Genomic DNA, 144,179 nt, shown 5'->3' with positions numbered 1-144,179 from the left:
GGGGCGCAGAAGCTGGAGAGAAGGTCCGACCCGCTCCCCGGAGCAGATAGGGACCCGCGCGCCAGCCAATCAGAGCGCTGCTCGGCGCGGGCGCTCCCCGCCGCCGCCGCCGCCGCCCCCTGCGGGCGAGGGAAGTTCCCCGCAACTCGCGGGCCTCCGCGTCGGTGTCTTTCTTGAGCCCACAGCCCCGCGCAGGCAGAGAGAGCGCCGTCCAAACTTTATTAATCTCTCCCCCGTTCTTTCTCCCTCAGCCCAGTGCATCTCAAAGGTCAGCCCTCTTCTTTTAAAAGACTGATATTATTAATTCACTGACAATCCCCCCCCCCCATTTCTTTTTTCTCTCTTGCAGGGGGAAGAAGGGCGGGGGGGGGGGAGAGAAGGCATAGTGAAAGAGCTTTTTTTTTTTTTTCCGTCTTTTTTTTTTTTTTTTTTTTTTTTTTTTTTTTTTTTGTCCTTCAGTGGGAGCGTTTAGACAGTCGAGGAGGTTTTGTCCGGGAACAAAACGCAGGGTTGGGAGGTTTTGTGAGAGTGTTGTTTGTTGAAGTGGAGCTAAGAAAAAGCGGCGGCTTTCTCCTCATTGTGAAGAAACCAATCAGTGGTATTTGGAAAACTGTTAGCATTGTGCACTTCTTCTGTGTCCATTGTGAGGCGTTTCTTTTCACAAGGTTTTTTTTTCAGCCGATCCAGCTGGCCGGAATGAATAGCGGCGCAATGTGTACACGCTTTGTCCCTCCGGCCTTCAAGTAGCCCCCATTGAATAGACTAAGTTGACACTGCGTGACAGTGAAACAACATAATAAAAAATACATGAGCCCCTGAATAGGAGCAGGCGCATAAATAAATAAAATGGGTGACCAAAACTGGATAAACTGAATGACAAAACGGTGAAAGGGGAACAAAAAGATATTTAACACGCTAGATTAGCATTAGAATGCGATCTACAAGGCAGAACAATTGATGAATAGGTTTACCGGCCAAGAAAGAAATGGACTAAATGCCCTTTGAATAGATATGCTTTTTGCAAGGGCTTTGAATAGATATGCTTTTTGCAAGGGTTGAATGGGAAAAGGTAAAGATGAAGCTATGCAAATGAGCGGGGGAACTTTTTATATATATTCTTTAAACACACACACACACACACACACACACACACACACACACACACACCGCGGGAGGAGAGTGCTGCCTCGGGATGTTTATAGAAGCAATAATTGCCATTATTAGCATTGTCTATAGCAGATAGAAAGTGAACAGGTTGGGATAATATAGGGTAGCAGTAATTATTCTTCTAATTAATGGTCCTTTGGTACTTGAAAAAAGAAAAAAGGAAGGGAGAAGTAGAAGTTATGCAGAAGTTAGGTTTCCTTGTGTCCGTTTGCCCAGCGTTGGAATCTGTAGAACAGCAAGTCTGGCGATCCCAAGGTGTGTGCTGATCTTAGAACATTCCGGGGAGCCAATCCTTAGGCTCTGGGCTTGGGGCCTGATTTACATTAATGCTGCGTTTTTGAGAGTCTAATACAGTGTCTGGTACATGGTAGGTGCTGAATGAAGAATTGTGGAATGAAGGAATCTAAATTTCATGGGGGAAGCCGCGCCTCCTGTGGATGTGGGGGGAGGGGAAATACCAAGGTCGCTTTGCCTTTCACCGCCCCCTACCATCCCCGCCCCCTTTATCTCAGGGAGTGGTCCAGGAGGGAAGATCGCCCCCACTTTTCTGAGGGTTCTTCCTTCCTTTGTCCATCTGGGCTGCTGGAAAAGACCTAAAAACCGAACAAGAGAGGAACAACTACTGCCCCCCCCCATTCCTGTCCTCACCTCTAAATCCACCCCAAAGCCAGAGCTTTTGAGGCGCCCCAGCAGGCCGCATAGAAACATTGTACCCACCCCTTTAAAGAATTAGAATACACTTAAAGCATGGCTTTCTCTTAATTTTCTCCCCTTGCCCCCCCTCCTGTCTGTACGTCTTTGACCCAATTCCACAGGACTAGGGAACCTTCTGGCTGAATTGCCGGCGGAGGCAGGGCGCGAACCCGCAGAGATCTGGGCAGTCCTTGGATTCCTTGTGTTGCCCTGGAGGCAGACGTCGGGAGAACCCTTTACAGCAGACGAAGTCCATTATTTTCGATAGTTGACCGCCAGGCCCACCGGGCCGCTGGGCCACCCAGCCGTCGAGCTTTCCAGTTGCTTTCTGAGTTGCCCCTAACTTATATGAACAATGCAAATTATAGACAGAGCTGACAGGTCCCTGCAAACGCGTGGAAACTCCGAGGGCCCTCGGAGCAGCAGCTCTCCCGACCTCCCCGACGGCTGGCGGGAAACTGGGTTTTGAGAAGCGGTGACAATTGCTTCTGAATTGTGGTGACAAAGGGAGGAGGGAGAATCCCAAACTCTAAAAGCAGGTTTTTTTTTTCCTTCTTCTTTTTTAAAGAAGCAATTGAGCCTTACCAAGTGAGGGGGGCCGCGCGGAAGCCTCGCATATTTTAAAGTGTAACCCGAGCCTTCACGGTTTCAGCTTCACTTAAAACATGCAAATTCTTAGAAACTGACAAATCTGAAAAACTTGCAGTGAGCTCTATCCGGGATAAACCCGTTCAAAGTCACTTTAAGGTGATAAAATTCACAGCGATTCGGGGTGATGCGCATTTGAGGGGGAGGCAGCGACCTGTTGGATTGGGGTTCCAGGTTCCAGGCGGCCGCTGGGCCTCCGGCGACCGCCTCGACGCAAAGCGGGGAAGTGGTAGCCACAGGGCAACCGGTAAAGGCATCTTCGCTTTGGTGACCCCCACCGCCCGGTCCCACTCCCCACCCCAGCCCCTTCAGTGCATGCTTTGTCAGGTAGCCTCCGTCACTGTCGCCGCGGCCGCCCCATCATTCACACTTGACTGAAGGAAATAAAATCGGCTTCGGCTTTTTAATTCCTTTTGAAGATGTTTCCACCTGATTTCTACCTCCTTTGGGCTCTTCGCTTGATTGGGGGAGGGGTTATTTAGGGACTTCTTGACAAACAGCACAAGTTTGGGTACTAATTGTAAACACCCCGTTGCTCTCTTTGAATGTATTTATTATCATATTAGCCGAGTACTTGGAGACACACGGCCTATTACTCATTTCCAGCCTCTAGGCAAAGAATTCTCCTACTGAGATCGACCAGTAAAACCAGATTTCTTGAGGGAAATTACGAGGACGTCTTCAGAGTCTCTTCACGGAATGATATTACTGGATTGTCAATTTCACTTGAACAGCCTCCTCCCTACCCGGCCCAGCCTTACTATTTTATTTCGGGATCACCCCAAGGTAATTAGCCACTCGCAGAAAGCTTGGAATCTCAAAGGGAGAGGCGCAGCCTAGGATAACAGAGACCAAGTGAGGCTTTTCAGATTCGGTTGGCTCCACTGGGGCTCCCTTTTTCATAAGGTCAGGAGTAGAGAGAAGTCTGTTTGCAAGAGGGAATACCTTTAAAAGGGCTCTCAGGAACCCAGGATGTGTGTGTCGGGGGAAGGAGGGGGGGGGGGCAAGCTTCCCAGAATATTACCCCCATGACACCGCAGGAAACTCAGTCTGTCCTCTCCAGAGTTCCCCGCAGGTACCGCCAGTGAGTTCAGGGGACTTTACAGCGCTTTCCCCATTTGTTCATTTTATGTTCAAAAGTTCGGGCGGGCGCGCGCGCGCGCACACACACACACACACACACACACACACACACCTGCTTTGGAGTGGACCCGGGTTCATTTACCGCCATATATAACGTAAAGCCCGGGTGTGCGAATAGCCGCCGAGATTCCGACAGACTGAAGTCCATGCGAGCGTGCGTCGAGTCGGAAGAAATTGCGTGGAATTATGACTGCGCCCAAAAAACACACGCGAATTCTTCCCACCAACGTTTTCGCGAGCGCTCCCCCTCACTCTCTCCTGCCTAGCTGAAATTTTGGTAAGGCTGTTTGCTTTAAACTGGATCACCTGAATGGTGGCCTACATGGCCTCACCCTGCCAGCATAGACCGGCTCAGTGGCGAGGAGAGAGAGAGCCTGGGAGAGCAGATAGAGAACCTTTTCAGGGAGGCGTAGGAAAAGTGGGTGCTGAGCGAAACGGAAGGTAGAGAGAGAAGGTGAAAGAAAAAGGACATAGGGATGAGAAAACGAATAGAACTGCAGCACTATTGACACTCCCTCTTGCCTTCGGGTTCAACACCTGGGAAAGGTGCAGCCGAGGGCGGGTGAGGAACAGGACCTGCCCAACAGCAGGAACCCCAGACTTCCAGACGCCCCCCCCACCCCCAACCCAGACTCCTCTGCAAGGTCCCTGCCGCTTCAGCCCCTACTGAGAAGAGTGGTCCGGTTGGGGAGGGCAGGAGTGGGAGGCGATGATCACGCGGGCTCTGACACGTTCCGCGTGGAACTGAGGGATCCCGAAGCGAGGAAGGGCCCTGAAGCCCCCCCACCCCCACCCGTCCTCAGCCCCTGCAACGCCCGCTCTGCGGTTGGAGCCGCCTTAGAAAGAGGAGTCTCTGGAATTGGGGCCAGCCTCTCCTCCACGAATTTAATCCCTGCAGACCCACAGTGGAAAACGCATTCTGTGCTGCCTGAAACTTACTTACGAAAAATAAACAGCAATTATGATAGCACTTTAGAAGCGGGGTGGGTGCAAGCGTGGGACGTGGAACTAAAGCTCTTGTTTTTCCCTGGGAAATCTGCCCTTATAGACCTTTAGGACAACCTGGGAGCTCTTCCCAGCTTCCAGCGAGCCTGGGGGCATAAATAAGGCCCTTAGCTAATCGCCCCAATCCCGCTTCTCAGCCACCGCCTCACTTCGGGGCCGCTTGGGAACTGGGCTATGGGACAAAAGCGTAGGCTGCTTTGCCCCAGACCAGGGCTTCCTCGCGCTTCTGGAGCCCAAGCCCAAGTTGGCTGTTCTTCCTTTCCAGGGACTCGGTTTTCTCCTGCAAACCTAGACTTGAGTAAGTAGTTAGAGCGGTTGATGAATATGTATTCGAACGGACTGTTTAAGGCCGCGTGAATAAAACATGAGCCCGCGGCAGCAGCGCCCTTCACCTCTCTGGGAGGCGGGGAGACTGCACCCGCGAGTCTCGAATGCCTGATACCACCGGGACAGGGGTCGGCCGCAGCAGAGCTGAGTCTCTCTGAGCCCCCACACCGGCTACACCCCCTCCCCTCCCCCCCCCCACATGAATTCCCGAACGCACAGCGGGTGGCACAGGTCAGCGCGCACCCACTCCCCGGGGTCTTTGGAGACCGTTTCCTTTCTCGAAAGCTGCCTTGAGTTTTGTTACTGAGGTGCAGACTTTGGGAACCTAGCGGGTGGGAGAGGCGCTCTTCTCCCTCTCCAAGTTTTGGGCTCGCATTACTCAACGCGAGTCTCTGGTCTGCGCAAAACTAGAGAACCCTGAACTTGTCCCCGGGTCTGACGGAGGGAGGTCGTGACCCACCTGGGGGAGAAGAAAACGTCGAGTTTCGGGTTCCAGGGAGGGGACTGCCCTCGCCGAAGGCAGAAGGCTTTTGTTTTCCGATGTGGTCGAGCCGAGGGGAGGCCGCGGGGAACAACTACCCACCTACCACCTTTCCAAAGCCCCCGCCACCTCCCGCTGGGAAAAGTCGCCCTCGGGCCTCTTTGTCTCCCTGGAGCCGGGGCGTCTGCGTCTTTGGAGGCTGTGAGGAATAACAAAGCTGAATGTACACGCAGGCCTCGGCAGCTTCACCACCCGCACCCGCCAAAGGCCCCCACGTCTCTGTTTTCTCCGATGCACGCACTGGGCGACAGGCCTGGGCCGGGCCAGAATCCGGTGCCGGCGGCGGGAGCGCAGCCCGGGAGCTCAGCAAGAGGCAGAGGCTTAGCTTGCCCCTGGCCCGGGCCCTGGAGGACCAGTCGAGATCCAAGCCTCCTCCGACCCTGAGGCCTTCCTCAAGCCTCAGACTCCCTCAGCCTCGGAAATGCCAGCGCCCCACGTTCGCCCTCCCCTTCAGTGTGAGAGGAGGAAAGTGGGCTTCCGCACCCCCCACACCGTGCGCCCCGGGACAGCGACCCTTCCCAGAGCAGAGAAGCGCTGGGAGGTGGCAAGCGATCCGCATCCCCAGGCCGCGGGGTTCGGTGGCTAGCGCACTCCTTGGAGTTATTTTTGCTAGCGCTTGTCAGAGGCCAAGAGAATGCGGTCTTTGAGATAAAGAGGAGGGTTTGTCTTCCAGCTGAAGCTCTGGGGACTAGATCCAGGCCGTGTTTCTACCCTGATCGCACCCCGGAGGCTTACTCAAAAAGGGTTCCCTGAAAATAAAGACTTGTCCGCTGCAGTAGGCTTGGGGCATCGCTCCAGGCCAGGTCACCTTCATGGGTGAGGCGGTATAAAGGCCGCTCTAGTACACGACTGCAAGCTCTTCCTGCAGGAAGAACAGGGCTGGTAGTTGTAGAAGCAGAGGGCAAGCCTTGGGGAAGGTTTGGAGAATTCCAAATGGTTCCGTTTGCTTTCGGCTGGGGAAATACCCTCACGAGAGGGTCAGGAGTGGGCGAAGAGAAGGTACTTGGGGTTCTGGACTAAAAGATGGGGGCAAAGCTGGACAGAATACATCTGGGATAAATTTCATCCATATAATAGCAAGGCAGAGAACACTAAGTCATTTGGAGATGGGGATGAGCCAATCATAAGAACTGCTCTTCCTGAGCTCCTAATTTGTGCCAGGAGCACCCCATCAGGTGCCTAAGAAGCATCGTTCACATTGTACCCTGTGTGAATGGCGCCCCCCTTTGCAACAGTAAGATTTCCCTTCTGACATCCTGGAAAAATCCACAGAAGCCCCTTGATGATTTACTGTTTCTGATGTACTCTGCTCTCCAAGCTGAAATTCACTTTATCATGACTGTGGGCAGATGGGTCTGGGATGCTGTTAGTCAAGCTAGAAAAGTTCGTCTCCTATTCATTATAGCATTATATACAGTAGCGGAGATAGGGAAGAATGTAAACATCTGTGAATACATGAATGGATAAAGAAGATGTGTACATACATACACACACACATACATACATATATACCACAGTATGTGTGTGTGTGTATGTGTGTGTGTGTGTGTATCACATCTTCTTTATCCATTCATCTAATCACAGATGTTTACATTTTTCTCTATCTCCGCTATTGTAAATAATGCTACACACACACACACACACACACACACACACACACACACACACTGGACTACTACTCAGCCATAAAAAAGAATGAATTCTTGCCATTTGTGACAACATGGATGGACCTAGAGGGTACTATGCTAAGTGAAATGTCAGACCAAAAAGGAAAAATACTGTATGATTCATTTATACATGGAATCTAAAAAATAAAACAAGCAAACAAAACAAAACAGAAACAGACTCATAGATACAGAGAACAAACTGGTGGTTGCCAGAAGGGAGTTGTGTGGGGGGGGAATGGGCAACATAGGTGAAAGGGATAAGAGGTACAAACGTCCAGTTATAAAGTAAATAAGACACTGGGATATGATGCACAGCACAGGGACTATAGTCAATAATATTGTAACAACTTTGGTGATAAGGTAACTACACTTACTGTGATGACCATTTTATAACATATATAAACATTAAATCACTATGTTGTACACCTAAAACAATATTGTACGTCAATTATTCTTCAATTTACAAAAAGAAAGAAAGAAAAATTTGTCTCACTTTTCTGCTTCAACAAAACAAGCCACTAAAAAGCCTTTTCCCTTGAACTACAAATGTTGAAAGGCAAAGTCTTCTGGCTTAATAGGGCTTTTGAAAAGTGAGAGAAACCCATGCGTGAAAACCCAGCTGGTGAGTGAATTCCTCAGACGGAGCCACATCTTTTCTCTCACTTCCTTGTTTCCTTCTCCTACTCATGCTTCCTTGTGGGTCTTCTGACATTTTTATGAGTCAAAGAATAAAACTGTTAGTAAACCCTGGTAGTGTGCTTTAAATGCACCACTGTTAAGGATTTGAGAGGGTAGAGCTGTGTCAGTCTAGATTTAGAATCCTGGCTATGCTGAAGGCTCCGACAGAGGAAGAAAGGAAAGCAAAGCCTGGATCTTCGTGTGATCTCCTACCATTCTACCAGGTATTCGGTGCTAATGAGCAGATACCGCACTGAACCCCCACAGCGACCTACCTACCTACCAATTTCACACCCACAAATGCTGCCTTCTTTCCTGTGACTACAAATGGACAACCACTGCTCACAGCGAGGGCCAGCCTCTCCACTTGGGCATTAGACCCCATCTCCTTTCTGGTAGGTGACCTCTCAGATGCCCCTGAATGACCCCCACTTCCTGGAATTCATGCCTTTGTGTCAACCTCTCCTTTTGAGTGTGGGCTGGACCTAGTGATTTGCTTCTAACCAAAAAGTGATGGGATGGCATTTCCTAATTAAATTACAGAAATGATGACTCCCTCTCCCCCCCCTTTCTCTCTCGGCTCTTGCTCTGGGGGAAGTCAGCTGCCATTTTGTGAGATGCTCCATAGAGAGCCCCACCTGGCAAGGATTGGATGGTCCTCTAACCAAAGGCCAACAAGGACCTGAAGCCTGCCACCAATAGAGCAAGTAACATGGAAATGGATCCTGACCCAGTGGAGCCTTGAGACAAGGCAGCTGGGGCTGACTCTTGATTGTGGTCTTGGGAAAGATCCTGAGCCAGAGGTCCTCAACAAGGCACCCCTGGATCTCTAAGCCACAGAAATCATGAGATAATCAATGTTTATTGTTTGAAGCCATTAAGTTTGAGGATGATTTGTTATGGTGCAAGAGATAACTAATATACCATGTGACATATGTAAGGATATGGCTCCAGAAAATCTCTCCCCTTTCTCTTGCAATAGCAAAATTTTCCCTCCCTACTTAATCATTCTTGCCAGCATAAAAATAAATGCTATGCTCTCTTTCTTTTTATTTATTTATTTTGAGAGAAAGAGAGAGAGAGAGAGAAAGAGAGAGGTAGAGAAAGCACGAGTGGAGGAGGGGCAGAGAGGAGGAGGAGGAGGAGGAGGAGGAGGAGGAGGAGGAGGAGGAGGAGGAGGAGAGAGAATCCCAAGCAGGTGCTGCACTGTCAGTGAGGAGCCTGATGTGGGGCTCGAACCTACTAACTGTGAGATCATGACCTGAACGGAAGTCAAGAGTCAGACACTTAACCAACTGAGCTACCCAGGTGCCACAAATGTTATTCTCTCTTAAAACAAACAAACAAAAAAACCTCTCGTGACTCCATTTTCCCCTCTAGCTACCATTCCACTTCTCTGCGCCCCTTTATAGTGAATTTGTTAAAACAACAACAACAAATGATGTCTATATTCCCTATTTCTATTTCCCTGTTTCCTCTTTTCCTTAAACTCCTTCCAGTCAGAGTTTGTCCCCTCCCCCAACACCACCCATCAAAACCTGTTCTGAGCCGGGTCACTGATGACTTCATAAATCAAATGGTCAGTTCTCATCGACAGCATTTGAGAGAGTTGGTCACTCCTCCTGGGAGCTATGTGGCAGCTAAGCAACCACACTCACCTGGTTCTTCTGCTACGTCACTGGACCCTCTCTCCTAGTCTCCCTTCCTGATTTCACTTCTCTCCAACCTCTTGTCAAGTTTTATCAGATAAGATACGGATTCATTTCATATTCTCATCTCATAGCTGAATGTTTGTGTCCTTCTGCCCCAAATTCACGTCAGAATCTGAGGCGCAGTGTGATGGTATTTGGAGGTGGGGATTTTGAGAAGGGATTAGGTCATGAAGGTGGAGTGGGATTAATGCCAAGAGACTCCAGAGAGCTCCCTTGCCCTTTCTGCCATTGGAGAACACAGCCAGAAGACAGCCGTCTGTGACTCAAGCAGCAGGCCCTCACCAGACAGAGTCGGTCCCGGACTTCCCAACCTCTAGAACTCTGAGGAATACGTTTCTGTTGTTTATAAGCCACCCAGCCTACGGTATTCTGTTTTAGTAGCTGGAATGGACTAGGACTTTCTCCAACCTTCAAATGAATTGCAATTGTCTTGGGAAATTATTTTAACAGTGTAGGAAACCACTGTAATGTAAATTACATATCTTCATAACCAGCAATATGGGTTTATCAGTTAGTATGAGCCAGAGTAAGCGGAAGTAACCTATAAACCCTGAATCTCAGTGGTTTACACAACAAAAGTTTATTTTCAGTCTGACTCAGGTTAGGGGGAGTGTGCTCATCCAGGCTGATAGAGATTCTTTTGTTTTTTAATTTTTTTTAATTTTACTAAATTTTTTTTGTAATGCTTATTTATTTTTGAGAGAGAGAGAGAGAGAGAGAGAGCAAGGGAGGAGCAGAGAGAGAGGGAGACACAGAATCTGAGCTGTCAGCACAGAGCCGGACGCGGGGCTCGAACCCATGAACAGTGAAATCATGACCTGAACCAAAGTCAAGAGTCAGACACTTAACCAACTGAGCCACCCAGGTGCCCCCAGGCTGATAGAGATTCTATGTTAATAGACCTCTATTTTGCTGACTGCTTCAGCAGGGGAATACAGCATAAAACCATACACGGGCTCTTAAAGCTCCTCACTAAAAATTATGCACATCACTTCTTACGTCTGTTTAGTCAAAGTAAGTCTTGTGGCCATACCAAACCTCAAAAGGGGCACAGAAATATCATCCCGACCACGTGCCCAGAAGGTGGAGAGCCAGAAATATTTGATGAACTCAGTATTGACCATCTCAATAGGTTTTATGTTAAACATCCTCAATCTTAAAAGAAAACATTACCAACTGGGCTCCTTTGTATTAAGAGACAATGTTATCTGGAAGAAAATGTGGCTAAAGCGCCCCTGACTTAACCAGTGGTCTTTTTACCTCCCGTAATTGAAAAGAGTTCCTATGGCTTTGCAGGTGCAGCCAAATTTGGGAAAGCCATGTGATGCTTGCTGCTCTGCCTTTCATCTCAGGCTTTGATAAAAAATGTCCATCTCCTCTCTGAATTCACAGCTTGCCAGGCGGTCTGTTGCAGTGGAGGATTTCTGGAAGGTCCATAACCCCACTGAGGGATTTGAAACTGTACTTCAGCAGTACAGCTCAAGAGTTTCTTATTTCCTGAATTTATGCACCCCTCCCCCCCAAAAAAGCCAGACTCTTCCTTCCATCTTTCCAATCTTGTCTCTACCCACTCCACATAAGCATTCATACATTCATCCTGATACACACGCCCCATCGAATGACTCTCTTTTGGGACCTGGTGTTGTAATTCTACATTTGTCCCCCCCTCCAAAGTCCTTCCCATCATTCAAAGATCTACTCAAATTTCATCTTTTTCTAGATCTCACACCCTGCCAAGTTCTGATGCCATTTGGCTTTTTTCCCCCTTCTGTTTCTCATTGTATTTTTGTTGTTGCTGTTTTTGTTCTATTAGGCACTTCCTGGCTTCGTTGAATTGAATAATTCTCTGTATGTGTGTGTATCAACACAACTGTGTGAAAAGAAGAGTATCTTACTTAGCTTTGTATATCAAAATGGCCCCCTCTCCTTTCCCCAGTGCCTGGCCTAGACTCTGGTCCTCAGTAAATGTTTGTAATAATATACTCTCTGTGTTGGAATATCTTCTTTCTGAACCTACCAACAATTGGAAACGCTTCTAGCTTTAATCAACTTTCTTTTCTCTTCTGATCTTATTATGTGTGGTCTCACTGTGAGTGTTTCAGTTAGTTCAAATCTAAATGCCAGATTTACTTCCAAGAAGCCTAAATCTTAACATTTAAATATGAGATTATATCTTCTGGGCTCATATCTTGTCTGTATCTTGTGGGGTAAAGGGCTGAAGGAAGGAGATTGTTGAACACCCAATATGAGAAGAACCTTTCTGTATTAGTTGGGGTTATTAATGTGAGTTGTTATAACAAAAAAAACCCCAAAATCTCAGTGGCTCAACACAATTTTTCATGCATATCATAGTCCAAGGCAGGACATGTGGCTCCTCTCTAAGTAGTGACTTGGGACCCAAACTTCTTCCATGTTGTAGTGAGGCCATCACCTAGGGCCTTCTGGATTCTCTGCATTCAGCTGACTGACAGGCCCAGACAGCCCATGGAATTTGCAGGGGTTTTATGCCCATGCCTGGAAACAGGAGGCATCACTTTAGCCTATAATTCTCTGGCTAACACCTCCACCTAGTAATAAGGCATGCTGGGAAATCGATTCCACTGGTGTACCAAGACAAAGAAGAGAGGATTGGTAAACATCTACCTTGTTACTTTCAAAGGACCTACAAAGTCATTTCTTCACTGTGCAATATTGAGACATTGTTCCAACACTTTCTTGAACAGGGAGATTTGAATCCATGTAAAGGGGGCACGGGGAGCTTCCCTGTAACCACGCTGAATTTCTAGTCCTCTCCTTTGTCTATAAATCCCAGAATTTACTCTCAAAGCCACCCCTCCCCCAAACAACAACAACAACAAAAAGAATAAAGAGATAGGTAGGCAGTCTCTTCCATCAGGTTATTCTCTTCTCTCCCTGAACCCAGGCTACAGGAAACGTTCTCAGAGAATGTTTTTCAACCTTAACAGAGCATCAGGGTCAATGTGAGCTTCTGAACCATTCCATTGAACATTACTCCCTCCTCCTAGAAACACTTCCTTCCCTCAGCCTCCAGGATCCCACTCTTTCTTGACTTTCCTCCTGTCTATCCCATCCTATCTCCTTTTTCTGTTTTTTCTTCTTTCCACTAGCCTTAAATAGTAGGGTGCTCCAGGGCTCAGCCCTGGAAACTTGTCTCATCTCTTTCCAAGCTCATTCCCTTGGTGATTGTATTAGTTTTCTATTTATGGCATAATACGTTACCACAAACCAAGTGGCTTACACGGACATCCCTTGTCGACTCACAGTTCTGTAGGTCAGAAGTCAATGCGTGGTGTGGATGGGTCCTCTGCTCAGGGTCTCAGAAACGGAAGTCAGCGGGTCAGCTGGGCTGCGTTCTCATCTGCAGGTTCTGGAGAAGACCTGCTTTCCAAGCTCAGTCACGCTCAGCTTTAGAGTTCAGTTCCACAAGATTGTAGGACTGAGGCCCCCATTCTCCCTCTGGTTTTCAGCTGGGAACTGCCCTTGGCTCCTACAGGCTGCCTACATTCCTTGCCATGTGGCTCCCATCCTCCAGCTTCAAAGCTAGAGATGGAGACTTTCTTATGCATGTAATCCCTCTTGCTTCAAATTCCTCTCCTCTCCCGTCTCTGCCCTCTAGAGCCAGATTCAGAGGGCTCATGGAATTAGGTCAGGTGCACTTGATTATCCCCTTTGACTAAATCGAAGTCAGCTGATTAGTAACAACTATGGACTGAATGTTGGTATCTGCTCCCCATTCATATGCTGAGCCCCTAACCCCTAGCCAGTGTGATGGTATTTGGAGATGGGGCCTTTGGGAGGTAATTAGGGTTTGAAGAGGTCATGAGGGTGGGGCCTTCATGATGGGTTTAGTGCCCTTGTAACAAGACGTGCCAGGGGGCTTCCTCTTTGTGCCCTCCCACCCCATCCCTCAGCTGCTTTCTTTCTCTCTTGCTACCAGGCAGGGACACAGCAAGGCAGTGGCCATCTGTAAACCAGGAAGAGACTTCTCCCTGGTAACTGACCATGCTGGCACCCTGGTCTCAGACTTCTATCTTCCCAGTCAGTGGGATTTTGTTACGGCAGCCCTAGCAGACCTATACAGTAACCTTAGTTATACCTGCAAAATCCCCTTTGCCATATACTGTAACGTAATCATAGGAGAAAAATCTCACTATGTTCACAGAATCCACCCATAGTTAAGGGGAAGAGATTCTAAAATCTCTGGAGAGGGTGATAATGTTAGAGTGGTGTTCACCTCAATAATCCCACTTAGTCTCATGGGTTTATATATCATCTATATGCTCATGATTCTCAAATTTATTTCTCCAGTGTAGACCTGTCTCCAAACCTAGACTTTCTATCTACCTCCTAGACGTTTCCACTTGGATGTTTTCCAGGCGCCTCAAACTTCACATAGATGCCGCCAAATTCTCCATCTTCCCGCGCAGACCTGCTCCTCACATAATCTTTCGACCTCAGGTAGTGGCAGCACAATCTTTCCTATAGCTCAGGTGAAAACCCTTGAGTCATTCCTGATTCCTCCCTTTCTCTGTGCTGCAGCCATCAGGAAGTCGTCTGGAGTCTAGCTTCAAGGGCCCACGCCGTCATAATCTCTCATGTGAATTACTGCAACAATCCCTGTTCCAGTTCCTATTGCTGCCTAAACAAATCACCGCAGATGTAACAACTTCAAACAACACCGACTTCTTATCTTGCAAATGTGAAGGTCAGAGGTCCGGGGGCTTTGGCCAGATTCTCTGCTCAGGGTCTCGGTGAGACCAGGATCAAGGTGTCCATTGGCTTGGGCTTTAATCTGGAGCCTCTGAGGGGAAAATCCTCTTCTAGCTTCCTTCAGGTCCTTGTCAGGACTCAGATGCTTTTCATGGTTTCCTCTTCCTGCCTTCTCTTTCTGCCACCTTCCTCTTACTCCAGCTGAAGAAAGCTCTCTGCTTTTAAGGGCCTTTGTGTTTAGATTGGGCCCATCAGGACAATCCAGAATAATCTCTCTATTTTAAGTCCATAACCTTAATTGCATCTGCAAAACTCCTTTGGCTATGTAATGTAACCATTCACACATTCCAGGGATAAGGGTGTGAACAGGGTGCAGGGATCATCCCACCTGCCCCAGCCTCCTAAACTGGCCTCCCCACTCACGCCCTGTTCCCCCGCAGGCCATTCTCAACTCGGCAGACAGACCTGCAGTGACTTTCCATCTCACTTAGAGCAAGTCCACATCTTCACTATACCCCGTATGCCTACTGAGTTTGGATGCCCCTCACCTTTCTGACCTCCTGCTCACACACCAAGCATGCTCCCTCTTCCAGCATTTGCTTTTGCTCTTCCTCGCCCCACACTCTCTTCCCTTCAGTACCTCCATGGCTCACTCCCTCATCTCCTTGAAGTCCAGGCCAAGATCCTACCTTCTCAGCCAGGCCTTTCCTGACCACCTGCTTAAAACCGCAGCCTCTGTACTCCCCAGGACTCCTTTAGTCCTTTTCCAGGCTTTAGTTTTTTTCTCCATAGCACTTTTCGCTCCTGAATGTAATACATATTTTATCTGTATTTGTTTACTGGATGCACCAAAGCAAGCCGCACAGAGATTTTTGCTCATTCTGTTCGCTGCTTTATCTCCAGTGCCCAGAACAGTGTCAGATGTGCAGAAGCACCCAGGAAATGTTTGTCAGATGATCGAATCCATGAGTATGAAATGGACATCCTGGCCTGCCCTACATGGAGGAGATGTTGGGTTGGGACCAGCAGAAAGGAGTTGGACCTTCCGTCCCATGGAGTGCCCTCTACTCGTCAGAAAAAACTGTAAGTGCCACGAAGACCAGGCTGGTGTCGCATCAGAGGACCTGGCATGCAGCAGATTCTTGGTAAATGTTTGCTGAATACAGTTGATGTCACTGTGCTGGATTCTGCACATACATGATCTCATCTCACCCCCTACGACCTGTAAATTGTGAATTTCATTTTACCACTTTGACCCTTCTCGCAGTGAGCCAAGGGAGACGTTACAGTGTGAGAGCACACTGCGAGGTGTCACAGTATTTCTGGAGAGGAGTTTCGGTCATCCAGTCCACCCTGTACATCCCAGGCTGTATCCCTCTCCACAAATGTGCACACTTTTGAAAGTGTTAGGCCGTGGGAGGACAGCGTGCTGCATTGATAAGCATGTGGGGTCAGCCCTGGAGAGGTCTGACCGTCATCTGGCCACTGACCGGCTGTGCAACCCTGGAGTAGTTACATAATCTTGCTAAGCCTCCCTTTCGTTGTCTTTAAAAATAGGGCCAATCATCGCACCTTGTAGGGATATTGCGGGGATTAACTGAGATCATGCAGGTGCAAATACCCAGCAGAATGCTCGCTACAATGATAAGAGTTTCCCTCCTTCCTTTATGAGAACCCGAATACACCTCTCGGACGTCTACCCTTTCACGGGAGCCTTGCTCTTGGGAGCAGCGGAGAATGAAACACCTCTCCCTTCCAAACAGCTTTCAAGGCAGTTATCTTGTTCTCCCTCAATCTTCTCTTTCTAAAGGTGAAAATGCTCAGTTCATTCGACCATTCCTTATGAAACCGGTTTTGATTTCTAAGTGGGCACTAGCTTGACAACACAGCTTCCGAAATGTGCTGTCTGGGGAGGACGTCTCCGAGAACTGAGCTCGAGTACTTTTGTTGTGTTTAGTTCCTATCATAGCCCCAGCGCCTGGAGAAGTGCCAGCACATAGTGGGTCCTCAATAAACACGTGTCTATTTAAACAAGGAGTCTACAGAGGTGCTCCATTTGCTTTTTGTGGGGCTCACACTGCTTTTAATGTCAGCTCTCCTCACATCTCAATGGTCCTGAGTGAAGTAAAAATCCACTTCAAACTAGCTTTTAAAGATAATTGCTTGGACAATATCCTCACAGTCTCTCAACTAGAAAATTTGAAGTTGGTACCATGTGATGCCCAGGCACCCTTCCAATTCTGGGTTTTGTTCCCTCTTTTTTCTTCTAATAAAAAAAAAAGAGGTATAATTCACAGAACATGACACTCCCCATCTAAAGTGTAGTTCAGTGGTATTTACTGTACTCATGAAGTTGTGTCTCCATCCCCACCACCTAATTCCAGAACATTCCCATCACCTCAAAGAGAAACTCCACACCTATTAGTAGTCAGTCTTAATTCCCTCCTCCTTCCATCCCTTGGCAACCACTAATCTACTTTCTGCTGCCATGGATCTGCTTATTCTGTCCATTTCCTATAAACGCAAACATCCAGGATGTGGCCTTTTGTGTCTGACTTACCTCACTTAACACAATGATTTCAAGGTTCATCCCTGTGGTAGCACACATTCGTTTTGGTGACTGAACAATATTCCATTTCACGGATATGGATACACTGTATTTCATTTCTCCATTCATCTGTTGGGTTATTTCCACTTCTTGGCTAATAGGAATAACGCTTCTACAAACATGTATGTACAAGTTTGTGTGACACATGTTTTCAATTATCTTGGGTGTACATCTGGGAGTGGAATCGACGAGTGATTGGGCGACTCTCTGTTTGACCTTCTGAGGATGGCTGCACCATTTCACATTCCCACCCAAAAATGTCTTTGGTTGTGTGAAGGTTCACACACATTCACACACATTTGGTTGTGTGAAGGTTCCGATTTCTCCACATCCTTGCCAGTACTTGTTATTTTTAGTTTCTTTGATTCCAGCTGTCCCAGGGAGTGTGAAATGGTATCTCGCTGTGGCATTCGATTTACTTGTCTCATTTAAGTCAGGAAGTTTAAAGATACTCCCTCCAAATCTTCCTAGCATCCTGTTTGTCTTAATATTAGTCATATACTTGTTAAACAATTATTAAAATTAATTTATGTTCTCAACTTGGACCACTTGTTAAATTTTTTTTAATGTTTATTTATTTTTGAGAGAGACAGAGTGCAAGGAGGGGAGTGGCAGAGAGAGAGAGGGAGACACAGAATCTGAAGCAGGTTCCAGGCTCTGAGCTGTCAGCACAGAGCCCGACTTGGGGCTCGAACTCACAGACCGGGAGATCATGACTTGAGCCCAAGTCAGGCGCTTAACTGACTGAGCCACCCAGGTGCCCAGCTTGCACCACCTCTTAGTGTAACAAGTTTGTTCAATGTACAAATCTGTCTAATAGAATGCTTGCTGTAGTCATTAAAAAAAACAAAACAAAACAAAACAAAAAACAAAGGATCAGTTCAACTTTTAAAAGTTGTGCCTTAGTCCTAATCATCTATTTGTTGAGGGCTCTCATACTCAACCCCTCCTCGCTCTTCAAGCTTCTGTGGATATACTTCATCCCCTCACCCCCCAGGGTCCGTCTTCTGAGAGTTCAGAGTTTATCAGTTTGCCGCAAGCTCTGGCAACAGAGAGAGGTTCTAGGTCAGAACCACCGTGCCAGGAGAGCAAAGAGGTGCTGGGACATTTCAACCCCACGTCGCTTCTTGTAGAAATAAAAGTCAAGCCTCTATCCAAGAGCAAGACTGGAAAAGATACCTAAAAATCCTGAGCCACAATTTCACAGCCTGCATAGATCAACCAAAGACCACATACACTTAATGTGACACAATGGCTTTCACCGGGACAACTGTGCCCCCCCAGGGAGCATCTGGCAATGTCTCAAGACATTTTTGGTTGTCTACTGGCATCTAGTAGGTAGAGGACAGGGACATTGCTGAACATCCTACAGTGCCCAAGACAGCTTCCAATAGCAAACTTTCTGGCTCCAAATGTCAACATGCAAAATTGAGAAACCCTTGTGTAATAGGTTACTAAAAAGGACTTTTCCTATCTTTTGTCTTCAGCATATTTCACAGACTTTGGTTGAAACTATCTGGTTCCACCTCTCTAGCTGAGCCCCCAGGTGACAGTGGAGAATAAATAGTTAGGTTTTCTATACTCTTATTAAAAGTAGTGCTCAAAATCTCACCAGTGATTGCAGTGAGCCATGTATAAAAAATATATTTATAGTATCCAGAAGGTAAGTGGAGAGATGGCATATAAATATAGATATATATAATACATGCACACATGTATCCATATATGGGCATGTATATATTATCACCTATGAAAAACTCATTGTCATATAAAGAAGGGTATCTAGACAAAAGAGAAGGAAAATATTATAAATGGTTAATTATTTATTTTTTGAGAGAGAGAGAGAGGAGGGTGGGGGGGGCGGGCAGAGAGAGGGAGACAGCAAATCCCAAGCAGGCTCTGCGCTGACCCAGGGCTCAAGCCCACAATCCATGAGACCATGACCTAAGCAGAAAACCAAGAGTTGGCTGCTTAATTGACTGAGCCACCCAGGTACCCCAAGAAGGAAAATATTATACAGGTGCTTCTGGCAGTAAATTAAGAAAAATATTGCTATTTGTCAGACTTTCATTTATTTTAAATTTTTAAAAATGTTTATTTATTTTGAGAGAGAGAGAGAGAGAGACAAAGCACTAGCAGGGGAGGGGCAGAGAGAGATGGAAACACAGAATCCGAAGTAGGTTCCGAGTGCTGACAGCTCAGAGCCTGACGTGGGGTACAGACTCATGGACTGCGAGATCATGACTTGAGCTGAAGTTGGATGCTCAACCAACTGAGCCACCCAGGCGCCCCATTATTTGTTTATTTTTTATTCGTGCGCGCGCGCGTGTGTGTGTGTGTGTGTGTGTATGTGTTTTAAGTAATCTCTATGCCCAACATAGGACTTGAACTCACAACCCTGAAATCTAGAATCACATGCTTTACCAACTGAGGTAGCCAGGCACCCCTTGTCAGACTTAAAATGTGTAACTTATTTTGTAATTTCTCATTCTAAAGAGATTTATACATTTATACCTCATTTTTATTAATTCTGTATTATTTTTCTTTGAGAGAGCCCCCAGGCTGTAGAGCCTTCAGGTCCTAAAGTCAACCTTCTGAGTCCACGATCTTAACCACTACAACCTTCTGCCTTTCTCCACCCACCAGGCACAGACCTGGTTATCATTAAACTTGATCTGCCCCTGCCTGAGCCCATCCCAAACAAGCTTTGTCCTCACCCGTCCACAGATGCTACTCTAGGGATTACCCACAACTTGGCAAACCCAATCCATGGACAGTTCTCAGTCACAGTATTACCCAATCCTCTGCACCATCTTACACAGTCTATTGCTGCCTCCTCCTTGAAACTCCTCTCTTGGCTGTCATGACACCACACCCAGAAGGTTTCCTCCCTCCCTCTCTGCCTTCCCTGTCCAGCTCGTCTCTCGCCCAGTGCCATGGCTTGAAATGCCACATACATCCAGCGGCCCTCAAATCGCCAGCACGGATGTTTCCCCAGAACTCAGACTCGTTCTTCCACCGCTCTGCCTGACCTTTCTCTTTCCTTGTGCATCTAATATGCATCTTAAGCATCGTGTCCAAAACAGAACCTGCGATCCTCCCCCACCTCGACCTGCTCTTCCCTGCAGTCCTTCCCAGGGCAGTAGATGAGACCTCCGTCTACGGTACCTGACTGCTCAAGCCCAAATCTGAGGAGCCGTCCTTTTAATCTCTAGATCCAACTCCACTAACAGCTTCTGTTGCCTCTTCTTGCCATACATATCCAGCCTCTCTCCATGTCTCCCCAGCACCACTCTCCTCATTCCTGGCTCACTGCTGTGGCCTTGGAGCTGGTCTCCCTGGTTCCATTCTTGCCCTGCTGCAATCCATGCTCTATACCACACAGTCAGGGAAGCTCAGGTCATGTCGTTCCCCTGTTCCTCTGCTGGAAACCTTCTGGTGGCTTCCCTTATATTTAGAATAAAATACCCTGGCCTGATTTCATCCCATCTCCTGCTTATCTGCAACCCTCCAGCCACATTGGCCTTTCTTTGACTTGAACACACCAAGCTCATTCTGGCTTAGGATTTGTATTGCTGTTCCCTCTGCCTGGAAACCCCTTCCCTGTGATCTCTTCCTGGTGACTCCCTGCCATTCTGGTCACCTCTTCAGAGAGGCTGTGCTAAGCAGCCATCCTGTCACTCTACCACATAAACCTATTTTGTTTTTCTTCCTAAACCTATTTCGATTCTCCTCATTGCACTTACTACTCTCTGTTACATCCTAATTTATCTGTTTATTGCCTTTCCTCTTACTACAATAGAGGCTCCATGAGAGCAGACACGGTCTTGTTCACCTCTGCACTAGAGGATTCAATAAACATAATAGTGAATGGCTGGGTGAATCCCTGTTTTACAGATGGGAAAACTGAGGCACAGAGAGTTAAGTCTCTAGGCCAAGGTAACACAGGGATAGCGTAGAGTCAAGGTTTGAACCCAGGCAGTCAGTCTTCAGAGTCTGTGACCTTAACCATCATAGCACCCTACCTTTCTCCACCCACCAGGGACACACCTGCTGGTGATTGACTAGAGACCAGAAAGGCAAGAGGACGCAGGGCGGCTACTCTGTCTTGTATCCAAGGGTGACACCTCCTGGGATGCAAGGAGATAGAACAACCTCATGGGTCCATTCTTAAATACTAGAAGGTAAAATATGAGCGGATTTCCAGAACCCATCACTGGGTCTTCAAGTCAAGCCTGCAGCTGACTTTGACCAACTTGCTCCTAAAGTCTTCCCAGGGCCCCTGAGCAGACCTGAAATTCACCCTCTCTTCACTCAAACCCAACACAAAGCAAAAGAGAGTCCACTTCGCAGCAGCGGTGTGGTCGCTTTTAGGAGTAAGCGGGGTGCACCCGGAGGCTGCCAATTTGGTATTTCCAAATTAATGAAGGCCCCTCGTGAGATGACTGTGAATGGACTCCGAAGTTACCTGTCACTCCCCGCTGTGCCCTCCCTGTCCTGTCGGGAAAGGGATTCCCTTCTCCTGCAAGCAGTTCACACTTTTTTAAAAAAAAAATTTTTAATGTTTTTGATTTATTTTTGAGACAGAGAGAGACAGAGTGCAAGTGGGGGAGGGGCAGAGAGAGAGGGAGACACAGAATCCGAAACAGGCTCCAGGCTCTGAGCTGTCAGCACAGAGCCCGACATGGGGCTCTAACCCACGAACCGTGAGATCATGACCTGAGCCGAAGTCGGATGCTTAACCGACTGAGCCACCCAGGCACCCCAAGCAGTTCACACTTTTATACCATGGTCTCCAGGTTCCTGAGTCTGAGGTCATTTGTTTTTGCTGTATTTGATGAAATATTGTGTTCTATTCTTCCCAGGGCCTAAGTCACTTCCTGAAGTTAAATTTGCCTGGGGAGTGGCCCTCTTGTGCAATTAATGTATAGAGGCACCGCCAGGGAATGAACTTGTTGTTAATTCAAGCGTTTAACAGCATCTTCAGCCCACCCCTCCCTCCACTGCCCTCCCCCCACAGTGACTGGTGGGTTATTTGGTTTTTTCTTTCCCCTGATACCTAATAAAGTAGAATGAATACCTTCCACGTATTGTAGACACAATACGTGTCTACACGTGTCTTCCCCGTGTTTCTTGTTCCGTGTATGACCACAGCAGAAGGAGAACGAAAGGGTTATATAGATCCTTGAACCTGAGTATTTTCAAGCTCATCGCTTGGAGAAATTACTAATCACTTTCGCAAAGGTTATTCCTTTGGAATCATGTGATTTAAAAACACATTCCTCCCTTTCAGATGTAATTTCTGTGAAATGATAATAATTCAGCAGTTAGTACAAAGAGCAGTAAAGTCATATATCAAGATCACATTCCAGCCCTCTACCATTTCTATTTCTGACACATAAAAAAGGGCAACATATTAATACTAGAGAAATTCAGAATTTATTTTCAACTAAGAATGACTGAAAAAAGATTACTTTTTGACCTTTGTCTTTCTTTGCTAAGGAGAGCTAAGACCAAATTGTCAACCTTGGTTACCTTGAATAAATCAAGATTAAATTTCTTTATATAATGTCTTCTTATATGTTGCTTAGAAATGATTATTAATTAGCACGCTAAAGCATACACAGATGTATGTATTTTGATACCAGAATTTAAGTTATTATTTAAATATGGAAAAAGCTGAATCTTAGGTATATCAGAAAATTGGGGATTAAATCAAGTGTGTGTATGGGTGGCTCAGTCGGGTTCAGTGTCCAACTTTGACTTTGGCTCAGGTCATGATCTCGAGGTTCGTGAGTTTGAGCCCCACATTGCTGTTTCTGCTGTCTGTGGAGCCCACTTCGGATCCTCTGTCCCCTCTCTCTCTGCTCCTTCACCGTTCGTGTGCATGCATGGGCACGTGCACACTCTCCCTCTCTCTCTCAAAAATAAAATAAAATAAAATAAAATAAAATAAAATAAAATAAAATTAAATTAAATTAAATTAAAAAAATAAATTAACCAAACGCGCGCGTGTGTGTGTGTGTGTGTGTGTGTGTGTGTGTGTGTGTTACTCCCTATTTATTGAGGTTTGGAGCATCTAGCAGACATTTACTGATAAGGACTTCCCAAAATCAAGGGCTGAGACCATTGCTGGGGAGGTCAGAGGCAGTGTTTCCCTGGAGTTCAGAGAGTTCAGACCTATGGAAATGTGCACAGTGTGCAAGTATATTCATCTTAACCAACACTCATAGGATCTCAGAGTTGGGAGGACCCTTAAAAGTTATTTAATCCCTTCTCCTTGCATTCAAAAAAAGATTCTTATCTTACAAGGGGTGGAGGAGGAAGGAGTTCCTCCCTAACCCGACCCAGTCTGGCTGGGTTGTGTGGTAAACTTTTGATTACTTAATATTTTGTATCTACGAACAAAGAAGTTTGATCATTAACAAAGCAGAATTTCCATATGGGGTTCTGCGTTAATTGCTTGGATTTAACGCATAAGTTTGAGGAATTTAAATGTTTGCTAAATTCAGATGCTTCTCGAGTAAGAAGGGCTTGGAGGGTGGGAGATGTTAGTGCCCAAGAGATCTCAACATTGCCTTCCAGAGTTCCCAGGGCTCTTGGGCAGTTGAGCTCAGGCTTCAGTTAAAAGCTCTTGTCTTGTAGGAGAGGAACACTCCTGAGTCCATCTAGAAATGGCTCAAGGTGCTGGCCACTTCTCCTGGAGTAGTGGAGCTTACCTCTGGACAAGGGCAGGCATAAGCTCTGCTGATGGAATCAACAACAGGAGATGGGATTTTAAGCTCTTTGTGGCCAGGTGACAACCAGACATGGTAGTTATGACAGCCCTGACAGACGAGACACCCCCCACACCCACACCCACACACATTTAAAACACCGTGGAGCTCCTAAATTCACAGATGACAACAGAGCCTTCAGATCCCCCAGAAGTCTCATGGAAGGGCAAGGACTACTGACATGCATTTGTGAGTTATGATGATTGTTCTAGATTTGGAAGCCAATTGTTTTCCGGTACTTGATTTGCAGGTTAAAAAAAGAAAAAAAAGGTCTTTCCCGTGATTTTCAGATAATGGCCGATTTGACTGACTTGCTTGGTCTCTTGAATTTCATCGCAAAACTCAAACGATAATCACTAACATCCAAGTCATGTGGGGAAGACTTTGGCAGCTGAGTCCACACACCCAACGGCGAAGTCCAAGGCTATTGTGTTTCCACCATGTTCACATTTTGATTCATAATATTCTGCTGTTTGAAGGAAAGGGTCAGCTGGCATTTATTCTGGTGGAAATCCAAGTGGCCGCATGCCATCGGCTAAGCAGCACACATTAAAGATGCGTGTGCCTCTTCTTGCTGATTCCTTTTGCTAGAAGGATGCACTTTCCTGATAAATGAAATCTGGAAACCTCTCTTCCCTCTAATTTGCATGAGAGAATTAGGCAAAGGGCCTACGAGGATTAGGAAGGCTCTCGCACCATTCATCTGGAGTCCCGTCGCAGTCACAAAGCTCCACGTAGATAGTGCAATCACCACCACATTCAACATGGAAATTATTCTGTAATTGAACTTTATTAGACACTAAGGCTGAGCCTCCCCGAAGGAAGAAATTTGAACATTTGGGAATGTTATCTGGGAAATTTAGCTTTAAAAAATACTCATTTGAAATATTTGGCTGATTTATTAAAAAAGTACTTTTTCCAGAAGTTTAAAATATTCAAAGAATGACCTGGATTCTTCCTTCCTGTTGATATGTTGTAGGACCCATCCTAAAATACGCACATTCTTAGTCATTGTGTTTCAGTTCTTTCGCGGGAAAGAAGTTAGATTGACTTATAAAAGAGAGAGGTCTAGGTCCCCAGCCTGGCTGCTCTCTAGAGTCTCCGTCTTGCATTTCCACCTAACTGCTGGACATCTGAACTTGGATGCTTTGTAGTTACCCCAGAGCCCAGCTAACTCCATGCTCCAATCTCCCCCTTTGCTCCCAAATGACTCACCTCCCTGATTCCCCTCACTGTCTCTGGTACTTACGCTCACTGCCACGTTCCTTGCCTTTGTCCCGAATATCTGTGAGTCTCTAAGGCTTGCTGGGCATTCCCTTGCACTATCTCTCACATTCCACCTCTCCTTTCAATTCCCATTGCCCCCAGACCCCCGCCGCTTCAAGCCTGGATGATTATAATAGTCTCCTAACTAATCGCTTACTTGTTTCTCCCCTCCAATTCACTGCTGCCACGGTAATCTCCCTAAAACACCATTTAATCATGCCAAACCCTTAATTAAAAATCTTCATTATCTCTTCATTACCACCAGGATAAAGTCCAAGCGCCTTAGTTTCCTTCCACTATCTGGCCTCAATCCACATTTCCAGTTTATTGCCCACTATTTCCCCACAGTTTTCGTAGACTGCGCTAAAACCTGTCTAGTGACACCTTTCGTCCACCTGGAATGGTTTTTCCAGGCCTCTAAACTGGGATTTCTGTTCATTCTTTGAGGCCCACGTCAAATCCTTCTGTCTCTTGTGGGGCAACTGTGTCCTCCTCAGAGCTTCTAGGACAATGTCCAGTATCAAGCCCATTCGGAGTCATTACTCAATTTTTGAAGTGTTTGTGTTTTCTGACTACTTGGACTCTATGTGTCTTAAGATCAGGAACTTCTCCAGATACATGTTTATATCTCCTTCTCACTATAATCACCACCACCATTCATTGCCTGCCATCCCCAGTAAATACCAGTTACGATATGATTTGGTTATAAGATGTTTGGAGTTTGATGGCCAAAGGGAATAACTGGTGTGGTGTGTCCATTGTGGTCCTTTTTATTTGAGACAACCCATATGGGTGATTGGCATGACAGATTATAAAGGGAATTCATTTTGTATGAACAGGTACTCAGTTAAATTCACCCAATCCCAAAGAGATCTAATTAAAGAAGGAGAATTGCTGGGGAAAAGCATGTGTGGTGAAAGACTGTACTTCTCAGTACCCATAAGGACTAAGGAATACGACGAAGGAAAAATCCTTATGCACAGCCGTTGGATGGGAGAGACTGAAGGGAAACCAGGCACACTGGTGTTAGCGTCTAGGTTCTAATTTGCATCTAAGTGTTCAGAAGTGTGTAGCTCTGCCCTTGTTTGCTTTGATGCTAGACTCACACAGGAGTAAGCACAGAATACCTGGGTGGAGAAGTATCAGGTGATTCTCCTGATTCTCTTCTGCATTTTAGTTCTGATTAGAATATAGGAACCTTGTCCTGAAAAGACTCTTGTGGTTTAAAAAAGACAACCAGATAGTGTCTTTCCTGCTCTCTGCTAGCCTCGAGTGCATTTCACCTCAAGGACCTTTCCCTCTTCTGCTTTGTCTCAATTCACTGTGTTCCTACAGGAGTTCAGTGCTCTCCTCGTCCCCTGGAGTTCTGAGATCGGGCACTTATAATCTCACATGCCATCATTCCAAGAGTGAAAATCTTCCTTAGCGTCATTTGAGTAGAGGATACCTCTTCCTGTCTTCCCCTACTTTCCTCCCACTTTGGGGGGGGGGGAGCTTCATAAGTAAAGCAACATCAGATAGTCAATGATGCGTTTTCTTTTATCTTTTCCTATCTTTCTTGCCCCTTCTTGTTAATTTTTTTTTCCACTGGGAAACAGTGAATCTGGGCCACTTGTGCATTGGCATTATTAGAAGCCAGGGGCACAAATGATCATCACGATTGATGGCATGACCCCAGGCACCAGCTAGTGGTTTCCCATGTTACCTATTCCCTACTGATGAGCTGTCATTCAAAGAAGCCCCCAAAGATTATCTGATGTCCTCTAGCCTGATCGTCCCATCATTCCCAAAGGGTCTCCTGTAACAGGCTTTTGTTTTTCCTAATATAATCATTAAAAGCAATATTTCAGTCAATGAGAACTGAGGTCACCCTATGTGTGCAAGACATTGTTTTCAAAAGCTTGAAATCATTCTGAGCAGGTGAACTGACGCTCACATGACTCGAAGTTGCTCCTAGGTTAAGGTGACATATGAATGCTTACAAATTACAAATACAATAGAGTATGTGGCTTAAGTAAATAATCTGAATTAGAAGGTGACTTAAAGAGGTACATCTGGGCACAATTTTGATGCCCGTTGTATCAAAAAGTGGAAGAAAGTGGTGTACAAAAAGACATGGACCGTTATCAGAGTAATGGGAGGATGAGGGGGTTTGATTAAGAAAGAGAGTTCAGGGACGCCTGGGTGGCTCAGTTGGTTAAGTGTCCGACTTGGGCTCGAGTCACGATCTCGTGGTCTGTGAGTTCAAGTCCCATGTTGGGATCTGTGCTGAAAGCTCAGGGCCTGGATCCTGCTTCAGATTCTGTCTCCCTCTCTCTCTCTGCCCCTCCCCTACTCATGCTCTGTCTCTCTCTCAAAAATAAATAAACATTAAAAAAAATTGAAAAAAGAAGAAAAGAAAGAGAGGTCAGACTGGAAGTTTATTATCCCAATGGGTTTGAAACACATAGTCTCATCTATCTTTGCATCTACAACAACCAGGATAGTGCAAGGCACATAGTAGGTGGGCGATTAGTACGTATGAATTAATGATAAAAAATTAATGGTTGCAGGATCAATATATCAAATAAAAAGTTAGCTAGTATATTTTTAATTTTCTTCAATCTGGGTTTAAATTTTTTTTTCTTCCCCTATTGCCTGATGGACTTCTTGACTTTCTGACAGAGTTGATCAATAAATGGAAATCCCTAGATTATTATTTTATGCACATCTGTAATGTTTTACTTGGCCTCATGCTCGGTGTGAGGCTCAGACAGGAAAAAGCACTTTGATCCCTTCTTAGTAGAGAGGCCATGTCAACACCTAAGGAAGATAATACCACCAAAGCATGTTTAAAAGCTTTTTGTTATTGGATGGACATTAAGGTCTTCAGGGAAAGGGTGAGGGCATCTTGCAGATCATTGATGTGCTACAGGGAACTTCTCTCAAGTTCTGGTTCAACTGGGAAGTTGAATTTTCCCAGGGTTTTTGCCCGGGTCAAAATAACACTTGCAATGACCTTTTCTTGCCTGAGTACAAACCTAACATAACGTACCTCTCAGTCTAAAGAGGAAACCACAACAATTTCACTCCAATTGGAAGGTCGTATATTGTGCAGAGCAGAAATATGAGTAGGGCAATCATTTTTTAGAGAAGAGAAAATATGGAGGCCTTTCCCTCCGCGTGAACTTGGAGGTCTCCTTGGTAACTGTGTGCTAATTGGTGAACCGTGCATCTGCAGACAGCGGGGCGGGGCAACTCCCTGCCGGACCTCCAGGCACAGGAGCGCCACCTAGTGAGGAAATTCCCCTTCAAAACTTTCTGAATAAAACAACCCCAACTGTATTCATGTAACTTCTCTTTGAAAAATGATTAAGTTCACATAGATAAGTATTTAATTTTAACTATTTTAACAAAGAATTTTAACTTAGGAGTTAAGAGACAAGAGCTAGTCAAGTAAACAGAGAAAATTCAAAGGTCCAACCAATACTTTATCACAATTTAAGATTTCTTTCCACCTTGTATATTTTCAAAGTGCTGATACGTTATTTTTCAAATACAAAGAACATCTGCAAAACTTCTGGAGGAAAACAAAAGGGATATGTACGGAGGGCTGGGAATAGTGTGCAGGGGGACAGAAACAATACCTTTCACTCTATACCGAGTTATATTATTTTCAGACCAGGTGAATGTGCTGCTCATCCAAAAATTATATTTAAAAAGAGCCTTTGGCACATATTCATGTTGCAAAGAGCTGTGAAGTGTCAGCAAAAACAGTATCACCAAGTTACATTAAATTTGCTAATTTACAAAGAAAAATGGTGCTTCGTCTCCACATGGTTAAAGAATGTTCTCCAAGTGAAAGTATTTGTCTGCTAAATGTAGACTGGTGTATATATAAACTTCATCTCTCTCACACACACACGCAAACACACACACAAACAGTGTGCACACACTTCTCCTCTGAGTTTCCTACATGTTACATAGGCAGACATCTCAATTATTGAATTAAAAGAGAAAACAGACACTCATGTCAATGGTACTCAACTTCTTTGAACAAGGTCTACTGATAACTTTACCTAATTTGATCCTTGGACATACCAAGTGAAAAAGTAAATGGATATTAAATGTTACAAAGCAAACCTCATAGGACATGTCCTTTAGGATGCCACAAGGGCGGAAACGAGTCTTCCATTTATCTTCTGAGGCTTGGAGAGAAAAGATGCATGGAATCCTGCACCCAATGCAGCTGATAGTCGCCAAAAAGACCAAGACCCAGGATCGTCAGGCCGGCCTGGTCAATGTTCCCGTGACACCAGGCCACCTGCCCGTGTGTTCAGGAGTGGCAGACTGCCATATTGCCTTCCATCACACTTCAAAAACTATGATAATTTGCTTTGACGTTATTTTATAACCAGGCAGAACTGTATAAAAAATGTGAAAAATATCATGTAGCTTTGGAGGGTTTTTTTTTTTTTTTTTTTTGCCTCTGCGGTTGAATTTTTTTCTGCCCACAGACCACTTTACCGTTAGGTAAAAGACCCTGGAAACTCCACAACTGTTTCCACGGAATTGAAACAAAGTGATACACAAGCAAACTAGACAGCTTTTTGCTGAGCAAGTGGATGCGATTTTTTCCAAGTTCACTTTGAAATTTCAAACCAGACCCTCAGGGAATAAAAACCCCATCACTACCATATTTTACTGTTTTGAATTTTGGGTCAATACTGAGGAGGAAATACATTTCTGCCATATTTAAAGCATAATAATAGAAAATAAAAGTACAGGTTTAGGGTTCTGCATATTTTAGATATACAAACCACAGACTGTGACCTAAATAGAATCTAATATTTTTTCTAAAACGATTTTATTAAAAAAGTAAAAATAAAAAAAAAGATTTTATTTTTAATCTCTACATGCAACATGGGGCTAGAACTCACAACCCTGAGATCAAGAGTTGTGCACTCTACTGACTGAGCCAGCCAGGCACCCTTACAATCTAACCTTAATAGTGTTCATTGGTGTACCTGATGTCAAGTGTTATCTTTTATTTTCTATATTTTTTATAGAGAAATAATAGACAATATTAAAATAACTTCAGCGATTATTATGTGACACGTGTTTATAATTTTTCCTTACTTAGAGTCCCTTAAAACATTACATTGTATAGAGTCTGACAGCTAAGAAAAAGTTCAAGTGAGGGTGTCTGAAGATTTTTAGATATATACATTTCTATCTTTCACTGGATAAGCTTGTAATTTTAGCAAAGAAGTATAAAACAGGGTGGAATCAGTGATGAGGCCATTATCCTGTAAACATAGACTAAGATGAGAGATTTGTATTTATCTGACAGCTGGTTTTAGCATTATAGAAAAAAAAGGAAAAATATGTACAATTGCAACTGCTGAATGATATCCAATTTATAACTAGTCACATGGTTACCAAGCTAAAAAGCAGTGAAATTGAACCATCCTCCAGTAAATTAAACTCGTGCCAATATCCCATCTAAACTGTTAGCCCAACCGTTCTCTTCATTTCATCCGAGTTGGCCCAACCCTAACCTGTCCATTGTGAAATTGTTCTTGGAGCGACAACTACAATCCAACATTTAGTAACGGATTATTAAGTAGGGGAAAAACACAAAATGCACATCAGTCAGAACTTGATCTTGGATCCTCAATTAGAAAATATTTGCCTTGCCAGAGCTATAAGTAGTATGAGAAAAATCTTTGGTGTTTTTGTTTATATATGATTTTGAAGTTATTTTCTCTAAAAGTGCCATTTTGGTTGCTTAGTTCTTTACAGCTGGGGAGAACCTAACGTTCTCCATGGAATTTTAAAATTGTTTGCTTTCCCCAAATTACTGTATGTTACAAGACATCTTTTACATAGACTAGATGGGTTTCTGTGTCCGCATGAATGGACTTTTTGCAGCTTATTCTTCGATTAACAGATAGTAATGCTGATTGTTTCAATGTGACCATTGTAACAGCTGAATTGTAGCTAATCAATTCTTCAAAATTCTTTCTTAGAACAAACAGCAGATCTATTAGCAAAATTATTTGAATTAGGTTAAGCTTATTAGACACTTATGAGCTCAATATATAATTCTTTGAACATATACTTTATAACATGTAATTACACACTATAAGATTATATATATTTGAACATATATGTAATTCTTTGAACATATACTTTATAATGTAAACACAACATCTACTTTATAACATGTAATTACATACTATATGATTTGAGGTGCTTTAACACTACCCTCAACATATTGTGTGAAAATTCCATAAACTTCCCAAGGAATCTCATTTTTCTCCGTAAACCTATTTAAATCATTAGCTAGTCTACCAAATAAATTAACTAGAAATAAAGCAAGATAAGGGATTCTTAGCAAAATTTTCCCTTCCTCATTCATTCATTCATTCATTCATTCAATGAACCAATATTGAATATCTAGTAAGTGCCAGGCACCAGGTATTACAACAGCAAACAACAGAGACCTACACGGCCCTTGGCCTCATGGGGAAGATGAACTAGAATCAAATAAACACAAAAATGAAAACATAGTTACAAGTGATGTGGAGGAAATAAGGGAGAAGAATTGGGGTGGTCTGAAAGAATAATACAATAATTTACATTGGGCCTTCAAGGGGCATCTTTGAGGAAGTGACATTTAAGTCACCGGAACAATAAACCTGAGGCAGCCAGGTGATGAGGAAGGTGGGGTAGGATTTCCAGATAAACAACAAATAATGTTTTAGTGTAAGTTTGCAAGATTTGGGACATACTTCCACTAAGAAACTGCTTGTTGCCCCTCTGAAATTAGAATGTTTCGTTGAGCTATAACTGGCATAAAACATTATGTTTGAGTTTCGGGTGTACAACATAATGATCCAATATCTGTATAATTGTGAAAAGATCACAAAAAATCTAGTTAACATCCATCATTGGACACAGTTACCATTTTTCCCCCTTGTGATGAGAACTGTTAAGATCTGTTTTTTTTTTTTAGCAGCTTTCAAACATGCAAAAACGGTATTATTCACTACGGCCACCATGCTGTACCTTCTGTCCCCAGGGCATTATGTATTTTATAACCGGAAGTTTGTACTTTTTGACTACCTACACCTATTTTGTCCATCCGCTACCCCTGCCTCTGGCAACCACCCATCTGTTCTCTGTATCTATGAGTTGTATTGTTCCTCTGAAATTTGAGTGTAACTAGCCAGCCTGCGTTTCGCCTGGTGACCCCAGGTAGGCACAAGCCCAAAGCAAGTGGGAGAGCTCTGAGGTGCGCCCCCCCGCCCCGCCCTGCCGGCCCCTTTGGACGAGGGGCGGTGGCTCGCGATGGAAGGGGAAGCGGCTGCGCTGCGGCTGGACAACCGGGAGCCCAAGTGTGTCTGCACGGCCTTGACTTGCAGGTGTTAGTCTTTCATGCCTTGAGTTTGCTTAAAGCAAACTTTTGCAGCACTCCAGTTGGGAACTCGTTGCAATTCAATATGATGATTTTCCAATCAATATAGAAACCTGAGAAACATTCTCAGCAAATACAGGAACTGTACGCTCCAGAAAGAGGTGCTTATTTTCTTGAAAGACTAGCTTACATAGGACTTTGGTGGATAAAGCATGCACGTGTTCAGTCTCTGCTTTCCACTTGGCTGTTTCATCCCGAATTGGCGCAGTCTGTTGTGGTGCGCGTAGGGGTCCTGGAAGATGCTTGCTGTCTGCGGAGGCATTGTCCTGGCAGACCGAGGTGCCCTGCAGAGGGATGGGACTCAACTCTCGCCTCTTGAAAGCTGCCCATTTCAGCCCCCTGAGGTAGTCTCCTCACACAAGCCTCTCAGGTAGCACAGAGAATTTAGTCTTTTCACATCTTTGAGTCAAGGAAAGATACTGGCTGCTGTTTGATAATTTTCTGTTTGGTGTTAGAAAGCATATTACCCTACAGCCTCCCCTGCCGGGTTTCCTCCACCCCCCAGGAGTGTGTACAGATGTCAAAAAAGTTTACCTTATGTTCCAAATTCAGTAACACTTAGCTGGTAGCTTTTTGTTCACATGTAATTAAGGAATATGGCAAAGTCTTTTGCCCCATCCCTGAAGTAATCTAGGAAATAACAGAAGAAAATCAAACCATCTCTAGTCTGCAAATAGAATGGGGGTGCCTGGGTGGCTCTTCTTGGGATTCTCTCTCTCCCTCTCTCTCTCCCTCTCTGCCACTACCCCGCTCATGCTTGCTCTCTCTCTCTCTTTCTCTCTCTCTCTCAAAATAAGTAACTAAACATTTGAAAACAAAAAGAACCAAAATAGAATAAAGTTAACTATAGCTGCTACAGAGTCACATATATTGGCAAGTTGGCTTCTCATATACGTGCACGCGTGCCCCTTCTGTACACATACTGATAAAGGTCCCACTGTGCACCCCACCAAGTATTTTCTAGCACTTTCAAACAAAAGGTCAAATACAGCCTTATGCAATTCACGATAGAACTCATTCACTGAGGGTCTATCATCTTAACGACCAAGCACTGTAACAAATTCCAGGGGTACTTATTAAATCATATTTAGAAATAAAGATGAAGCAATCCTGGAAATTCAAAGAGTCCCTGAAGAACAGAGTGTGGATAGTTACAAACTAAGGGTTGCAAATCTCATTTATTTTTAAGATCACCAAGCGTGCCTTTCTCCAAATACATGTAAGGCCTAGTATCTCTAAATTGCCTTTAGCAAAAGAAAAAGGATAAACACGCATGAAGTAATGCACAAAAGGAAATCTGCATTCCGTATTCCTTTTGGGAGGTATGTTAGTTTCCTAAGACTTCTGTAACAAAGTACCGCAGACTGGTAGCTTTGTGTCAGGCCTGGAGGCTGGCAATCCAGATCAAGGTGTCCACAGGGTTAGTTTCTTCTAAGGCTGCGATAAAGGATCTTTCCCCGCCTCTCCCAGGCCTCTGGTGGTTTTCTGGCAACTTTTGGCACTCTCAGCTTGGAGAAGCGTCACCCAAATCTCCTGTCTACACACGGTGATCTCCCTGTGTCTTCACATCTTCTTCCCTCTGACTGTGTCTATCTCTGTCCAAATTTCTCCCCTCTAGAAGGAAGCAATCAGATTAGAATAAAGCCCTCCCTACCGACCTCATCTTAACTTGATCATCTGAAAAGATCCTATTTCCAAATCAGGTCACGTTCACAGGCACTGGGAGTTAGGACTTCAGCATCTTTTGGGTAACCCAATTGAACTCAGAACAGGGGCGACTGAACCAATAGTGCAAATTCGTCTGCATTTAAAAACGGAAGCCCTTTGCTAAGCTGGTTTTCCTAACCTTGATTTTATTTATTTATTTATGTATGTATGTATGTATGTATGTATGTATTTATTTATTTATTGTAAAGTTTATTTATTTATTTTGAGAGAAAGACAGAGTACAAGCAGGGGAGGGTCAGAGAGAGAGGGGGAGAGAGAGAGAGAGAGAGAGAGAGAGAGAGAGAGAGAGAGAATCCTAAGCAGGCTCCACAGTGACAGCACAGAGACTGATGAGGGGCTCCAACTCACCAACCATGAGATCATGACCTGAGCTGAAACCAAGAGTCAGACACTTAACCCACTGAGCCACCTAGGTGCCCTGTAACCTCAATTTTATTTAATGAAGAGTTGATGTGTGAGTCTGAAACCATTCAACCTGGACACGGGAAGGCATGTCACACGGGTAACACAAGATACTATGAGAGCAGATAGTCATGGGGGGAGCGGTAACAACTCATTTTCCTGACCCACCGACCAAAAATAAAGATCAAAAGCTTCCAAAAGATTGACTTACAACGTTACTAGTGAAATCTGATTTTGACACGTCATGATCCCTCATAAAGACAGATCGCCTAGTTACACAGTGAAAAGGGGCACAGGGCTAAGTAAGAGACAGAGTCTGCCTTCCAGGCATGGCCTCCCCAGATCGCTGGTGGTTCGGGGCAGATAATTAACTTTCTTAGTCTCAGTAGCCTCATGAGGGGGTTGGACGAGCGATCCATAATCCCTTCACAGACCTATGCCTTAGTCACCATGGGACACTTGAAGATGTGGTGAGGTGTGTTCATGCATCCCTCAGGTGGGGAAAGAAGTAGCTCTTTCTCTCTTTCTTAAAATTTTTTAATGTTTATTTTTGACAGAGAGAGAGAGAGAGAGAGATCAAATGCAAGAAAGAGCAGGGAAGGGGCAGAGACAGAGGGAGACACAGACTCTGAAGCAGGCTCCAGGCTCTGAGCTGTCAGCACAGAGCCTGATGTGGGGCTCAAACTCACTAACCGTGAGATGCTTGACCGACTGAGCCACCCAGGTGCCCCAGAAGTAGCTCTTTCTAATGCCCCAGAGTAAGATCCTCAGGCCCAAATCCGTGCTGTCTGTATACCCCACTGATTTAACTGAGCCCTGCCAACAAATGTTACTTTTGCTTTCATACGCAGTGGACTGTGGGGTCTTGGAAATATCAAGGCCCACTCACAGGAAATGAAGAACTTAGAGCAGCTCTTGCCAGGCCCCACGTCTAGGTACTTTGTTTTCTTTTAATAACTTCCTCTGTACTCACAAGCACGAGGGAGCCACGGTGTAGCCACCATGCTACAAAGGACATGAGAGCGAAGGCCTTTGCCTTTGCGGGACGTGTTGGTCTATGTGGAAGGTTAACCAAAGTCCTACCTGAACCTAAAGGAATGTGAACACATTGGTAAGTTTCCCCGTAAGGATGGAGAAAGAGCCGACGCAGAGAGGGGTCAGGTCTGTGGACACTGGTCACCTTCCCTCAGGTGATTTAGAAGTAGGGCTGAGACCCTGAGTTTTGTCTTCTCAGAACAAGAATCATACAAAGTAGTTCATGGTGCGTGAGGGTCTTTGTGACCATGAACACTCTCATGTTCGGCCGTAAGCTGAACTACTGCTCTAATGGGTTTTCACAAGGATCCCAGTTCATATAGAATGGAAAGCCTCTTGAGAGCCTCAGAAAAGTATCCCAAACCTGGTTTCCTTTTGAATCCTTGACTGCATCCTGCAAATACACAGAACAGAACTGGACCCATATACACCTGCGAAGGGTGTTGGTACAACGTCTTCTTCCCAACATCTCAGCCAGGCTAGTGCTAGGATTTTTGTAAACATATCCAGAAAACTGTGTCTTTTCACCTGTATCTGCCCCACACACCCTTTACAGAGGGAGGGTAAATCAGGCTTCTGGAGGGCTACAGCTCCAAAGGGTGGGAGTGAAGTTAGACTTGGTTTGGTAAATGCCTCCACCTTCCCACAGGGGTTATATAAGAGACCCGCTTTTTTTTTTTTTTTTCTTTTTTCTGGCAATATCTCTTGGAAGAAAGGCTTTTTTGGAAACTCTTACATCAGAAGCAGCAACTGCTATTTTCCTACGTATAGTAACACATTTGAAGGGGCCTTCTTTTTGGCCAACAGTCATAAAGCTTCCAGCTTTCCATGGCGGGATATGAGTGTTCTTAGGCTGGATGTTTAAACTGGATGCTTCAGTACAAGAATGGAGGAGCAGTTTTTTTCTTGAGAACAGGTTGTTGGTCTTGGTGAGTGAGACTGCCGGAATGGAGTCACTCCTCAAATCAGTAAGGCTGAGATTGGCCAATGGTTTGTCCCTTGTCAGTAAGAGCATTCATTGGTGCTGCTGTCAAGACTTTTCCGGCACATGGCACACTGCAGAAATCGGAGTGTTGAGCGTATGTGCATCTTTACAGAGGCACATCCGATAATGTTGATAGAAAGTCACAGGGTGTGGGGGAAAAAAATCTGCTGGGGGAATCACTGCAGTTTCTTTTCATTGAAAATCTTGATCGAATGCCGAGCAATATTGTGGCAGATGTGATTTTGGATTTGCAGTGGGGCTTCAGGCTGAACAGGACTAAAACAGAGCCACTCAGAGGAGTCCTTTACGAACCTCTGCAAATATAAATCCCTAGCCCCTTATTCCGGACAAGCTGGTGATGTGCTTTCTTTTTCAGTTGTCTTGAATTACTTTCCGCTGCACGTGTGTGCAAGTTACCACCTACGCTTTCTCACTCACTCGGCTCAGCACCGTCAGCAAGGACAGTCCCCGATTACAAACGCACTTAGAGGGTGATTTATGCGTGGAGATAGCAGCATACTCAATGTTGCTGAGGGAGGAAAAACTCCTGATCCTTAAAGGCAATGATAATGATGTGGGTGTAAAGAGAAGTCAGGGTGAAAGAGGAAATAGGCCTTTATCACCAGCAGATCTTTCCCGTCCAAGATAAAGGGAATCCTTCGGACTGGCCGGTTGAATCAGTTGCCCTCCTGGCTGCATCCCACCTCCTTTCATGGTCCCATTTATCTCGTCACCTGATATCGTCTGTGCCTTAAAAACTCCCGTCACAATAGAGACTTCAAATAGGTGGGGAGGAGAATTAAGAGCTTAAAGACATCTGGTGATAGGCAACTTGGATTTAGGCTTGGACGTTATAGGATCTCCATTTTAAAACATCAAAATGTTCATTTTGTGTGGTGTGAAATGTGACTTTCAAAGATGACCCTAATCTCAGGGGAGAGATAGTCTGTCGACATATGTGAATTTCACTAGACAGCCTGTTTTTGCTTCCCTGTGAGGAATTAAAGTAGATATGCTAAAAGGTTGTACCTCTTTCAAAGCTGATTCTCCCTGCAAGAAAGTGTTGAACTGCAGTTGGCGATGGAAGGGGCCGATAAGGCGTCTAGTCAGTCACTGCCTCCGTGGGTGGCTGCTCTTTTGACATATCTGAATTCGGAGTGAGGGGCTGTTTGTAACAAAGACTCACATACAAAATTTACATGGTCAGAAAGGTTTGTAATATAACGAACGCCCTTATCATCGCTAGGATCTTTACAACAGCTTGGATGACTTTTTAATTGTGGCTTAATACAGTTAATTATGGCAACTCTTCCCCATTTTCCAGGATAATGAATTAATATTACAGATCATTAATGCTACTAAATTGGCATAATAATATACTAGATTGAACGTCGCAGTTATGTTAAGACCTGCTTTATAATTTGGTTCTTTTGTTATTTGCCTTAAATAGAAACAGCATGCATGATGCTTGCCTCTGAACAGTGGGCTTCATGTGACCACTTGTGTCCTTTTCCTTAATAAATTATTGATACATAAAATCCCAAACGGAAGACTTCTTCGTCTTCAGACTGTATGTGAAGCCAACATTTTCTTTCTAATATCCACTTCATCAGTATAAAAGTTAGAAAGCTCTCTGACTCTTGAGCCAGGTTTTATAATTAGACAAGACTGCATTTTACATCTGCAAAATACTCATGCTTAGTGGGGAAAAAAATGAGAAACGCGATATGTTCCATTCTATTGCAATGGTTATACCATTTTAATCTCTTAAGTTCAATATATATCCTCTAGCAGGCTATACTTCTAGGATTTCATTTTTAGATCCTTAAGGCTGCATATATCTGTCAAACCGACATAATGAATTTAAAGTGCTAATGCCAGAAGACCAGAAAAACATTGAAATATATCCTTGGTTGATTAAATTACCACCTCCAGCTACTTTACATCCTTATGTCCAAATAGATTTTCTTTTTACTTACCAAGTGCCGGATCTGGAAGATGTGGAAGATGTAATTTTATGGTAAAAACATGCACATGTCTTTAGACAAGAGCATTTTATTTAAGCATCTTTTTAAAGTCTGTCCGGTATTTCTGTGATAGGACTTGAAATTTGATTACGGGTCCTTTCAATTACGCTCAACCTGCAGGTTAACCGGTAACTTTCAAGTGTATTCTTGGAATGGAATTCGTGTTTAATATCTGGAGTACTAGTATTCAAATGCGCATGATAACAATATTAGAAATATGTGAACTTGCTTTGCAAAAATAGAAAGACAGCAACGGATCCTAATCTTCATGTTAGAAATTGTTTCTTCAGGAACTGCCTAGATTGACCAACTGACAACTTAAGGTAGCCAAAATGACTCAGTCCTTCCTCCTAAATGGGGTTGCTTAGTCATCTAACTAGTCTGTCACAAAAGGGAGACCGGGTGGAAAATCTTATTCTTACTTGTCAAAGGTGCAGTCAAAATAATCCTAGAAATAAAAATGCTATGGATCTCAGTAAGGAGAAAATACTGGTTTTCCTTTCAACTTTTGCTCCTGGAATTTAAGGTAGAATCGAAGCTGAAAGAGTGTCATGTTTTCTATATGCCTGTCATCGAAGACTTAGAGTACACTGCCTTAAACAACTCCACACACCTTCCTGTGGGCTCTTATCACATGGTCTGGTTCGTACACACTTACACACCCAGGCACACTCAATTACACAATCACAACTCTCAAATATACACATATTTCAGTGATCACCCGCACACAAAGGAAACATAGAAGCAAATGCGGCTGCAGTGTATGGGGTTCATTTTCTATCAGAAGATGGCCCGCTACGAGCATCCGCATTCGCATCTGCTACAAGACACCCTTCCCTGGCCATCAGGCACTGGGAGGACCGATTCTGACCACATGTTCACCATCCACACCCGTCCAAATCTGACCGAGGGTGGGAGAGGATGGTTCTTCCATCTCAAGGTTAAGTTTCTGGAACCTTGCAGAAACAACATGCAATGCAAAGACAGTGGGTATCAGTGCTTAGACATCAGGGTGCCGTCACGTCTGGGGGTGAAACTAAAGACTGCAATGAACGTGAAATCAAATGACGAGTATCAGAGGAAACAGGAGCAGGGACCGAAGGCAAGAGAGCAGATTTGTAGTGCTTTGAAATGAAACGTTATAATCCCTCCGACAATCCTGTTGACTATGAGCTATAGCACTAGGAGTACAACGCAGGAAAAAAGATACATTGTGGGATAAACAGCTTCTTCTAAGGTAAAACTGAATGGCTAAAATAGATGAATAAAGACACACAATGGAGAGAGAAAAGAGAAATGAGTCAGTGGCAATATAAGCAAAAGGTAAAAGTGAACAGAGGACAGAAAGGCAGAACAGAAAAAAAATGTAAATGAGTGAGACAAAAAAGCCAAAAGACGAAAAAGAAAAAGAGAACGAGAGGGGGGAAAGAAGTAATATTTTCCTTGATAAAAATGCACAAAAGGGAAGATGAACTTTGTTCTTTTTCTCTTTCTACTCTCCTCTCTTTTTCTGCTTTTCGCCTCGCAGCACGCCAGCCTAAGCTGAGAGCTGTAATGTCATTAAATTGCAAATGCTTTTTCATTTCCGACACACACTGTTTACTTATCTGGCAAAAACATATGTTGGAAGGAATCCGTTAAATTCTGCCCATTGCCTTGGGTAAAAGTGCAATGGAAACGGACCCACCGAGCGTCCTCTTTCTTCTTCTTTAGCACTCCCCTTATCTACAAGACGGCTTCGCAGAAAACTGGCTAGTTCAATGAAAAATGAAGATACAGCGGGAGATTAGGGGAGAACACTGAGCACAAAATTCCTGGAGAGAGGGTCACTCCATTGCAAATGATTTCACTCCTCTAGATCTGCATAAATTACTATTTTTAAGGCATCTCCAAAGTCTGTATATTTTTCTCACTCTGTCAAACATTTAATTTCACGCCCCGTGTTCTGAATATGCTAAAATGCATATCTCTGATGCACCTTTAAGCCAGAAAAACGAATGCAAAATTGAAGATAAAATGATGTGATTTGCACTACAAGCCTATTACTTGAGGTATTTACATATAGTTTACCTCTGCAGTTCTGAGGATGATTTATTAAAAAAAATCTGGATTAAGCTCATATAAATATGTATAAATCTTTGTTTAGAAAATAGATTTTGCAGCTGTTGTGTCAAAAAAGTTCTTTAAGATTCTGTGAAGAATTTTCCTTTTAGCATGCTTTAAGAGGGAAAAATGGGGGACAGAATTTGACATTCTGCTTGGGGGGGGGGGGAGTATATCCCACCATCCGGCAGTTATAAAGACTCCTTTATTACTCTTCTTTGCCCAAAGCAGCTTGGCCCGTCCTCGCTCTTTTATTATACTTATTTAATTTTCTTCTTCTTTTTTTTTCCTTTTTGCTTGGGCCCAAATAATAGTGCCCTGGATTACTAAACTCAAATTAAATATCGCTGTTTAATGACTGAAACAATCGTGAGCCTTTTGGACTCGTCCCCAGCCCCTGCCCTGTGGCCTTTCCCAAACTCGCTGTCTTCCAATCAATACATCCTCCAAGAGGCTCCTCACTGACACCAAGCCCTGGACCTACCCGGCGAGAGACTTGTAGCTACCGCCTTGGAAATGATTATTAACACACTGCAAGTAAGAGATCTTCTCCACTGGAGGAGCAATTCTAAAAATACTGGCGTAAAATAAAAGTTATTAAATAAATAAACAAACTGGCGTTTCCTTTAAACAATCCCCACATGTGTGTGTTAGCATCCCCCCGGCTAAAATCTAGAGTTTTGCCTTTTTTATCTGAAAAATGCTTCATTTAGTCTGGCCTCTCGAATTCCCCCTGATCCCTGTCCCTCTGTAATCACTGGGTGGGGGTGGGGGGGGGGTGGGAATTACTGTTTGCTGTTTTCTTATTACGCTTTGGGTTTGGGAGAGTTCAGGTAACAAAGTTGACTGGTTCAGAGCTGAGCACACCCCAGACCCTGCACAGACAGCACCCCACTACGTGATGAGGGCTGGGCCCAGCTTCTGCACCGCACCTGCCCAGATGCTGTGGGAACCGTTGCTTCTGGAAGCACGTAGTGGGAACAGCTCTGTCTTCAAAGCCCTCATTAATCCTTTCGCAATTAAAACAAGAAAGGGATGTTTGCAGGCATTTGATCACTTTCGGTGGAGATACGAGTTTGCTTGCAAAAGATTGAATTCCAGTTCTGGTGCACTGCGCCTGCTTCAAGGTGACTAATGACGATTTGAAAGAATGAAACGGCATCGTTCTCAAAAGTTAAAGAGTCATTCTTTTTTGCACAAAATGGCTTAACAATCCCCCCTAGTGGTCTGTTTCCTGTTACTGTGATTTATGAACACTGCTTTCCCAAACTGCCTGCTCGGTTTGTTATAGGTTCATAGCAAATAACTGCAAAAAAACATAACCCAAACCAAAGGCAGCCTGGAGCTGGGATTCCCTCCTCTCCGACGCCTAGGTGCTGCTTGATTTTCTCCCCCGCACAGAGATAGGACTAAATCCCGCAAAGCCTAGCTTTCGATTTCGAGGGTGTTTCTCTGAACTGATGAACAACCCCAGCTTTCTGGTGCTTACGATTTGGACACTGAAATCAGTGGGTGGACTGACCATCATGGGGGGTAAAATGCACTCAGGCTTTCCAACATTTCCAGTGCTGGGTTTGGGTTCCTGAAGGGAAAAGGAATGAATCATAGAAGTGGTCTGTGCCCTTCTTACAGGAAGGTTTGGCTCAGACAGGATTATTTTAATCTTTCAGGAGAATTATCTTTACATGATCAAAAACCCTATTTGTTTTTCAAGAGTCCACAAAGAAAATGCCTCATCATCACTGCCACCTCGTATTCTAGCCTTTTCTCTACTCTGCACACTAAGGGCGGGAAATCCTGTCTCCTTCAGTGTTTGCAGGTGCCATGAACTCTGGCCTTCTCCTCTGCTTCCTTCTAGGCCCCTGTCAGTACATGAAGCTGGCTCACACTGAGTTGGGGCCACCTAAGTATTTCAAGCTTTGAACACTGAGAGGGAGATATCCCATTCACCTGAAAGCTAGCTTCATTTCCCTTGGCCATGCTGCCATTCGTGCTCCTTTGACACTCTATGTAGAAATGGAATCTAGCACATGTTGAGGTCATATAGCATTGCCCCTTGATAGCTCCGATGAGGACAGCATCAAGGTTTCTATGTTACAGGGATATCTTTGTTCAGCCTGCTATAACAAAATACCATTCACTTGGTCACCTCACAAACAGCAGAAATTTACTGCTCATAGTTCTGGGGGCTCTAAGTCCAAGATCAGGGTGCCAGTGTGGGTGGGTTTCTGTGAAGATCATCTTCTGACTGCCGGTTTCTCCCTGTGTCTTCACGTGGTGGGAGGAGAGGGTCTGTATGGAGTCTCCTTTATAAGAACACTAATCTCATTGATGAGGGCTCTGCCCCCAGGACCCAATCACCTCCCAAAGGCCCCATCCCCAATAGCATCACACTGGCGGATGAGGATTTCAACGTATTTATTTGGGAGAGACACAAACATTCAGAGCATAGCCCTGGAATATAGGGCTATGTTAGATAATTATTAGATACACATTTACAAAAAAATAGTACAAAACAATGCTAAAACCCTAAGCCCCGACTCACAAGAAGCTTATATCAGGAAAAATTAACATGTAAAAATGAATCCATTGCCAACCTCCATGCACTCCAGCCTTGGTTTGCAGACTTGTATCTAGACTATTCCCCTCAATAATGCTCGGACCGGCATTCATTTCCCTCCTTTCAGTTTCTTCAGTCTCCCTCCAGGTGCACAAAACCATCATTTCTTGCTAGAAATACTCTGGGAGCCCCAGCACCTCCTTTCATTTACTTGGTAACTCATCTTAGCCCCAGTAGCAAGAATGTTTACCTAACTGTGCGACTTCTCTTCTCAGAAATGTGCTCCAGTTCCTAACTACGTTGTCATGAAACTTCATCTTAGCTTTGAGGCCCCCTAAAAGGACTGGCCTTTTCAAGCAACCATTTAGTAGCAGTAGCGTAATTGTCACCTTCTTCTGTGCTCTAGACCATAGTGAGTTCAACCTGTTTGCTCTTCCTTGGACCACAGCTTAGGGTTTTTTTACACCTACACATACCTCTCCTGCACAGACAAATTGACCAAGGAGCTAATGACGCTTAGGCCTCAGGGCTCAGCCTGGCATAGGCCATTTCTAAGGCCTCCCACCAAATTTTGCATCAGTTTTCTTAAGGAGGGTCCCCAAGATTTTATAAGGTTCAGGCCCCACAAAATTAGTACCTCCTCCAGCCCCTTTGTTGTTTTACCTGATGTGGACATCTACTCAGTCCAGAACCTTCTTGGGACTTGCACATATGCATGTTCATTCTCTCCTTCTCTCTGAACTACATATTGTACTTGTGTGTATTGTCACTTTTAGGAGTTTGAGAATTTCCCCCTGCAATTGTGTTATCTTTCCCATTAGATGACATAATGATTCCACAGGAGGGACTGTCTCATTTTTATATTCTGTACAGAACCGAAGAGTGTTGGTTTCACATTTTAAGCATACTAAACAAACATTTTGACCAATTGCTTCTGAGGAAGTTTTAAACAGTTGGTTTGTAAGTATCTATATTAAAGATTATTAGAGGCGAAAACTATAATTTCTCAATACCAAGGTATTTCTCAGGTCAAAATCAAAATAAGCAAACATTCATGGAGCATATTCACTGTTGTATCTTTAAACCCAGCATGGATAGGTAATAAATACTTCTTGAATTCATCATATGTAAGTCAGGACTGGAGGTAGAGGGTAGAGATTGTTACCCACTGACTTATATCACTAAAGAAACCAGGGCAATTTAACAGGCTTCTGGCATGGGGCTGGATCTAGAAATCAATCTCTTCCTCCATTGGTTCTACGTCTGTGTTGGATTCACTCCAAGCAGGTCTAATCCACACACTGACATGACTTTTAGTACCCCTAAAGCATACATCCCCAGAGTGGGAGAGGAAAAAAAAGCTCCTTTTCCCCAAACTTTCCAACAAAAGTTGCAAAGTCAAGTCTCATTAGGCCGACTCGAGGCACAACTTGTCCCTCCTGACTTGTGCCTGGAAAAAGGACCAGAGCTGGCTGTGTGCCCTCTGGAGAGTGGGAAGGAGGTTAACCCCCATGGAAGCCACAGGGATTGGGAAAACAGTGGGAAGTAGCACCTAGCAGAAAATTGAGGAGGCCACTCCCATTTCTTTATAGAAAAATGTGAAGAATAATTAGAAAGCAAGTCTCTTTTTTATTTATCTTTTATCTTTTTAATTTTTCTTTTTATTTAAATCTAAGTTAGTTATGTATAGTGTAATTATGATTTCACCCAGTGCTCATCCCAATAAGCATCCTCCTTAATGCCCCTTGCCTATTTAGCCCATCCGCCGACTCCAAACGCCCTCCAGCAACCTTAAGTTTGTTCTCCGTATTTAAGAGTCTCTTACGGTTTGTCTCCCTCTCTGTTTCTATCTTACTTTTGCTTCCCTTCCCGTGTTCATCTGCTGTAGTTTCTTAAATTCCACATAGAGTGAAATTATATGATATTTGTCTTTCTCTGACTGACTGATTTCCCTTAACATAATACACTCTAGTTCCATCCATGTTGTTGTAACTGGCAAGGTTTCATTCTTTTTGATCACCGAGTAATATTCCATTGTATATATAGACCACATCTTCTTTATCCATTCATCAGTCGACGGACATTTGGGCTCTTTCCATACTTTGGCTATTGTCGATAGTGCTGCTATAAACATTGGGGTGCATGTGCCCCTTTGAATCAATATTTTTGTCCTTTGGATAAATACCTAGAAGTGTAATTGCTGGGTCATAGCGTAGTTCTGTTTTAAATTTTCTGAGGAACCTCCATACTGTTTTCCAGAGTGGCTGCACCAATTTGCATTCCCACTAGCAGTGCAAAAGGGTTCCTCTTTCTCCACGTCCTTGCCAATGTCTGTCGTTGCCTGTGTTGTTAATTTTAGCCATTCTGACAGGTGTGAGGTAATATGTCATTGTGGTTTTGATTCGATTCTCTCTGATGATGAGTGATGTTGAGCATCTTTTCATGTGTCTGTTGGCCATCTGGATATCTTCTTTGGAAAACTGTCTATTCATGTCTTTAAAGCAAGGGAAATCTTTATGATCTGCTGGTTGGAATATGATTTGGTAGAACCACTGCAAAAATAGTTTGGGGTCATGTTGTGAAATTAACATGTGTGTTGTCTGTGACCTGCAGTCTCACTGCTCGAGTGTGTCCCAGAAAACTGCTTTTAAAATAAAAACAGTTTATTTATTTATGAGAGAGAGCAAGAGCGGGGGAGGGATCGAGGGAGGGGGAGAGAGAGAATCCCAAGGGTGCTCCATGCTGTCAGCACAGAGCCCAACTCAGTGCTCCATCAGCTGGTTGGTGAGATCATGACTTGAGCCAAAATCAAGAGGTGGATGCTTAATTGACTGAGCCACCCAGGCTCCCCCCAGAGAACTGCTTTCACACAGGCACAGTGACGTCCACGGCAGCATTGCACAGAGTTACCGATTTGGAGGTGGAAAACGGTGATCATCTATCATGCCAACTCTCCATTTACGAGCTGGAATATGTGTATAAAGAGAAATCTTTCCTTATCTACTAATACAGTTCATATAGGGAAGACAGGGTAAATACTTTATGTCACCTTTTTGCTTTATCAATTTTCAAAATCATGATTTTGCTTCCTTCAATGGCAATCAAGTTTTTGGTATTTCATGTGTTTAACCATGTTTGATGCATTTCAGTCCGTTGAGGTTAACAGTCTTCTTGATGCTTATGTCGGTCCATCTTTGGCCATGGAGAAGCTTTTCATGTTGGTTCTCAAGTCTGTTAGAAATCTTTGATTGTTTTTCTCTTTCTGGTTCAACAAGATGCTCTGGCATCATCTTCTACATTCCCTGTGCCAAACCCAGGGCAGCAGATGCTCCAAGGAGTCCTAGTTCCTTTGAGTGAAACATGGCATACGGAGAAGGCCTGGAAGTGTTCATGGCTACTGGGCTCACCACCAGTTCTTGGTTTTTCCAATGGACAGCACTAGGAATGTATATATATTAAAGATACATGATATCAAGAGTTCATAGTGATATTTCTAATTTAAATTCAGGGCTACAGGGTTTTACTTAACCTCTTCTATACTACATTGTATCTCTATTTTCCCATGTTGAGAATGCTACTTCTCAAAGCACTTAATACTTGATTTAAAAAAAAAAAAACGCAACTTCTTTTGAATAGTTGATCATTTTTACTAATTGATCAACGTAATTGGCAATAATGTTTCAATTTTTCTTATGGTTCTAATTAAGCTCACTCAAAGAAAACTATCTCAAAGATATCATTCTTTTCCTAAAGAAAATTTTAAATCGAAGTATTTTACCTTTACATAGTTCCAACATTATTGGGGTATCCATTTCTCTTGTACTAATGCTAGTAAAATATGTAATATTGGCAATGTTAGTATTTTCCAGTTTTGGGTCTGAAGTCCACAAATTATGACTTTTGAGTAGTCCAATTTAGTCAGATAAGTGCTCTGTTCACAGGTAAGACATGAGCTGCTTTGTCCAAGTGAAACACATGCTACTAAATCAGACCAGTGATTATGTAGTCTTGCACCAAAGAATGTCTATGAGAGAGCCTGGTGATGGCTTACAATGACATCAGCGTATAAAAAGATAGGCCCAAACTTTCAGGTCCTCATTAGCACAGTAAAGATGTTATCAACTCTACCAAACAGGTTAGTGGAGAAGTAGGATAAAATGCCAGTCTAGGATTATATGCCCAGAGGGTGCCTTCCTTCTCCCTTGGGAAAAGTATAAGAATTTGAATACAACTTGTCCAAAGTTACATCATTAAGTGATACAGCTGGAGTGATCCTCGAACAAGAAGAGCCCAATGTCCATACATGTTCTTTCCACCAAAATAAACTGTTGTGATTGTAAAATATGTGTACTAGGGGCGCCTGGGTGGCTCAGGTGGTTGAGCATCTGACTCTTGATTTCGGCTCAGGTCATGATCTCACTGTTCATGGGATTGAGCCCCACGTCGGGCTCTGTGCTGAGTGCTGACTATGGAGCCTGTTTGGGATTCTCTCTCTCCCTCTCTTTTTGCCCCTCCCCCCAAAATAAATAAATACACTTTAAATAAATAAATAAAATATGTGACCTATACACGTGCCTAGCTCTCTACATACTCATCCTTTACCATATTTGTATATATACTGTACATGTACACACCTGTGTGTACGGGCATAAACTCATATATACACACATATATGCATATGTACACACACACACACATACATTCATATATAAATAAGATAAAAGAAAGTAGGTAGAGAGTTAGGCATGTTTATAATTCACAGGTACATCCAGTACATACATATGGCTGACATGGCTTCTTTGGGTAATGAGTCTTACATATTTATGACATGTTTTAACAACTTGCCTTTGAAGTATATGCCTAATACAGATCATAAAGCCAAGGACCGAGTTTCCTTGCCATCTTGCACCTTATTTAATTCTCAGTTTGTACTCAAGAAATATTAACATTGTGACCATAACATTATAACAGACAAACAGAACAATTCAAAATCAGAAGTCACAAGAAGGGAAAAATTAAACTGGTCATTTATGGAAAACTAAGCCATAGTCATTCCAATCTCATCTCTTCTAACCAAGATAATACTCGGAAAAAAAGAACAAGTAGATTACACACTATAGGAAGTATACTTATGACTGTAATCCTTCTTTATATAGACATGTAATAGAGCAAAATCTCGCTTCTGTAGTATATGTTCCCGAGGCAGGGTTGGGCACCTTAATTTTAGCATTTCAACTGTAACTTTAAATTTCTTACAATTCAAGTATCTACTGAATTCACTTTTAGGCACACACCTATTAGCATTTAAAATAAGTTAGACCTCACATCTAGTAAGTATGAAGACTCATTTGTTGCAGTGTGGCTAAAGCAAATGCCAATAAATTTTGCGTTTCTTGGTAGATGTGAGGAGAGTGAACGAAACTGTACACTTTCAACACACCATCCCACAAATGTGGAATCCAATGGGTGAATTCAAAATAAAATGAAATGAGACATATCTGAAAAGTAGCTGCTGTACTTATGTGCTAATCACACCTCAAAGCATAACATTGCTTGTTGTTGTTTTTTTTTTTAAATAGGAGCAATAAAATCCTATTATGGATTAATCTTGTGCCAAATTTTGTTTTTTAATCAAATCTATTTTGAGCTAAAGAAAATACAAAATGCAAATGAGGGGCCTGATCCTCCAGATCTTGTGAACATGTAAGGGCTGATACACTTCAAAGATTTGTTTAAAAACTCATCAATTAAAATCCACACACGACACAGCAAAACATGCTTATTTGTAAACCTTTTAATTTTATATTCCATGTAAAGTTCCAACCTAATAAAAGACTTTGGGGGAGAAGGTTTTAAAATTCCTAAAACCAGACGTTCATAAATAAATACTGGCCCAATTTAATTTCTTACATATGTACCAGACTCTCGGGCTGCAAGTTAGAATTTCATGCTGTAAACAAAACCAAACAACAACAAGAAAACCATGTTGAAAAGAGTCGGTGCTCTCAAATATGCAGCCCCATTCTCTCCAGTATACACACCACTTGAACACAAAGGGTGGGTGAGTTCATGGAAGGGTTGTTTGTGCGGCATTTCCCCTGTGTGCTTTCTCCATCTGGGATGAAATATTCATTAGCAGACCTAAACAAACTCTTCAGAACATTTTTATCTCAAAGTGAGAAAATGCTATTCAAACAGGCTGCTAATGAAGCCATCCACCATCTTGTTTGATGTTCTTGTAGTTAAAGAGCGCTCTGAAAGGCTTCAGGCAGTCCCTACTCTCAGTTGGCAACTGTTTCAACCGCTGTGGGGCCATTGTGTAGCTGCAACACAGACTCCTGTAAAATGCCAACCCACATGCTGTAAATGTAAAATACAACAATATTCGTGGACATCAACTATATAACATTAGGTATCACATAAACTACATTTTACTACATGAGATCACACTCATAATAACATATCATTATAAGGATGCTGCTTCTGAGAATTCAAAGCATAAGAAGGAATGTGTTTCAGTTTCTGTCCTGAAGCCAGAGAACACAGAAAATATTGGGACATAAATGTACACTGTTGATGAAATATGTAAAACAAGTAGTTTGTGCATATATATACTTCATAGGCATATCTCACACTACGTAAGAGGCAAATATGGGAAATGTATATTATTCCAACGTGTGTGTGGATATGTGTATATACGCAAAACTATAAGTAAAATTAAAGTGTGTAAAATGAAAATTTTATACTAATATTGTGATGATTCAAAGAAATTTAAAAAAATTTTTAAACATTTATTTACTTTTCAAGGAAGAGAGACTGAGCAGGGGAGGGACAGAGAGAGAGGGGGACACAGAATCCAAAGTGGGCTCCAGGCTCTGAGCTGTCAGCACAGAGCCTGATGCGGAGCTTGAACTCGTGAGCCATGAGATCATGACCTGAGCCAAAGTTGGATGTTTAACCAACTAAGCCACCTAGGTGCCCCAAAGAAATTTTACGATGCTTTTATCATACAGGCTATTGCTACTTTGGTTCAATTGGATTGGTACAGTTATTCAGAAGATGATTTTGCAGCATTTGTGCTGAAGTGGAATGTGTGCTAAAGCCCATAGGTACTATGTAGAAAGTCACTAAATATAACAGTCTACACCCAGATGACACACAGGTATTTCAAATTCAATATGTTAAAAGCTAAACACAACATTTAATCTCAATAAAATTGTCCCTCTTCACGTATTTTCTATTTCAATTCATGGCAGCCTCTAGGCAAAATCCTAAGAGGTCTAATGGCAACACCCATCCATTGGTGTTGGGTGCTGGATAAGGCCTGTGAATCCAGTGGGATCATATTCATGGGATCACTCCCGTGGTTATGGTACACTATGAGGCAAAGGTGAAGGGATTTTGCAGATGTAATTAAAGTCCCTAAATGGTTGACTTTGAGTTGATCAAAAAGGAGATGAACCTCGCAGGCCTGATATATTCAGGTGAGCCCTTTAAAAGAGGGTATAGAAGGTTGAGAGATTCTCCTTCTGGCTCTGAAGCAATAAACTACCATGTCGGGAAAGGACTGTCAGAGGGCCACATAGCAAGGAACTACAGATGGCCTGTAGGAGTTAAGAGCAGTCCCCAGCTGACAGGTAGCAAGAGAACGGGACCTCAGTCTTACAAGTGCAAGGGACTGAAATCTGCCCACAACCCATGAGCTTGGAAGAAAACCTTGGGCTCCAGAAAGGAACATGGCTCAGCTGCCACCTTGATACAGCCTTGTAAGACCTGGACAGAAGACCAGCTAAGCCATGCCTGGACACTCGACCCATGGAAACCGACATAATAAGTGTGTGTGGTTTAAAGCTACTAAGTTTGTAGTAATTTGCTAAACAGCAATAGAAAACTAACACATCAATCTCCCCAGTTTCCCGAGGCAAGGCAGAAATCTTGGGCGTCATCCTTACCACTCATTGATCATGACTGTTCACAATCGATCTTATTTCCAAAATACATTTTTTATTCCTCTTCGGTCAGGTCTGCAGTATTTCTCACCCTTGTATTCTTAGTCTGATATTCAAAATGCTTCCTGATCGGGCTACTACCCCCATCGCTAGCCTCATCTTCTGGCACTCTCCAACTTAGACTTTGCTCTCTGGTCTTACCAAATGACTATATTTCTCTATGCATGCTCATTCAAGCCTCTGCGCTTTGCACAGACCCATTCACTTTGCCTGAAACATCCTTCCTTTCATGGGCTACCTGGAAAACCTCCCCCAGTCTTCAAGATCCTGAAATCTTCCCCTTATCCTTCATTTCCTCAATGAAGCCCTCTCTACGCCCTATCCCTAGACCTGGAGTTGCTTTCCTCTACAGTCTTTCTATCAGATTTTGTGCATAATTACTTCACTTTTACCTTGGCATAACATCATTATTGGATTCCATGCCTACCCTTTTCTGTTGTTGTTTTTTATTTTATTTATTTTGGTTTTTGTTTTTTCATTGTTTTTTTTTTTTTTTTTTTATTTTTTAAGTAATCTCTACTTTCAAACTCACAACTCTGAGATCAAGATTTGCATGTTTTTCCGACCGAGCCAGCCAGACACCCCTCCATGCCTATCCTTAACTGTAAAATTTCTTGAGGACGAGCCTCTGTCTCCTTTGCCATTCCTTCCTATCTCTACCTCTAACACACTGCTTGGTACACAACAGGCAGTAAGTAAAAATTCACAAATGCAAAAAAGAGTAGAACCCACTATCATAATAAAATATTATTTGTGAAACTTCCGCCTGCATTTGGCATTGTGCAATGTGCCATGTAAAGTTTAAAAGGTGCAATGAGTTAAGACCACTAATGAATATTGCTGTAAGGCAAATCATAGAAACACTGCAGGCAGGAAGATAATAAAAGCAAACTAAAGACTGAAAAGCAGGAATGTTGTTAAATTTGTGCTATGCATTGGAAAGGAAGACAATTAATTTGGGCATTAAAATACGCAGATCCGGATAAGAAGCATAGAACTTCACCCACAAATGGGAAAGACCATTATCATAGAAACTCATTCTCTCCCTCTTGTATGTCATCATGTAAACTGAGTGCCTGCCCTGTGCCAGACAGGGTGCCAATAAAACAGGTGCGACCCAGTATAGCAGAACATTTGATGAAGATGCATTTTCCTTATTCCACATTCTCCGGAAAGGGCTGCTTGCCTTTACAAATCCTGAAGGAATAATTTAGCATTTTCATAACAATGGAAAACTGAAGAAAATCCAATTGTTTCAACCAAATGTCCAGAAATTGGCCAAATAAGTGGTGGCATGTTTATACAACGGAATAACGTTCAAGTATTGTAACTGATGCTAAAAATTAGTATATCCTAAACATGATGAAATAATATTATGGTAGTATCCCACTTTGTATGTGTGTGGTGTGATATCTGGATTATGTTTGACAATAGAGGGGAAAATCTTTTGAGAATACATACAAATGTATTAACGGTGGTGTGGACATAGAGTTTTATTTTGTGTTTGGAATATTCTTTTCTTGATTATACTTAACATTTTTCTTCCCTTAAACTCATCTAATTTTCCTATGTATTTAGTTTTGAAATGGAATATATTAAAAAAGGAATTTCTGATTAAAAAAGTAACATGGATCCTTTTCTCCATATGTGCACATGGCCAGTAGGAAGGAGGTCACTGTTCTTGCTGACAAACTTTAGATAAATGGTCATTACTCAACAGATACTTACTGAAAACCCACTCCCCTGGTTGGTCATATTCAACGGCAATCCAACATGATTTTGCTTGTATACCTTGTGTCTACTGACTTATGCCCCCATCTTATGTGAAACGCTACCTTCATAGCTATGAATACAATGCAATCTTTTAAAAATACTCTTTAGGTGAAATTTACATACAGTAAAGTGTGTGTACATTTAAGTGTGCAACTTGGTGAATTCTGATAAATGTGTATATCTATGTCACAACATCCCAGTCAAGATAAGATGATTTTTAGCAACCAGAAAGTTCTCTTATGTCCGCTTCTAATCAATTCTCGCTGACCATGTTTCCATGGCCATAGATCAGTTTTACCCATTCTAAAACTGGATATGAATGTGAGGATACTCCATGTATGGCTTCTTTTGCTTAACAGAATATTTTTGTGATTCATCTATGTTGCTATGTCTATCAATAGTTTGCTGCTTTTCATTGCTGAGTAATATTCCATTATATGAATATCCCACAATTTATTTATTCATTTCCCTATTCATGTTTTTTTCCCCCCAGCGTTTGGCTATTATGAATGAAGCTGCTATGAACATTCTTATTCAAGTCAAATGTCTTAATGACATATGGGCTTTTTCTCTAAGATAAAGGCCTATGAGTGGAATTGCTCTCAGGATCAATGGTTTAACGGTAGAAGACACTGCCAATGAACTTTCCAAAGTGGTTGGGTCAGTCTGCGCTCCCCACAACAATGTTTGTGAGTCGGAGCTGCGGCACGTTCTCTCCACCTGGGAGCTGTCAGTCTTACTAATTTCCGTCATTCTGCTGGATGTGAAGTGGTGTTTGGTGGGATTTGTGTCTCCCTGAGAGCTAATGCTGTGGAGCATCTTCCCATGTGTTTATTCATCATTCATATAGCTTTTTGCTGTCACATCAGTTCAAGATTTGTGCCCACTTTTAGAAATTAGGTTGTGTTTTTTCTTATTTATTTGTAGGGCTCCTTGATTTACTCTGGAGAAAGTCCTTTTAGGGACAGATGTACTGTGAATATTTTCAGTCTGCGGCTTGCCATTTGTTTTCTTCATGGTGTCTTTTGGAAAGCATAAGTTTTGATTTTGAGCCCATTTTATCAACTGTTTTTGACGCTTGGTGCTTTTTGTGTCTTAAGAAATGTTTTTGCCTACCCAAAGGTCACAAAGTTTTCTTGCAGAAGTTTTGTAGTTTTAGCTTTTCTATTTTGGGCCTATTATTCCTCTCAAATTAACTTTTTGGGTGTGGTATGAGATAGGAGTCAAGGTTCATTAGTTCATTGTTTTTTCACATATTTGTGCAGTTGTTTTAGTAGAATTTGTTGCAAAGATTTTTCTTTCCTCATTTAACTGCCTTGGTATTTTGTTATAAAGCAATTGACTACATAAGTGTGGGCCAATTTCTGGACTCTATCTGGCATCCAGTGATCTATCTTTATATCAAAACCATATCATCTCGATTAAGGTGGCTTTATAGAATGTCTTAAAATCAAGTCCTCTGAGTCCAACTTTGTTCCTCTTTTTCAAGATTATTTTTTCTATATCTTTAAAGTTATATGCTGTTTAACACTAATAAATACAATTTTTTTAAAAAAAGTCAATTTTATTAAGTGAACAATTCCAAAATAGTTCTTTTGGCCAACAAAACAATAACCAATGCAATCCTTCTTTATCCTGAGGGTCTTGCCAAATCTGTTTAAATAGATTATCAGCCTTATATCCCACATTGACATTTGTACACAGAATCATTCAAGGATGTGTGTGAACAGAACAAACATTGACTCAAAGTTTAGAGTTTTTAATTTTTTTTTATTTTTGTTTATTTATTTTTGAGAGAGAGAGAGAGAGAGAGAGAGAGAGAGAGAGAGAGAAAGGGAGATATCAGGGGAGAGGCCTAGAGAGAAAAGAAAGAGAGAATCCCAAGCAGAACACACACCATGTGCACAGAGCCTGACGCAGAGCTCGAACCCATGAACTGTGAGACCATGACCTGAGCTGAAATCAAGAGTTGGGCGCTTACCAACTGAGCCACCCAGGTGCCCCAAATTTAGAATTTTTAGAATTAAAAAGATACCAAAAAAAAAAAAAAAAAAAAGAAAGAAACTGTGATGAGAGAGCCACATGGCATTGCTAACATACTATTGCTAAAGGGAGCACTTTATAGCTCTGACACAGGACATCTTTATGGAATACAAGGTTATATATTTGTAAAGAGATTTTTAAAATGCTGAAAAGCTACACTTGTTAATAACGGGATGAATAAATATGAAACCTAAAAACACAATAACAAAAGGTAAGAAAAGAATCTAATTTTTTAAACGTATCTCAAGGAAATGATAATATTTAATAAAAATGACTGATAATCTGGTTGATGAGAATAGGCAATGCTATGAATAAAAATCAGACATAAAGTGACCTAGGAAAATTGAATGCCTTTTCCTCCCCTTCCCCACAAGCACAACACAACATCATCAGTGAAAGATCCCTCTCACCAAGTGTGTCCCCTCCTACTTCTCTCCCAAAGGGGCTTTGAAATTTTTGGCAAGTCTGTCGAACTATCTCTTGCAAACATGAGAGGCCCAGGATGTTTGTCTTCTTCTTCTTTTTAACGTTTATTCATTTTTGAGAGACAGAGAGAGACAGAGCACAAGCAGGGGAGGAGCAGAGAGAGGGAGACACAGATTCCAAAGCAGGCTCCAGGCTCTGAGCTGTCAGAACAGAGCCTGACGCGGGGCTTGAACTCATGAACTGCGAGATCATGACCTGAGCTGAAGTAGGACACGTAACCGACTAAGTGCCCCAGGTGCCCCAGGATGTTCGTCTTCTATGTAGTACAGAATACCTCACTTGAAGTTAGTTCTATTTTATTTTACTTTTTGAAAGATTTTACTTTTAAGTAATCTCTACACCCAACGTGGGGCTCAAATTCACAACCTTGAGATCAAGAGTTGCGTGCCCCATTGACTGTTACCAGCCAGGCGCCCCAAAGTTTTTTTAATCATAAGAAGGGAGTAGAGTGTAGCAGCTAATAAGCTTTAGGGCCTGACACACTCTCAATTCTGTCACTTACCTGTGTAACACTGGGAAATTACTTAATCTATTTGAACTCATTTCCTCTCAAGGTTGTTGAGAGGATTACATTAAATAACATGGACTTGGTCACTCCTTGGACTCTAAGTGGTGAATAAGTCGTCAATGCTAGTTTCTTTTCAGATTTTTTCCAAAGAAGGTGAGGCAAAAATCCAAAAACACATAAGCCAAAATAACCACACAGTTTATAAATTCAGTCCTCTTAAAATTACTTAATAACTCTAATCTTCCTCATGTCCCTGAATGTCAGGAATATGAAATAGCAGAAAGGGCATGAGACTAGGACCTAGGGGTCTGGCTTCCATCTGGGCTCTGCTGCTCTGTGACCATGTGATCTGCAGCAAATTATCTACCCCCAGAGGCTCTCGGTTCCTTTTCCATAAACTGAAGGGATTGTTTTAAGAGAATCTCTATGACTCCTTTTCAAATATACAATTTTCAGATGTGACTAAGCAATATAATTGCCACTGTACTCAGTTCTAACAAATCAAGTATTCAGGATAAAATATCTCATATATCCTCCCTCCACTCGAGCATTTGGGGAAGGTGCCAGACCTATGGCAAAGTAGTTGCTTGCTGACATCATTTAACCAATCTCAGTGCTTTGGCAGAAGAACTCTTGCTGGCTACGTTACATTTAATATGACAAAAACAAATGTCTCCAAACAGGTAATTCGAATGTTACTCAGATTGGTAGGAAGGCATGGCCTCTGATAAGTCACGTATAAAGTTCATCCCCCACCATAGTACCTTTATCAATTGGACTAAATTATCATATAAAGCCTTTCTTCACTAATCTCAATTATAATATCTACAACTTTACTATAGTGTGTAGAACAATCTGGATATTAAATTCAAATCCTGCATGTATTGGTCAAGAAAATTTCCTCCTCTTTCTGTATTCTCATTTAAAAGAATAACATCTGGGCGTCTGGGTGGCTCAGTGGGTTAAGGGTCTGACTCGTGATTTTGGCTCAGGTCATGATCTCCCAGTTTGTGGGATCGAGCCCCGTGTCAGGCTCCACATTGCAGCATGAGCCTGCTTGGGATCCTCTCTCCCTCTCTTTCTTCCCCTTCCCTGTTTTGCTCTCTCTTCCTCTCTCAAAATAAATAAACTTTACAAAAAAAATAACACCTATATTTCATTGATACTAAGATGAATATATTTTTCAAGTTTTACGATCTTGAAATTGGATGCGTTAATAGTGTGTTTGAAAAACATTGTACCATAATGTGACTAGCCACACTTTTTCTTTCTTAGTTAAATTAATGGTGAGTCTTCAAAGCAATGGAATCTTAGATTCAGTTAAATACAGTAAAATCCTGCCAACCAAATACAGGAATTATTGTAAGGCTCTGATGAAATAAATGATCTTCAAAAAGTCTTGTCAATTATAAACAGGAACATGGACTGACCATTGTCTACAGTTCTTAGTCTTTAATGTCTTTAGAAATCCAATATGAATTTACGATCTTATTACTAAAATGAATTCCCTATGCAAAGTAAGGACATGGGCTAACACAAGCTAAGATAAAACCATACTGGCTGTTATGATTCTCTCATTGACCAAAGCAATAAAAAACTGAAGCATATAGATTCTTTTTATCAATTTTCCCCAAACAGTATTTTATTCTCAGAGATAAGGCAAATAAAATATTTAATAAAATCAGTTAAAATTCAAATCAGTATATGTATATAAAATAGATAAATATCTATTTATAAAAACATAAGCGGCAAACTTAGCAAACCAGTGCGTATGTCTTCATCTAATAAGACACCTTTGCAAACGATAGACTTGCTCTAATGATTCTATCACATTTATAAGGATACTTTTCTATGCACTATTTAAAAAATAATGACTAAAAATTAAACTTTTTAAAAAAATTAAGGTTCCTTTGCAACTAATTTTTTTCTCATATTAAAGGATAATACACGCTGCTTATAGAGAATTTGGGAATTGCAGAAAAAGATAAATAAGAAAATTTAAGTCTCACACCTCTTAGATAATTACCATTGAGATGTGAATGTATTATTTAGTCTTTTACATAGTACTATATACATTAGTGTAAAATTGGAATCAGGGTATTGGCATGTGTGTGCTTCCAAAACATCTTTGAGCGGTGGATTTGAGCAAACGGAACATTGGATGCATACATGACTCTTTACACAGCGATTCCTGACTCTGGTTGCACCTCACAAATCACATGCAGAAATTCTAAAACAATGCAATGGCCAGACTCTCTCCTCAGAGATTCTAAATGAGTTTTTCTGTAACGGGATCTAAGCGTGAGGCTTTTTTTTTTTTCTTTTTCTCATGTAATTCTACGGCATAGCCATGGATGAGAACTATGGTTTTCCATCAAGATAAATTTCAAATAGATTAAAAAGTTGACTGTAAAAAACCTGTGGAATTAGTGAATAAAAATATAACTGTATATGTAATCTTAGGGTACGAAAGAACACTAAAGGGAGAAATATCAAAGGAAAATATTCACATATTTAGCTACATAAGTATCTTTAAATTTCTGAATGCCAAAAAAAAAAAAAAACCACAAAACCACAAACAAAACCAAGGCAAGCAAATCGCAAAGTAGGAAAAATACAGGTAGAGCTATTAGAAAGTATAAAGGAAAAGATAAAGAATACAAAAGGTTAGGTATAGGTAAATCACTCACGAAAAAAAGTCACGATATATATATATATATATATATATATATATATATATATATATACACACACACATATGGAGATAAAAAGTATTTCCTTTTTAAATGGCAAGCTGATCACTTCAGAATATATTCCTCTCTTCCTGACTCTTCCCCTGCCGCTCATAACTCAGGGGCTATATAGTAGCATTTACATTTATACCCTGAAGCTTTACCTCATTAAAAAAAAAATCAAACTCTAAGCAAATATATTAAAACTAAAATATGAATACATAAAGAGGAAAGTCACACTGACACATAAAGTTCTCATAAAATCAGATGCAAAGGAACATAGCACCACTTTATTACTGCCTGAGTCCAACTCTGCACAGGCTCAACTTGCAATAAAAGGAAGTCTTTTCAATCTTCTGTAGTGACTTTACCCTTATTAGAATGCATACTCATTATTTTCTCATTACTCCTCTACATAAAACATACCATTTTGCACCTTGGTTCCCACACCCCTTGTACTGTATTCATATTTTATCTCTAAAGATTGTAATATATCACTTCAAACACAATAACCCATTTAAGAATGGATTTTACAGGCAAAAAGGCACACCTTTCGTGATGTGATTGCAATCATCAGCCGCTCCAATCCTCAAGCACATATTACACGGCGCGCACACAAACGATGCAGGAGCACAGAAGAAGCTACTGCAGGCTGCACGAGCCATCGCAACCCAACGTACTTCCTGGTTTCGGGAGGTAACCATAGGAACCCTCTGAAATGTTTTGTTTTATTAATTTGGCTCCTCTCTATTTTTCGGGAGTGCCAACACTTTCAAGATCATGCGGTTTAGACATGTCACAGCTGTTGAAACTCACAGCAGAAGCTTGAGCTGACAGTGGTGTATCCTCAAGAACCAGAAACACCAAAACAACATTATGATAAAGAGCAGAAGTATGAAAACGAAGAAGACGACAAAGGGCAGGAAATATTGCCTTACCGATTTAAAGCAGAGCCCTGGGGGGAAACATCTGGTTCAGAGCAAACAGTGGTTCTTTCAGCACAGCAAGGGGGTCCTACTGGAGAGAGTGAGGAGTGGCCACAGGTGAGACCTGGAGACCCGGAGGCTGAAGAGCAGGCGGCGAAATGTTGTTCTCTGTAAGGGAATTTCACTATTTAAAGAGGTGAGAGATCTAGGACTTTGAAATCCAGATAGGAGCCATAATTTACGAGTTTTTGCTACTGGGTTTAAAACCTGACCTATGACAGAAGCGCTTCCTCTCTTGAGTTCTCAGGTTAAGTGTACGAACCATTTTACACACTCTGAGGAACAAAGGTAGACTTTACAGGGGTTTAAAAGTATTGTTAGTTTGGAAATACTAAACTTGAACAAGTATCGAGTATCACTTACTTCTACAAAACCTGTTGTCCTTACAAGGGGAAAGAAGGAATCTTACAGGTTACTAATTTGATGAGGAACTCCAGTCATAGCAATTGGTGTATCTGAGGAAAAAAGCCACTTTTCACTTCAAAAATTCACCCCCGCCCCCCCCCCCCCCCCCCCCCCCCCCCCCCCCGTAAACCTTTTACAAACACTCTTAACTTCTAGGTGAGTCTTTAACATTTATCTTCTGAAAGATCTGTAAGGCTCACAGGCTAGGCAAAAGATTTAAAAGTTTATTTTGTGTGGGTGTAAGTTGGAATGTAGTCGTGTGTAAATTAGATAGAATCTTGAACGTATTCCAATCACGCCTACTTTCTGTTCTAATCACATATGTACGATTATTTAAAGCAAACACTTTCATCTCATGGACATTTAAATATTATCTCCATGAATGAACAGATTAGGAAGAATCTCAGGTTCACTGAAAGTTTTGCACACAACTTTCAGGACTGTAAATAAAGAGCACTGTACTGAGTAAGCATGAGCGCCACACATAATCTTTACAACAATCCCGAGTTAGTAATATTAAAACCCATCTCTCACATCTGGCCACTTCTCATTCTAGTCGGAGGACCCCTTCTCCGTGCTAAAGGAATCACTGTTTGTTCCAAAACCAGGTAACGAATGAGAAAATCATTGAAAAATGGCAGAGTCTGGATGTGAAATCAGTCCGTCGAGCCAAAAAGTCCCTGCTCTTTCCAGTAGATCATAATACCTCCTAAATATAAAAGAATTCAGCACCTTATTTATACCTAACCAGCTATACTCCAAAGCATCTAGTGGCAATAAATCTGAAATATAAGTGTCACTTAAGGCAAACATTCACAATAATAATACAACTGACTTTAAATGCACTTTTCAGAACAAACACGAGTCTTGTCTTTCCAAGACAACCTCAAGAAACGAATCTGAATATTTTCATTTCCAAACTGCCTGAAGATTCTATCCTATGAGATACCTCAGATTTTAAAAAATCTTATCAGACTGGGGTGGTAAAACTTCCAAAAATATATTGAATGATGATTCTACATAAGGAAATTTGTTAATACTATTCACTACATTAATAGAAAAAAAGAAAAATGATATTATCATTTTTTTTTTTTTTTTTTTCAGAAGTAAGCTCCACACCCAGCATGGAGCCCAACTCAGGGCCTGAACTCACAACCCTGAAATCAAGACCCAAGCTGAGATCAAGAGTTGGATGCCCAACCGACCCAGGCACCCATGTATTATCATATTCCTAGATGAGGAAAGGATTAGATAACATGCAATATCCGTTTTTTAAAATTTTTTATTCTTTAAATTATGACACAGAAAATTGTCTTTTTTTGGTGTACAGTTCTTTGAATTTTAATATGTGTATAGATTCAATGAAGCCACAACCACACTCAGTATACAGAAAAGTTCCATTACCCTCAAAACCTCCTTGGTGTTACCCTTTTGTAGTCAAACCTTCCTCCCACTGGTAACTCCGGACAATGACTGATTATTTTTTCTATCACTACAGTTTTCTCAATTTGAAAATTTCACTTAAATGGAATCATACAATAAATGACCTTTTAAGATTGGCTTTTTTTTTTTTTTTTAGTTTATTTATTTTGAGAGAGAGAGAGAGAGAGAGAAAACAAACTGGGGAGAGGCAAAGAGAGAGGGAGAGAGAGAATCCCAAGCAGGCTCTGCACTGTCAGTGTGGAGCCCTGTGCCGGGCTGAAACTTACAAACAATGAGATCATGGACCTGAGCTGAAACCGAGAGTCAGACTCAACCAACTGAGCCACCCAGGTGCCCCAAGACTGGTTTTTTAAATTCATCATGTCTTTGAGACTCATTGAAGTTGTGTGAACCAATAGTTTGTTTCTATTACTGACAGTATTTTTTGTATGGATATATTATTATATTCTGTCAATTTAGGACATTTGGATTTCCAGTTTTTCATGATTGTGTATAGAGGTGCTATAAACATTAGCATACAGACATTTGTGTGAATATACTTTTTTACTTCTCTAGGGTTAATACACAGAAGTGGGGTTTCTGGGTCATATGGTAATTTATTTAACTTATAGGCAACTACAGGACTGTTTTCCAGAATGGCTATACCATTTTGCATTCCCACCAGCAATGTAGGAGAGTTCTAATTGCTACACATCCTTGGCAAGACTTGGCATTTTCAGTATTTTTATTTTAGCCATTCTAATAGGTGCATTGTGGGTATCTCGCTATGATTCTAATTTACAGTTCCCTAATGGATTCTACTTCTGTTGAACACCTTTTCATGTGCCAATCTGTTATCTGTATATTCTCTTTGGTAAAGTGCCTGGTGAAGACTTTGGTCCATCTTTTTTTTTTTTTAAACTGGGTTATCTGCTCACTAAAGGGTTTTAAGAGTTCACTATATATTCTTTATGTGGACTTCTTTATTGGGCATGTATTTCCCAAATATTTTCTCCCAGACTGTAGCTTGTCTACTCATCTTCTTAACATTATCTTTTGTGAGCAAAAGTTTTAAATTCTAATGAAGTCAAATTTATCAATATTTTCTTCTTGGGTTTATGTATTTTTTTAAAATGTTTATTTATTTTTGTGAGACACAGACAGCATGAGCAGGGTAGAGGCAGAGACAGGAAGAGAGGATCCAAAGCAGGCTCCATGCTGACAGCAGAAAGGGAGATGCAAGGTTTGAACTCACAAACCATGAGATCATGGCCTGACCCAAAGTCGGACACTTAACTGACTGAGCCACCCAGGCATGCCGTGGGGTTTGTGCTTTTGGTGTCTAAGAACTCTGACTCAGCTTTCATCCTAAGTGTTCTGCAAGTTTTATGGTTTTATGCTTTACATTTAAATCTGATTTATTTTGAGTTAATTTTTGTGTAAGATGTGAGGTTTCAGTTGAGGTTCATTTATTTTGCAAATGGATGTCCAACAGTTCCAACGCTGTTTGTGGAAAAGACATTCACTTTTCCACTGAATTGGCTTTACATTTTCTCTCCCTTCTATTTTTCTGGAAGAGATTATGTAGAATTGGTGCTATTTCTTCTTTAAATGTTTCACAGAATTCACCAGTGAAACCATCTGGGCCTGGAGATTTTCATTTCTGAAGGCTTTGAAACAAGAATTCCTTAGTTGTTACAGGACTATTTGGGATATTTAGTTCATCTTGAGTGGGTTTTGGTAGTTTGGTGTTTGTGGCAGTATGCTATGGGCCCTATGCATCCCTGCATACCTTGCTGGTTATGCCAAGAATGCAAAGCTCTAATGACTCTTCATTTCGGCCCTTTCTCAGGACTGTGAGCAGAATGAAGTAACATTTTCCTCTCAACCCAGCACCAGTTATAAAAGAGATAAATTTCTCAACTTCGGTGTTTCTTGGGGGCTACATGAATCCCACTGCCATGGACTACATCTATTGCCACGATGGACTATATCTATTGCATCCAATAGGATGTAGGAATTATGTGTAACCCATGCAAACCAACAAGAAGCTCGTGATATTTGCCAAGCTATGAGTAACAAAGTCCTTCATCTCTGACCTAGGAGTCTCACGTGCTCTGCAGCCTTTATGAAAGAGCAACAGGTTAATAGTTAGCTTCTTAGTAAAATTTCACACTCTTCGTAGTTCTTGACATACACTTTCCAGAGAGTTATTTAACCTAAATTGTCCTATTTATGTAGATTTTTGCAGTATTTCCTATTGTCCTATTAATATTTGCCAAGTCTAATACCTCTTCTTTCATGACTGCTAACAGTAATTCATGTTACCCTTTTCTTCCTTTGTCACTTTTACTAGAGGCTTGTTAATATTACTGATCTTTTCCAAGAACCAGTTTTGGTTTCATTAATTTTCCCCATGGTTTTCTGTGATCAAGTTAATTGAAAGCTACTCTTTATTATTTTCTTTTTCCTGCTGCTTTGAAGTTATTTTTTATTTTTTGTTTTCTTAAGTTAAAAGTTTTGGATTATTGATTCAAGACTTCCCTTCTTTATAAGCATTGTTTTTTGTTTCTTAAAGATTTTACTTTCAAGTAATCTCTGTACTCAACGTGGGGCTCAAACTTACAAGCCTGAGATCAAGAGTTGCATGCTCTACCAACTAAGTCAACCAGGCACCCCTCTGTATAATAGGTATTGAATGCTATGAATTTATTCCTAAGAAATATTTTAGCTTCCTCTCATGCATTTTGATATGCTGTATTTTCATTTTGTCAGTTCAAATTATTTTTAGTAAGCCATGGTTAATTTGTTTGTTTTTCAAGTATTTGTAGATTTTCCAGTTATCTTTGTGTTACTGATTAGGCTCAGAGAGACTATTTGATAATTTTTTTTTTTTTTTAGATTTGTTATAATTTATGACCCAGGTTATAGTCTATCTTGATGAATGGTGCATGCATACCTGAAAAGACTATATTCTGCTGCTCTTGGGTTGAGTGTTCTACAAATGTCATGTAGATCCCATTGACAGTGTTGTTCAGTTCTATATTCTAGCTGATTTTCTACTAGTTCGAATGATGACTGAAAGAGGAGTGTTGAAGTCTCCAACTACAATTAAAGGTTTGTCTATTTCTCTTTTCAGTTCTGTTAGTTTTTGCTGTATGTAGTTTGAAGATCTGCTGTTTGGTGTATATATTTAAGACTGAGGTGTTCTTGATGAATCAACTCTTATCTTTTTATCCTTTGTTTATCCCTGGTAATTTTCATTACTCTGAAGTGTTATTTTGATATTAATACAGTCATACTGTTTGCATGGGTATATCTTTCCTGTCATTTTAACTTACCTATATCACTATATTTAAGTGAGTTTTTGTATAGAGCATAGTTGGGATACAAAAAAAAAATATTCTGACAATCTCTCAATTGGTATATGTAGAACATTTACATTTAGTGTGATTATTGATAAGTCTGGATTTGGGTCTATCAGTTTGTTATTTGTTTTCTGCTTATTTTTCTGTTTTTAATTCCCACTTCCCTTTTCCTCTCTTCTTTTGGGTTATTTGAACACTATTTTAGCATTCCATTTAAACTTTCATATTTTAATTTTGCCAAAAGATTTGGGTGTAGGGGTGGTGGTGGTGGTGGTGGTGGTGGTGGTGGTGGTGGTGGTGTGTGTATTTTAGTTATTGCTCTAGGGATCACAATATATGTACCTAACTTTCCAAAGTCTGCTTGGAATTATGTCATGGGGATGTAGAAATCTTACTGCCATGTTACCAAAACCAATTAACCCTGTTTTGAAGATACTAGCAATAAGGGGGTAAAAATGAGAGGTAAAAAAGGGAAAGGAGAGAAAAAATATGATCATTATATGCAAATGACACAACTGTTTGCCTAGAAAATACAAGAGAACCAACTAGAAAATTATTACAATTATTATAATTCAGTTAGAATTGGGAGCAAAATTAAAATACAGAAATCAACACACTTCATGTATAAAACAACAGCCATTTGCAAGACAGAATGAAAGAAAACACTCAAATATCCAAGGGGTATAATGAAATGTACAAGATCTATATAAAGAAGTCCTTTAAAAGTGATTGGCAAACACATGTTCACATTAAACAAATAGAAAAGCATTTCATACCACCTCCTTGGATCACTATGAGAGCAATCACAGGTTCACACAGTTAATGAAATGCTTGGCTAAGGAGCCAAAAAGATGAGCAACCATCTGTGGGATTAATATCCAACATGTTAATAAAGTCGTTTCTCCCTAATTTGAAATAGGAATTTAGTTCATCCCACTAGAAATAGTAAACAAGATTTTTCTTTTAAAAATCAGAAAAATTGATTCTAAAGTTCATTATGAAAGAAGTGGTAGGTATAATCATAAAAATTATAACAAAGAAGAGCACTAACAGGTAAATCTCCCCACCAGACAATATGGCATATTTTAAAGCTACAATAATTAAAATAGTGCGGTTTTAGATCACGGATCAAACAGTTCACTGAAATAGCCTTAAGCCCAGAAATAGACTAGCAACAAATCAGTAAAGAGAAGGTAGATTACACAATATATGATGATGTAAAAGAGGGCAACCATCTGAAAAAAATTAAGTTGGATCCCTAGCTTATATTTTATAGCAAAATAAATTCTAGGTGAATCAAAACTTTAAATAGATAAAAATGTAAATCTACTAGAAAATATGGACAACTGAAACATAATTTCAAAGAGGTAATGCTTTTCTATCTGTGACATAAGAACACAGAAGCCATAAAAAAATTGAGAATTCCACCGTATTAAACAAAACAAAAACCAAAAAAGCTCACCTGAGCTTGGTGTCGGGCTTTTGTTGGGCTTTATTACATAGGCATAGCCAACTGAATCATTGGCCACAAGGCTGGATTTAATCTCCAGTCCTTCCCACCCCAGAGGTCAGGCTGTTATCACTGTGCCCCAAAGCCCCAACTCTCTAATCACATGGTTGGTATTTTGGGTGTGGCTAGCCTTCATCCTGAGTCATCTCATTAGCATGAACTATCAGGTTCCACCATGAATAACAAAGACACTTCATTCACTCTGGAACTTCCAAGGATTTAGATCCTGGAAAGGGGAGGGGGGCTGTAGTGCTGGGAAGAGGGGAAGAGGCAAATTTTTTATCCATTTTATTTTATTCCAAGTGTTTAGAAGCTACTTGTAATAGCAAAAGAGTGGAAACTAACACTGTCCAGTGGCAGAGAACTGATTTAAAAAAATTAAAATATACCCATATAATGGGGTTCTATGCAATGAATGAAGAAAATGGGGGCAATTCTGTAGGTAAGGACACAGAATAAACTGCTGAATATGCAAAACATTGTGTACGGTATACTATAGTACCATTTGTGTTTCATATATATGTGCGTGTTTATATACACATGAGGCCATCCAGAAAAATAAACAAGAAACTGATAGCAGAGTGTGGATCAATGGAAGGGAAATGGCGGACTTAATTTTTTACCCTTTCAACCTTCTGATTTTTGCACAATTATGCACATAATACCTACTTAACAAGAATAAAACATCACAATGTATTTGCACATTTCTCTGAGGATACTGAACAGAACATGTAATTTAATCTTTGATTACTAAGAGCCATTGTCGGAAGTTATACTGAACAACGAAGCCCTAAGGGTCTATTCAGGCCACAGGGCTGTTTTCACCCACACTGCCTGACCCCAGGCTCCTGTGATTTGAGTTAGTGACATTTTTAGTTTTTCTGATTTCTCCCAGCTACTTCTCACTGCCATCAACCTTCTTCCTCTAGTTGACTCAAACTTCTTTTAAATTGGTGCTTTTTAGTTGTAGTGGTCTGAGAAACAAGGCACATAGTTCCAATACTATATAAAATAGAGAGAAACTGCCTCTTAGACAACTTGAGGAAGCCTCTCATAACTGGCGAGTTTTAGAGATTAAACTTCAGAACAACTACTTGGCTATGCAAGATTTGTACACATTCTTGGTTCCATGTAATTAAATGAAGAACACGCAAGGAAGGCATTAAGTCATTATGGGAGGTTCTATGATTTAATTCATGCCATATTGCTAAGTGCATGTCTGAAACTTTTTCAAAATTGCTTTCATTAATTCAAGAAACATTTTTGAGCATCTCGTGTGCACCAGGGAATGCTCTAGGTGCTAGGGATACAGCAGTGAACAATCCAGACGATGGCCAAACTCCCTTAGAATTTACATTCTAATTGGGGTGAGAGGCAACAGGCAAAGATAAAGTGGGAAGTTTAACAAGAAAAGGGGAAATGTGACAGAGCAATCTGGATGGGGTAGCATCTGTTCGGATGACCTCTCAGTTAGCATCTGATCAGAGAAGAACCACTAGGGTATCACTCACACACCATTTTTAATATATAAAAGAAAGGATTTGTAATAGAGATTATAGGAGGCTGTTCTTTTGTGACAGGGAGGCCACAAAAAGGGAAGGGGGAACGCATGTGAAGCAGGGGAAGCGAGAACATACTGGGACCACCAGGAGAGGAGAGCAGAACCCACGGGGACTCAGTGGAACCCATGCCAGTCTCCCACTGCTTCCAAGCCTCCAACCTCAATGACAGGGTTGTGCTGCAGAACCTGGCACCCTCTGTCACAGAATGAAACACACACCTGGCCGAGGAGTCAGAGAAAGTAAAGGAGGTGATCCAGCAGGAGCTGGCGTTCCAGCATGCCTGGTTGTTGGCCCACAGACCAAAAAGATAAGCCAGCAGATACGCAATAATGTGGGTAAGCCACAACAATGCATGCCCTGCTTGGACCTTTCAATTATAGAAATCTGGATCTGGCTACTTAACTTCTGCCTTCTGAATCTCACACCACACATCTCTTGTGACCCACATGATCCTAAAATTATGCAGGGAGAATTAAGAGGAACATATCTCCAGCTTAGCTATACTGGCACCACATGAAGCCACTACTGATGGTCAGAGGTCTCTGAAAGATATTTGAGCTGAGAACCTGGAGGGCAAGGAGGATTCAGCCACACAGCCAATGCCAAGATTTGGAATAGAGTATTCCAGGCAGAAATAGTTACTGCAAAGGCCCTGAGGCAGCGATACAAACACGGTATTTTTTGATGATGGCGTTGGAGTATGGTGAGAGGGAGAGTGGTATGAAATGAGGTCAGAGAGGCAGGGATCAGGTCACATGGGTCTTTGTAGAATACGGTAATGAGCATGGATCACTTTTTTCTAAGTGCAAAGGAAGGCAAATGGAGAGTTTTTGACAAGCCAGTAGTAGTTTGGTTTGATTTATCATTTTAAACTCTGTTTTAAAATAATTTCGAACTTAAAAAAAGGCCTAAGATTAGCACAAAGAATTCTATCCAACTGATTTCCCTCCACTGTGCAGAGAATGGGCTTTGGCGGGCAGGGCCACTTCTCTCTAGGACTCCTCCAGATCTCCTGGTTTTCTATGTAAGCCACACTCCTAGAGGACGCTGTGCACGATGCCCTGGGAGACGTGCAGAAAAGGCTGCCGGAGTGTGGAAGCAGCAATATTCCTTCAAGAACTATTCAAGAGTTCAGGCCAGTGTGCTTCCACACTGCTTTTCAGATTTCACAGGAAAACCAATTTTGTCATTTTAGTCTCAACTCAAGAATTCATGTTGGTACCAAAAATGGTATTACCTTTTTAGATCTGGTCTCAAATTGATTGGTTATATTACTTCTCAAAACAAACAAAAATCTTGAAGATCTGACACCACTGAAGCTATTTAAATAGAATGTTACACAAATAATTCTGGATTTCCTAAGAATTTCCCGAGAATCGGCACTGCCTCCTCAGGGAAACGTGCTGAAGGGGCCAGGGCTCATGTTGATGCATGTGTTCTAGTCTCACTACATCACAGCTGACCTTGGACTTGCCAATCTTCTAGTTTCAGTAGACTTAGCCTACAAGTTGAGACCACAGACAGCCTTCCTAAAACAAGCTCTTTTGCCTCTAGCTGAAAGCCAAGGTTCAAATACTGAAGTGTGCTCAGTGCACACTTACACGTGAAACCTCATTTCTGACCTCAGTACAATTTCAGGTTTAATGTTAAAATCAACAGCTAAAATTAACTATGGATAGCCACGCATTCTCACTGAAAACATACACACCTAATAGGTGCTCATTAAATCATGAGGGTGAAGTAGAAAAATGAAAGAGAAGTCAGGTGCCTTTAGAGAACTCATTTATTCTCTCTCACACGCAGTTGAAGGGGAGCTCTGCCAGCACGGTAGGGATCAGTGACGAAGATAAGGGGCCTGACGCACAGCAGACATTCAGTTAAGTAGGAGCTAGTACTGTTACACGTGTCAACAGAAGTAAATATTTTCTTTACCCTCCTAAAGGAAGAAATAAAATGGAAAAAAAAGGAAAAAAAAAAAGCTCTGGGCATACTCATCTTCTTTAAGAAAAAAATGTAAACACAGATTTAGGAAAGCATGATCTGTCAGAAAGAAAAGTAGAACAGTTTTGATCTTAAGGAGAGTTTGCAGTCTATCCTTCCATGCTCGGCGCTGACAGGTCTCCTGCAAACATCCAGCAAGAGAAGAGCGATGCTGTGCCATGACTTACGGACTATAAATTCTGAGCTCTGATTACTAGATTTATTAACAGTGTCTTAGGTGTTATATGTTAATTATTAACAACTGTTTTCCTTCATTTAACAATGGCTCCTGAATAACAAAATAAATTATCAACAATTCAACCATAAATTAAAAGATAATTAAAGTAAAAAAAGACCTGTTAAAGTTTCATATATGCAAGCACAACAACATATTTCATATATTCGGATTACAGTTTCTGTGATCTTTGCGTAAGCAACAGAAAAGTTACTCTCTTTCCACTGTTGCAAGTTCACAACACTTAGGAAAAGACTTCACCTTTTTTTCCTGCTCAATTAACTGCACCTCAGTTGAACGCGACAGACAGAAACCGGGGTTATGAGCGAGACGGGCTAAAAGAAAAGGTCGTGACCCCACAGCAGATCACGTAAACCTAAAATACACTTCGGACTTTCTAGTGGTAACCTGCAGCCCTCATTTATTAGATAATTTACAGAGAACTGTTAGGAAAATGATTTAATGAGCAGGCTGACCTCTGCCATTCTGCCAGTTTGCTGCTCAAGAACCTACGCATCTTGCCTTTAAAATGAAACAGAATACTGTTCATTTCCAATGAGACTAGGTGTCAGGTAAAAACAAAGACGAAGCCATAGATATATTAAAGTTACGCTACGTTAACTACTTAATTAAAAACTTTAATTACCAGATCAGTGCACCATTTCTTGCTTAAAAATGTAATACCTTTGACAGTTGATAAAGAATACTTTTTTTAAAGCCAGATGTGAAAATGAAAAGGTCTGAATGACATGACACACAGAAACAGAATCCTTTCCAATCAGTGACTACTAATGGGAATACTCATTTTATACAGCAGGTATTGACAACCATTTAGCAATTCTTTAAACAGGCACTTGATAGAGTGTTTTGCAGCTAGCGTACTCAATACTGGGGCATCACATACACAAAAAAATATGGCTTTATTACAAAGGATTCAAGATGGCAACTACTTAGAATCCAGTGCCAACACGGATTATAACAAATCCAGTGAGTATTTTGTTTTTCAATTATTCATAGAAACTTTAATCCTGATTAAGTATCCTTGGGCAGGAATTCATGGGTAGTTGATGACTGAAACCAACATTTATGTGAAATGCTTCTGTTAATTTAATCTGTGTATACGGCTTAATTATGATTGGGGATTCAATGTAAGAGAAATGAATTATATCAGGATTAAAATTTTAGTACCTATCACATAGTACTTTTTCCTTCTTTCTTTTTAAACATAGAACCCTGTTTGTCTCTTCACCTAAGTGCTTACATTTGAGAACTCTTTGTAACGAATAACCTATGTAATGTATCTAAGTGTTATTTTTCATAAATTATCTGTCAGAAACCCTTTGCTAATCAAGCTAGAACCTGAACTAGAGCCAGAAGTGACAGAAGAAAATGGAGAACCCCACACACAAATAAACAAAAGCTTATTCATTTAGCTATAAATATACTTTATATTCACATTCTGAAGTAATTTCATTTTCAATTCCTTTAAACTCCAATACGAAATGCATTTTCCTCAAAGCATAAAAAGAAGCAGTTTTAAATCAGTGTATTACACTGACTTTGTAACTGGAGTTAGATATGTATAAGCAAGTAATCATTTAACTGATTACTTTTCACAAGACTATCAAACCTGAGTTAACTATTGATATGAGACGAGGCATTGTAAGTGGTGAATCTCTTACCAAAATATCATATAATTCTTTTTCATCTTAATTTCCACAGAGAAATTGCATAAATCACCTTGTAACAACACTCTTTCTTCAAAGTTTATTAAGCATATTTCAAAACATTTATTACCTTTTTTCAGTTTGATACTGCTTCAATGCAGTTGTATAAATAACATGCTCGGCCTTCTTTGTTCAATTTTCCATACCACAAGTATGAAAGAAAAGTCACTGCATTTGGATCCTTATTGCACTCTCAAATCAATTCACTTTTCCTTTAAAGAAAATCAAGTATCAGAAGTGAGGCCGACTTTTGTGTCCAGATGATATGGTCAGTGGTAGTGTTACTGAAGAAAGTGAAGAGACTTCCCAGTATAGACTGTGGGACAGAAAGAGTCTGTAGAGAATAACCATGGAAACGGACTGGCAAAGGATAACACCTATTGTAATAACCTGAAAAGAAAGGGAATGCATTTACTGCATGCAGCAACAGACAAATTACATTCAAGTTATCATGAACCCATGTACTTTATATTTACATACATCCACATATATATATACACACATAAACTACTCCTCCATCTTTAACATGGGTACATTTTATCAAATAAATTTTCAGTAGGAAAATATGACCAATGTTCAGAACTGTAACTGTTCAAGGCAAAACTTATTTAACAGTTTATAAACACACTCAATTTGCTAACCCATTCTCTCCTCAGGGTGCACACACCACAGGAAGAGATCCGAAAAATCAGCTTCCTGGATAATCTAGTAATGAGAATAAAGCATGATTCAGGTAGGGACCTGAATCTTGAAGAGTACTCTAAAAGCTCTTTCAGAAATTCTCAAGTTGCTTCTTTATTTTTGTAGACTACCTTCCTATCTATTTACCCCTTGTAAACACCTCAGGTTTAAGAAACATCCATGTGTTCAAGCACAGACTGCATTGCTTGTAAAAGGTACCCGGCAGAACACTTTGAAATGATGGAGTCGTTTACCTAAGAAGGTGGGTTTCAGAACAATGAAAATGGTGGCACACTTGAGTGTGGCATTGCAGTCTGCAGTCTGTTAAAGCAACTAGACTGATTTTATAAATCTATTTTGATTTTTCCACTATGTTGTAAAACATCTTGATCAATTTTTCCTAACAACGACGGATTATGAATCGCCTCATTTATAAAATAGTATTATGAAATAGATTAAAATTAACAACAAAAGCTATTTTCATCATTTTTTATTAACTAAATTAAACATTTTTCTTTTACACTTAAAGTTCTAATTTATATACTTGCCAGTTCAATATTTTGTTTCAAAGCTTTATTTTAAAGAGCTCAATGTGGCGCCTGGGTGGCTCAGTGGGTTAAGCGTCCAACTTCGGCTCCGGTCATGAGTTTGTGGTTCATGGGTTTGAGCCCCACACGGGACTCTGTGCTGAGAGTCCCATCCAGCTCAGAGCCTGGAGCCTGCTTTGGATTCTGTGTCTCCCTCTCTGCCTCTCCCCTGCTTGCACTCTCTCTCAAAAATAAAATAGAGCTTAAAAATATTAAAAATAAAATACATAAAAAGCTCAGAAAAACCTCTAAATGGAAAAAAATAGGCCTTTTCACCTTTCATAATTTCCCAATAAACACTATAAAAAACCATTGTGATCATGTGTTTTACTTACCTTATCTCTTTGGTAGTCACTAAAAACGACAGAAATACATGCGAGACCTGGATGGCATAAAAACCACAAGATACAGCCCTGAAACAAATGAGAAGTAAGTCAAATGCATGCAGCTGTATCTTTATTTTCAGAGTAACATTACTAGCATATTTAGGAGGTCCTGATTGACCTCAATTGATCTTCAGAGTAGAGCTTGCTACTCTAAATATAAAAAATAAATTTGATGCTGCTAGGATAACATTTTGTTTCTAATCACGTGGGTATTTAAAATTTTGTATTTGTACATCTCTTATATGTACACATTTTAATATGCTTAATACTGTACACTACGTTATATATTTAACCATGAAAATACATGAATATAAGCAACATCAAACATTGAGAAAAGCAAAGTACAAACGTGTACTATTTCTGTAAAAGGAAAAAAGTAAGACTGTATTCGCATTCGCATGTAGATACAGGAAGAGATTCTGTAAGAATGCCAAAGCACTGACAGTGCTTGCCCATTTGTGAGCTAGTACGCAGGACAGCGGAACTGGGCAAGGAAGGATGGGAAACTTTTTAACATTATACTTTTCAAGCATCTTTTTCTATTTTTCCTAGAACCACGGCAATGTATTCTATCTTCCAAAATTAAATGTTAAGTGAAACAGTAAGTTAATAATAGGAGCTGTTGAGATGCCTGGTATACTGAAGAGAAGGGAAAAAACAAGATGTAAAAAAAGGTGTCTAGTATACTACTGTTCGTGTAAATACGGAGGGAAATACACAGGAATACATACATGTTTAAAGTTCTCTAGGAGGGTAAGTCAGGAATTGATAGCAGTGATTATAGGAGGAGATAATAACTGGATAGATGGACGAGAGGTAAAAAAAAAACAAAACTGCTCTTTAAACACTTTCAGATGTTTGAACCCATTCAAAAAGTTAAATTAAAACATATAAAAATTTTTTAAGAAAAAGTTTGTTACTATCTTAAATATAGAATGAAAGAGGAAATTTAGTTTTAAACCCCCTTAAACATATATTAACTTTTCAAACAATACACAAACCCATCCATCCCTGTGACAAATTCAAAAGCAAAGTGACGTGTTTTTTTGCCCGTTTGGCACTCAGAAAGCTGACGTGGGTTCCTGCGGCTGCAACAGCAGCTTTAAGATGCTGAACACTGGGAATGAGGAATTTGGCCCTACTTCCACAGCCACCTCGGAATGGACGCTGAGCCCTGTGGACTCGGGTGGGCAGACTAAACGGCTTATCCGAATACCGTTCTGGGTTGCCAAGAGGAAGGTGTACGGATTCTCTCAATCTGACCGAAAAACAGAACTCTCTAGGAGGTAGACTCCTGCAGCGTTGCTGCCCCAACTTCTCTCATCTTTTCCTTTGTTAAACGGGTAGAGAAAAAAAATTCAAATTTGCTTTTAGATCCCACGAGGGTAAGGGACACAGAAGAAGTAATAAAGTAAACATGACCTCCTTGGGAGGCAGTGAAATGGCTGAAACATACTATGTCCCCAGGCTCCTGCTTCATCTGCTTATGCTGAGAGCTCCTTACGGCTTGTTAGAAAAGACTGCATAACTCTGCATGTGAACAGTTCATAATTAATAACTGTTTTTTGAGAAATGTAAGCTGTATTCTAATGTAATTTTTAAAAAACTCTGATACGGAAAAAGAGTGTAGAATTCCTATTGACAAAGAAATTATGACATAGGCAAACTGACCTAAGATGACATGGAAACTACTATCGCAAGGGTTCTGTAAAATGGGATAATACCTACATCTCACAGGTTGTGAAGATTAGATGAGCTGGGGCACATAAAGGGCGTATCTCAGTGCTTTGGCACAGAATACAAGCTTAACCAATATTAGCATGGGGTTGCTTAACTTCCCCCAAAAAGTAGAACAAAGCTGATAATCACAAGAAGCCATTTTCTACCCAAACCCATACCTTGGCAAATGTGATGTAAAACTCCCTTTTCAGCGTGCTTCTCTCCACTGTGATGATCTGGTAGAGTCCACAGCCTAATGACAATGCTAGGCAAATTCTTAAAATGATTAGCAAGATCCCTGCTAAGTTGTGATGTGAATGGTAGCTGTGAGGACTGGTATCTTCAAACTGTTCCCAAAGTAGCAAAATACTCTGCAAAATACAATATTACATTTAGAGAGAGAAAAAAAAATCATGTCTACTTTTAAGTAGAGTACTTGCTTTTTAAACACCTCCTTAAAGCATATATAAATATTCCTAAGAGGTTCTAAGACTTATCACACCATAAAGGTTGTTAATAAAACACAGACACCCAGCACAGACTTTACCCCCCTGATACCCTACCCTACAGCAGAGGAAAGGGATTTTTATTGAATGAGACCAACATACAGAAAATAAAAAATGTGAATGTTACCCCGATACAAGATATCTTTAAGGAGGAAAATAAGTTGAAAAGGTTAAGAGTAGAAATCTGAACTTTTTTCTAAATCTTTCTTCCTTCCACACCATATGAAGAATCAAACTGCCCTGTATTCAAGCCCATTGTATCAGGGTGACTTTGAAATATGTCAGTCTCTTCTGTAATCCAGAAGTGAACGAGTCAGAGCTGTTGATTTCAGATGTAACCTCTCAGGGTAAAGAAGGGTACATTTTTTTTATTCACTAGAAGCAGCCAGGCTATTCTCAGATGACCAGCATCGTTACTTATCCATTTGTTTGTTGACTTTTTTCCTCCCGTATGGTTACTGTTACAGTAAAAAAAAACTCACCAAGTTCCTCATTAGCTGTTCTGTGTTTTGCTCTTTGGTAGAAATCACTTTCCCTCCATCTTTTCTAAACACTGATCACAAGCTATTATAATATTTTTGCCATCACACATGTCAGGGGTCCCCCGTGTTTCTTTCGTTTGCCAGCTCGGCCCTTAGAGTGGTCTTCAGTGGCTTCCAAAGAATTTAGATCAAAACTCAGTTATTAAATCCAATTCTTAGACTTTTATGGGGTTTGTCAGAAACCCCTTCCTCTTCTCATTCTGAAATCTTCCTGTTTCCACGCTTGATAGCTGAATTTCTCTGTCATCCCCCACACCTACATTTCCTTCTTAGGGTGAAGATGTGCTCTCCATGACTGAAGTGTTATTTCTTCACTCCACCAAATTACTATACCCATATGATTCCCTAACCTGCATTTCTAAACTTAACTTGTACAAAAAGAAGTCCTATTGTAAACTACTATCTCCTGGTATCTATGTGAGGTGATGGATATGTTAACTAGCCTGATTTTGGTGATCATTTCAAAATGCATACATATATCAAAACATCAAGTTGTATGTCTTAAAAATGTACAATTTCTATTTGTTAATTAACCCCAAAGAAAACCAACAAAAAAGAACTATTATTTCCCATGATTTGCATTTTTACATCTTCAAACCCCACAGTTTCAGGTATGTATACTAGCGTGTGACTTGTGGAATATACATGTGTATTTGTACTTATGTAGTCTCATTCACCTTCCTTGTCTGGCTGGTTGAGGACCAGGGCCATGTGTCATGTATTCGTCATAAACGCTGACATAAACTCTAGAGAAGTGTCATAATCTCAGTTCTCAATTCCTATTTGTCTATGATAATGGATTAACATTATAAGGAAATCATGAAAATTCAGTTTTTAAAAAAGCCATTTATTGAGAAATGAGAATTTAGCCTGATATGAACACTAGTCTCCATAAACCCTAGATCAAAAACATTAACTTGGTAGAATCTTGCCCTTATACTGATCATTTCTAATTCAGTTGTCATTAGCCTTTCCATCTAATGCCTGAGAAAGGCATTATTTCCTTTATAAATATTACCACCTGTCATATGGTCTCTTTCTAAATCAATCATGAAATTCAATACACGTATTTCACTCAACACCTATACTAAATAAATACTATGAGTATAAAGATGAATAAAGCACAGGTCTTATCCTTCATTAATGAAATTTTCAATTTATTTAATGCATTAAAACTTAGACTATAATGTCCTCTGCAGAGCCCAGATGTAAATTTCATTTTCATCTATAGCTAATGGTGGTCACGAACTCAGTATAAATTTTTGTTTATACCTTTCTTTGTAATTTTTATAAAATCCATTGCATATAAGCATATTGAGATCTGAGAATAAGAGAAAACAAACAAAAAAAGGGCTAAGAGGACTATATTTGTTTTTGCATTTGTTCTCAAAAACTAGATCCCATTCTTTCTCATTCTGTAAATTGCTTTTTCATTAATCTCAGATATTCACTTGAATTGTTTCATGTATAAAGTAGCAGAACTGGACCTAAAGATCCATGCCTATGGATGAATCTCAGATTCACTGATTCACTCATTTAAAATGTTGAATACTTACTATGTGTGTTAGAAAATATAAAAGAAAGCTATTAAGTAGGAAATGAGAATCTAACCTAATAGTAAGCATTCTGCACTTGAATAAGCTGAGAGAAATCTCAAATTCAGATAAATTACAATTACATTCTGCAATCTATACTAGCACTCAGAAGATGAAAAGACTTTAAAGTGACAAATTGCTCATGGGTCCCAAGTTTTACCTTTGAAATGAGACATATTCACATTTGCATTTCTGCATATTGCAAAGGACAAACACTGAGGATCAATCCTCACCTGCGTAATGACAATGAATACAGCAATGCCAGTGGATGCAGGAGTAGAATCCCACTGGAGAGGTCTGCTTTGAGACTTCTTCATCCTCACTATTGTCCAACCCATACACAGACTCAGAAGCAGGTATAACATTTGAATTTGGGAAGCAATGTCAAAAACTAAATGGGAAATGAAAACCAAAGTCAACCAAGTCTTCATAACACAAGGATCTGGTCTTTTTTGTATTGAGAATATAAAGCAATTATTTTTTAAACACAAAAAGATAGGCATTTTCAAAGATAAGTTGATAAAATTCAATAATTAGAGATATCCATGTCGAACTCTAACAATTAAAATTTTGCCTTTAAGTTCTTATTAACGGCAATATTCTTTCTCTCTCTCTCTCTATACATCTCTATTAAGACTAACTTTGGGATGAGCACTGAGTGTTGTATGGAAACCAATTTGACAATAAATTTCTTTTTTTTTTAAATAAATTTCATATTAAAAAAAAGACTAACTTTAAATCTTTGTGTTTCCCATTTTTCTTAATTTTTCTAACTACATAATACTGTTCTCTGTAACTTACTGCTTATTAAAATAAACACATTTTAAATGTAATTTCTGCAACGTGGGGCATACTAGTGTCTTCAGTTCCAGGTCGTTAATTTTTTTTTTTTTTTTTGATGGCTGAACTACATAGTGTGAACTTATTTTCTCAAACTGTTAGCAAGAAATAGCCATGACAACAAAATGCACGGCTGCTGTAGCATTCGGTGATGTTGAGTCCGGAAGACAAACGAAACGAAATGATCCGTGCCCTGGTGTGATATGCCACCAGGCGGCCACCACGTACACTGCAGGGAAAGGCTGCTACTTTAAACAAGTAGCAAGGAGACCACCCACATCCGGTTCCAGCTTCAAGAAAACAACAATCTCCAAATACTCCAAGTTCCATGCATTTTTATTTTGGAAGCTGGTATTTATTGATTTAAAAAAAAAGATGATCACTTTCTCATCATAGTATATTTTGATACGGACTTTGGCACAAACGTGATCAGAATTTAACAAAGTGAAACTTTCTTCAAATTGCCATCCATACCTTGGATGTTTACAGCTTTTATTTCTTTCATACAAAGATATTCTTGTAGAAATGGATGAAACTAGCTGTGGTATAACATATTAGCAACTTATAAGCTGAAAACCTATTCATGATACACCTCTTCAGATATATAATGACCACTGTTCTGCCCTCTAAATTAAAACTGAAGACTCTACATTTATGCTCATATACTTGTAATAGTGAGTTCTGACAATGAACTATCATGGCGTTTGAATGGTACAAAATGCCATGACCTTTCAGATCAAGCAGTTTTCTTTCACCACGGATTTCAAGTGACAGTGATGCCAAATACTTTTATTAAACATCTCACAAATACATATTCAGTTACTTAAGGAAGCCAGCCAAAGAAATATTCCTGCATAAATTGCTAATTAGCAAAAACAAATACCTGGGGGGGGGGGATCCCTGATGTTCTGGCTCATTTCTCTGTATACTAAGTAATACACATATTGATAGAATACCATAACTGTAAGCATAGTTGTAGAACACTGCTTATCTGTTTCTGAAAAATAACTATAGATAAAAAAAAGAAGATCACACAAAAATCCCATTCTGTGTGATTTTATTAAAAATCTTGACATTTAATCATTAAACCAAACTTGTTGTCAGAACACCAAAATTCAGCAACGCTGATTTATTGTAATTAAAAACACACACACAAAAAAACCTTTTGCTTTTAAACCTACAGTGAAGATGCCAGACAGCAAAAAAAAAAAAAAAAAAAAAAAAAAAAAAAAAAAAAAGTGTTTTGTATATAGCAGACACTCACAAAAATCCAAAAGTCCTTGATTTTGGTAATAGCTTGCCCGTGATGGGCTTTTGTGTGTTTTACCTCTCTAAAATGCATAAGCTAAATTATTTCTAAGGTTCTGTTCAGATTTAAAATTCTACGGTTCTGTTAAACATCCTAAGTCGCCTAAGGGACAAGAGCAAGAGAAACCAGAGTTCTCAATAATGTTCAAAAAGAAGCAACTCTTTTTCGTGGCCAGGAGGTGACCAGCACACATTCTCTTCACTAGGAAAACAGGTTCTAGAAGGTTTAAAATCTTAAGACTGGCAGCAAGATGAGGATAAATGGGTCTTCAGATGATTACAGAGATTACCATAAGCTACCCTATTAAAGAGAGAGGAGACCAGAACTATGGAAATATTTAAAAGTAAATCCTAGAATGGTTTCATATTCAGAAGCTGCTTTTTTAGAGCAAATCTTGACTATTTTTCCCATCATGCTTAATTGAAAAATTACTTCATGAAAGTTCCTCATACAAATAAAAGAACGAGATGTGAGGTCAGTTCACTTATAGGTGTACTCTATGGCTCTGGGTCAGAAATAGAAAAAGAGTCAAAAAAGGGTTGAAAATAGGACTACAAATGTCAGCTCTGGGATCAGAAAACTTGGGTCTGAGTTTTGTCTTTACCGCTCAAAAGCTGCTGACATTTGGAAATGTACTTCCTGTCAACGAGCCCAGATTCTTTATGTGCAAAATAGGGATAATTGTATCTACTTCAGTGAGTTTTTACTTAAAGTGAGAGAATGTATATAAATATGCTCCAAAAACAATGAAGAACGATGCACATGACTGATAATTGAAAAGAAGTTAAACAGGACACATGGGAACTGAATCTGTAACCCTGTTTTCAGTTGAGCTGAATTCTAACCAACCTTGGATAGAAAAATTGTATTATGACAAAAAACAATGTACAAAAAAGGAAAACAAACAATAAACAGATAGCAAGTTTATGTTTTAAAAAATGAATCTCAGAAAGATACTCACATTCTGCCAAACTTCCCATAAAAGGTATCCCTAGTCCATCTTTGGAGTAACTGAGGAATTGAAGAGAAGAGTATTAGTGTAAATTACAAATGTGAAAAGATTATTCGTAATCAAAGCAGGCATAATTTTGGTGAACTAATTAGGATTAATTAGACATAATGATGAACACAGTTTTAGTGGTTTGGAGTTACCTGGAAAAATGAATGTAATTAGCTAAAGCCGAAGCAGCTTGTAACAGCAATGCAGTTGTCAGGACCTTTAAAATCATGTGCATGGGTCCTCCTTTCTTAATAGCCTGCCACAATGACTGAGCATAAATGCAGGCAATCACAAAGTACACAAGGACTAGGAGGAAGAAGAACTCATGTAGCCCTGTGGAGAGAAGAAAGGAGCTTGCTTCAGTCAAACAAAGCCACTCACAGTGCAGGGCTGCTTTCAAATCTTCCTGCCAATATATTTCTAAAACTTTTTTCACTGGAGTCATAGCATTCACTTTTGTAAGGAAAAAAAAAAGGGAAATTATTGAAACTTAAAACAACTTTTTTACTGTGGGATAAAGATTTAAACATAAGAAGGCAGATTAAACTAAAAGCAGGTAAAGTCAATTATATAAAAAAGCATAGCGGCCGGGGGATAAGCCCGAAGACTAACTGTAAGATCACAGTTTTGTTAGGAAACCGTAAAAACAAGGATTTCAGCATTGTGAGACATACTTTTTACCCCCAAAGTGGATTACTTCCATATGAAAGTTAGGACCAGATTCAGTCAACAACACTTTAATATACCCTGACAATGGCTCTCAAAGTGTGATCCCTGGGCCAGCAGCAGCAGTAGGGTACTTGTTAGAAATGCACATGCTTGGGCCTCATCCCAGATCTGCTGTATCAGAAATTGTGGGAGAGGGGACCAGCAAGCTGTGTTTTAATAAGCCCATCAGGTGATTCTGATGCAGAAACACAACTGTGAAATGTACCATTACCTTACATTTTCAGTTGGAGAGAGTTTCAAAATACCTGTTATGACCAGAGCCCCCTTCTGAAGTCAACTGTCTTCAGCTCTTGTCAAAAAGGAAATCCTATGGAGACCAGAAGCCTCCAGTCTACAGTTGACTTAAAACTGTTTAACACCTGACCAGATGGCCAGCAATCCAAAGACGAGCCACTGGTGAGACAAGCCACTGGCCACCAGTCTAATTTGGTTCTCCAAGGTAAGTTAGGCTAATCATATTCTCTCAGGAAATCAAATCACAAAACATGAAAAGAATCAGGCAATAGACACTGGAGTTGAAAGGAGCTAATGTTGGGACAGACCAAAGAAGTCGAATGAGGTCACAGTGAAAGAAATATTTTGAGTAAGCAGAAATTTCCAAAGAGCAAAGGGAGCTGCTTGGTAACGACAAGAACCAAGTAAGTGAACAGACTTTATATTAAAAACGGTGCCAGTCATTAAGCAGGCTCTAGTTCCTACTAGCAGCTTGCCAGTACAGTCTTTATGCAGCCACAAGAGAAATACCCCTTTTTCTGCAGTACCTGGAATCTTTGAGCTGTATTATTTTTCAGAAAATTTGGAAAAAATTTATCATAAACCAGAGGGATAGCTAGTCTATAATACTATGATTTTATATCATATTGTGTCTAAACAACACTGGCGCTTAGTGACGGTGGCTGTGAGCAGAGCTGCCTCTCCTGAGCCTGGGGACAAACAGTCTAAACCGCAATCACCTCTATCGATCACGAAGACCGACTCTGCTTTAGCTTCCCCTTTGAGGTAAACTCCAATCAACAGGCAGAGAAAGGAGTATTCTTTTTGAAAAAGCAATCCAGAAGATGCAAATAGTAGGAAAAACAGTCAATAAACGTTCGATCTCAATCATGTTTTTGGCATGGTCAGGAGGAAAAAAAAAAAAAAAAGGTAAGTATTTCAGCCACTGGGTGTCTCTCCTGCTCTACATATATAAACGTCGCTAGTTCATTCCTCTCCTCCAGGTGAAAAAGCATGTTTAGACTTCAGGAAGAGAAGATCAAATAACTGAAGAGGCATAATTTCTTTTTAAACTCCTTACATAGAAAAGTATTCCAGCTTTAGAAATAATGGAACAATAAGCCCAGAATTGTTATAGTGATGGAACAAGACAGAAAATACGCTAAACATATTATCACTGGGTCAGTAAAATTCTTTATGCTAGTCTACCTTTCGAATCTTCGTTATTTTTCCTCCTTAGTATGAAGACTTAATTATGGCATTCTTTCATTCTATTTATTTATAATGCTTTACAGAATACCCATTACAAGATAAAGTTTCAGACTCCATTAGGTTACAAATCTACCATGAAAAGAAAATCCTCAGACTATGTACTGAGTAAACAGAATAATAATACCGGAGGAGGATACTTTTGAAAGCATGTCAGTAGCAAAAAAATGTTTTAGGATTATTCAAGATTAAATGTACCTTCCAGAAAAGCTAACATTGTAACTAGTAAATTATTTCATTCAGGTAATATATTAAATAACTTGAACTAGCTCAGGACACCTGTGCCCTGTACTTTGCTCATTCAGTTTTGCATAAATTATTCTTACCTTGACCCTGTCCACAAGACAGTCTAAAGATAAAATGCTGACTCTGCACTCACTGTTCTTTTAAATAAAGTTGCTCTCGAAAAAAAAAAGTGTTTTTTTTTCTCCTCAGTGATCAATTTTTATTCTGCCACCATCCATCACAAGAAAGCAGTCTGTATCTGTTCACCGTGAGATTAGATTCTAATCCTAAAACAGGCACTAACTCTCACCTAGATACGGAAGAAGAAAAGTGCCATCAAATGAGTATGCAGCAGGCGGCAAACACATGCGTTATGAGAAAATGTGTGGGTTTTAAGGCAAGCTGCACGGCAAGAAGCGCTGGCCAAATTCAGCAGGAAGAAAACTTACAGCACAGCTTCGAAAAACTCAGCTCCGGCTGAAGGACGGGAGATGAGAGGAAAGAGGGTAAGACAAGGGGAGAGTCACCGGCCATGGCCGCGGCACTGGCCCACTCCCGCCTGCCCGCTCCGCTTGCAGCCTCAGAGCCCCGGTGTCCACACCACCCTGAAGTGTTTCAAGACGGATCTGGATCAGTCTCAACTGATCACAGAAATTCCAACACTCCTGCCAGTAAGAGGGAAGCCTAACCCTTTACTCTGACACGTCGGTCTACCCTCTTTGACACCTTCACTTACATTTCTCTTAGGATGCTGTAGAGCAAAGGCATGTGACCCCGTTCTGCCCAGGGAAGTGCGACGAGGGAGCCTCTGAGGAAGGTGTCCTTGCTCTCAAAAGACATACTGAATTTTGCCGTTATCTAGATGCGATGCCCACACAGTGAACCGCAGTTAACTCTGAACACGAGGGAGCTAGCCTACGGACAACGCGGACAGTCAGAAGACAGGAGGATACAGACACGCTGACTAAACCACCATGAGGAAGCCTCAATTCTTGTTATGTAAGATAATTAATTTCTGCCTGATAATTCATTCATTGTCTGTACCACCTGCATTCGAGTTTTCTGTTACTTTAAACCCAAAGCATGCCAACATGTTACCAGAGCTCGTATCTGGAATCTTGAAAAAACAGTGAGATGGCAGACGTAACAGAGAATAATATTATAATATTATTGCGATGAAAACCAGTCTACTTCAGATGATAATGCTTTAACTCTCAGGAGTCTAAGTACATCTGTTCGTCTCTAACAAGAACACAAATACAGTGCTGATTTTTTAACAAAAATTCTAATTTTTTTAAGAAGCAGTTTTACTTTATTCTACCTTAAAGCATAATATTCCTATGTAGTGTTTTGTCAAGTGGCATCATACTTGCCTTAATGGTTTTTTTTTTTTTTTAACCTAGACCAATCTGTGAAATAGGAGCTTAACCGAAGTTTGATAGACACAAAACACATAATTGGTTTGAAAGAAAACAAATGATAAAATCTAACCAGAATAATGCGTAGCATTGATTGCAGCTATCCGCACCAGGTTATGTAATTCAAACCCCTCAGACATACAGCTTAGTAGTCAATTCTCAGTAAAAACCATAGCAAATCAATTTTCCCTACTCAGGAAAGAAAGACAAATGAGAAGAAGTTTCTAAGATGAACTAACTGGGGATTACTCCCTGGAAATAAATTCCATACCTTGAGGCTTCCTATACTGTAGGAAGAATCCCTCTCAAGACTGTACTGTAAAACCAATACAATACCAAAACAATGTGGAATATGGACTTTTAGATCACTGGTTCTGTACATTAGAGTCAACATGAAGCTCTGACAAACTATAGTTGCCTGGCTTCCACTCCAAAAGCCAATCTATTGGAGTCTCAGAGGGTGGACATTTACATATTTTCTAAAGCTCTCCAGATGCACAGTGATGGGTTGAGAACCACTGATTTAGACTTCGATGTAAACCATCACATCTCATGGCAATGTGGAATTAATCATATTTTAAGGCTCCTAGGCATTTTAATCAATAAAATGATGTGATCCCTAGGAATGAAGCCAGCCATATAACAAATCTGAATACTTCTGAGTATTTCTGGCATTTGTTAATAATCAATCCCCACAGATTAGCCTTGCACAGAATCCCATGCTTAATGAAAATACATACTATAGTGACATTTTGCCTGTTGTTTAAATGTAACTTTATCCATTCTAGTATAAGACAGATTTTAGACACAAGTATAAGCATCAAATCAAAATCAGTCATAGGAGAAGGTAGGTCAGAAGGAGTCAGGACTAAGAGCTGAATCGGAATAGTTTGTATGAACACTAAAGACAAAGCTAGCCATAATTCAGGATGCTGGGAAAAACAATGGAAGATGTAGGCAGGGTTCAGGGTGAGCCAGGGCAAGTATGACTGATGTTCAGTGGCACAGGCCACAAACGTGATCATTCTATGGCCTATAGTCAATGTTCAGAAGTCTAATTAGGAATGAGGAAAGACACCAAAAATGGGAGTCTGGGTAAGGAAGCCAAAAAAAAAAAGCATATCAGGATGTAGCAGAGTCTCATGGATCCACACAATAAATAAAACCACCTCTTGAACTGAAGCCATATTGCTGGAAGGGCAGGAGGGGAAAGGGCTATTAGATTTGAACTCCGCTTCAGTCTGTAGGGTTTGCACATTCAGGGACCAGAGCAGAGCATTACTTCTGAGCCTTTACCAGTCCTAAATATTAGTGTCATAGGAAATAGTGAAGACTTATGGTTAAAAGGGACCATACAAGCAATTTAATCCAACTGTCCATCCAATGCTATCAGTAGACCTGGATTTCATCAATGCGTTTCCCAATACAGAAAATGTTATAAAGATAAAAGAAACAGTAGGACTAAATTAACTTCCAATAATGATCCATACTGCTCCAAAGCACTATTAAGTAAAATTTAACTTTTAAGTTCATCTTCATTCAAAAACAACTTGAGTGGCTTACCCTTATGTCATTTCCTTCACAGAAAGAACTTTTTAACTATTTAAAAATGTTTGGCACTCTGTCACTATGTAAACATTGTTTTTAGACTAAAAGATAGTTTAAAAAATTCATCTTTCCACATGTTAAGTTACTGGTGACCTACTGCCCATAACACATGCTCCTCGAGTTACATTTCTAGCTGTGACAATTTACACTTTGAACTAAACAACCGGTTTAATCTAATGTAGCCTCAATTCCTGTTCTTCCTACACCCACTCACCATGATGGTCAATGAGATTTAATGGGATTGAAATTTTTCTCTAAGCAGACTGATTCTTCCAAATGGGTAATGAACTCAGTAAGAAGTAAACTCCTAATCCTTCTCTGATAGACAGTCTACAGATCTTAGTCTTCATTCTGACACGCTAATTTACAAGTCTGCTGGAATACTTCATAGCATGTCTATCATTAATCGCAAGAAGTCATTCATTTCTGTTTGGGCTAGGAATCTTAACTTCCATAGAGCAATACACAACCAAAAATTAAAAAAAAATTTTTTTTTAACCTTTTAAGTTTCTTTTTGAGAGACAGAGAGAGACAGAGCATGAATGGGGAAGAAGCAGAGAGAGGGAGACACAGAATCCGAAGCAGGCTCCAGGCTCTGAGCTGTCAGCACAGAGCCCGACACGGGGCTCGAACCCACAAACCGTGAGATCATGACTTAAGCCGAAGTCGGACATTTAACTGACTGAGCCACCCAGGCGCCCCATGACCTAAAATTTTGATGGCATATTTTATATGCCCATGTTTTATGGGCATATAAATTCTGATTTTGGAAAACATTATAAACTTTGATCACTCTTAAAATGGTTGCAAGCTCCTATGAAGATAATCCCTAATCTGTTTAAACAAGTTGGGAAAAGTAGGTCAGTTTCTATCTCACTTAAAAATTGGTTTTCCAATTTAGATTGCTCAATTTATTAACACTTTTCTGTTTATAAAAATAATGCTATGTTATCATAAGAACAAAAAAGGTTTAGAATGTATAGAGAAGACTAAAAATCAGCCATAATACTACCACCCAAAATATAGAAACGTTCTGTTAATATTTCTGTACTTCTCTCTGCTTCATTCTGTGCATTTTGTAACATACTTGAAATTGTAAAATATAAAATTTAGTGTTCTGCTTCCTTAAGTTAATAGTATAGCTATTAAAATGCTATTAAAGGATTCATTTACCATCTGCCTACTACTACACACTTAAGTTGCTTTTAAGTTTTAATATTCTAAAAACACAACATGAAGATATTTGTGCATCAATCTTTTTCTATACTTAGAACATACATTTGAGTATATATTCTTACCAGATTCTCCAGCACTAAAATGATCAAATGGATTCCCTTCGGCATCTGGGTTTAGTAACATCATTTCAAATGGGATATCTTCTGCCAGAGAATTCTCATTGTCATCTTTGCACGTATACTTGTCTGCATAAAACACGTGCCACGTTTGTGGATATGGAATCTGGGACACAGTCAGATTATGTTCAGTCTGATTCATGGCCACTTTAAAGAGAAAGAAAATAGTACTTTCAAAGCAAAGTTCGCAAATGTATTCGTTGTTTTAGTCATATAATCAATTCGCAGTTTTGTTTAGTTCTTATTACCTTGAAAATCAAACCCCTGGTGTAGTTTTGGAATAAGGTCTGTAAATCATAAGGTAGATAAAAATAATGTATCTTAACCAAAGGAGTCATTATAAAAGTCCTGTGAAGCATCACAAATGAGTAGAATGGTTTCAATGAAATTCTGAATTTGAATTTTAAGTATGTCAAGATTTTCATGTGGATTAGCAACACTAAAAATATTTTCTTTTTTATTGTGGTAAAACATGCCTAACACATGACCGTTTTAACCATTTTGAAGTGTACAGTTCTGTGGCATTAAGTACATTCACAAAGCTGTGTAACCGCTGCAGAGACATTTTTGAAAATTATATTTGTGTTAAATTTAAAATGGAGCATTCAACTCAGGGAATCACTGTATCTAAAAACTATGACCGACATATACCTTCAAACGATTTTCCAAAATCGTTTTCTCATTGATTATTCATTAAAAAGATACTCAAAGTGGAAAAATAGAAATGATGGGAACGTAAGAGTTGTTATACTGGGCCCGGTCTCTATCGTGGGGGAACGGGGAGGTTCATGAAAGTTGGCATCACACAGATCTGTGTTTGAATCCTGGCTTCCAATACTTACCTGCCATGTAAACTTGGGCAAGATGTACAAGCAATGACATTTACTCTCTTCATCTGTAAAATGGAGATAATACTTGGAGCAAGGAGCGGAAGAAAGCACTGAGGTATAGGAGTCACGTAGGATGGTACCTGTCATACAGTAGGTGCTGAATAAAGGATAATTCTCCTTTTCCTTTCTTTAAAACAGGTAGTTATACCAATAAATGGTTCTCAATGCAGGGTAATCCTGCTCCCCTCCAGGGCATTTGAAAATGTGCAGGGACAGTTTTGTTGTCACAATAGTGGACAAGGTCCTTGGAGGGAGGCTGTGCCAAACCGCATGTAATCCAAGGTAAAATGTCATACAATAAAGACCTGTTCCACCGAAAACGTCAATAGCACCCCTTCTGAGAAACACTTAATGGTGTCTAATATGCATTCCAAATCTGAAACTATGATTCTGACTTACGAGGTACTCTCACGTAGGAGGGTTATGTCTCAAACACACTGTAGAATAAAAAAAGTAGCCGAGTTGGTGCTATTACTTAATAACCTCATGACTCAGCAAATAAATTGCTTAACCTCTCGAAATGTGCTTCTTCAGTAGTAAAATTAAGGTACCTGACCTGTCTGGCTCACAGTGCTTGTCAGGAGCAAATGAGACAGTATATAAAAATCCTACCGAAAGAGTCTGATTCTATACAAAGTATTCTTAAAATATAAGATAGTGATGGGTCCAATCTCCAACTCTAGATTGCCCCCACAGCAGGCCAGCTAGTCCTGATCTTTTTCTCAATTGAAGAAAAAATACTTTTTAATAAATAAAAGACACTTGTTGAGATAAACTTGATGATCTGCATGTGGAAGAGATTTTAGAGGATATTACGAACTTATTCCTTTTCTTAGGCATCATAATGGTAATGCTAACGGAAGAATTTCCTCACTCTTATAAGATACATGCTGGGGCAAACTGCTCATGACATCCACAGCTTATTTTCTTATGCTGTGATTTAAAACAAAAATCACACACGTACGAATAAGAAGCAAATGTAACAAAATATTAACAATTATTGAATCTAAGCCAGGATATACAGATGCTAGTTGTACTACACTTTCAACATATCTATATGAATGGAAATGTTCCTAACAAAATGTTTAAAAAATACTACTTATGGATGGTCTTTAAAATGAGATACAGATTTATCTAGTCAGGATTCAAATTTTGAGGACTTAAAACTTTACAATTGGGAATTTCATTAACAGCAGTTGAAGCGGACATGCTGATTTTATTAATAATGCCACAGCATTGTTTTTGGGGGGCTATCTTAAATTGGCTGGCATTTATACTGCGTTTTTTTTTTTCTTACTTATTTATTTATTTTTACTGTATAGCTTCTTGAAATGCGTAGCAAAGACTCTAGTTTCTGATAAATATTTGAAGACCTTTAACAAGAATTCAATATATGATCACCAGTGGCTCAGAAATTAGGCATGTGAAATGTGCAGCTCACAATGACATAATTTGGACCTCATAATATAACGGTTCTGCTACTTTGCTATTTCATCACTTGTGATTTTTTTCTTAGATAAGATGACATAAAAAATAAAAATTAACTATTATATTTTTCACCAATATACTCTTTAATGTTTCATTTTCAATTGTGCAGATTTACATCAAATAAAAACAAAAGTGTGCTTCAAAAAGTGATACTGGCCTTCAGTTTTTGTCTTGTGGCCTTTTTTAGCAGGCCTGGGAAACAAACCTCTTTACAAAACTGTATGTTCATTGTTTTTGAGACAAAAGACTACCACACAGCATGCATGTGCTATGCTGATGTAATTAGTATCTCAAATATTAACAAAACTTGAATTGCAGACAATAACGTTAAATGGCTAGTTGCCGAATCAGGTTATTAAAGAAAATGAATACTGTTAACAAAAATACACAAAATAATAAAACGCTAATATCTTTAAATGATTTATAAAACACATCAATTGTACAAAGGGAAATCTTATGCATCTGATGTAAAAAGATAATACTGAAAATGTTTTATATGCAAAATATTTAGCTCTTGTAATATGACAGCAAATTACCCCAAACCTCCTTGTTAAATGTTTTTTACATACAGTTGTAATTTTCAGTGCTTTTAAATGTCTCCTTTGCTTGCTTTAAAAACCTACAAAATAGTTTTTACCATTGTTTTAAAATTTGATGTTTTATAGCATTACTGAAAGAGGAAAAAGGAAGACAGAAAAATAATTTCTCAAACATTAATTTGGGGGAATATATATACTCACAAGCAACATCTGACACTACAGGATTTTTCAAATCTGCTAGTCTTTTCATAGTTCACAGTCACAAGGTTTTTCATAGGAGTTAGAAACAGTTAAGGAACACATTACCAAGTAGGTAAAAGGCTATTCAATCCTCAAAGTCTCATTAATGGCCAGGAAATGAGAATATTTCTACAAGAAATTACTTAAAAATATGTGGTACTACTACACTGTCATGCATTTAAGGATATGTTTTGTGTTTCAATGCACCAAAGCCTCTAAATAATAACATACTATAAATATGACCACTAATATGTAAAAGGTAGAGAATATAGATTTTCTTAAGACTTGGCTTTTGGTATTGGGAAAAGATAAGATTTGTAAAAAGCGATATATATATATCTATAGATGTATCTATAGGTATATATCTATAGATAGATAGATATAGATATATCTATATATATTACCAGTACTTAATTTATTTCAGGTCCCCAAATTTAACAAAACAATCATCATTCCCCCACAAATTCTTATTACCTGAGATCTTCCATTCCAATAATACCCTTGCACTCAACAGAAGAACAGAGAAGAAGGAAAAATAGTCTAAGAAACATCTGCTAGAGATTTTACATAAGTTATAGCCCTATATAGATTCAACTACATCCTGAAGAGTTATATTTAGAATTACATCAGGTTAGGACTTTTGGGAACCTTAGCAAAAACTAACCCAACTTTCCTGATGTACAGATAGGTAAAGTGAGGCTCAAAGAAAACAAGCCATGGTTCTCAGTTTAGCAGCCTTTCCATCACACCGTACTGTCTCCTTGTACCCATAAGTTCAGGGACTGAAGGTATATGACTGATATAAAAATTATGTTTTTGCAAGTGCATACAGGGTATGGTATAATATTAACAAGGTAATATAAAGAAACAAATCAATTCCTAGAAGTCAAAGCTTTAAATGGCCTCATAAGTTTTTACTGGAGAGAGAAAAAGACTTTGAGGTACCAAATACAAAGCAATCAGCCTACCAACCAGAAAAAAACCCTCAATATCTCCAACAAATGGTGTTGGGAAACCTGGACAGCTACATACAAAGGAATGAAACTGGACCACTTTCTTACACCAGACACAAAAATAAAAGTCAAAATGGATTAAAGACCTAAATGTGGGTCCTGAAGACCTGAAACCATAAAAATTTTTGAGAACACAGGTAGTAATTTTTCTGACACTGGCCGAAGCAACATTTTTCTAGATATGTCTTCTGAGGCAAGGGAAATAAAAGAAAAAATAAACTATTGGGACTACATCAAAGTAAGAAGCTTCTGCACAGCAAAAGAAACAATCCACAAAACAAAAAGACAACCTAGTAAATAGAAGATATTTGCAAATGACGTATCTGATGGAAGATTAGTATCCAAAATACATAAACAACTTAAAATACATAATACAACTCAATACCAAAAAACCACAATCCAATTTAGAAATAGGCAGAAGACACAAATAAATATTTCTCCAAGGAAGACATCCAGATGGCCAACAGACACATGAAAAGATGCTCAACATCACTCATCATCAGGGGAATACAAATCAAAACCACAATGAGATATCATCTCACACCTCCCTGAATGGTTTAAAAAAAATGTAAGAAATAGCAAGTGTTGGCGAGGATGTGGAGAAAAAGGAACCCTCATGCACTGTTGTTGGAAAGGGAAACTCGTGTAGTCACTATATGCAGAATGGAGATTCCTCAAAAAATTAAAAACAGAACTGCCATATGATACAGTAATTGCACTACTGGGTATTTACTCAAAGAATATGAAAACATTACTTTGAAAAGATATACACACCCCTACGTTTACTGCAGCATTATTTACAATAGCCAAATTATGGAAGCAGCCCAACTGTCCATTGATAGATGAATGGATGAGGAAGATGCGGTATAGACATACAGTGAAATAATACTCAACCATGAAAAAAATAAAATCTTGCCATTTGCAACAATATGGATGGATCTAGAGAGTTACTGCTAAGTGAAATAAGTCAGTCAGGAGAAAGATAAATACCATCTGATTTTTCTCATATGTGGAATTTAAGAAACAAAACAAACTAACAAAGAAAAAGAGACAAAAAAAGAAAAAAAGACTCTTATCTACAGAGAACAAACAGGGGAGGAAAGTGGGGGGACGGGTGAAATAGGTAAAAGGGATTAAGAGAACATTTATTATGATCAGCACTGAGTAGTGTATAGAATTGTTGATTCACTACATTATACACCTGAAACTAATATAACACTATGTTAACTACACTGAATTAAAATAAAAACAAAAAAGGGGGGGCCTGGGGGCCTCAGTCGGTTAAGCATCTGACCCTTAATACTGGCTCAGGTCATGATCTCACAGTGGTGAGATCAAGCCCCATGTCAGCGTGGAGCCTGTTTGGGATTCTCTCTCTCCCTCTTTGTCCCTTTCTCATGCACCCTCTCTCTCAAAAATAAATAAATGTTAAAAAAAATTTTTTTTAAGTCTATTTATTTTGAGAGACAGAGCATGACTGGGGAGGAGCAAAGAGAGGGAAACACAGAATCTGAAGCAGGCTCCAGGCTCTGAGCTGTCAGGACAGAACCTGATGCAGGGCCCGAACCTACGAACTGTAAGATCATGATCTGAGCCGAAATCAGATACCCAAAAGACTGAGCCACCCAGATGCCCCTAAATAAATAAACTTTAAAACAAACCAAAAAACCAAAAACCAAAAGCCCTTCAAGCCCTAAGCTCTATGACGATTCATCCTACAAATACTTAGTAAAAGCTACAAAGACATATTATAAGTTTTCATTCTCCTAACACCATGTGACTAGCATCCATAGTACTTACCACAATTGCAATTTCGTATTTATTCACATTGATCAGATTCATTCCTGTGACCCCCCACTAGCCATAAAGACAAAGAGAGTGTATTTTAGTTCCTGATTTATCCTAAGTGCCTTGCCTAGTACATGAAGCATGAAAGTGCCCAGTGTATGCATGAGTGAATGGGTAGACCAGAAGAGCTTTGCTTCTCTCGCTGATTTTATAACAAATAAATAAAATGAAAAGCGGTAACTATAATATGTGCTGTGGAGGAAAACAAGCTATAAAAACTCACATGTTAACTTAGTGTAGGAAGGAGCCAAAAAGGGAAGGAAGAACAAGAGAGGAAAAGCCTATGCAAAGGCCCAGGGTAGCACTGAAATAGAACAAGCCCACAGATAAAATGAGGCAGGAGGGGACAATGCTGTGAGACAAAACTGGGGGGCAAACACTGGCCAGACTATGATGGCTTTGCTAATCAGGTTAAGGAGGCATGTCTTTGTCCTAAGAGCAGTAGAAAAAGAGAAGTATTTATGAGTGTGGTAAGAAGTGAATGTGACGTGATCCCTGTTCAGAAAGATCACTCTGGTTCCGGGGGGCACCAGCACGGCAGCAGTGGCCACATGGGAGACTACTGCAATAGGCAAGAAATTATGGCAGACTGGAATAACGTGGTGGAGGCAGAGATGAAGAAAAGTAGATGATTCAAGAGAGATTTAGAGGTCACTCACTGATAGACTGGAAGGAGATGGAGAGGTCAAAGATGGAGTGTTGGAAGACTCCTTGATTTCTAGCTTGCTTACTGGATAGATGGTGGTGTTGGTTCCTGAAACAGGGAACACTGGAAGAGGGTGAGGTCTAGATGGGCAAGAGGATGAATTGGTTTGGGACATTATAAGAAGTAGGAATGGAAGGCCAGAACTTTTTATACATATGTGGAACATTCAGATGACCAAATTGGTATAGAAAGGAAAAGATAACCGATAATGAGCATTTGCACAAATTTCCCAGGTTAGTTCTAAAATTCAAGGGAGAGGTAAATAAGTTTATATAACTGTCTCTTTGATATCTGAATCCAGTCATTTGAGACTTCTTCAACATACTGTTAATGTCATCTCAAATCTAAATAAGAGATCCCTACACGAGGTGGCAAGGACTGGGGTCTTCTACTCTTAATCCTACTGCAGCTAGCTACCTTATGAGGGACCTAAGAGAGCTGCTAAGACTAGGAAGGCTGAAAGTTTAGAAATGGCAATGTTTTACTTGACTAATCAAAAGAAGATTCAGAGACTCACTGATATGCAGAAGACAGTAGGGGAAACAGAGGGATAATTCTGTTTCCCTACAGAAGGGAGAGGGGAGAGGGATAATTCCTATTTCTTCTAATGGAAGTTTCACATTTCTCATGTCTTCTACAACCAATTAACTTCCAGCAGGTAACATGGGTAGCATGGTATATGCCCTTCGTTTATACAGAAATTAAAAAGAGTTGCACTAATTCTGGATAGTGCACCCTAATACGTGGGATAGTCCTGATGAGAATGGAAGGGCTCCAGGATACAGGCAACTAGGATAATAAAAGCAGAGCTTCTCTAGAGGCAAATCTAGAAGTTTACAAATGATGTGGTGCTTGTACATCCCAAGATGACATACTGTGTCACCACATGATTAGGTCCCATGTTCTAGTAACATGTTGCAAAACAGCATCACTTGGGCTAAATTATACAATTAACTGAGATAATACATGTTTAGTGCTTTGCTCAGTGCTAGCAGATAATAAGCATTCAACAAATGCTATCGTTCATTCCGTGCTGCCACTGGGTCAAAATATATTTGCCATACTGGTGTGAATTATGTGACTTGTAAGAAGTACAAATGAATGAAAGTATGCTTTTATAAATTAGCTAGATATTTTTCAAAAATTTTTAATGATAAAGGGAGGGAAAAGGCATTCTGCCCCTTGATCAAGGAAAAAGTCGGTTTCCTTAAACTTCAGCTTAAAATGTACTAGACAAAATGTCATCAAAGCATGATGTGTCATGAAACATCTTGGTATATAAACAACAGACTTCAACATTCAGGAGTCAAAAAACAGATCCAATGATCAAAAGAAAAAGGAGATACTCACTTGTCAACTGAGCTTTGGACAATTTTTCATTGCAACTATAACCATGACTGCTTTCCTGGAGCTTTAGCCATTCCTGGGCTTGGAACAGGTAGAGTTTAGCTTCTTTCCCAACAGCTCCTGCTATGTTGTTGATTCTGACACACAGAAGAGCATGGTCACCTTGACATTAAAACAAAAATTATCAACAAGTTTGGTCTTGTATGGAACTGAAATGACAAGACAATTCAACATCTGTATTTACCAAAACAGGAATTTAAAGAGCAGTTTTTCTTAAATCTCACTTAACTAGTAGATCACATGAGAATGAACAGCCCATTCAGAGGCAAGTCAAGAAACTATTCATATTAATTATCCAAACTTAACCTGTGGTGTCTCCATCTACTTCTGAGGAAAACTGATGACATTTCACTATATCTGGACATTCACTGTCACAGAATTTTTGCCTCATTTTTAGAACCACTCCACATGGCTTTAATCTTTGTTTATAAACCATCTACAGCAATTTCCCACCAAAGTTGCTCTTGTTCTCTAAAGTAACATGTATGCTAATATTTAGCTATACTTTTAATGTAAAAAATAAGCATAGCTAATAGCAAGAAAGTTTAAATAAATTAGTTTGGGGGTAAACATTTTAGACCATGTAAAAAATGTGACATCTGTGACTTTTACAAAAGAACTTTCAGAACAATAGATACTGTAAAGACACTACAGAATAAGCCTGGGTGCACACACTAACTACATTTAAGGCCCTAACAGAAATGGTAAAAAGTAGTTGCCTCTAGGTGAGAAGAAAAGCTGGAGACTTATTTCATTCTAAGATATATTCTTCTGTTGCTGTCATCACTTTATTATAATTTTACTCTAATTAAACATTTTAAATAAATTTAAATGTACAGTATGTATCAAAGAATGTCCAAGTCTCCTACATAAATTGATCACATTACAAATTATCAAAAATTTTATTTTATTTTTAATTTTTTTTGTTTATTTATTTTGAGGGAGGGAGACAGAGAGTGAGATCAAGGGAGGGCAGAGAGAGAGGGCAAGAGAGAATCCCAAGCAGGCTCTGCACTGTCAGCGCAGAGCCCAAAGCAAGGCTCGAACCCTCAAACTGTGAGATCATGACCTGAGCCAAAACCAAGAGTCAGACGCTTAACCGACTGAGCCACCCAGGTTCCCCCAAATTATCAATAATTTTAAGAGTGACTCAAAGGCTTACCATCTTAAATTGCACTGAGTTAGAGTTTATTATTTCAGTGTAATTTAGTAATATTATTCTACTGAATTCAAATTCACTGAAAATTGGTAATAAATACACACAATGAGAGTGTGTGTGTGAATATACTTGAACACTCAATTCCTCAATCTTCCTTAAAACACCTGGATTTCAAACGTATGTTTATGGAATATCATGATGATATTCATGAAATATCATCATGAAATATCCTGGTTGTCTAAGTCCTCTGCTAGTCTTGAGTGATAATCCAGGTTGCAGCTTCCATATAGCCCAGATTTTCCAGCACTGTCCAGGTTGTGCCATTTATTGTAATGTCTTTACTATCACTGTCAATATTCAAAGTACAGTTACAGCCAGTTGATTAAAAAAACTAAAAATGTGACCTAAAATATAATAACAAAACCATTTCTAGAGTTTCTTCTTCACTCAAGATCTGTGCCACACTGGATTTTGGAAAACTGGGTTGCTTTTCTTTTCTCAGTTGTTTTAAACACTTTGAGTATAAAAAAAAAAAAAAATTCAGGTTCCTCTTCCTTTACATCACCAATTCTGTACCTTCCCAATACTTTAAATTCCCCACACCAAAATAGCTTCTTGCTCCTATTATCTTCTAAGAATCCTCTCTAGGACCACAGTCTGACATTGCGTCTTTTCATGCTAAAAGCTACATTAATCAAGGATCCCAACCTCATCAAGGCAAATAATTATTTGCAATATAGTACTAGTCAAATAGAGTAGCAAGAGTACATACCAAGAAAATCACTTAAATTTCGAGAGTGCAAATAAAGCAAAAATTAGAATGAACTGCAAATTCATCCATTCAAGAATTATTGATTTTTGAGGGAGACCAGAAAGTACGAATCAAATGCACTTCTCATTTCAGAAGGTCCAGACAGGATACAAATTATGCAGCTCCCAGGACCCACTTACAAGCATTTCTGTCAAGTTAATTCCGGGCCTCCTGGTCCAGAGTCAATCTCCTACTTTAGGCGATTTGATCTAGCAATTGTGACCACCAGATTAGCAGGTGTTTTATTTGGTTTCCCACACCTCTCTGCTTCAAGGAGGTTAGAGCAAACTGATCTTAAAAACAAAAACTAAACCCAGTAAATCTAAGTTCTGGGGCTTCGATGAACGCCTAAGTACAGTGCCTCAGTGTCTACAACCAGTTTGAGTCAGGGGTGAGCAAACCCTGCTTCCTTGAGGGAAGGATCTCGAAAGATGCATTAGAGTCTCCGTACTTTCGTGCGTGTGGGGAGGGTTGGCGAAGCGGCGTTCCAAGCGCAGAACACAATCACTCCTGGGGGAGGGTGCAGACTAGGGAGTGGGGAGCAGCAACACCAGAGCTGGCATTCGAGCAGCCCAAGATTCCGGCAGCTGCGGTCGGGGGAGGGCTGCCAGCGACGCTGGGAGTCCGGGTGGGCTGGGAGAGGGGGGAGGTCCCCGCGTCGCCGCCGCCGGCTCCAGGCCTCCCGAAGCGAGGTGGGGAGGCGCGGCCCGCGAGATGGGCCCACGCGCCTGCATCCCGCTCCCCGCCCCCGCACCTACCGTAGAACTCGAAGTGGCCGATGCTCTGGCCCTGAGCGTCTCGGGCCGCGGCGCTGCTGAAGCTGCCCCGCAGGGTCTTACCCTGGCCGCCCGGCGGCCACCAGCAGCAGGTGAGGGCCACCGCCAGCAGCCGCAGGCCTCCCATCCCCCCCTCCCGCTCGGGACCCACGCCCCGGCCCCTAATAGCCTGCGGCCGCCTTCCCCACGTCGGCAGCCGGGGGTGGGGGAGGAGGGAGCAGGACCGGCGTCGCGGACCCGCCCCCGGGAGACTGACAGCCTATGTGGCAGGTCCCTCCACCACGAGCCAAGTACACCCACCAATCAGAGGCTGAAATGGGCGGGACGTGCGGAGGCGCGCGTCCCATCACTCCTCAGCCTGTTGGCTAGTTCCCGCCTTTTTTATGGAGACTCAGAAGGATGTTGCTTCAGGTTACGGAAAAAGTATCCCCCTCCGTCTCTGTGCGTGGTGCCACGGCGCATGCGTGGGATCGCCTCCGTGGCTCCCGAGGGCTTTCGGGGGAGTGGAGGGTGTGGAAATTGGAAAGAACTGAGAAGCGCGCGATGGTACCGTTTCTGGCGAAGAAAGGAAAGCCCCGGCAGAGCTCTAGGTGCCTATGCAACCTGCTGGACGTTTCCGCTTTAATGTCTCAAAGACACGTAACTGTACTCGTCCAAGTTTAACGCATGAATTCTCTTGGCACCTGTAACCGATTTTAACCTCCTAGGTTCCCTATCTTCTTGAATTATGTCATCAGACACCTGGGAAGTATAGCTTACACCCCTACATCCAATCATCTCAATGAAACACATGCCTATTTAGTGCCTCTTCTGGGCGGCGATGGTAGGCAGCGCTGCCATTTCTATCCAGGCCATCACGGATACATCATCTTACTTGGCCTGTGGCAAGTGATCTGGCACCAGCCTTAATTTTCTCCAGTTGGTTACACACAGCCCATCTCTACCCTGGAGTCATAGAAAGCTGTGGGAAACGCAATCTGACTGCATCACTTTCCTTCAAACGCCTTTGATCGCCTGTAGTACACAAGTCAGACTCTAGAATATAGCTTTCAAGGCTCTCAAATTTCCATCTCTCAATTTTTTGTCTCCATCCTTACGGAGCCACTGTCAGTTTCCAGAATACTCCAAGTTGTCCTCTCTAAACCTGGAGCACTTGCAGATCCCTATGGCTGGAAGGCTTCGCTTAGTCTACCACTCAACCTTTCCATCACCTTCCATTTTCTACTTTAACTCTTCTTTCCCAATTGGCTTAAACAAACAAACAAACAAACAAACAAAACTTTTCTTGGGGCGCCTGGGTGGCTCAGTCGGTTAAGTGCCCAACTTCGGCTCAGGTCATGATCTCCCGGTCCGTGAGTTGGAGCCCCATGTGAGGCTCTGTGCTGACAGCTCCCAGCCTGGAGCCTGTTTTGGATTGTGTCTCCCTTTCTCTCTGCTCCTCCCCAACTCATGCTCTGTCTCTCTCACTCTCAAAAATGAATAAATGTTAAAAAAATTTTTTTTTAAATTTCCTAAACCTCTAAGTCTGTGTTAGATACCCTGGGAACCAGAATCCCTTACTTTCCTACACTGTGTTGTAAGTGTCTCTAGATGTCTCTAAATCCTCCATTATATAAGAAGCTTCATCTGGTCAGAGACTGTATCTGTCTTGATGAGAGCAGAAGCTCAAAAATTTCATGAATAAATGTATATAAATTATTTTCATTTCACAACATGCTTTCATTACATATAAGCAACTTCTCACAACAGACCTCACTATTTAGAAAAAAAAAAAAAACTTGATGAAATGCTTTCTATAGTATACCCAACATTTTCTATATTGCTGGTCAACCAGGAATAAACTAAAGGTATTAATATGAGATTTTTAAAAATTGCACTTTTTTTTATTATAAAAGTAATTCATGTAACTTAGGAAAAAAATTTTACAGCCAAAAGTGTATGAAGTAAAAATGGAAGTCCTCATTTTTTCCTTGCCCTGCCTGATATGGTAACAAGGTAACCCTGTTAGTAGTTTAGGGTAGATCTTTTTAGACATGTAGTTACAAACGTACATGGTATTTGCACACCAAGGACAGGAATAAAATTGGTCCTGGAAAAAAAATCAGAACATAGGCCATGAATGCTGTGAGGCCCTTTCTGTCTCTTTCTTCTCTTTGTGATCAACTCTGTTTTTCTTTCACTGAAGACAGATTTTTTTTTTTTGATTCCTCACTTCATTTGAATGAAAATGGCCACCAACTAGTCCCAGATTTGTAGGTCCTCAAGAGTTCAAGAAGAGTAACCAGATTATACTAGAACCTTAGTCCAATTCCAAATCCCAGGAAGATGCTTCAGTTGGCCTAGTGTGAGTTCGATGCTCCTGTGACCTTCCTGAGGTGGGGGAGTGGTCAATTTAGGGTGATTATAAAGGGTAGGAGAGTCTGGTCAGATAAAACCAATAAGTATCCACTACAATATATTTTGGTCCTCATTCCATGTGCGTACATTCTTTTGAAAGTCTTTATTTCAGCCCATGGTATTTAAAAGGTGAGACTGGATCTAATATGTCATTAGATTGTATCCAGTTTTTCACTACTACATATAAGCAATATAGCAATGAACATATTTGTGTTTATTTGCAATTATCTATATTATACATCATGGAATTTGGGGATCATAGGGTATGTACATTTGAACTTTTCATATATGTTACCACTTTGCCCCTGAAAAAAGTTGTAACAAATGGCATTTCCACATATACTGCGTATTCTCATTCTTTTTAGACTTTGCCAACACATTACATGAAAAAAGAAAAAAAAAACAACCAACATATCTATTCATCTATTCAACAACATTAACTGATCATTTATTCTGTCCCAGGCCTTGTCCCATGGCCTGGGCATTACGGCAAAAAACAAAACGGATCCCTTGACCTCATGGAGCAATATCAATGAGCAGTTAATTGACATCAATGACCACTATGCAGAAAATGAAATAAGGATAAAGTGGTTCTGCAGGGCTGGGGTAGAGCTTGCTATCTTACTCGGGGTGGTCAAAGAAGGACTCTCTAGAAGGGTGACATTCAGGCGGGGAAACTGACGAAGTATCGGTAAAAACTAGGCAGACATCTGCGGAGAGGCCCAGGAGAAATAGCAGACCTGACAAATTCAAGGAAGAGCGAGAAGGGCAGGCAGGCTGGAGCATAGGGAGAAAGAGGGAGTGTAAGGGCAGAATCTAGGAAATATCTTTACCACGACGGTCAGCAGCCTGCGTTGTCGGTAAAAGTATTAACAAAGTAAAAGGCATTTTGCAATTCTAACCTCCTATTTCCACACTTTGCAAGAAGAGAACTCCTGTTCTCAGCTCAACTGGTGGTAAACAGTCGGTGGAGATCGTTGCAGTACAAGAATGAAAAGAAGGTAATCATTCATAACTCCGACATCTGCGTATCTAAGTAAAAACCCGATCCATACTGGTGTCACTTGTCACGAACCGTACCAGACCTCATCTTCCCAGCCACCCCAATTGCGTTTAACCCTGTGGGTTTGAACGGAGAAGAGCTGCGCCTGCGCAGTAGCGCTGCGCCGCCCGCTCCCCCGCGGGCCCCGCCCAGCCCGCAGTGGGCGGGGATAAGTCGGCCCAGCTCCGGAAGCTGCTGCTGCCCACCCCACTGACGTGTCGGGGCAGCGAGACGTGTCGCGAAAAGTCGCGGTGGAACTTACCTGCGGTGTACAGATCTGGCGCTTTACGCTGCTAGGCACTGCTGAGCTGGGAGATGTCGGCTGCGGGCAGGGCGGAGCCCTTGGGTCCTCCCGGCAGCTTTGCGAAGCGGCTCCTGGTGACCGGGGGTGCTGGTTTCATGTAGGTAACGGCGTCGCTGGCCGAGTAGTGGCTCCCCAGAAACCCCAACCTTTTCCTGCACCTCTACTTGCTCTTGGCAACTTGGGACCAGCTTAGGGGGTCTGAAATGGGAAGGGTCTTAACGCATGACTAGGATCAGCCTACCTTCTGCCATCACCCCCCCTCCCCGCCCCCCGTCCCCGCCTCCGCCTGAAAAGTCTTGGTTCCTTTGAAACTCCGACTTCTTTAAGATGCTTCCCAACCAAAACCAAAGTGCTGTGGTACCGTCTGTCCTCTTACCTGGCCTGGGATGCACCTGTCACTCTTCTGAGTGCACCCACGTTGCAGTAAGCTTCCTCGACTGCCCCAGCCTGCAGCCCACCCCTTCCGTACACAGGCCTTCTACATATAGGCGCCAAGCAACCATTTTTGGGTTACAGTAGCACATTCATTTATTTACCGGGCTTTAACAAACACCCCTCTGTTAGTGCTTTGACCTGGACTAGATGTGTGATGGCTCTTTACCTCTCACACCCATATTCAATCAGTGAGTCCTCTTTCACTACTTTCAAAGCAAACACTTCTCACACCGCCACCCCACCCCCCGCCCCGCCCTCCTACCCTAGTCCACGTTACTGTCTTCTTCTGCCTAGATTACCACTGTTACTTCCCAATTGGTCGTACTGCTTCCACTCTTGTTCCCCTAAAGTCTGTTCTTCCCACAGAAGTCAGTGTTTATTAAGTAAATAAGTGCATAGAGTTTTACCCTAGTGGTTCCTGTCAAACTTAGAATAAAATCCAAACTCTTTAACATATCTACAAGATTCAAGTGTCCACTCCCTACTTTTCCAAACTGATCTGCCATTCTACCTCTTTGCTTTTCTGTGCCTGCCACACTTACTCTTTTGGAGTTCCTGTAAACACCTGAGGCCCGTTCCTCCTGTCTTGAGGCCTTTGCACTTACTTCCTCTTTGCTTAGGCCGCTTGCATCACTCAATTCGGATGGCTACTTAGACATCACCTCCTGGGAGAGGTGTTACCTGGCCATCTTATCTAAAATAGCCCCTTTCTCAACTAACGCACTAATCACTACCTGAAATTATATTGCGTATTAGTGTTTACTTGCTTATTGTCTGCATCCCCACTCTAGAATATAAACCGATGAGGGCAGAGATTATTGTTTTCAACCAGTGTTTATAAGAATTCTTGGCTTATTTTACAAAGGTCTTCAAAAGTTGTTGAACGGATGAATGCACAGGTACCAACAGGAAACTCCCAGTGTCTAGTGGAAGAAGAGAAACATGGGAATAACCTCCCCCATTAGCACCTTAAATAAGCTCTTCTAATCTGACTGTGATTTGGAGGAGGGTACCAGACAGTCAGGGGCTACTTAATGAGAAGAGGAGCATAAAAGGGTGGAACTTGTGTGAGAGTGCTGGTCCTGGAAGAGCAAGTCCTAGAAAATGCTGTGAAAGGGCCGTCAGGTACAAAAGTCTGAGTTCATAATTTGGTCAAGGGCTGCCCTTGTTCCTGGGGGCCCAGTATTTTAGTGTGTATGAAAAAACCTGGTGAATTATCTCACTGAGATGCCTCCGGTTCCACTTCAAGGTCCTCTGAAGCCAGGAGCCACTATGGCTATCCAATTCAGGATGGCCTCAGCCATTATTAGCCTTGGAAACCCATGTTATTCTGAGGATGCTGGTTTACACCACTAAATTCTTATACCAAGAGATAGAAATTGTAGTAGGGGTGCTGTGAACATAGACAATTCCTATGCTCATACTAACTTAATTTTTGCATAGTTATACCTAAAGTCCCTTAAAAGGTACGTGATAGTTTCAGTCTATCTGTACTGACCACCACCCATTGTATTTATCACCCTGCTTTACTCCCACACGCAAAGCACAAATGGACAAAATCATTTGGTTAAACTAATATTTTCTTATACCCAGGACCAGTAAATTCTCTTTTCCCCACAGTGCAAAGGCATATCCATATATTGATGCTGATTATTGATGATACTGTTGAGAAAGTTAGTGAAAAGTGGAGGGGAGTATGTATTCAGTATAGCTATGTTATTTCTGTTATTTTGCAGAAACTGAAAAGGTATCTTTGAATAGTTTCCTAATACTTGACAGCTTAGGGTAATGTTTAGGAAATGTTTAGTTTAGGGAAAAGGTTAAGTTTTCTAACAAAATATACTTTTTCTTACAGCGCATCACATGTGGTTGTCTCTTTAGTACAAGATTATCCGAACTATATGATCATAAATCTAGACAAGGTGAGTTTTATAAAATGAGTTTCATGCACTGACATTGATGTACTTTTTTAAATATTAAAATCTTATGCTGATATTTTAGTTTTTTATTTAGTCATTTTAGCAACTTAGGGGGCCTACATAGTCATGTGATCATGCTGTATTTAATCTTAGTCCATTTAAACTATAAAATAAAGGTTTTAAGTGCAGTATTTTTACCAAAAGAAAATCTTAAACCCTAAATTTATTTATTTATTTATTTATTTTTAATTTTTTTTTAACATTTATTTGTTTTTGAGACAGAGAGAAACAGGGCATGAACGGGGGAGGGTCAGAGAGAGAGGGAGACACAGAATCTGAAGCAGGCTCCAGGCTCTGAGCTGTCAGCACAAAGCCCGACATGGGGCTCGAACTCACAGACTGTGAGATCATGACCTGAGCTGAAGTCAGACGCTTAACCAACCGAGCCACCCAGGCACCCCTTCAACCCTAAATTTAATATGTAGTGTAATCTTGTGATTATTAACTTTTTTTGGAGTTGGGATACTCTGTTTATTTGATTTTATCATTGTTTTATTTGATTTTGTAGCTGCCACCTCCTGGAAAATTACATATTTATTTCTTAAAGTTAATTCAGTTTTGAGAATTTTTCAGTAATAATTGAAGTCTCCTTGGAGAGTCCAAAAGCCATGATTCGTAATCACTGGAATTTTTATTTTAAACACAAGATGCAGATAGTTACCTTAATGTCATAAAACATAATACTAAAAATCCATAGACAAAGAATAATATGTGGGGCTTATCAATTTTTGCCTACCTTACTATCATGGACAGTAATTTTTTCCCCATCTGTACACTGATTTACTAACAGTTAACTCAGAAAACAGTGTGATCAGTCATAATATGCATAACACAGGTGTCATTGTTTTCAATTACTAATTTCTTTGCAGTAAGAAATGGTAAGCTTTTCTGATGGTTGGAGGCACGTGTGGGCAGGAAAATTTTTTAAAGGAGGGGTTTCTACAATAATTTTTTTGAATTTTAAAAAGGTAACAGAATTACACTTTTTAAAATACTTTTTTTTAACATATCAGAGACTTCTAAAAACACAAAGAGCAAACACTTTAAGAAGACATGTTCTTGTATTACAAGTAGAACATCTATAGTCTTTAAAATAAATTGATATCTTATAGGAAAAGCTATTATCACTTTTTCTGTTGTTTCTCTCCCATTCCTCACTTACTTATTTTAAGCTGGATTACTGTGCAAGCTTGAAGAATCTTGAAACCATTTCTAACAAACAAAACTACAAATTTATACAGGTATGAGAGTTTTCTTATAATTATATAATTATTATACTGTGCCTCTTTAGCCATTCAGACATTCTGTCTTTCTACTTTGCAAACTTGTGTAATGTAGGCATGGAAAGTATGCTTCTTAAAGATCTTTTAATTTCTAGAAGTACAACATGCTACAGAGACTACTTTTAAATCGATACCACATATAAAGCAGCATGTGACATTGGGCACGTCGGCAGATCTATGGGTAGCTAGCTGATTGAACTTAAATGGTTTGTTATTTTTTAGGTCCTTACCAGCCTTCTTGATAAGGCCTTGCTGGGATTTAAAGAGATTGGCGTAAAGGGGAATATTACTCAGGCCAGGCAATAGTCAAAAAGCCCACCATGTAGCCCCTGGGATAGTCTTCTCTTAAGAAGGTGGATTAACTGGGTCTGGAAGGCTGATTCTTACTGGCCACCCTTAGACGAGTCTAAAGTATAACCCAGAGAGTCAGGTCATTGACTTGCAAAGGGAAATTTTAATGTCAGATGAAACTATTTAACTCATGATTTGTGTGTGGGGGGTTGTTTTTTTTTTTTTAAAGAGATATTGTATAAATTCTTTTAAAAAATTTTTATTTAAAAAATTTTGGGGGGACACCTGGGTGGCTCAGTTGGTTAATCATCTGACTTCGGTTCAGGTCATGATCTCAAGGTTTGTGAATTCAAGTCCCGTGTCAGGCTCTGCTGACAACTTGGAGCCCGGAGCCTGCTTCAGATTCTGTGTCTCCCTTTCTCTCTGCCCCTCCCCCACTTACACTCTCTCTCTCTCTCTCTCTCTCTCTCTCTCTCAAAAGTAAATTTAAAAAAAAGTTTAAAAATTAAAAAAAATTTTTCTTCATTTTTATTTATTTGAGAGAGAGAGAGAAAGAACATGTGTGAGCAGGGGAGAGGGGAAGGGGGGTAGAGAGAATCCTAAGCAGAATCCATGCTCAGTGTGGAGCCCAGGGCAGGGCTCGATCCTGTGACCCTAGGACTATGACCTGAGCCAAAATCAAAAGTTGGATGCTCAACCAACTGAGCCACCCAGGCGCCCCTACAAAGTCTCTTTTTAACCACAAATCGTAAAGAATATACTGAGCAAACATTTTATAATTCTGTTCTTCTCTATGAAAGTATTTCAGTCATTAAAGAATTGTTGAGAATACATATTTTTAGAAGAATTAAATATACACACAACATCAAAAGTACTCATAATGAGGCACCTGGGTGGCTCAGTTGGTGAAGTGTCCGACTCTTGGTTTCAGCTCAGGTCATGATATCATTTTTGTGAGTTTGAACCCTGGGTCGGGCTCTTCACTGACAGCTCAGAGCCTGGAGACTGCTTGAGATTCTCTGTCTCCCTCTCTCTCTGCCCCTCCCCACTCACTCTGTCTCTGTCTCTCTCAAAATAAATAAACTTAAAAAAATATTCACAGTTCACTTAGTTGTGGTAAAATACATTTTTCAAAATGTCATCTGGTTGTCATACTTTAAACATATTTCAATAATGGTTACCTCAAACTTAAAAAAAATATGTTTAAAAAGTTTCCTGTTAACATAGTGACCTTAGGTTGGCAGGAATGTTACGGGAAAAAGCCAACACAGTTTTTAGTAGTAGTTGGTGCTCAATAAAATATTGTTTTAGAAACTTATTTACAAGAAAGCACCTTGAACTGAATATCTTATATCCTAGGATGCTGGAGAAATACATCATTACTATACTTACTTGAGCCTTTGGTTGAATTTTCAAGATATTCTCTATTCTCTCTATTCTCTATTTTCTTATCATTGTTTTGGTTCATGTAGTAAAATGGTTATTACGAATGACAGTGCTCAATGAAACTTAGTTTTTTCATGTTTGCTTTTTATATAGGGTGACATATGTAATTCTCACTTTGTGAAACTGCTTTTTGAAACAGAGAAAATAGATATAGTGCTACATTTTGCTGCGCAAACACATGTAGGTAAGCATTGTTTTATGTTACAATTCTGATGGGAAGATTTTTTTCCCAGTGACTAGCCCAAATCAAAGTCCACCATTGAGGTTGAATAAGTAGGTACTTAATATATATGTCTTTGAAAGAGCACATACCATGCTCCCCCAGGAGAATAGGACAATTTTAATAATGTAGGTTGAAGTATAACCTTGAATGTTATCTTAAAACTTTGAGTTTAACCAAATTCAATATAGTGATTACTTCTGGGGAGATGGGCCTTCAACTGCATTTTTTATGTTGTTTCTTAAAAGCTGGGTGGTAGATACACGGTTGAACATATTATCATTATCTATACTGTTATGTGCATCTGAGATCTCTTCTAATTGTCTAACATCTCATAATTTGAAACATACCATACATTCAGAAGAATTTAGAAGTAAAGCGAAATGAATAATGATAACGTGAATACCCATATAGCCATCACCTAAACAAAAGATAGAATGTTGCTAAATTCTCATTAGTAGTAGTACTCTGCCTTATTACCTGATTTTAAAATTATCATTTCCCTTGGTTTTCTCTACAGTATATCTAGGAGATTATTCTAAACAGGATATAGAGATATTCCTCATTCCTTTTTATTTTCATACACTCCATTGCACATATGTACCCCAGTTGGGTTTATTTCCTACACATTGCTATTTAAATGGCACTGCAATGGATGGCTTTGTGCCTGTGTCCTTGTGTAGTGTCCTTTTGTATGTTTGTCGATTGATGTTGGGTAGAGATTCCTAGAAGCAAGAATTGAGAGTGGATTAGTTTGCTAGGGCCCCCATGACACAATACCACAGGCTGGGGGGCTTGAACATCAGAATTCTATTCCTCACAGTTCTGGAGGCTGAAGTCCAAGGTTAAGGTGCCAGCAGGGTTGGTTTCTTCTCAGGCTTCTGTCCTTGGCTTGCGGATGGCCACATTCTCACTGTGTCCTCACCTGGTTTTCCCTAGTGTTTTTTTGTGTGTCAGAATTTCTTCTTTTAAGGACACCAGTCATGTTGGACTAGGGCTTACCTGAATGATGTTGTGTTTAATTACCTCTTTAAAGGCCCTGTCTCCAAATATAGTCACACCATGAGGTACTTGGGGTTAGGGCTCCAACATGAATTTGGGGGGAACACAGTTAAGCCTAATAACCAGGATTGAGGGGGTAAAATCATATGCAGTTTGCCTAGATATTGGGAAGTTTCCTTCCTTAGGGGTTGAAAACACTTTGCATTCTTATTCCTAATGCATGAAGTATCTTTCCCCTATAGCTTCACCAACAGAAGTTATTGTCAAATTTTTGCCAATCTGGTAGGTAAGAAGTGGTATCTATCAGTTTTCATTTTGGATTTTCATTATTATAATTGAGGGTGAGCATCTTAAGCTTAACGACCTCTGTATTTCTTATCTAAACTATTTGTTCATGTCTCCTATCCATTTACAATAGGGTTATTCCTTTTTATTTTCTTATAACTTCTTTATAAATTGAATATACTAGCCCTTTGTTTCTGAAAAGTTTAAGTATTTTCCCCAGTTTGTCATTTATTTGTATTTTTACTTTATAGATTTCTGGTTGTTTTTTTTCTGTGTAAGAGCTTTTATGTAGTCACAGTTAGTAGTTTTTTTTTTTTTTTTACGTCTGGATTGTGAGCCATATTTAGTAAAGTTTCCCTCATTCCCAGGTTATAGAGAATCTATTCTTCAAAGTAAATTTATTTTCAAAAATAATTTATCTAGCATTTATTGTTCTTTCAGCAATAGCAGGTTGATCTGAAAAGCCTAGCCCTCTATTAGTAGAAACTAGATGTTTCAAGTTTCAAATTTAAGAACAATTTTAAATTTAGATGTCTTTTTTTTTTTTTTTTTTTAGAATAGAAGTGTTTCCTGGGGCACCTGGGTGGCTCAGTCGGTTAAGCTTTCTGCTTGCTTTCAGCTCAGGTCATGATCTCATGGTTTGTGAGATCGAGCCCCACATCAGACTCTGTGCTGACAGTGCTGACCTGCTTGGGATTCTCTCTCCCTCTCTCTTTGTTCCTCCCACACACATTCTCTCATGCGAGTGCGCATGCGCACCCTCTTGAGAAAGACAGAATAAACAAACATAAAAAGTAATAGAATAAAACTGTTTCCTGCAAATTTAGCACTGATAGTTTTCTAGGTTCTAAGAATTCACATGTACTTTATGATTTCGGCTTAAAGCAATAGTAAGTAGCAATGTGTTTTTGTTATTTTTTTAAACTATTACAGTTGTAGTGAATGAAGAGAAGTGAGTAGAACTTTCCTTAAACCTGAGTCTACCGTTTGGTGTTTGTTTTGTCCCCTGGGTGGCATTGTTCTAGCTTTTTCTCTCTCTTTTTTTTAGATCTTTCATTTGTACGTGCCTTTGAGTTTACATATGTTAATGTCTATGGCACTCATGTTTTGGTAAGTGCTGCTCATGAAGCCAGAGTGGAGAAATTTATTTACGTTAGCACAGATGAAGTGTATGGAGGCAGTCTTGATAAGGTAAGCTTAGAAAAGTATATGTTTCACCCATTTACCATGAACCATGAAACAAATGTGTCTTATTAAAACTTACTCTGGGGGCGCCTGGCTGGCCGAGTCTGTGGAGTGTGCGACTCCTGATTTTGAGGTGGTGAGTTTGAGCCCTGTGTTGGGTGAAACAATTACTTAAAAATAAAATTAAATGAAAATTAAAAATTAAAAGAAGTAAAACCTACCCTGGGCTTTTTCATCCTCTCATTATGCACACTTATAGGAGTCTCCAAACTATCATTTCTTTGTGTCCTCTCTTCAAATCAAATAATACCAGCCCAAATGGCAACAACCATCTAGTCTCGGTACATATTTATATGTAATTTGACTGACAGTATTTTTGCCAGAGAACAGCACGTCCCGCCTTTCTGTCCCAGTCCAGACATGATGAATGTCATTCCCACGGGCCAAGCAGAGCATACCGCCCACTCTCCTTCTCTTCCATTCAGGATAGCGCATCGGAATGTCAAGGGGTGCATGTGAAATTATCGTAGCAGCTGGAATCTGTTCTCCTTTTTAAATCACTTGTACATATTATGCTTCCTATGCAAAAGATGGCTCCATTCTCATCTATATTTTTCACAGTCAGTGTTTGCAGTGACCTCATTCTGTGTTACGTTTTTATGAAAACACATAAGTGAAAAAAAAATCAAGCAGTTTGAAAAAAACTTGTAATAAAAAAGCAGACCCTGACCACTTCTCCTCAATATCCAGTCCCACCCGTGAGAAGCATTTTCAATTCTCTTTGCAATCTTTATGAAGGAACCTTTTTTTCTTCTTGTGCCCTGTTATCCTACATCAGGTCTGACACAGGAGCCAGAACAATTTTTAGAATATAAGTCAGATGATGGGATTACTCTGCTCAAAACCTGTTCACGTTGTTTCAGTGACCTTCAGGGTTCCACAGGTTCTGGCCTCCCTCTAGCTCTCTGGCCTCAACTCCCATTTCTCTTCCCTCACACTAACCTCCTTGTGGTACCTTTGGATGCACTCTGTCTCAGGGCCTTTGCACTTGTTCTCTCTGCCTGCCTTATAGGGTTACTGTGAATGCTACCATATAAAAAACGCTTAGGAAAAATGCCAGGCAAGTAGTTGGGGTCCAGTAAATGTTTTTTAAAATGTAGTAATTAATATTTAAGGTTTGTGATATGTTTTCTGATTTTTCTACTTAGAAACTATGCATAATACATATTTATTAAATGCATCTTTTTAAAATTAGGAATTTGACGAATCTTCACCCAAACAACCTACAAATCCGTATGCATCATCTAAAGCAGCTGCTGAGTGTTTTGTACAGTCTTACTGGGAACGATATAAAGTAAGAACTGATTTCAGAAACTCTTGAATAATTTTTCTTTGGACTTAGGTGTTAAAACTCCAAGTTAGATTAGCAACATTCCATTTTTAGAGTTAAAGACCTAGATTGAGCAGTTTATATACTAAGGAGTTTAAAATACTTATTTCCTATATTGTGTGGACAAAGTAGGACCTACTTCTTGTTCAGTTCATCATTTAAAGGAATAATTTGTGGGTGGCTCAGTCAGTTAAACATCTAACTCTTGGTTTCAGCTCAGGTCATGATCTCACGGTCATGGGATAGAGCCCTGTGTTCGGCTACCTGCTGAGTGTGGAGCCTGCTTGGGATTCTCTCTTCTCTCTCTCCCTCTGCCCCTCTCCTGCACTCTCTCTCTAAAATAAACAAAAATTAAAAAAATAATAAAGCAATAATTTGTATACATTTTTTCCTACTTCAGTGATATGTAGAGAATTAGAGCTGTAGGGAAAACCTGGTTGGAATATCCTGATTCCCAGAATCCTCCGGGTGAAAGAAGACAGAGGGAGGGCAGGTTCCATGACCTACCGCATGCTCCTTTCTGCATGATTCACCTCTCTTGGCTCCTCGCGAATGGGAGTTGACATTCCCTTGCCTTTTGTGTTCCATAACTTTGGCCCTTTTCCCATTTGTGGTAGCTCCTTTTATTTGTAAGGGTTGGTGCCTCAGAGAAAGACAACTTGCAGTTTCACATCTAACCAAACCTGAGGTCCAAGATAGAGTCTCTGAAATCATCAGGTAGAAATTTCTGTAATTTTTCTGCTGTCAAACCTAACAAACCTGGCCCTACCTCTCTTCATCCTGCACTTGTCCAAGTAGATATTCCTCTTCTTCCTTTTGGGAACCTCTGCCTTTCTCTGACTCCCATCCTCTCCTGTCTTTTCAAGAACCTTACATTAGAAAACTGTCCCTTCACTTCTGTCCTTAAGATGTGTGGGGTTACTTAGCTGCAAGTGCCCAAATTTTAGAACTGTTTGTCTTTAGATAATTATTACAGTTGGACCTCTTATTGCATTAATGTCGATAACTCTTTAAGTTTCCAGCTGTCATCACACGAAGCAGTAATGTTTACGGACCACATCAATATCCAGAAAAGGTACATTTTATTCCTGAATCCATAGTGTGCTTTAGTGATCGTAGCTTCTCATCATTTAAAATAATCTCTCTTCAGTATTTGTCCAGAATAATTTCTGCTGTAATTGTACATAATTATAAATGCTGTATAGGCCAAAGGCAAATCTCATCAGGTTTAGAGTCTGGAGACCTGAGTTCAAGTCTCAACCTGACGGCAGCTGGTGTGACCTTAGGCCCTTGGAGCGTGGTTTTTAAATTGACGGATAATGAAAATGCTCAGAAGGGACTTTGAAGGATCCAGAGAGATGATCTTCTGAAAATGCCTTGTACTTGGCAGGATTCGGAAGCACCATAGAGTACTGCCATTGCTCCTGTTCTGGCTGCTGAAGACTCCTTCCTGGTTTGCAGTCTAGAAATTTCAGAGCTAGTCAGAGCATAATGCGGGAAGCTGGTACAGAAATTTGTCTCTCCATCAGCTGGCTAATCGTTCCCCAGATCCTCTTTATTGTTGGCTGGCCTGAACATCTTCCAGAAAGTAGTACAAGTACTGAATAAAGAAATGTAGTTAAGAGGCTGAAGACACCAGTGCAGTTGGTTCTGTATCATTAAGCCCAATTTTAAGTAACCATTGCTTTCTTCTGCTTAAATTTGGAGATAGGGTTTTCCACTTTCCAGCTGGTTGCATTGATCTCTTAGCCCAAAGAAAGGGGCCGGCTGTGTCATGATCTGCTGGTCTTAATATCTACTTTGCTTAATTTGGGGTGTATCTTTCAGAGGTGCATTGTTAATTTAATAATATAGCTCGCCCCGTTTAACATAAATTTTCTTTGAATTCAGTGTCACTGGGATTTACTTTTTATTAATTTCACAAGCGCTGAGTGTAGGTGCTGATGCAAAGCAATGAGTAAGATCGGATTCCTGCCCTTAATGAAATCCGAGGTGAACTTTTGTGATGACAGCGAACTGTTCATGAAGACTTCTGAATTTTTACACTATGTGTCATTTTGTCTTTATATTCGTCTAGCAGATAACTTATCTTTGTGCAATAGGAAGCTATCTTAGAGTTCTTTCACTTGTCAATATTATCATAGGTTTCTTCTTGAACTGGTAAGAAAAATTAGAATTTATCCCTATGTATAATTCTTAATAATCATCTTTTAATCATATGATGAGTTAGATTCATATGGATCAGTGAATTTCCAATGTCTGAAACAATATTTAAATATTCTTTTAGGTTATTCCAAAATTTATATCTTTACTACAACACAACAGGAAATGGTATGTTATCATTTACCTTTGTACCCATATGTTTTTCTGGTACATGGATAGTATTCAGTGACAGCAGTCTTGAAAATCACAAAGTCTTAAGAGTTGAAGGCCGTAGGATTGAATGTTTCAACAAATTTACAAATTCCTTCTACAATCGATGTGACAGATTTATAAATAATTACCATCTGTTATCCATCTTTGTAATTTACTTACTAATATCATTGCAACCTTTTTTTTATAACTTCAGTTCTTAAATAATGTATCCTAGAACTTTGAATTTTAGCATTAAAATTTGACATCTATCTTTATATAATTTTACTTTTTCAGAGGAATTACTTAATTCACAGAGCTATATGGATTTCTTCAAAATTAATTTAAGGCAGAAAATTGATGAATAACTTATTTCTCAGGGGTCATTTAGATGCTTGCCACTTTCCTGCTGAGTGCTGAAGGAGGTTTGGAGATCATTTACAAATTATGATAAAATTTAGAAAAGTCTTGAGACTTTGTGTTTTCAGTAAAAGATTTCTAGGATCTCATGGCAATTGGCTGCTCTAGAATGTACACAGTCATTGTGGTACCTTGGTTTGGGAGAGCTTACATTTTTATACATTGTGATTCCCTTTCATTTCATCTTTTTAGCTGCATTCATGGATCAGGGCTTCAAACGAGAAATTTCCTTTATGCTACCGATGTAGTAGAAGCATTTCTCACTGTCCTCAAGAAGGGGAAACCAGGTGAAATTTATAACATCGGAACCAATTTTGAAATGTCAGTTCTCCAGCTTGCCAAAGAACTAATACAACTGGTATGTATATATTGCAGAAAGGTCGTGTTTTCAAAATTGTCACTAAATTAGTGGTAGTAATCACTAAGGTAGTCAAAATCAACAGTTTACAGTTTACTCAGTTGGAAAGTAAACGTGTAAAACAATGAAATGTACGTGCAGATATGTCATTATTTGAAATTATATCACTCGTTTATAACAGCTTTTCAGGAAAATAAAAATCCTACACATTAAATGTAGATACTCATAACAAATATCTCAATATCAGCAATATAAACTTGTATGTGCTAGTCTTAAGAATCAGTGATATATAAATAATTGTAGTTATGAGTGTAGGTACATATTAATGCACATCAATATAGATCTCAAGGATTCAGTGTATAGAAACTCTTCCTTTATACCACTCTCAGAATACTCTGGACTCCAACCATGTGGGCCTTCCACACAAAGCAGTGCTCAGACACAAGCTGGGTAGCCTATAATTTAACTCAGTTCTGACATTATCTGTCTGGAAATAGCTTCAGATGCCATAGGTTAAGTAAGGGCTCAGTCCTACAAGACTATCCCCTGCTTCAGATGCCAGTCACAAAACCTGGTTGTCGCCTGTGCTTCTGACCAACTGGCTATAAATCAGAGGTACTTTGCTAGAGTGACTCACAGAGTTCAGGAAAACAGTTTACTTTCTAGATGGCTGGCTTCTCACACTGGGTGTGACTCTGGAATAGTCAGATGGAGGAGCAGCCTGGGGCCAAGGAGGAGGAAAGATTGTGGATTGACCATGTTCTCTGGGCACACTACCCTCCCAGCACCTCCATGTTTTCAGCAGCCCACATGTTCTCCAAACCCCATCCTTTAGGTTTTTTATGGAGGCTTCATTAAGTGGGCATGATTGGTGAAATCATTGACCACTGGAGAGTAACTCAATCTCCAGCGCTCTGAACATGTGGTTGGTTCCGTTGGCAACCAGCCCCCTCCTTCGGGCCTTTCCAAAATTCACTCATTAACATAAACTCTGGTGTGCTTAAAAGGGGCTTGGGGCGCCTGGGTGGCTCAGTCGGTTGAGCATCGGACTTCGGCTCAGGTCATGATCTTACGGTCCGTGAGTTCGAGCCCCGTGTCAGGCTCTGTGCTGACAGCTCAGAGCCTGGAGCCTGCTTCCGATTCTGTGTCTCCCTCTCTCTCTGACCCAACCCCGTTCATGCTCTGTCTCTCTCTGTCTCAAAAATAAATAAATAAACATTAAAAAAAAAATTAAAAAAAAAAAAAAGGGGGGCTTGTTATGAACAGCAAAAGACACCTTTATCTCTCATCACTTAGGAAATTCCAAGGGTTTTAGGAACAGGGATAAAAACCAAATATATATTTCTTATTATAAATCACAGTATCACACTGAGTAATAACCAAAAGTCAAAAAAGTTAATTTTTTTCCCATAGTTTATGCAATGTGTATTTTTGCTGAGCTTCAGATGGAATTTGGGTTATAAAATATAGGAAGTGTACTAAAATGCTGTTCATTTTAGCTGTCTCCCCCACTTTGAAGCGGTTGTTCCTCTAGTCTTTTAAATCAGCTATGTAATACTTTTGTTATTCTCTGGTCTTATTTTGTAATTCGACACAATCCATTTTCACAGATCAAAGAGACCAATTCAGAGTCCGAAATGGAAAACTGGGTGGATTATGTTAATGATAGGTGAGTAATAAGCTAAAACATTGGGGAAAAGTTGTGAAATCTTAGATACTTATAAAATTCTAAGATATGTTCACTTAATCAGAAACTACCATTATCTCTCTTTAATTTTCTGCTATAAGAACATAGGAGCCCTAATAAGTTTATGTGTATTTATTTATTCATTCATCAAACATATAGGTATGGGCTGCATTCAAACCCAGATCGTGGCTGAAATCAGAAAAGGATAAGCCACGGAGAGGGTTCGGCATCTGGGATTATAGATGTTTTTTTTTTTAACATGTACTTTATTTTACAAATTTCCTATAATAAATTCAGGGAGAATTTTTTTTAAGGAAAAATGTGAATTATGGTAAAGATTCATAGACACACATTATTTACATTTGTAAATATATATCCACAATGTCATTTTAAATCTGTTTTGTTTTCTAAGACCTACCAATGACATGAGATATCCAATGAAGTCAGAAAAAATACATGGTTTAGGATGGAGACCCAAAGTGCCTTGGAAAGAAGGAATAAAAAAGACAAGTACGTTATGAATTGATCCTTTTGGGGGAGATTCAGAAAAATTTAAAGGAAAAGTAATTTATTTTTAGAACACTCTAAATTCAGTAGAATGTTGTGATGAATCCTTTCCACTTTTCAAAGTGTTACATTTAGTATGTTTCCAGCCATAGTAATCTATTTCCTAAGCATCTTGAATTTCACAGACTGACTTCTGATGAGTCTTCTGTGTCTCATCAGTGTTTGTTAGAAACCTATTTCATTGATTCTCAGGTGCAAATTTGTCACTTTTTTCACATCCTTTAAAGGTATGTGGTTTAAAGTCACGAATGTCTTATTATTATTGCATCTTTCTTTCTTTCTTTCTTTCTTTCTTTCTTTTCTTTCTTTCTTTTTCTTTCTTTCTTTCTTTCTTTCTTTCTTTCTTTCTTTCTTTTCTTGGTAACATGTAAAATAACGTTTACAGGTCCATTTTAACCTCAGTGGCATCTTAGATTTGATGACATCTGGACAGTTGCAGTCTTTGAGTGTCTGAAGCCTTTTTACATTGAAACAAACAAAATTTAGTTGTGTGAAGAAATGTCCATTAAAATAAGTGTATAGAATCTGTATATATATATATGTTAAAGTTCGGTTTAAAAATGTATTCATGAGAAAAGATAAACTCACATGTAGAAAAAAAGTCTTCATTCAGAGCTTGACATACAGAATACTTGTGTTGAATTTTTGAAAGCAAATTCAAAGATAATTTATCATTTTTTTAACTAAGAAAAACTTTCCTGATAATATAACAATATAAAATGACTTTACATATTAACAGAAGAAAAATCACACCTTCTCATTGTGCCTGGAATGCTGTATTGCCACATTTACTTGAACAAAAAATTACTTGTCCTATAGCTTTAAAACCAGTGCAAATGACGTATCTCTCCTTCTCCCTCAATTTCTTAAAGTCAGAATTTCTTCAACACTTATACCAGCACATTCAGTATTGAATGACTTTTGAAATTAAAAACAAACAAACAAACGATAACTGTCTTTTAAATCTAAGTTTTCGGGTACTGAAACATCTTGTGATTAATGACCTTGGTTGGTTCAAAATCAAGCTGTTTTCATTAGGCATCCCTTTGGCAAGACTGATTCTTACTTAAATTAAGAATCTAAGTACAGTCAGCTGAGTGGCTGATGGGTAAGATTTTTCTGACTTAGCAGGAACTCAGTAAATGCTGGTTAACTGGTGTTTAGTGTTTTGTTTTTTATTTTTGTCCTTTGGTTTTTTTCCTCTCAGTTGACTGGTACAGAGAGAATTTTCACAACTGGAAGAATGCAGAAAAGGCATTGGAACCCTTTCCAGTACAACCACCATTTGTATAGTCAAGACAGTTTTCAGAGAAAGAAGAAAATTATCCTACCTCCACAAGCCATGGGAAACCAAGTGACCAAATGGTGTCCTCTTTTCTTTTGGAATTAGATTCATGACTTTTTGCATAAAATTCAAATGCAAAACACCTCAATCTTTAGAATAGGTTTGGTGCTGGCATAGGATTTAAATTTCAAGATTCTTTCCAAAAACCTTTCTCCTGAAAGTTAGGCACCAGAAGGCCTAGAAAGACCTTTCGTAGGAAGGGGCCAGGAAAATGGAATCTCATGGTTCTGAGAACAAGGACCGAGCCCAGTTCTGCGCTGACGACAGCCTTCGCGGGCCCTGAACTCAGTTGCCCAACCTTCCCCACTGCCTACAAAGTCTCTCAAGTTTCCATTTTTAGGCAACATAGGATGAGCTGTCTGTCCTCATTCATCTTTTTTATTAAAGGTCTGATATGCTATAATTGCTTTAAAAGTGGAACAATGGAATCATATCTAGCACTTTTTAACTTTAGATAATTTTGTAAAATTAAGTTAAATGTTTTTTAAAAGAAGGATGTAGTTTTTACATTTTCAAAATCAGTTGTTGGACTATATATGAGTAATCTCATATGAGAGATTTTTATCATGTATTTGCCATTTAAAATGATTTTATTTATAAAAGTATCAATATTGTAACGTATTTAATGTAGAATGTGGCTTTATTTTTACTAAGGTATGTTTTTATTTTGCTGTAGAAAAAATTTTTAAACATCTTGATTAAATACTTTTAATTCCTCTCTCTCCTAAAGACTTTAAGATGGCTTGAAAAAGCAGCTGACTGGATATTGCATTGAGAAAGGGTGAGGAGTTCAAGGTTGTGCCCAGCTTTCTGGCTTCCATGCATGTGTGATGACTTCTTTCCTCCGTGAAGTGGAAAGCTAGGTCATTCACTCACAGGTGGTTAAAAGTAAGAGGGGTAAGGGTGGAGTAAGGGCCTCGAAGAGGTGGAGATTGCGAAAAGAATAAGCAGCTCCAAAGTTGGAAGAGGATTTACCAAGCAGGAGTGAAACACAAACTGACGTTGAACACGGTCGTTTCAGGATTCTGAGATGTGTGGGCACCTGGGTGGGTCAGTCAGTTAAGCATCAGACTCTTGATTTCGGTCAGATCGTGATCTCACGGTTTGTGAGTTCAAGCCCCGAGTTGGGCTCTGTGCTGAGTGTGGAACCTGCTTGGGATTCTCTCTCTCCCTCTCTCTTTGTCCCTCCCCTGCTTGTGGTCTCTTTCTTTCTCAAAATAAATAAACATTAAAAAAAAATAATTCTGAGATGTGCAAAGTGGATTGATCCAGAGGTGGGCATAGTAGGAGTCGGGAGGGGCCGAGGGGCAGAGGGCTAAGAATGAGCAAAGAGTGAGGCCCCCTGGTCCTGACTGTTTAGGGAAGAAAATTCCTCCTGGGGGTTGGCTGTAGCTAGAGGAAATGGATAGGGGACCAGGCACGGAGGTGTGGCAGTGAGAGGTTGGGGAGGCTGGGAAGTTACAGGCAGAAAATGGGACCAACTGAGAGCAGATGGTCTTTTGGTAGAGTCTGGTCATTGAGGGTAGATAACAAAAACACTGTTTTCTGTGGCATTTAGTTTTGTACATATTTTTGTGTGCCTTTATTCCCAACTTTAATATACTCAATATGGCTTAACTTTATCATTTATTTAGTCTCAGGAGATGACTGGACAGGCATTAAGAACATATAATGAAAAACCAGTGGAAACAAATTTATGCAAAAGTGTTAAAAAAAAAAATGAACATTCTACGTCATATGTCATCAGAGAAGCGCAGATTAAAACAAAAACTGGATACCTATTAGAATGACCAAATCTGGAACACTGACAGCAACAAATGCCGACAGGGGAGCGGAGCAACAGGAACTCTGCTACACCTGCTGTTGGGAATGCAAAATGGTACAGCCACGTTGGAAGACAGTTTGGCAGTTTTCTGACAAAAGTAAACATACCTTTACCACATGATCCAGCACTCACACTCCTTGGTATTTACGCCAAGGAATTGAAACTATGTCCACACAAAAACCTGCATACAGATGTTTCTAGCAACGTTATTCATAGTTGTCGAGACTTGGAAGCAACGAAGATGTCCAGTAGGTGAACGGATAAATAAACTGGTGCATCCAAACTGCATGAGCTGTCCAACCACAGAAAGGACATGGAGAAAGCTTACATGCACATTACCAAGTGTAGGAAGCCAATCTGAAAGGAGCGTGCGGGAAACATGCTGAGACAAAGTAACGCCTGTAATGATAAAAGAGGAAGCAAGATTGGGCGGATAATGGTGCTGGCTCGGGCTCTGCAGGCAGAAAGGGCAAATCCATATGGAAAACGTTATCTCTTGTGAGAATAAACCACTGGCCCTTTCAGGATGCAAAGGGCTCCAATGGAGTCAACTTGCCACCAAGTACCTGATGGGTTTCTTCAAGGGATCGTGCCATATTGGGGCTCAGCCTTTGTCTGTTGCCAGCAGGATGGATGTGCAGAAGTGGCAGTGGCTAGATTGGCCTTGGTAAGTGAGAATCCGTGCTGGGGGCCCCACGAGTAGGTTCCATCTCTACAACTGTGGTGACTGCATTCAGACGCCCACTGTGGCAGTTCTGGGGTAGTTGATGGTGAAGCCTAGCCAAAGTTAACTGACCAACTCATCTTGTCTACCAAATGGTTCAGTGACTCTTCCACGGTGGTTGCTTTCTGGTGGGCATTAACATGGGATAAACAGATCTTCATACTCCCCAACCACCCCCATGTGGCCATTCACATGCCTCCAAACCTGTCTTCTTATCTCTGCATCTCTAGTCTTTTTCCTTCCAAGTCCCTGAAGTGGCTTAACCAGGCCATTCACCACTGTCTATGAGTTCATACATTTCTCAGTTCAGGTCACTTCTCTACAGAGTGAATAACCAGGTATGCTGCTCAAAGCTCTGCCCTTTCATGGATCTCTCCTTTGCACATTCTTTTAAAGCTACCCCTATGTGGCTTTAATGCAGCCACCATCCATCCATTTTTGGTTTGTATACACATGACAAGCCAACCCATCTATAAACTAAGCTTAGGGTTTTCTTTTTTCTTCCCCTTTTCAGTTGGTTGTACAGAACCCTCCACAAGGCCACAGGTGTAAGCTGAGAGAGGTATAACGAAGCTGGTGACATGGGACTCTAGCCTAACTGCTCTTGCAGCTCACTGGCGCCCTCTGATTCCTCTCAGGCTCGGTCCTGATGGGCCATTTTCATCTTACCATGGACTGCTGCAGGGGCCACCTGACTTTATGGCTAGTTGGGTGTGTCAGTTTCCTAGAGCCTCCATAACAAAATACCACAGACTGGGTGGCTGAAACAAGAGAAATTTATTTTCTCCTAGTTCTGGAGGCTGGATGTCTGACATCAAGTTGTTGGCAGGCTTGGTTTCTTCTGGAGCCTCTCTCCTTGGCTTATCAATGGCGACCTTCTCCCTGTCTTCACGTGGTCATCTCTCTGTGCATGCTCATGTCTGTGTCTAAATTCACTCTTCTTACAGGGACATTGCTCACATTGGATTACCACCCCCACCCCCAAGACCTCATTTTAATTTAATTCTCTCTTCGAAACCCTTATTTCCAAATGCAGTCACATTCTGAGGTATTAGAGGTTGGGACTTCAACATATGAATTTGGGGAGGGAGGCTCAATTCAGCTCACAATAGTGAGTCCAATAGAACCTGGCACATTATGGACAGTCCTGAAATGTGGTCGCTTGATGTCCTCTAATCAAGCATTCTGTCTCTTCCAGGGCCCAGTAAACTGCCAGGAGCTGTTTTCTAAAACCCTAAAATTCTCAGGGCACCTGGGTGGCTCCATTGGTTAAGTGTCTGACTCTTGATATTGGCTCAGGTCATGATCTCATGGTTCACGGGATCAAGACCCACATCAGGCTCTGTGCTGATAGCACAAAGCCTGCTTGGGATTCTCTTTCTCTCTCTCTCTGTCCCTCCCCAGCTCATGCTCTCACTCTCTCTCTCTCTCTCTCTCTTTCTGTCCCTCCCCAGCTCATGCTCTCACTCTCTCTCTCTCTCTGCCCCTCCCCAGCTCATGCTCTCTCTCTCTCTCTCTCTCTCTCTCTCTCTCTCTGCCCCTCCCCAGCTCATGCTCTCTCTCTCTCTCTCTCTCTCTCTCTCTCTGCCCCTCCCCAGCTCATGCTCTCACTCTCTCTCTGTGCCTCCCCAGCTCATGCTCTCTCTCTCTCTCTCTTTCTGCCCCTCCCCAGCTCATGCTCTCACTCTCTCTCTCTCTCTCTCTCTCTCTGCCTCTCCCCAGCTCATGCTCTCACTCTCTCTCTCTCTCTCTGCCCCCCCCCCCAGCTCATGCTCTCACTCTCTCTCTCTCTCTCTCTGCCCCTCCCCAGCTCATGCTCTCATTCTCTCTCTCTGCCCCTCCCAAGCTCATGCTCTCATTCTCTCTAAATAAATAAATAAATAAATAAATAAATAAATAAATAAAATCAAAATTCTCCACTGTAATTGGGAAGTTTCTCCCCCAGAACTCCAGGTACTTGCACTGCGATTCCCCCACTGGGGCTCACCATAACATCTCTGCTGTGACTCTTTCTACGACCGACATCTCCAATACCACAGGGCCCACCAGAGCACATGGCCCGAGTGGCAGGGGGAGTTGTTCCCCAGCTTGGACCTGCTGCACACAGCCCTTTCCCTGCTCCAGAGAGCCTTTGTGTCACTCTGTTTATGGGCGGAAGCATCATCCCTAAGTGTGGAATGTGTGGCCTCCAGAATCCAAAGAGGCCACCAGGCACTGTGCTTCCCTTGTGGAAGGGGGTACAAGAGGCAGCAGTTTGATTTCGTCACTGCTCTTCTAAGACTTTCCTGAAATGGCAAGTCCTGAATCTTCACAGGGTTTATCTTCCACCCTCTAGGCTGCATGTGAATTAGCAACGCCACCAGTGTGCTACCTGCTCCTGCTAATTCTGCCTGATCAGCAGGACGCCATCAGTTTAATAGATGCATGTGATATTCCACAGGACGGTCAGAAGGTCCAAGTCTCTTCAGAGAGCGGAACCAGTAACAGAGCCCCGAGGCAAAACTCTAAATGCACCTGGTTCCTGATATTCTTTTTTGATTGAGATAGAAAAAACATATTCACCGGATCAATGGCTGGATACCATGTTCCAGGGACCGTAGAATCTGTTCTAGCAAAAGAGATGCCACATGGGCCCAGCAGCTGCTGTGGGAGCCACTACCTGACTGAGCTGTCAGTTGTCCGCAGCCATTTTTTCCAGAATCCACCCAGACTGGTGAATTCAATGGAGAATTGATGGGGATCCAGCCCGGTTTCCTGAAATCCTTCAGGGTGACACTCACCTTCACGGTCTCCTCCAAGTTGCGATTTTGTTTTTGATCTACTGTCTCTGCGAGAGAAGGAGTTCGAGCTGTTTGGAAAAACCTGGGACCCTGACACTTGGGAAGGGAATATCTGGGTGGATACCCATAAAGATTTCAACTCTTCTTTTAACTATTAAGTTTTGAGTTTGGTTTCAGGCCTTTTCTGTTCTCCTGGTTTAAGAACTAAGGCCCTCACGCTAAGTTGTCAGTGTCGGTTAACTGCCCTCAGCTTTTCATCACGCTCTGTGGGGCATCCATGTGACTCACTAACGACCAATCGATTCCATTGTCCTCGTATGACTTGTTCCCTGAGCTTCGCAAATGCCTGAATTATTGCGAGTTTTAGCATTTGGGTTGCCACCTTGTGCAAGGGACGCTCTGTGAGCCATGCCCCACTCAGGTGGTATTCTCTTGACCAGCCAGGCAGACAGTGCGGTGATCTGTTCCCAAACCTAACCTCCCACCTGCTTGGTTGGACCATCGGCCTCCGTTGGATCCCCGGTGAAGGGGTGACGGAGACAGAGGTAGGGGTGCAGGCACTTTATAGTGAGGGGGGATGCTTGATGAAAGGTGTGCAAGGGAGGATGTGCAGGAGGAACCCACGGGCTGCAGTGCAGGTCGGACAGCTGTGAAAAGAAAGGGGAGACGAAGGCGTGGGGAGACAGCCTCAGCCCGCGATGCAGATCTGCCCAAACACCAGGCGACTGGACAGGGAGCTCCAGAGCAAGCACAGCGTGTGGGAGGAGGTCTCGAACCGGGCAGAAATGCGGGGTGCCCCGTTGTGGTCGGTCATGGGCTGCAGGCTGCTCAGAGACAACTGAGATGGGTCCCGAAGTCTCTGCAGTCATAGGCTCTCAGCTAACCGCAGTCTTGGCAGCTTGCGTGTCAAGCTCCATCTTGAAGGGAAATCCAAGTGGTGAGACCTCCAGAGCTGCTACTGTGCTGTTTGCCCTGAGGAGGGTCCTGGGGCTTATCTGCTCCCGACACAGACTTTCACTCAAACTGCTTGCTTTTAGTCCAGGGCCTTGCCCTCCCCCACCTCCCCTGGGCCCACCTTCCACAGCTCCTCGCGCTGTGGGGGCCTTTTGTGAGGTCAACCAGCCCAACCCAGATGTTCTGAGAGAACTTTTTGCAGATGACATTTGAGTTGTGATTTGTTTTAAAGGATGACCCACAGTCAGCAGAGGAAACTGAGGCAGAAGGGCCAGACCAGCGAAAGCACCAAGCTGTAAATGATATTGTGTGTTCGTGGAATACGGGTCAGGTCCTCTGTGTTACTCTAGCACAGACATTCTCGTGTGTCTCCAGTCCGTTAGGGAAACGCAAATAAAAGCTATACTGCGATGCCACTTCCTACCTATTAGGATGGCTGTTAGTTTCAAAGGCAAAAAATAATAAATGTTGGCAAGGAAGTTGGAACCCTGGTGCATCACTGGTGGGAATGTGAAGTGATGTAGCCATTGCGGAAAACAGCATGGCGAGTCCTCAAGAAGTCAGACATAGAATTACCATGTGACCCAGCAATTCCGCTTCTGGGTATATGGCCCTGAAAGAATTGAACGCCGGATCTCACGCAGATACTTGTACGCCAACATTCGTAGCATTATCCACCGTAGCCAGAAGGTGCAAACAACCCCAATGTATACCTGCAGATATGAGTGGCTAAGTAAGATGAGGTAAACGTAAGACGTGGAATGGTATATAATTCCGCTTATATGAGGTAACTAAAAGGGGTAAATTCAGAGACACCGAAAGGAGGCCAGAGGTTTGCAAGGAGCTAAGGGAAGGGGAGAAGAGGGTGTACTTGTTTAATGGCTCAGAGTTTCTGTTTGGAAGGTGAAAACGTTCTGAGAGTGCGTGATAGTCACGGCTGCACAACACTGTGAAGGCACTTAGTGCCATTGAATTGCACGCTTAAAAGTAGTTAAGAGGGTAAATGTTATCTTTGTATATTTTGCCACAATAACAATTTTTTTAAATGTGTCCCCCCAGACCGATAGCATCTTTAGAGATGCCAGTTCCTGGGCCCCACCTCAGACTTACAGAATCAGAAACTCTGGCGGGGCGCCCCCATGTTTGAGAACCACTGCTCTATATATAACACGAGAGAGTAAGTAAAGCTAGAGAGGGGTGTAGGGGCCTGGGCCAGGTCACCGAAGGCTTTGTGTGCTCTGAAAAAAAGTGCTTGGACCACATCCTGCCAGCAGAGAGCTAGCTCAGGATTTTAAGGAAGAAATTGACATTGTTAGATTTGTGGGATTAAACTATTTCCTGATTTCAAAAATAATATGTTCTCATTGCAGAAAGCATGGAAAACTAAATCAATAAAAAAAGACAATCACCCATGACCTACCACTGGGAGATAACCCCTGTTGATATTTAGATTTCTTGGAGCATATATACACATTTTTAAAAATCCAATATGGGATCATAATGGAGACATACTGTTTTGGAGTCTGCTTTTTTCCCCCCACTAAGCAATATATCATGAATGTTTTTACATGTTATGAGATCTTTTGCCATTTTTATTGACTGCAGAATTACGTTTTTGATAGCTTATTCTGGCAACAGTATGGAAGATGAATTTGAGATTCTGGCAAGATTGAGCTCCTGCAGGGATCTGAGTCATGAAGCTGTTGCAATAAATCAGGCTGGTGATGATAAGGCCTAAAGCACAGCACTGGAACAGGTGGCGTCGAAGCAGACGTGATAACTCTTTAGATCAAAAAATTTGATTGATTATGCATGGGAGGTGCGCTTTCTTGATGGGGGTGGTATTTTAAGGTTTTGAATGTTGAATTGTTAAGAGAATGGTAAATTATGTTTGGGAGATGTTGAACTGTAGAGATCCGTGGGATGTGCAAGCAGAGAGATCTAAGGCAAACTTACGAATCTAAAGCTTGAATCGGTGAGTGGGGTTCCAGATCGACAGGTTCATATTTAGGAGTTAAGTGGCTATTAAAACCCTGAGAGTGGATTAAATCTTCCCAAGGGAGAGCACACAAAATGGCAAGGTTGATGGTGGGCAGCATAATTTACAGACAAGCCACGAAGAACACCAACGTATAAGCTGTAGGCAGAGGAACCAAGGAGATGAAAGAACGATTACAAAAAAAAAAAAAAAAAAAGGTCAGCAGAGTGGAAGAGAACAGGAAAAGCTAACACCACAGACACCAAACGGGTCGATGTTCAATAACAAGCAGGTGGCCAGCTGAAGTTCAATAAGGCAAAGACTGTTAAAAGTGTCTGATCTGGCAATGTGCAGGCAAATTTGCTAGTCGTTTTTAGTGGAGTGTGGGGGAGAAGAGCATCTGGATAAGAAAAATTGAATAGTGATTAGGGATCCAAGATTGGAGAATTGAAATGTAGCCCAGTTTTTCAAGGAGTTGAGAGTCAAGGAATGGCCAACCCTTTGGAGGATGCAGGGTCATGGAAGGTGTGCTTTAGAAATCTATTTGGTCTTTGTCCAGGGCTCCTGGCACAGCTCCTAGAACCCTAGGAATTTTCTGAGTGGTAGGAGTGTCTTTGTTTTTCATAATAAGCCCCTTCAGATCACAAGGGAGTTTATACTAATGAGGTGACTTAAGATGGGGCCCCATGATAGCCTCAGGATAGGGCTGGTCACCAGAAAGATCAAGGAATTAGGGAATGGGGTCACTTAGCGCCGCCCACTGACCTGGCAAGGGGAGAAGGTCCTGAGGATCGAGTGCAATAAAAACTCCTGAACCAGGAGATTTGTCAAACTTCCACACTGGTGATCGCCTCTCCCTGGGGTGCACCAGTGGAGGGGGTGGGAGCTCTGTCCTCCTTATCCCATATCTTGCCCTGTATATCTCTTCCATCTGGCCGTTCCTGAGTTGTATGCTTAATGATAAGCTGGTAAATGCCAGTGAAGTGCTTCCCTGAGTTCTGAGAGCTATTCTGGCAAATTACCACGCCCCATAAGGGCGTCATGAGAACCTACAATTTATAGGCAATTGGTCAGAAGCAGAGGAAACAACCTGGACTTGCCAAGGGTATTTGAAGTCAGGCCAGTCTGGTGGGACTAAGCCCTCATCAAGATGGAGTCCTGTGGGATCTGATGGCGACTCTGCTTGGATAGCGTCAGAATGGAATTGCATTGTTGGATGCCCAGCTGGTGTCCACAGAGAATTGGAGAAATGCTCAGTTTCGGGGAAAAACCCATACATTTGGTGGCTGGAAGTGCAAGTGTGGTAATAACAGAGAGGAGAGGAGGCAATCTAGTTTTTCCTTCAGAAGGGTTTCCAGAAGCTGCCCTATTTTGTTTTTAGCCTGGAAGGGACTTCTGTACTAATGTAAAGCGGTGCCTGGGCAGCAGAGGAGGAAAGATTGATGATTGTCAGGGGCGGGATGTTCCTGGGGTGCAGCGTCTGACATGGGCACCACGGGCAAGACTAGCTTTGGGGTGGAATGGGACCAGGCCAGTTCACCTCATCCTCCTGGACCAATAAAGGCAGGAGGTGAGAAGATTTTGGATGTAGAGCCTTTGGGGACGGAAGGTGAGGGAATTCAGCATAGCTACAATTTCTTCTTGAGAGTAAGGGGGGAAGGAACTGAGGAGAGAAGTGAGAGTTTTGATGAGTCTCAGAGCAACATGAAGGCACAGCCAAGTCAAGGCAGCGGATGTCTAGCGGCAGCCGGTACAACGACTGGAATCACCGCCGCCTCGAGCATCCCTGTACACACCTATCTACACAGGTGCGCATGCTTCTGAAGGTCCAAAGCTCAGAAATGCCACTTCTGGGTCCAAAGGCACAGGCATCTGAGGTTGGAAAGGCACAGCTGAACCCGCCTGTGCTGTGGCCGGTCGTGGGTATTAATAAACCCTTTGGTCTGGGCCGATTTGAAAGATGCAAACATTCTGTTGTTTTATTGCACTTCTGTAATCTTTAGCCAGCTTAAATCTCTCTGTGTGTTCCTTTTTGTCTGTGTTTGGCCACTTGTGTTCCTTTTTGTCTGATTTGACTGTTTATATTGTTGCTGGTGTTCCAACTGGGGTGTTTGAGGCAAATCTTTTTTAGTGACATGATTGAACATTAATTGGAGCATCTCCTTGAAGTCATCTCCCCTGACATGGGCTCCGGGGACCATCCAATCCTGCTTCCACCTAGAACCTCAGTCGGATGAGCCACGACGGTCTATCTCATCATGCCCAAGGTGGCTTCACTCCTCCTCCTACTCAGTCTGAACCCACCATGGTCCAAACTGGTGTAAAGTCATTCCTAGTGATGAAGTTTTGGGGTGGTGGTGGAGTGGTCTGGAGCCGATGGCCAAAAAAGAATTCTTGGACGTCTTTGGTGGAGAAAGGTGATTTTACTCAAGCACGGGGACAGGACCCGTGGGCAGGAAGAGTTGCACTGCAAGTGCGGGGGGTGATGTTTAATGGAGTCCGGGGAGATACAGTCAAGGAGGAGTTTCCAAAGAGACTTTCACAAGCTAAAGATTTAACTGGAGGCCTAGCTACTGTAAGGCTAAGGTTGTTTTTCCCTCCAATAAAGCATTAAGACAGTAGGGATTTCCTGGACTTTGGGCCATGGATGGGATTGCCTTTTTCTTGTAAACTGGTGGAGACTCTTACTTGTGTTTTTGTCCTTTCCTGTTTTGGGGTAGCCGGGGTGTCCAAGGAATATCATACATGTCCCACTCGGGGTGGGGTGGGGGTTGTTCGCCTGTACTTTGCCCTCAGCTTGCCCCACACTCCCTCATCACTAGCACTCTTAATTTCGCTGCTTGCTCTCTTGCTGTCTCATCCGTCCATTTATCTGTTCATCCACTGCGTGTTATTGAACATCTACTGTGTTTTCGGCACTATCTCTACTTAGCCCAACATTGAATGAACCTAACCTTTCTCCTTCTCTCATTCTACACCTATATTATAGGCTATCGCTGGAAAAAAAATTCAAAGTTTTACATATTGGTACCACAAACCTAAATAGGTAGGAAAAACTGTCAGCAATGCATCTGTTCCTGGCCAGCTCCCTTTTACATGCTACAGGGAAGGGGCTCTCAATTTTGATCACACTGTAACATTCCTGACCCTATTCTGCTCTCAGTCATTCTCAGCCCATTCTTCTGCTACTATTGTAGAAACAGGCAAAATGATGCAATGGTCACAGGGGCCTGGAGTTGTGTTTCCGGGGCCAGAGCAAAGGTGAAAACTGGCGCTCACCTTTGAACATTCTTGACTCACCTTGGAGGAGATGTGCTCAAGCTCACAAAATCCTAGAGATCTAGGGTCGCCTGGGTGGCTCAGTCGGTTAAGCGTCCAACTTCGGCTCGGGTCACGATCTCGCGGTCTGTGGGTTCGAGCCCCTGCATCGGGCTCTGGGCTGATGGCTCAGAGCCTGGAGCCTGCTTCCGGTTCTGTGTCTCCCTCTCTCTCTGCCCCTCCCCCATTCACGCTCTGTCTTTCACTGTCTCAAAAATAAATAACAACGTTAAAAAAAATTAAAAAAAAATCCTAGAGATCTAGATACATCACTCCTATGAATTTCCTTCCACCATTCATTCCGCGATTGAGGACATTCCGGAAGAGGATCAGCCCAGGGGAGTGCCAGGACAACCATGTCCAGACAGACTTCCTTCTGGGCTGTCACCTGCTTGGAGGGACTGAGCAAGGAATCAGCCACATGGAATCATACTGCTGGTGAATTCTTAAGGAAGCATAAACCCACCTTTCTAAATCTGGGATGGAGGGCTACCGTGTCCCAGTATCATTTTGTTAGCCTCCCACTGGGCATGAATCAAGTGAGCACCATGGTTAGTTGTAACGCTGTCCTGACCTGTTTCTCGGCCTTGGACACTGCCTTTGATCCATCAAAACAGGCAACTAAAAATGAGCAACTGCAGGATCTGCGCAGGATAAACATGAAACACCACCAAGCTTGTGAGAGCCCCCAGCACTTCAAGTTCAAAGTTCCAGTTCACCACTTCCTGCTTCTGTGATCTTTCGCACATTTCTTCAACTGGGGCTCAATATCCCCCTTTGTAAAATGGAAATAGTAGTTATTGTGAATTTTAAAGCTTTCTTTATTTATCTTGAGAGAGAGAGACAGAGACAGGGACAGAGCGAGTGGGGGAGAGGCAGAGAGAGAGGGAGAGAGGGAGAATCTCAGGGGGGCTCTGCACTGTCAACGCAGAACCCAGTGTGGGGCTCCAAGTCATGAACCATGAGATCATGACCTGAGCCAAGATCAAGAGTTGGATGCTTAACTGACTGAGCCATCCAGGTGCCCCTATTATGAATTTTAAAGATATTGCATGTAAAACACTCAGCTAGTGCCTAGTACATAAATTAAAAGTAATTTATTCTTATTTCACAGGAAAAAAAATAGAGAAAACAAGAGTCTCTGTTCCCCAAACAAAAAAAAATTTTTCCTTGCCTCCTATCTGGTCTACCTTCTCTGTTTACCAAGAAACCTGAGACAGTGTCCCCACTCAGTGTTCCATGTGTTCACCTCTGGATCCTCTGACTTGTGCCCCATTACTTTTTGAGTCTGTTTTCACCATCCTCACTCAGCCTCCTAAATAAGAAATGAAAGGCCAATTTTCTTCCTCATTACCTGGCAGCTCGTGTCCCCATTTGTTTAAAATACCTTCTTCCTTTGCCTTTGGAGGCACTATTCTCTCCCATCTTGCTTATCATTTCCCTCCTCTCCCCCCCTTGCTGCTTCGTATTCTTCTGCCCATTCCCTAACCTGACATTTTGGGCTGGATAAGTCTTAGTTGTGAGGAGATGTCATGTGCATTGTAGAAGGCTTAATAGCATCCCTGACCTCTCGTCCCCCATCCCCATGCCCCCCGCCCCGGTTGCGACAACCAAAAATGCCTCCAGACATTGCCAACTGTACCCCGGTGAGCAAAATTATCCCTAGTTGGGAACCACTGCCCCCAGTGATGGTGTTCCCAGAATTCCTTCCTCGGCCTCCTTACTCACATCCCTTCTGTGTGTGGTCTCATTCATTCCTGTTGCCTCAACTGCCATGCTCATGGCGACCATGATACCCACCTTTCATTTTCCCAGCACCTGCCTTTTTTTCCTGGGTTATAGGCTCAAAGTGCCTATTGCTTCCTTGGTCCACCCATCTGGATTCTAGAAGATACCTCAACTTTTACAGGTACAGGAGGGAACTCCCCTCCTCCACAGCCCTGGATTAGTTGGCCCCGTGTTTGCAGTCTTCACAAAAGCTATCACCATCCACCTTATCCAAAGCCACCAACTGTGACACCACCGTTGACTGTCTCTCACTGTCCCTTTCTATAGTCACTAAATCCTAAAGATTCCTCCTTGACCATCTCTGAAATCTGGTGTCTCTTCCAGAGCTCCCACTATCACTGCCTTATAACACTTATTGTTACATCCTCCCCTCTGGTTTCCCTGCTTCCAGACCCTCCCCACTCAGACCTTTCCTTCATACATCCCCGGACTTGCATTTTTATAAATCAAGCCACTTCCTGGTATAGAAATATGCTCTAGTTCCCTGATGCTCAAGTGCTTCAAATTCCAAAGGGTTATGCATACACGGGCGAGCTCTCCCTCCTTCCTGGCAGCTCTGTCCGGGCTGTCCTCACACTTGCCACCTAGTGCCCCAAGGCACCAACTTGGCCTTGCCAGCAGATGCCGAGGTTCTGTCTTTTATACCACATCACTCTGTATTCAAACGATTCACAAGTTTATGGGTTTGTGCACCCCACCGGACCTGTTGCTCCTGGGAGTGTAATCATCTCTGTATCCCACCACCTGGACCCTCGGCATCTCTATGGTCTGTGGGGTTTTAATGGAGCAGGGTCTTTGTCATGTCTCTTGGTCTCTCAGTTTCTCTCTGCCTCTCTTTCCATCCATCCATCTCCCTCTTCTGCTCTCTGCCCCCACTCCAGGCAGAGCCCCTTGCTTTTTCTAACACCATTGACCACTTAATGCTCACTTTTTCCTTGAACCTCACACTTCAAGAGTTAAACCGTTTTGCAAGTTTTGCACTGGCTACTGATTTCACTTACATTCTGTTGCTGTTTAGGACTGATCTTTAACCCTCACTTTGGTTCTTCATGGTAGAAACATATCTTTTGCAAAAATTAATAAAAGGAAACCTCATTTCGAATGGAATCAGAGGGCCAGCAGGGGGACCTCTCATGCCCAGCACTGGCGTTCTTCTTCTTCTTTTAAATGTTTATTTATTTTGAGAGAGAGAGAGAGAGAGAGCACAAACATGGTGCACACACACATGCAAATGGGAGGGGGGCAGAGAGAGGGGGAGACGGAGAATCCCAAGCAGTCCCTGCACTGTCAGCACAGAGCCCGATCTCAGGAACTGTGAGATCATGACCAGAGCTGAAATCAAGAGTCATAGGCTTAACCAACTAAGCCACCCAGGCGCCCTACTCAGCACTAGTTTTCAATGACAGACCCAATAAGAAGAGAGGGACCTTGTTAGTCCATATACCTTACTATCCCAGCAGCAGGAAGGGAGTTTTCTCTATCCCTCCCCTCCTGCAAAAGCCCAATGAGAGACAGTCACAGCTCAGCCAACGAGAAGCTCCTATACTTCAAACTCCTGGTTTATTCCAATGGACTTACAGTTTATAATAGCCCCTTCTAGCCTCCCCTCTTTCCTCTATAAAAGTGGTCTCTCTGTTCTCCAGAATTGCCTATGGTTTTGCCTCAGCAGGTTTCTTTCTGTGCTTTTCCCAATGAACCCATTTTTGCTGGTAAAATAACTGGCAATTTTATTTTTAAAGTTACATTTTGAATAATTGCTCTTTGATCTTTTCTTAGCTTTAATAGTATTTCTAATACTCTTGTGTTTATAGCAAAACTCATTATGTTCTAATTGACACACTCTTAAAAAGATGAGTTTTACCCAATGGTGGAAAACTTTCTATTTTACCAATGTAATCTTTCTATCCTAACTGCAGAGAGTGGGAAGCCCCCTTTTCATCATCTTGACTTAATTAGGTCAGTTTTAAGAAGCAAAAGAAATAATTCTAATTCATGGTCTCCCTCCCTTGGCTCTAAACTGATGGAAAACCCTTCAATCAAATATCTAATGGCAGTTCTACACTTTGCTTAGTCCCTCATCTATTGACTTGGAGTGCAAATCTCACTTAATGAAGATAGCTGTGAGCATTAACTATAGAGTTAGGAGAGGAGACAAAGCACATTTTCAGGTTAAAATGCTGAGTAAAATTTACAGAGTGGGGGGATAGTAAATAAAATAGGCCAAATAAGCCCTTGAGAAATGTCATTCTATTTCCAGAAAATTTTTAAAGTTTGGTTAATGGTTCTGGAGTTCTGACCTTCACATTCTTTCTTTCTTTTTTTTTTTTTTCTTTTTTTTTAATAGAATAAGCTTAGGTGAAAATATAAAGCAATTTTCTTTGCCCAGAAAAAAGCCTCCAATATACAATGTTCCTTTTAGGTATTTGCATGTTACATATCAAGGGAAAACTTCATGTGTTAATGTTTAGAAAATACACATTTCCCTTAAGTTAATCTGCTACTTTGCAGGCATTCCTTTTGCCTTGGTAACGTTCTAAATAAGTATGCTACCTCCGACTTACTCAAATATTTCAGCTGTCATAAAAAAAGAATGGTGAACCATACAGCTAAAATTAAATCAGTTTAAAATTCTCAGGAGTTGAAATTATGGTTGCTTAAGTTAATGGACTAATCAAACCATAGTTTTAGATGATGTTTCCGCAATATTCTAATTACTGCAATCTGATTTTCTTTAGTCATTGTGAAGGTCAAAACTGAAAGCCTGATTCAAAAAGGAAATTAAAAGTTAAGAATAAAAGACAAGGAAGACATTTTTATCCCCAACATATGTCATGATAGATTATTAAGTTGACCTTGTAAAGCTAAAGAAAGATTTTGCTGTAAATCACATTGGAGTTGACTCTAAGATACGGAAACTGCAGTCCACATTTTCTTGAAACAATATAATTTTCTTTAATTGTGTTATGTTTCTTTAAGAAAGGTGATTTGTTCTATATTAAATAAACAAAAAATAACATCTATGCATGTCTTGGTTTTTATGCCTTTGTAAGGCTTTCATGTGAGTAAAAGCAGAAGTAGGGGGAAAAATCCTTTGTCAGACCATATATACTGATTTGGTGATTCCAAAAATATAGTCCTTGTATACAGAGAACAAACCTTAGCAACAGATGGACAAAGGGGCTACTTAGACTGATTATGGATTTTGGCAAAAGCTTCTCTAGTCTTACAAAATATATCTCTAAGTCACATTCTGACACTGAAAATTCCATTAATAAGGAACACAATTCTTCAATCTTTGGTGAAAAATAGCATTGTATTTAGAAATTTCTAGGATCTATAAGATAAGGCTAATATTCATCTTTTTAAAACTGTTTATTATGAAAAATTTTGGACATATAGAAAATATAGAAAAAATGAAAGAAATATTTCTCCTCCTGCCTTCAACAACTGTCAACACTTTGCTATATTGATTTTATTTGTGTGTGTGTGTGTTAACACATTAGAAAATAAGTGAGACATCATGATGCTTTAACCCCACATACTTCAGCATAAATCTCCAAAAAGAAACCATAGCATTTTCCTACATATGGCAATATATCATTTCATACCTAAGAAAATTAATAGTTATTTCTTAATATACATATTTAAATTTCTCCATGTTTCTCTAAGAATTAACAGAATATGCACCCTCCCCCCAAATGCGCCACTTAGGCATACATAAGGATTATTTTGAGCTGAAGGCAATTGAGAAGAAGCAGATACAAGAAAACTCTGCCTTCCCCCTGTTTGCCGAAAAGCCGGCATAAATTGGAAAAGATGCCCCCCTCCCTTCTTACCAGGAAGGACAGAAGGTAATCACCAAAGATGACAGTACATCCTGATCAGCCCACACATGGCGCCAGAGGATTCTATGTAACAAACTTTACTAACTGAACTTATCTGCCATCAGTTTCCCATACATTTACCTTCCCACAATTTGCTGCCCTAGAAACTTGATCTTTTCTCTTTGTCTTGTCACTACTCTACAAATTTATTGTTCGTTTGCTAAGATGCTGTGTAAGCCCAAGTTCTCACCGTCCCCCTGAGTTACTCATCACTAGGTACTCCCACGTGTGTGCCCACACAATGTGCAGGTTAATAAGCCCCTGTTTGCCTTTCTCTTGTTAATCTGTCTTTTATTCTTCTAATCTCTAGGGCAAAATTTGGTGCTGAGTGAGGTCAAGAAGACCATATGCCTCAAAACCTAATGTCCCCAAAGTACGTGTGGGTTGTAGATTTAAACAAACCACAATGTTTTGATAAAGCTGGTTTGATATGGGACAAGCACAGTGCAGTGTGACAGCTCTGGCCTGGAATGAGTTGTAGTCTTAACTCTGCCACCAAATAACTATGAGATACTGGCAATCATTAACCGCTTTCATTGACTGACACATGGGGTAGAGGCCATTGTCCCAGCTGATCTGAGGTCGTTCTGTAAATATTACAGAAACACCGATGGGATTGAATGTCAGAAGTTACTTCTTGTGGAGACGAGGAACAACACTTTGATTTTATTTCTGGCATTCCTTATGGGGCAAGCAGGGAGGCATCAGTCATACCCCCTTATCCAATCATTCAGTCCTTGCTCAGAGGACAACATGCACAGTCCGAAGAGGGCACTTCTGTCTGGTGAGACAGGTTCCTTCCTGCCCGTCCAGGAGGATTTGTACACTGGACTGTGAATGGGAAAACACCAAGCACGAGTGATGCAGAGAAGCCACAGCCCCTTCTAAATCACATGCAGCTCTATGTGTTGGGGAAACCTGGGTGTAGCCAACTTTTCCTATTGCTAATGATGGGAGAAGGCCGGCTATCTGAGAGGTGGGATCTGACGTCAGGCCCCCGCTTTCTGCCCTGTAATTTAGGACAGCCCTGGAAATGTGCCCAGAGAGCTCCAACTGCTGGACAGAGGAGAGCCGATCTGGTCATTTTATACCACGATCTTGTGTATCTTCACTGGCACAAAGGAACAGACTGATTTATTTCTTGTGTCTGTTTTGTTTTGTTTTATTTTTTGTTTAAATTATCAGAGGACTTAAGAAACTCCTGTGCTAAGTTTATTTTGTCTTATTTCTTTGGGTGCATAATCAGGCTTTACCCCTCAATTGCTGGATAGGTGTGGAGTGGGGAGATGGGGTAGGGATGCTGGCCCCCTTCATCAAGAAAGAGAGGCAAGCAATTAAGCTGACAGCACTTAAAAATCACCCATGCCTCTGAAACTCGAGCTCTAGAATCCAAGTTTTCTGGCCTTGAGGGCATTGTGCAAAATCCACATGGTTAGTTAGGCATTTGTTTGATGGATGTGGGAGGATTGGATTAGAACATACGAAAAGCTTGGTAGGTTGTTCTTGAGTATAATTTACTTGATTGTTTTTGGCCTGGTAAGTACACCCAGAGGCTTTATACTGATGTATGTGATTCAACAAAAACAAAAAACAATAAGGTCTTTATAGACTTGTGGTTTAATGGCTTTAAATAAATTAACTTCTTTTGGATCAATTCAGCACACTGATGATATTTACAATCTATTAACTTTTTTACACTTCTCCCCCAAGTTGCCACTTTAATATATAACTTTGGAGAAATGGCTTTATATCCCTCAAGCAAAAGTATTACTTTCTACACACAGGAACTTCAAAATGCATAGACATGCCCATAAAAAAGCATCTACAAGAAAAAGCTGAGCCCTAACCCCAGATTCCAGTTTATCCAGAGCACTTGGTCAAACTAAAGAATATGCTCTACTGGTCCCCAGTCAGTTCAGCACCAGATTAATTATGCAACTAGTATGGATTGAATTGTGTTTCTTCAGCCCCAGTTCATATGTTGAATCCCTTTTCCCCACTGTGACTGTATTTGGAAATAGGACTTTTAGGAGATAATGAAAGTAAAAAATCTCATAGGGTAGGGTCCTCATCTGATAGAATTGGTGGCTTTCTAAGAAGAAGACAGAGAGAGGTCTTTCTATGCACGTGCAGCAAAGAAAGAACACGTGAGCGCGCAGAGAGGGAAGGCTGACATCTGCAAACCAGAAAGAGAGCTCTCACCAGGACCCTATCCGGCTGCCACCTTGATCTTGGACTTCACAGCCTCCAAACTGTGAGAGAATACATTTCTGTACCCATCTGTGGTGCTTTCTTGCGGCAGTCCAAGCGAAGCAAGACAGTAACCTTAACCAAATTATAATGTCTCTGGGCCTCAGTTTTCTGATACGTAAAAATCTGTGGATCAGGTTAAATTAATCCTAAATTCTCTTCCATCCCTAGCATTCTGATCTGTGATTCTAACTGAAATTGTCTGGCTCCACAAGAGCACCACATTTGTATTAACAAAAAAAATTTTAATGGAGTTTTCCAATTTTCAGAATAGTTACAAAACGGTACAGAGAAGTGCCATATATCTCTAACTCAGATTCACCAACTTTTAATATTTTTCTCCATATACTTTTTTATATTCTCTCTCTGTATTTGTACACATATTATTTATTTATTTTGCTGAACCACTTGAGGGTAGATTGCAGATATACCTCTTTATCCCTTTAGAGTTCAGGATGTATTTTCTAAAAACATGCATATTTTCTTACCTATGGTTCCCAACTCAAGGAAATTTAACACTGATAATAACACTTCTATGTAATCTACAGCTCATGTTCCAATGGTTCTTCAATGGTTCTGTTAATATCCCTTAAAGCATTTTCCCCTCCCAGCTGGGAATCCATCTGGGATCACCTACTGCTCCTTATCACACTGTTCTCATGTCTCCTTCTCCCCCTTCATCTGGAACAGTTCCTTTGGCTTGTCTTTCTTTTCACGAGTGTAAGAGTTTTGTAAAGAATACAGGTCATTTACTAGAATGACCTTTATTTTGGATTCGTTCAATGTTGCCTCATGATTAAGGTCAGGTTCTGCATTCCTGGTCGGACCACTATATAACGGATGTTGTATCCTTTCCAGAGAATCACATTAGGCAGCACGTGATATCTGAATGTCATTCATTGGTGATATTAATCTTTATGACTAGATCAAGGCGTTGTCCCATTTCTTCACCATTTATTTATATGGTTTCTATTTTTCTCTTTGCAACTATTATGCAATCTGTAGAGACACTTTGGGGCCATACAATGGTCCGACAGGCTTAGTGGCATCCACTCACGGTTCCTGACTGAGCCAGTCGTTACTATGATGCTTAGACAATGGTGACGTCCATTGCCACCACTCCATCCACTTTAATCAGTTCGCACAAGTCACTTACCTGTAAACCAGAACCCTCAGTCCCCTCCCCTCTACTATTGTACTCATGGATTTTTATTTTATCCAAAAGGTAAATAATCTATTACTCTCCTTATTTATTTTGATGTTCTGATTGTATCAGATTTGGCCAGCGGGAGCCCCTTCAAACTGGCTCCTACGTCCTTTGGATACACTTCCATCTTTTTAACACTTTTGAGAAATGTTGATCCAAATCAGAGGCAAATCAAAATAAGTGCTATTTTTGTGTGTGTGCTGTGGGGCCCTAGGAATGAAGCTAAGGACACATTATCAACTGACAGGAGCTCAAAAATGTATTAGATGTTGTAACTATGTACAACATATTCTCTTTAGTTGTATTATTCTTAGGTTTTCCAGTTAGTTGTCGTAATTAGTTTTCATAGTTATCATAGGTAATGAGACTGGATTGCCAAAATCCTAGGGCTAATTTGGAAGACAGGACTGCAGCCTACGCAAAGCTTCTTTTCAACATGGAGGCTTCTTCAACATCTTATCTTCATTTGAATGCCAACATCTTTATCATTTGTCCCTTACTGTGATGTGTGTGCACAGGTTTACACTTCACATTAGCTCTTGGCACTTGGTCTCTGTGGAAGTTCTGACGGTTCTTCTCGCCTCTGCAATCTCGCTGAACAAAGCCAGATTTTCTCCCAAATTCGGTAATAATTATCATTCCTGCTGTCAACACTAAGGCACTAGGCTAGAGGTTTTCAAACTTTCATAATATTCTTAGTGTCGCAGTAATTTTTTCCAATGCTCCCATGACAAAAGAAATGCTGAACAGTTCCTTTTATTAAACATTCAGGCCCAAATAACTTAGTAAGTGTTTATGTCCACAAGCTTTGTAATTGTTTGGAAAAATTATATACAGAAGTTGAAAGAAAGTTGTATGTTTATTTCATCTGTAAAGAGCCATCACTACTTACCTGTGGGGTGTGTGCACCTGTTGGGTAGGGCACAATTTCTCAAGCCTTGAAGCAGCTTGGACATAACCATTTTATTTCCTTTAACGCATTTATTGTCACGGGCAACTGCTTTTTATCAGAACTGCTAAAAACCTAGCTTTGCAAAGTGATGATGTCACTGAAAGCGATGTAGACTGATCTATTGCTGAAACTATGAGCTATTGAGTAGCTCGCGCGGTGTCCCAAAGATATCCAGTTATCACTGTTTCCCTCAGAAGTGTAAAATATCCCGCGCTACAGTACTGCAGGGTGCTTTGCTGCACAGTTGGGAAACTGTGACACTAAGCCCTGGAAACTTCCAGTTCCCTTGGTAAAACAGCCACAACAAATACTGAGCCGATGTTAAAAATCGTGTCACTAATGGTGTAACCAGTAGAGTTCGTTATGTAGTACCAAGCTGTGGCCCTTTTGCTCACTTGATAAATTGGGGGATCACATTGTTTCTTTTCCCAGGCGCTGGAGACTTTTGAAGAGTGAAAGAGGTACTAACTAACCATGACAGGGTTCTGGGACAACAGGTGCAAACAAGGACTGTGCTGGGCAAGCCGAGCTGTGCGGCCACCCAGTTCATCCTGACATGCATCACAACACTTAACATTCTGAGATGCGCCTTCACTCAACAAATGATCACCGCTACCACGTAGTTTCCATGATCGTGTAATTTGCAGAAGGATCTTATCGCATGGCATGGTGAAAATGTGAAATTTGATGGTTGTGCTCTCCTATCCTTTTTCCTCCATCTCCCCTTAGACGCTGGACCTTCTTTCTCCCCCCTCCCCCCCCCAAATCCCATCAACACTTACCTGCCACTTTCCTAGCCACCCAGGTTCAAGTCTTCACCTGCAATGTGCTGAAGAGAATGTGAAAGGTACCTACATTCATGGCACACGAAAGCCTGTAAAAAATATTCTCTTTTCTCGTCTCTTTCTGTACGATCTGCACCAGGCAGGTGCTCCGAATTTCTTCTTCTTCCACTCTAAGCCCCGCAAAGCCCTCACAGATCAACGTCCAACCCCAAGGTCTTTTGAGTCTCTTTTTCCTCCTTAGCTACAAGGTATTTTAAATCTCAAGCTCTTGTCTTAGCTGCATTCGACACAACAAAGGAACTCAGAAAGCGACTCTGCACCTTAGAGATTACAAACGCTTCCAATATTCAATCTTTCATCCTTTTTTTCTTTCACATTCGAATGCACTCATCCATGCATCTCTCAAGATTGCCTGTGAAGGTTCCACCTAATTTCAGAGCTCTAAAGGGCGGGCCAAAAGGGCGGTACGGTAATCATTAGGGCTTTTAGAAAATCACGAATTAATCGGAAAGAAAAAGTATATAAAACAATAGGATGTTTGGGCTTTGCAGGATGTCTGCGCCTGGCACGTAGCGGACGCCTCGGAAACATTTGTCTACGGGTGTAGAAGTAGCATTGATACTGGAAAATCGTCCCTAATGAGCTCGCCGAGCTCTTACGGAGCGCCCTCGGTGTGCCAGGCAGACTCCGTGCAGAGTGGTGGTATGTTCCCGGGGCATTCGGAGGGTCGCAGGGAGGCTCAATCCTGCCTCCAGGCCCTTGTCCGCTCCTTCATCTCCGTGGTGACACACGTGTGCGATCACAGGCCGGCGCGGATCGGCGGGAAGGGTCTGCCTCGCGGGGCCAGGAGGCTCCCCGCGGACGGCGGGGACGAACTGGGGGGACGAGCCCGCCCAGGGAGGCGCGGAGGAGCCGCGGGGCCCGGACCCCCGGACTGCGTCCCGGGCAGCTGGCGCTCCGGCGCGCTCGGCGGCCCCGCGGCTGATAATTGAGTCAGAAATGCCGTTACGTTGAAGAAAGTAAGGTTTACGCGGCTCAGGCTGGTAAAGAACAGAGCGGAGTTCTGACGCAAGCGTTTAAGGAAGGAACACTCTTCAGCAGTGACTGAGAACAGACGGAAGGGGCGGACGCAAATAGTTCAGTGATAGTCTACTTTAAAGAAGACTGAAAGGGCGCCGAAATAGCTCAGTTGGGAGAGCGTTAGACTGAAGATCTAAAGGTCCCTGGTTCGATCCCGGGTTTCGGCAGCGCTCCCTTTTTAGTCCCTTAAAGGAATCAAATTTCCAACGAATCCCTTGCCCTGAGTAACCTGGCTCATTAATGCCAGCCCACTGGAGAACGAGGACTTGAAGGATAAGCGAGCGTGGAACCGAAACAGCCAATCTTAGCGCCCCCTACCCCGAGACGGCGGCCGCCCCGCACCGCCACTTCCGGGGCGCCTTCCTGGCCGGCAGCTGAGGCTCTGCTGCGCATGCGCGATGTGGGGCTTGGCGGCAGGGCGGCCCACGCCCCACCCGAGTCCCGCAGCTCCCGGCGCCCGGCGCGCCCCCGGTGATCCGAGGGTGCTGCTCCGAGAAACCGCTCCGTCTGCCTCCCGGGGAACGAAAGACAACTTCACCTCAAGCTAAATTCCCCGAGTATCCCAACTTGAAAAGCCAGACCCTGCTGTGCGCTCAAGTGGCCCCGGTCGGGCGTTGCCCGTAGGGGTACCGGGCGGCTCCGTATCTCCGGGTAGAGGCGCACTCAGGGCCGCTCCGAGGGCATAACCCTGAGTTACTTGCCAAACGTGGAAGAGCGCGGCAGCATCACGGCTCTGTAAAATCGATCTTGCACCTGAACAACTTTATTTCGAGTGTAGGCCAGTGGTTCTCAAAGTGTGGTCCCCGGAACAGCAGCAAGGGCTTCAAATGCCAATTCTGGGTCCCACCTCGGACCTACAGTATCAGAAACTGGTTTCCAGCGCTAGGTGTCTTAAGCAGCCCTGCGAGTGAGATTCGGAGGCAGCTAAAGTTTGAGGATCCACTTATCTAGAAATTCCTTTGTATTTCCAAAAGGGCCCTTTCCTAAGACTGTTTTTGTGAACAAACCTTTTCCTTTTGCTGCTTCTTACCTGCGAGTCTGAAATAAAACTTTGTCACGTGCTCGAAATACACATTTTTCCGAGAGGTTTTGCTTTCACAGTGAGTGTGTGCGTTGGGGGTGTGACCAACTCTTCTAGCTATCCGGGGCAGCCCACTCCCCAGCGCTAATCTAGGTGGTGTGGCAAAAAAAAAAAAAAAAAAAAGGAGGCCCAGCCCTCCCTCCGATTCTACCTTGTGTGGCTCCTGGGAGCTGAGCCAGGACCCAGGGGGAGCAGGCGAAGGATGTAGATTTGAATTAAAGAAGGAAGAAATTTCAATTTGTTCAAGCCTCTAGAAAAGGAATGTGTAGTTCAGCAGGGTGTCAGCACATGACAGCTTGTGCGACTTGTGTAGAACAGATCTTCTTGTTCTCCTGGGTTAACAGGGTACTTCGCCTTTATGAACTACTGTGTGCTCTCAGGTTATTCATTCATTCATCAGTTGAGCATTAATTACTGACCTCCCACTGTGGGCCAGAAATTATTACATCTTCATGATTACCTAATAAAAAACGCATCATTATCTTCGCTTTACACATAACAGTCCTTGTAGGATGGTAAAGATTAAACCTAATATATGCCAGGCATGTAACATCTGCCACCTCTTAAATGATACTGTACTTGAATACTTGTTGGGATGTTTGGTTAAGATGGGTGCTTAAAAATGAGGGTTAGTTAGAGGAAGAAACCAAAGGCCTTTGCTGGTTAATCTAAAAGGCTCTATGGGGAAGATGGCATTGGTTGGGGCCGCAGAGGAAGAT

General features: G+C 41.2%; 2 protein-coding genes, 1 long non-coding RNA gene and 1 other non-coding gene across 8 annotated transcripts; 3 read left to right on the top strand and 1 right to left on the bottom strand.

The window, feature by feature from the left end:
- Nucleotides 1-49,332: 49,332 nt before the first annotated feature.
- Nucleotides 49,333-99,059, bottom strand: GPR180 (G protein-coupled receptor 180). 3 transcript variants are annotated; one of them, XR_006199804.1, is made up of 11 exons: nucleotides 98,849-99,059; nucleotides 96,064-96,222; nucleotides 87,936-88,136; nucleotides 81,328-81,508; nucleotides 81,137-81,186; nucleotides 78,260-78,417; nucleotides 75,563-75,754; nucleotides 73,614-73,691; nucleotides 72,081-72,400; nucleotides 59,754-59,909; nucleotides 49,333-49,602 (listed from the first exon to the last, which is right to left on the bottom strand). XR_006199804.1 is itself a non-coding variant. In XM_042929018.1 (9 exons), the coding sequence occupies exons 1-9, from the start codon at nucleotides 98,991-98,993 to the stop codon at nucleotides 72,242-72,244; spliced, it is 1,323 nt and encodes a 440-aa protein (XP_042784952.1). In that variant the 5' UTR covers nucleotides 98,994-99,059; the 3' UTR covers nucleotides 72,036-72,241. The 3 variants fall into 3 exon arrangements, 1 of the variants encoding a protein (XP_042784952.1); XR_006199797.1 differs by lacking the exon at nucleotides 49,333-49,602 and having other exon boundaries at nucleotides 59,170-59,909; XM_042929018.1 differs by lacking the exons at nucleotides 49,333-49,602; nucleotides 59,754-59,909 and having other exon boundaries at nucleotides 72,036-72,400.
- Nucleotides 99,060-102,494: 3,435 nt separating this feature from the next.
- On the top strand, nucleotides 102,495-119,962 carry TGDS (TDP-glucose 4,6-dehydratase). Of its 3 annotated transcripts, XM_042928985.1 has the most exons (12): nucleotides 102,495-102,706; nucleotides 104,900-104,966; nucleotides 106,196-106,264; nucleotides 108,137-108,227; nucleotides 110,599-110,741; nucleotides 111,991-112,089; nucleotides 113,141-113,200; nucleotides 114,413-114,456; nucleotides 115,090-115,255; nucleotides 116,866-116,924; nucleotides 117,355-117,452; nucleotides 118,717-119,962. In XM_042928985.1, exons 1-12 carry the CDS (start codon nucleotides 102,621-102,623, stop codon nucleotides 118,800-118,802), a joined length of 1,068 nt encoding a protein of 355 aa, XP_042784919.1. In that variant the 5' UTR covers nucleotides 102,495-102,620; the 3' UTR covers nucleotides 118,803-119,962. The 3 variants fall into 3 exon arrangements, with proteins under 3 accessions (XP_042784919.1, XP_042784926.1, XP_042784936.1); XM_042928992.1 differs by lacking the exon at nucleotides 106,196-106,264; XM_042929002.1 differs by lacking the exon at nucleotides 117,355-117,452 and having other exon boundaries at nucleotides 118,717-118,793.
- An 833-nt stretch (nucleotides 119,963-120,795) lies between these two features.
- On the top strand, nucleotides 120,796-125,384 carry LOC122214210. The gene is made up of 2 exons (XR_006199792.1): nucleotides 120,796-121,346; nucleotides 123,349-125,384. It is a non-coding gene; the product is annotated as an uncharacterized LOC122214210 (long non-coding RNA).
- A 17,089-nt stretch (nucleotides 125,385-142,473) lies between these two features.
- Nucleotides 142,474-142,546, top strand: TRNAF-GAA. The gene has a single exon. It is a non-coding gene; the product is annotated as a tRNA-Phe (tRNA).
- The last annotated feature ends 1,633 nt before the right edge of the window (nucleotides 142,547-144,179 follow it).

The sequence above is a fragment of the Panthera leo genome, chromosome A1, assembly GCF_018350215.1.
Source record: "Panthera leo isolate Ple1 chromosome A1, P.leo_Ple1_pat1.1, whole genome shotgun sequence".
NCBI lineage: Eukaryota > Metazoa > Chordata > Mammalia > Carnivora > Felidae > Panthera > Panthera leo.
This window is presented reverse-complemented; position numbering and strand designations above follow the sequence as displayed.

Excerpts from the sequence above, each read along its gene's own strand:
- GPR180 (XM_042929018.1), bottom strand. The coding sequence starts at position 98,993 with ATGGGAGGCCTGCGGCTGCTGGCGGTGGCCCTCACCTGCTGCTGGTGG. Across the intron at positions 96,223-98,848 it reads CGGCCACTTCGAGTTCTACG|GTGACCATGCTCTTCTGTGT; the intron begins GTAGGTGCGGGG and ends TTTAATGTCAAG. Across the intron at positions 78,418-81,136 it reads TATGGGAAGTTTGGCAGAAT|TTTTTGACATTGCTTCCCAA; the intron begins GTGAGTATCTTT and ends TTTCCCATTTAG.
- TGDS (XM_042928985.1), top strand. The coding sequence starts at position 102,621 with ATGTCGGCTGCGGGCAGGGCGGAGCCCTTGGGTCCTCCCGGCAGCTTT. Across the intron at positions 102,707-104,899 it reads ACCGGGGGTGCTGGTTTCAT|CGCATCACATGTGGTTGTCT; the intron begins GTAGGTAACGGC and ends TTTTTCTTACAG. Across the intron at positions 115,256-116,865 it reads CCAAAGAACTAATACAACTG|ATCAAAGAGACCAATTCAGA; the intron begins GTATGTATATAT and ends CCATTTTCACAG.